The sequence below is a fragment of the Anabrus simplex genome, chromosome 7 (assembly GCF_040414725.1).
Source record: "Anabrus simplex isolate iqAnaSimp1 chromosome 7, ASM4041472v1, whole genome shotgun sequence".
In the NCBI taxonomy this organism is placed as follows: domain Eukaryota; kingdom Metazoa; phylum Arthropoda; class Insecta; order Orthoptera; family Tettigoniidae; genus Anabrus; species Anabrus simplex.
The window spans coordinates 207,058,932-207,180,827 of NC_090271.1; the positions used below are offsets into that span (position 1 = coordinate 207,058,932).

A 121,896-nucleotide genomic window follows, 5' to 3' on the forward strand; every position below is an offset into this window, starting at 1 on the left:
AAGGCGAAAATTGTAAAATTAAAAAAGGAACAGATACCAACTCCAGTATCTTCTTAGCCCTTCATACCATGTTGCATCACAAAACAACCGTCCATACAGCAGGAAAAACTACTTTATCTGCCGCAGCAAGTCACAGCTGAACTAATCCTTCTGATAAAAAATAAATATAAATAAAATAAATAAAATAAATAAATAAATAAATAAATAAATAAAATAAAATAAAATAAAATAAAAATAACGGGAATTGTTATTTGGTGTTTTGTTAATGCATCAATATGTTCACAGAATTGTATCCAACAATCGTAATCAAGGAGAGGAATGACTTGTACTCTTTTACTCCGTATGTCTTGTAGGAAGGTGCAGTGGTATAAACAGTACATCTTGACATATACTGTTCTGACCAAGCAAATACATTCCTTTCTCAGTTATACTATTTCTACCATGTGCCCTTACAGCTCAATGCTTCTCTTCAGACTTATATCACGTTTACCATAGCTGTGTGACGACTCTACCTCACAGAATCTGGACTTATCTCATTTTGGCAATTTTTCTGACGTACTCTTTTGCCCGAGCATGCTAGATTTTATTTCGTAGAGAACTTAAGAATAGTTGTATGAGAGGCATTGTCATAGTAGACTTAAACCTGGTTCTCAACACGAGCAAAACTAACACTTCCTCACATTACTGCGTATAATTACAGATCCTAAGTGTCCACTGACTCATATAAATACACTCGCACACTTACATTCTACAAAGAAACTACCATTTATCGTTCCAACTTTCATGAAATTACACCGATTACATACGATAACAACAAACCAAAACAAATCCACATTTCCGAAATTTCCGGCTACTTGATTCGCCATCTTCGAACAATCGAGAGTAGCATTAAGGTCTGAGGATTGGAGTCGGTCTTGATTATATTGACCATTGTTTGTTGTGATGTTCTTCGTCTCTTATGGTGCCACTCATCTCCGATAGATGGGATTACTGCTGTGCAGTAGGGGCGATTGGGAATTAAAAATGCGGGGGCAAAAAAAATATACAGACAACACACAGTACCCGGTTTTGTGGGATATGGACAGGGGAGTATCTACTTGAACACTTTTAAAAAGCGCTACAAAATGGTACGTTTTTATGCTCTCTGAACGAAGTTCCACAGAGTGGTAAAGGTTGTCAGTTTACCAACTTAAGTGCGGTAATAATAGTTTCTTTGAGATTTTGATTCAATACTATACAATAACACTTTCTCCAAAGGAACAATATTACAGATGTGTTACAATTAAACAGAAGTACGGCGTGATCATACAATTTAAAAAAAGTGTGTTTGAATGCACACCAAGAAACTAACAAACGCTAAAGAGACTGCCAGACTGATGAATGCGAGCGGCAATCATACCACAGCATCCATGACCCTGGCAATAAATAAATAAATAAATAAATAAATAAATAAATAAATAAATAAATAAATAAATAAATAAATAAATAAATAAATAAATAAATAAATAAATAAATAAATATAAAACCTGCTATCCTTCCTCACAGCACATGCAAAATCTCTCTACTTGCTATGGTGCTACACAAATTGGTTAGCTGCGAGGAGCGATATTTTGTGCATGTTTCCACTAATAATTTTGTTCACAATTAAAGAAAAAAAAGGAACAAATTTGCTGATAAGACAAGAGGGCATGTACAAATTGCTTTTTAATGGAATAAAAATGTAATGTTTTCTTCTCAAAGTGGTGGTGGGGGGAGCGACTGTCCCCACCCCCTAATCACCGCTACTGCTGCTGCGTATCGAGTATAACAGCCTGCCTGAATACTGACGGCAAGTAGCTGGGGGAGTTAGATCTTTCTCTTCCTTCGCATGCCATTCCTCTTTTTTAAGCATGCCATTCCTCTGGTTCATACATTTTCTAATTTAATAATGTTATTTGTTTTACGTCCCACTAACTACTTTTACGGTTTTCGGAGACGCCGAGGTACCGGAATTTAGTCCCGCGGGAGTTCTTTTACGTGCCAGTAAATCTACCGATACGAGGCTGACGTATCTGAGCACCTTCAAATACCACCGGACTGAGCCAGGATCAAACCTGCCATGTTGGGGTCAGAAGGCCAGCGCCTCAACAGCCTGAGCCATTCAGACCGGCCATACACTTTCTGATACTACTGGTACGTAACACACTGGTTCATCATAGCATTCCAGCTAATCAATCCCTACTTTGAAGCATTGATTGGAATAAGCAATATACATATTTAACGGAAAAGTGGCAGAGTAGTGTTCACGGCTGTCTGCGGCCTGGTCATTACAGCACTGGGACTATGGACAGTTAGATCGGCACCATAGAACTGTATGTTAAAAGTGAGAAAATGTGTGCTTTTCATTTGATTGAGTATCTTATATGATAACATTGATTTTAATAGCTACATTTCTACTGAAGTCATTGTAATTACCTATGTTGACTGCAGTTGAGAAAACCACAAAAAAACAGTCTTTTTGAGAATTCCATAGCGAAGCATGGGTACATCAGCTAGTAATTACAAATATCCAGATTCATTCATGATGTATGCAGTGTTTTCCCCAGAAATTTTCATTACCTGAGTGGCAGGAATGAGTAGCCGGGCGGGGATACTACATAAAAAATAAATATGATTAAATGTCAACTTATTCCCCTGAGGCCATTAACAATAATATTAGACAGGTAAACATTAACTGCAAAAATCAGCTATTTTAGTGTTGTGACGAAGAAGACGTAACAGAGTAGTTTGAACTTCTACTGTAGTGTTCTACTGCTCATTCAAAATCACTCGGTTTCTGTGGAGGAGCCAGATGGGTTTGTTATGACCCGCGGAATCGACTGGTCGCATGGTATTCCACGCTAATCCAGATACCTTTCGCGCACGACACTACATGATAAGCTGAACTCCGATGTAACTCGCGCAATTATGCTGACAATAATGAATATTTTTTATTTAAATAAACAGTTTTACAGTGTTTACATTTTAATTTGGAGCACATATAATGACTGAAATATGTGTAGCCTCCGTAGCTCAGGTGGCAGCGCACCGGCCTCTCACCGCTGGGTTCCGTGGTTGAAATCCCGGTCACTCCATGTGAGATTTGTGCTGGACAAAGTGGAGGCGGGAGACGTTTTTCTCCGGGTATTCCGGTTTTTTCGGTCATCTTTCATTCCAGCAACACTCTCCACTATAATTTCATCTGTCAGTCATTAATCATTATCCCTGGGGGGGGGGGGTGCGACAGGCTTCGGCAGCCGGCACAATTCCTATCATCGCCGCAAGATCGGACCTCATTCATTCCAACCATGTTACCATCACTTCACGAGTAACATCGGAGCTCATCAACTGGGGCCACATGCACGGGCCACTAATGTCACCACACAGCATCCAGCACAACGTCCTGCACCGCCCACCCGACCAGCACCAATTCTATCTGTGATTGCTTACGGAGTCGACCGAGACTACACCGACGATGAGGTGGCTGCTCAACTCCAACTTGAGGGCCACCACATCTACCGAGTCATCCGTATTCGGAATGCTCAAAGACCCACTTCATTGGTTCGCATTCTATCACGCGACGTCTCGACGCCCTGCTTCGTGACGGCGCCATGATCTACGCCCAGCGCCATCGGGTGGAACCCTCCAGAACATCACCACCTCAGAAGATCTGCTGCGGGACGTGCCAGAGGTTCGACCACGCCCCAGGGACACCGTGTGTTCATCCGGAGATATGTGCCATCTGTTCACGTGAGGAGCATCCTACTCATGCTTGTCCCAATAAGTCGAATCCAAAGTGTGTTAATTATAATCAAAATCATCCTGCTTTCAGTTATGTGTCATTCCAAACCTGCTCCTGAACCTGATCACCCTGAAATCGTTGTCCCTGTTCAATCTCAAGACCTCCCTAGCCCTGTAACTTCTTCCTCCCTCCCCTCCCCTCCCCTCCCCGAGTTCTGAGAACATCATTCGTTTTATTACGATGGTGTTAAAGAACGTCCTCCCCTTCCATCGCCCACACATCCTAAATCAGATCCAGCTAGCGGCTCGATTGGTTTTGAACACCCATGATGACGTGGCATACTCGGGGAATAAGATGCATTTCGTATTTTTTCCCCTAAGTACTGTTCACTTTATGTGTTGGCGTATTGAAGCTTTACTATGCTAACATAAGATCTCTTAAGTCCAATCGGCCGCTGCTGTACACCTCCCTTTCCTTGTATGCCCCGGATATTTCTTTTCTGAATGAGACATTTCTGACGCCGGCCCAAATGCCTCAATTTCCCCCGTTTACTTTTTATAGCGCTGATCGTCCGACTCAAGGCCGTTGTGGCGTGGCTATCGGCGTCAGACGGGATTTTACTGTTGTTCAGCATTACTTCCATTTCCCTACTAATTTCTCTGAATATCTAATATTAGAAGTAATTACTCCTCAGAAAACTACAGTGGTCTGCCAAATTATTATACTCAGAACAACTATTTGCCTTTTTGAACAGCAATGCTGTAATATTTTTCATTGTTAGTTCTACAGCTTGTCTATTCATGAGTTATTTATTCTTTGGAGATTGCTGTATATATCAAGAGGTTGGCAATTCCTGAAATAGTGTCGTGTCATTGTTGGTCAGCCTGGAACTTCAGCACTATTGGCACGCAAGTTGTGTATTGCTATTGTTCGTTGTTGTCCTATAGTTATTATGGTCTATCTGTTCTCTTTTAATGTTTGTAATTACAAGTTACTTTTACAGTAAGGAATGCGGAGTACTTAGTAATAAGAAGACGAGTGGAAAATGCATTAAATCCGTTGTTATGCCCCGTTTAGGGATTCTAACCTACAAATTGAGACGGGGAAGCGTTGTGACAAAACCCTTTGTAAGAAAGCCACAATTTCTACATTTGTGCCCCACTGTCAGTATAACCAACGGCAGATTGCATCAATCGTGGGAGTTTCACAGTCATCGGTGAGAGGTATCGCAAAAAAAAATGAAAACAAGCACACCTCTAGACTCATGTTGCAGAGGTCGGTGGGGCAGAAAAAGGATAACTTCGCCCAGAATTGGCAGAATAATTCAAAATTATGCAACAAAAATTTGTCTTACACCTGCTAAAGTGTTAACCAATAAACTTTCGAATTCTGGGATTGCTTTATCGCTAAGAACTTTAGAGTGGCATTTCAAAGAGATGGATCTGAAGTGACACCGCCCTTTAGAGAAACCAAAGTTGACAACTGCTATGAAACCAACAAGGCTTCAGTGGGCTAAGGATCACAAAACTTGGTCAGAGGAAGATTGGAATGAGGGTTGTAAAATTGTACATGTAATTTCTTGTGTTCTCATGATATAAGATAATATTGATTAATACTTTCTTACACTGGCATTGTATTTTTAGGTTTGCTTCTCAGATAAACCTTCGATACTGATCCTTGATGATAAAACCGAGTTTGTTCGATCCCGCACCCATGATAAATTCAATGAAGAATGTGTTGTAGAACGGGTGAAACATCCTCTCTCCATAATGATATGATCTGTGATTAGCAGCAAGGGTAATGGCCCTCTGTATATTGTTCGAGGCACAATGGGGAAGAATCAGTACGAGCTGGTGCTAAGGAACAAACTTTTGCCTCAAGTCTCAGAATAGTTCCCGAAATATGATTTTACCTCCATGCATGAATCAGCACAATGCCACAAGGCTAAATCGGTAACAGCATTCCTACAGAATCAAAAAAATAAATGTATTGGACTGGCCAGTCAACTTGCCTGACATGAATCCAATAGAAAATATTTGGAAGGCACTGAAAAAGGAAATTTCTAAACAAGGTGTCATTACAAGCAAGAACATGCTCCTAGAAAGACTTAATTAGGTTTGGAACAGCCCATATATTGGGGGACAGGCAAGAAAATGCATTACGAGTATGCCAAGAAGGGTCTCTGCACTGATTGTGGGTATGGGTGGCTTCACAAAATACTAAACGTTTGATCATTACAAAGACAATTGTAGTTAAGAAACTGTTTTTTGTGTGGAAACTGGTAAATAGAATATGTGAAATACAAATGAAATAAAGATAATGCATGAAATATGCCCAGAAATATATTTATTTTGCCAAAATGTTAGCAAATCCATGTATTTTCACTCTGAGTATAATAATTTGGGAGACCACTGTATTACGGTAGCTACTATCTACATACCGTCTAAACCTTTCATTCCCTCTGATTTTATTAAATACATAGACGCTAAATTCTGTGAATATATTATAGTTGCAGATCTTAATGTTACTTCCTATACCCCCACTCAAATCTCTGAGTTCACTAATTTATGTACGTCTCTCTGGGGCATGCGCTTCCATTTTCCTTTTCACACCCTCCCAGCTAATAATTCCACCTCTGATGCTCTCCTTCTTTCTCCCTCCCTTGCCACATCCATCACCATCCAGTAGCTCGCTTCTGTAGGTAGCGATCACGCCCCAGCCCTTCTCACCTTTCCTGGTATCCTTCCCCGTCAGACCTTACCCCCCTCCTCGCCCTCCCCCTACTCATCGTTTCAATGACACTAATTGGAATGCTTATCGCACTACTCTCACTAACTTACTCAGTGATGCTGTACCGCCTACTAATATTCCCACTCTATTTGCCCTAATTTCTAAAATAGAGCGAGCAATCCTTACCGCTGATTCTTTTCATATTCCTTATCACTCCTACCACCCCTCCAAACCTCCTATACCCCACAAAGCTCTCCGTTTATTGCAGCTAGCTCATGACTACTTTACTGCATATACTTGAACCAAGGACTGTACTAGCTTCAACAACATCGCCGAACTTTATGCCATGCGCGCTCATATATTAAAGCTATTAAACGTAAATTGTGGATGGACAAGTGCACTGAGCTAGCTGATTATCACGACCCTAGACGTTTTTGGACGACTTTTCGACAACTAACCAAAACTACCAACCCTCTTCCTCGCTACCCTATTACACATCCCCCCAATCATCCACAAACTGACCAAGATAAGGCTAATCTTTTCGCTGACTATTATCAAACTGTTTTTCCCCCTCTCACGCCCCTAATTTCGATCATCCTCACGAACCCACCATCATTGCTTACTCTGATCCTGACCTCCCTGAACTTCAACCTTCATTTTTCTCATGTTGATTATACTCATCCATTAAATGCTCCCATTACACCCAATGACATCCGGCTTTTCTTGAAACATCGGAAAAACATCTCCCCTGGCTAAGATACCATCTCATATCGTCATATTCAAGAAGCCCCTCCTATTATTTTTGATCTTCTTAGCATTACTTACACCTACATTCTCTATACTGGCGCATACCCCACTCATTGGGGTAACGCCAACCTTCTCTTATTCCTAAAACCCCATAAACTTCCATCTGACATTCGGTCTTACCACCCAATCTCCTTACTCCCTGTCCTCAGCAAGATCCTAGAAGGGATTCTGAGTAGGAGACTTTCGTCCTATCTCGACTCTCTAGGTCTTATTACATCCTCTCAAGCTGGTTTTCGTTCCTATCATTCCACTCAAGATCACCTCTTTCACACCTCTTCTCTTAATGCCTATCTTCGCCCCCGTAAAACTGCCGCCTTAGTTTGCCTCTATGTGAATAAGGCTTTTGATTCAGTATGGCATGCTGGGTTGCTTTTTAAGTTATGCCATCTTCCCATTCCTATCACTATAATTTGTTTTATTTCCAACTATCTGCAACATTGATCAGCACAAATCCTCATCCATGATACCCGTTCCTATTCCTTTCATATGACTGCGGGCGTAGCCCAAGGTTCCCCCCTTTCCCCACTTTTATGTATTTTATATACTTATGATATCCCACATCACGACCCCCCTTTAAGACTCTATCAATATGCTGATGATCTGGCTATTCTTGCACTTACACCTACTACTGTTACTCTTATCCGTTATTTACAGACCTACCTCTCCCTCCTTGAATCCCGGTTCAACGCCTGGCATATTGCTGTTAATCCCACCAAGACCCAATTTATTGTGTTCCGGAAAAAATCCCGCCTCTCTAGACCCCGACACCGAGTTCTTTTAACGTTGTATAATACTCCACTAACAGATAGAAAGGGTGAAAGCAATCTTCCATAAAAGAGCCCTATGTGTTTCTAAATACACACCCTCTAGGCTTATGTATGAACTGACCTGAGAACCTTTCTTCATTGAGGACTTGCGACATACAATGACTCTACAATCAACAAAGGCATATCAAGAGCTCTTACATGAATTAAAATTAAAGAAGACAAAAATTTGGAGTGATTTCTATATAACGGATGCAATGACAACAGTCAATCGGTGTCAGAGTTGCTTCGACCTCAGACATACAGTGACCCGTGCAGCTGTCCATGGCTTCCATCACAAGGCATGTGTTGTACCTAGATTTCATGATCCGAACCGTGACTGTGTATGTTGATGGTGTGAGAAGTTCTGTGGTCGTTACCATGCACTGGAGTGCCCGAAGAGACCGCGTTCTCTGACAAAACTTTGTAGTGATTAAGTTTATACCCCTGCACATTGTGCACTTTTCTGTGTAAATAAAATAATACTCTGCTAACAGAAACTAATACCCTAATCTACCTTGGTATTCAATTCCAGAACAACCTTCATTGGAAACATCATTTAACACAAGTCTACAAACGTGCCCTTCAACGCTTCCGAGCCCTACGTATTCTTACTGGTAAAACGTGGGGCCTCTGTCTTTCCCAAATCCTCTCAGTTTATAAATATTTTATCTGACTTGCCGTAACATACAGTTCATTGACCTGGCTCAGAGCTGACAGACAACAATACATGACCTTGCTTAAACTTGACAGACATGCTATGCGTATTGCATACCATCTCCCCTTTGACACCCCTTCTGCTGACTTCCAACCTCTTTTTTCTTTCCCCACCATCCTTACTCATGTCCATGATTTTCGTCTCAAATACTTACAATGTGCCCTAGCCATCAATCATTCTGCAATTAAAGAAGCCCTCAACCTTTCTCCTCTTGCCACCGCTATCCTTAATAATGACCGCTCTTCTGCTATCCCTTACCTTTTCCCCACCCCTATCATGTAACTTCCCCCTCTGTCCCACTGCCTTTTTATTCTAAATTTTTCTTTTACTGGATATTATGATGCTCCTCACGGCAGTGGTTCCGGCCTCCAATATCTGTGTTTGAGTGCTTTACGACATCACCAGTGTCATCGCTATCCGTGTTCATTTTCCATCATTCTGTGTTTTTTGCGTCCTCATTGTTTCACTTGTGTTCATTCATTTCCTTCTGCTTCCACCATAGTGTTTTTCGTATCGTACGTCAAGATGAACTGAAGACATTTCTCTCTCAGTACGATGTGTTGTGTGTTTATATCTTGTGTGCCAATTGAAATCAATGAAAAATAGACTGCCATGGAAGAAATCACATAATATTTCCTTGTTATATACTTGTGTATGTTTTACATTTTCTCTGTCTCACTCTGTATTTGACTTTGTTTTGTTTTCAGTATGTACGAGACATACTTCTATGTGTAGGTTCCAAAATTCTACTTTTATATTATACTCACTAATTGGCCAAAGAGCTACATGTTTAGTTGGTGGCCTGCCTGCCCCTTACTGGGCAGGAATGAAATAACTATTTGTATAAAGAAGGCATCCACAGTATGCACTAGCCATGCACCTTGGTAAGTGTGTTATTTACCAACTGGTGAGCCCAACTTAGCACACTGGGGCGAAACGCTGGCAACCAGGAATAAGTTAGCTGGAAAATTTATAATGTTCAATAATGGACCAACCATATTGGTGTTATAAATTTATTCATTCGGAACAAATATTTCAGGTTCTCTATTAGAATGAACATCTTCATCATCAGACAGTCACTTGTCATAGCTAGTCTGAAATATCTGATAAATTTCCCACTTCTTTTAAATCACTTAAGAAAAGATCAGGCAAACAATTGACAGGGAATCTTCTACCAGGGTGACAGCCCTAAATGCAGATGAGTGGTTACTGATAGATTGAATTTTTGGTCCAAGAGATTTAGGTTCAACAGGTCCATTGAGCTGATGCTGAACAAATCGCATCAAAGCATTTTCCCTAAAGTGTTGAAAATATTTCTTCAACAGTGGGTCAGGATGATGAATTCTGATAAATACAGGGTGGCTACAAAGGCAAAAATATTCAATAAGGAATTTTAAAAAATACAAATAAGAATGACGAATTCTTTTGTTTTGGCCAACTATGGATCATATTCATTTGAATTCAGCTTTATCTGTTTCGGGGCCTTGATTCTCATCCAGTACTCCAACCTTTCACGCCTCAATCTCCTCCTCTCTTTTGACCACAATACTTGGATATGAGATCTAACATTTTCTTGAAAACTCTTGGTGATCTTGTATCTCGAATTGTAAACGTCTCTATTGCTGATTGCCATTTCTTCTAGATCCTTCTTCACCTCCTGATGCCAGTGTACCATACTTTTCCTGGTCTCTGAAAACCTTATTATCTGATTGGTCAGTCTTCTCGGATTCATTCAGTAGATATGTGTAAAGAATTATATACTACATTAAATAATTAAAAAAATATTCTGCTTATAGATTTTTCCACATATTCATCAACTTGGGCACTGCTGACGTCTCTACATACTTGAAGTGTTAATATGATGTTTTCACATGCAGAACTCAATCAGAATTAAATTGAACTCCTCAATAATAACCTGGTGGAGATGATTTTCATTTTGGATTACGTGCTTGTACAAATACCCCCACAAACTCCATGGACCAGTCTACAGGACTCCTGACATCCAAATCCACAGGTTTAGAAACCAATCATCAAGCCATTCTTGTACTCCCATATTGAAATGTGGCAGAGCTCAGTCTTGCTACAACCCCAAGTGTTCAAAATCATTCCGTGCCAGTGAAAGTGGATCAACATCGTTTCGAAGCAGTTCCAGATTCGTTTCTCCAGTGATATTCTGATTGAAAAGATAACAATAACTTCCTGTCTGTGAATATCTTGTCTTTCTGAATTATTGTGTCCCCTTTTGGTCCTGGATGTCTGTACAGTTCCATCATTTAGCATCTGACATTGGAAGCATTTTTCGGCACAGTTTACGATTTCTCCTTTCTCCAAAGACAGTCTCGCTTTTGCCATTTTCTCTAACAATGTACAGCGACAAAAGATGGATGCAGAAGTAAAACAAAAAGACTCACAAAATACAAACAAGTGTAATTTACCTACATAATCACATAATTAAACATACTCAATCATCTGCCTCTTATTTCATAACCACCTTGTATATTGTTAAGCTAAGATCCCACGTGGTTCTAGAAATTGAGCATCTTCAAACATCTGGACTTGTGGTGTTTCAGCAAGGCTTAATACCGTGGCACACTTCCACAAAAGTAAATATAATTTTTTAAGATAATGATCTGACTGTCTTACATTAGCCTGGGAATCCACCAGACTTCAATTCCATTGAAAATATATGCTCTATCAGTAAGGGAAAAGTTAAGAGTACAGACTGCACAACAAAATTGAAGATGACAGAAGCTTTGGTCAGGTTATGATTCCATGATAAAAACATTGAAGGATATTGCAGGCTCAATGCCTGAAAGAATAAAAATATTAAGGTCAAAGGTGGTCACACCAAACTGTAAAGGTGATCCATGTAGGACTTGACAAAATGTTTTAGAAATAACAGGATTTAGGTGACAAAACTTGCTTAGTTTCATTAATTTGCACAAGAGTATAGGTAATGTGATAGTTAGGGTAGCCCATAAAATTCAAATAGAATTCAGTATACACTAATTAATACATTAAACTCTGAATCTATTAAATGCATACCAAATGGATATTCTAAATCTTGTGGCATTACTGATGGTTCTGCAACTCCACAGTATTCACTACAAAATCCTTCTTGGTACGAAGTGGAATCATAACATTTCAAACTTCTGTATGCAGACCAACCCATGAGAAACATAGCAGAGACTAATGTAAGATGAACCAAACATATCCTCAGACACTCCTGGCATTAAAATCCATATGCTAAATAAATTTAAAATAATAGTGTTAATGACTTCTCACAAATAATAACCAGTGGTAATTTCCACACATCTTTCTCCTCACAACTACATTTGTAGTTTGAGAATGACTGTGGTAGTGGAAACTGTTTCAAGGAGAAAAATGTAGGAATGCGAAACGAGAACATGTCTTGTTGACAAGACACGTCTCGTAAGACTCTCAAGAAGAGCAAGCACAATTCTAACATAACATGGTACACGGAGATCAATAAAACACGGTGCAGTCTCAGTAAACTGGACAAGTCAGAAGGTGGTTTGGTCTTCCATTCAAAGCAAAGAACAAATATGTGTGTGCATATAGGAAGAAAGATGGTAGTAGGTATGATTTACTCTGTCAACCTACAAGGCAGATAGTGCAAATTGTAATTTCATTTGAGCCTGACCCTTCGTAGTATGGTGAATGGGAAGGATCTGCAGCCTTCTGTTCATTTATTGAGTGTTATATTTTTGCAAGCTGTCCACTTCATGGTCGTATCGATGAGTATAATCAACAAATTAATCTATTGATTAGGTGGCTTTTTAGATTAATTTGTTTGTTATATTTTTAGTACACATTTATGAATACCAAGAAAAAAATCATGGGACTGGTAGTATTTAACAGAAGTCCCTAAAAATGAAGCAAAATGTAATATTTATTCCAAACTGTGTTAGTTTCAAAAACAAAAATATATCAGGCATGACTGGAAGAAACATAAGACATTTCAAAGTAGTCTAGCATCAGGTAGTGGTTCTTCTTGTAGGCTATGTTTGTAGCTTGAACTAAGTTCTATTCTTCTTCATTCATTTTTGTGAATAAGTAATTATACATTTTCAGGTAAATACAAAGTTTCTTAATAAAAAACTTAAATTAAAGAAGATAAAGGAATAACACCACTCAATTTTTATTTAACTGCAAGTATTTAGTCTGTTTTCAAAGAGTTCCTAAACTTGAGTTTGGCTATATTTAATTATTTCTTTGCAAATTAGCAGTTTGTTAATGTAAACAAAAAATGACTCAATATACAGTACCCTGAAGGCAAGAAGGGCTTGTGTTAAGGCAGATTAACAAAAAATGCCATATTTTTTTAAAGTCCAAGTCACATGCACATACATGCACAAAGAGCACAGCACTCTTTGCCTTGACTTGACCAGTACTGTGAGATTAACAAGATTTTAGCCTAGAGACTCTCGAGTGAAAATAATTCCCAATCCTAATAATACGAGGTAAAAACAAAATGACGTATGGCTTTTAGTGCCGGGAGTGTCCGAAGGCATGTTCGGCTCGCCAGGTGCAGGTCTTTTGATTTGACACCCATAGGCAACCTGCACATCGTGATGAGAATGAAAAGATGATGAGCACAACACATACACCCAGCCCCCGTGCTATCGACATTAGCCAATGATGGTTAAAATTCCCAATCCTGCCAGGAATCAAAACTGGGACCCCTGTGACCAAAGGCCAGCACGCTAACCATTTAGCCATGGAGTTGGACGTAATACGAGGTTATCAGTTCCTATTAACATTAATCGTACAGGAATGAGGTCTGACCCTTTGAAAAATGAAGGTATCAGCCTAGAAATAGACAGATAAGGAAAAGCATGAATATTCCCAAGCTCTTGTAAACCCATTATCACTGGCTAAGAAGAGAACAAGAGGTGAGCAGGGGATCTTAAGAAAAGAAGAGAGAGAGAGAGAGAGAGAGAGAGAGAGAGAGAGAGAGAGAGAGTCATGGCACCAGTAAGTCATCAGAAGCTAACATTTAGTAGGTAACATACTTAATGAAGCTATACCACTGTACCAAAATTAAATAGCCCTTATTACATCTAATTCTTAAAAAAAAACTCTATGGTTGATATAGAACAGAATGAGAAGAAAAAAAAAAAGTTTGTAGTTTTATGCAACTGTTAATATCATAATAATAGCCAAGGGACCTCCAGCTTTACGTAGGCTACAAACCACAAATATGTGACTTTTCATTTTAAAGATTCCACTCTCATTAGCTAGGATTCCAGCCACAGCTGCCTCAGTGAAACTAAGAGGATGATTTGATCTACACTAGAGGTTATGTTGCCAAAAATCTCTCAGATAAATTAGTGTTAACCCAGAACATACTACAGAAATCACTCGTGACATAAAGCAAAAATGAATTTCTAGATTCTGCACATGCGTGTATGTTTCTAAGCTCCTCAGGCAAAAAATTAGTCAGCCCCTCAAGAACACACAGTGGTCTTTTATGTCAGTGTATATGACACTGTACTGGTACTAGATGGCCATATGACACCTCACCATTCACATATGACCATGGCCGTGATGTGGTGGGAGAGCACAAGTCAGTTGTATGCAAACAGCACGTGGAGATGGATCGACATAAGGATGTGATAGACTGGCAAAAATGGGATGATAAACCATTGTTAGCCCTGAACATACTACAAAAATCACTCCTGTGCCCTTGGGCACACACTGAGTTAAGTTGCCCATTTCATAGGTGTATCCAAGTGATTTGTCCATCAAGTCTACAAGGAATGGTGTATGGCTTTTACTGCCGGGATGTGTCCGAGGACTTTGGCTCGCCAGGTGCAGGTCTTTTGATTTGACGCCCGTAGGCGTCGTGATGAGGATGAAATGATGATGAAGACTACACACACACCCAGTCCCCGTGGGTGGGGAATTAACCAATTATGGTTAAAATTCCCAACCCTGCCGGGAATCGAACCCGGGACCCCTGTGACCAAAGGTCCGCATGCTAACCATTTAGCCATGGAGGCAGACAGGAATGGCAAACCACGAATGTGCACAAAATGCAGCAACAGGACTGTGGTTGCAAAAAGAAAACCACCTAACACACAGGGTATCAAAATTTATTTCAAACTCAAAGGAATTGTTGCAGTCCATGAATGAAGGTCCATCCCAACCAATTCTAGCTGAAAAGAACTACATGCAATGAACATTAATAGAGTGCCATGCAAGAAGCCACTGCTCATAGCAGTACATAAAGCAAGCATCTGTGGAATGAAGCAATGTTAGTGGATTATTGCTGGTGCTTAAAGAGCAGTACATCTCAAAGTCACAGAAGAGCACCAAAATGGCACAACATTTCGACCAACAAATTGAACATCTAAGTGGCTGCAAGTACTTTTTATGAATATAATTCAATGTTTTATAGTTAATTTTATACACTCAAATTTTATAATATGGTGTTAAAACACATTAAAAAAATATATGTATTTTGACGTTATTTAAATTCTTGTTCAAATTTCAAAGTTTTTCGTTATTTCGAAGAATGACATAAAATGGGGCATGATAGAGAAAATATGAATACAGACTTGGATTCTTCATCCCCCAATACCTAAGCAGTCATTTCAGGTTTCTTCTTCTTCTTAAAATGTTTACCTTCCAGGGTTGGTTTTTCCCTTGGACTCGGCGAGGGATTCCACTGCCTCAAGGGCAGTGTCCTAGAGTGTGAGATTTTGGCTTGGGGATACAACTGGGGAGAATGATCAGTACCTCGCCCAGGCGGCCTTACCTGCTATGCTGAACAGGGGCCTTGTGGGGTGTTGGGAAGATTGGAAGGGATAGACAAGGAAGAGGGAAGGAAGCAGCCATGGCCTTAAGTTAGGTACCACCCCAACATTTGCCTGGAGGAGAAGTGGGAAACAACGGAAAACCACTTCCAGGATTGCTGAGGTGGGAATCGAACCCACCGCTACTCATTTGACCACCCGAGGCTGAGTGGACCCCGTTCCACTTTTCAAATTCCGTGGCAGAGCTGGGAATCGAACCTGGACCTCCGAGGGTGGCAGCTAATCGCACTACACCACAGAGGCGTACTAATTTCAGGTATATTGTCTTATTTGTTAATGATAAACTTTGCCAGTTTTTATGTTTTTCAATTTTCTTTTCAAAATTACAAAAATAATGGACGTGATATAGAAATTCTGAACACAGATATGGATTCAGGGCACTTTAGCTAACAAGAATTGGTAATATTTGTAGCAGAAGAAAAAAACTCTGAAATGTGTATTAGTGTTATTGGCAATCTGAAAAAAGTTCTGAACTGTGCTTGAAAGTTTAGTATTTGATGTCTCATTAGTGCAAGAAGGTTTGTTGCCACAATATTTTCCATGGAAACAGAATTAATTGAACAAGTTTCGAATGTGTATTTGAGAGAACAAATACTAGAGAAGTGACAACAGCACTTGAATCTGCAGCTAATATAAGTAAAGCATTTGAAGAAAGGATGATAAGTCAAAGTTTGTGGCCACTACAATGCCCAGATCTATCACATGACTTTTACTTGAATGCTGTTACGTTTTATGATAGCTGCAAGAAAACCGGAACCAAGATAATTTCAATATGGCATTTGAAGGTTGAAAATCTAAAATATTGTTATTCTGTGCCTTGCTTTGGGCCACATTAGTAAATAAATAAATAAATAAATAAATAAATAAATAAATAAATAAATAAATACTTCTTAATCCTTTTGTAGGTATTAGTCTTATATATGCCCACAATAGGAAAGTGCAAATCAAAAAGGAGCAAGCCATGAAGACCTTTGGGAGGGGAACAAAAAAATGTTTGCTCCTGATAGTGGAGGGTGGGGGAAATCTTGAAATCAGTTTATAAGTATTAGCTCTCAAGTTGAGGAATTTGAAAAACATGGGTTTAATGCAATAAAATGTTTGTAAATACTGCAATGTAAATAGTGTGAAAAAAAACAGGACAAAGAAAAGGACATTTAAGTGTCCAGATAATGAGTACAAAAGATTGTTCCTCCAAGACCGATTTAAAAAACAGAAGAAATTTAAAACTAGAAAAGGATGAATTCATAAAGGACACAACAAAAATTATTCTACAGGTGAGCTTCATTTGCTTTATTGAAATATTTTGAATTTAACATTCTTTATAAAATGTTATTACAAAATGAGGGTTGGAAATAACAGAATGTTATCCATTATTTTGGGCAAACATCTATTTTGAAAAAGTAGATCATCCAGTAACATGGGTATGGATGAGGAAATACGTACCGGGGTCTGGAGATCTTCTGACTGCAACTTCGAGGAAGCAGGAAAATGCACTAAAATGTGCCACGGATATAAGTCAATAATGTTGATGGTTCTGTTTGCAAACCAGTCTCTATAATTTGTAATGGAACTACTGATGCTAATGGCAACTGTGTATTTACAGTCATCTTCCGAGTTATAGAAGCCAAGTCACTTTATAAACTAAGAAAGAAACCAGGCAGCTTCTTAGGGCATACCGTCATTCGTAAGCCTACCCACACAAAATGTCATCTTCATGTCGATTCTCACCACCGTGCACAAACACAGGGCATTCCCATAACACTCACCATGAGAACAAAGCAAATTTATGAGCCATCAAATATCCATCCAGGAGCAGATGGATCCACTTGAAGTCACGTTCAAAGGTAATGGTTACAACGATGTACAGATTCATAGAGTTCTGCATCCCAGAGGGATGACTAAGCAAAGCTCAGTGAATAAAGAAATGAAGAAATAAAGAAATGCCTGACTTCCTTTCATCCACAAGGTACTCCGCAAGCACAATATAAAATACATGTTTGGCACTTTCACTAAAATTGTTCATTGTTTAGGTGTACAAAATTCCCTGCACATACCGATCCATTGGTACTAGTATCAAAGAATGCCAACGTAATATCCATCTCAACCAGCCAGACAAGTCAGCAATAGCTGAGCATGCCCTATCAATGGGTCATGATGTCATGTTCCAAGATGTTCGAGCTCTTACTCACACTAAACATTACAGGTCTAGGATGAAATGGGGAGCTGTGGAAATATGTAAAAATCCTAACAATTTCTACAAGAACACTGGCTAACAATTAAGTAATACATGGTTGCCAGCCATTAAGGATTTATGTAGGTAGTTCTCTTCTCTGTTCTTTCACTACTGTTATTTCGTTTTGGTGTTTTCCAAATTTATACTCTCCTCATCACAAGACGGTTCACTCTATACACAGGCAGCCATCTAGTGACGGACAAGAGTATCATTTACTATAGACCAACGGTAAAGAATTCTTAAATTCAAATTCTTAAATTACAGCCTTCATTATTAGAGAACTCTTGCTCATAAACGGACAAGATTTGCGAAGCAAAGTTCTCTGCGAAACATAAACAATTGCACCTTATCTTCTGACACGCCAAAAGCTTATTATCATGTCTACAATAATGGGCCGTGAAAGCATCAATCTAAGTAACATTTTGTGTTCTTTTTTGGGGAACAGAAAACGCAACCACAAGTCAAGCAATCACAGAAACACCAAATGATTTAAGAATACATTCTTCTAACTTAAAACCTTTACTGATAGCTCATCATACACATTGAAATATGTTTCATTGTGAAGGTATATGCAGATCCTTTGTTAGATTTCACTCATGTGCAACAAAAAGTGAATCCGTCAGGAGAAATATGGCACGAAAAATTTTAAAACCTTAATAGTGTTGTTTCACCTCTAAAAAGGCTTTCTCTAGCATTTGGGAGATAGTGGGTTCGAACCCTACTGTCGGCAGCCCTGAAGATGGTTTTCTGTGGTTTCTCATTTTCACACTAAGCAAATGCTGGGGCTGTACCTTATTAAGGCCAAGGCCGCTTCCTTCCCAGTCCTAGCCTTTTCCTGTCCCATTGTCGCCATAAGACCTATCTGTGTCGGTGCGACATAAAGCCAATAGCAAAAAGAGGCCTTTTTGGAAATGCTGGAAAAATCAGAGGAGATTATAAAAGATTCACTGTAGAAAATAACCCTGATCTTGCTCTGATACAGTTTCCTATTCCTGTTATTAGAAGATGTTAAAGTTGGTTTACTTCAGTAGAATATCCGAGTATTTAAGAAATGTGGACTTTTAAAAATTAATATGATTCACTTTCAACACAGGGTCAAAACTTAAATAGGAGTACTTTAGTAATCCATACAAATGTAAAACTATAAAAATCCAGGATTTTTCATTGCTTTGAATTGCTACTTGATTACAACATCCATATTTGAATTTTAAATTAGGGTACTTATTGATGTTGCAAACTTAAAACCTAAAAAATGCAGACTAAACTAAAACAGTGTGGCCAGTTTGATAAAGTCAATTAATTAAAATAATTCTAAGAACAGAGTTCAAGTCCAGATCCTTGGCTAATTTAAGTTACTAAACCAGAATCTCCACTGTTGAAAGATGAATGTAATAATGAAATATATTCTATGTATTAGATCATACTTTTTAACCACCAACATTGCTTTCTAAGGTAGGAGTTAATAATGTTGATAAACTCAAAACAATGTTTAGAGAACTACTGGACTTGGTGAATGTTAGTAAATAATGTGATAGGTTTGTGTTACATAGAACTTCTGAGCCACGGGTGTATTCAGCGATAATCCAATAGCAAAAAGTATGAGCTCAGTGTGATATTTTAAGAACAGTGAAAGCAAAAGGTTGGGTAATTCAAACTATTTGCTGAAAACTACATAAAGTCATTGTGGTTACGAGTTTTAAATGCAGGCAGTGCCACCTGGGCGACTACCTTATATGAGATCAGTGGAACCTGATCGAAAATATTAATCAAAATATAGTCCTGCGTTGTCAGATATTAAAGAGAAATGTGTTGTCACATGATATATGACTGAAAATAAATGTGAGATTGTCTGTCTGTATAGGTTTCTTTCTCAATCCTGCTTTGAAAGAAAACTACTTCAGGTAAAAAAACAATAGGGCTGATTTACATAGGGTGAAATTATTAACAGCTTTATTATGTCATGAATACTGCAAATACAATATTATTTATGACTGCTGCTGACTGAAACTTGTGTATGGCATTACATTTTGAAAAATAAAAATCAGGAAGTTTTCACAAAATTCCTAGCATATTCTTAACCATAAACGCTCTGCTTAAGGACAAAGTGCAAAAATCATACCAGTGTACAGAAAATGTTCTAATGTTACTCGTTTAACATCCCTTCAAATGCTATAAATTTTAAGAGATGGCAGTGTGAAGGAATTTTGTCTGTCTTGCAAGAGTCATTAACATGCCAGAAGCCTACAACATGGGGTTATTACATTTAAACACCTACAAATGCCACAGACCTCAGCCAGGATGAAACACATTATCTTAAGAACAGAAGGACGATGACTAACTGCACTACTGAGGCCTGCACATTTTTTAGAAAAAACTCAATATTCAGCGCAAGTTTAGAAGAATTCCTCCAGAAGAACTCAAATGTGTCCAAACTTTGTTTGGTACAATGGTGCTGCCAGGAGGAGGAGGAGGAGGAGGAGGAGGAGGAGGCAGCAGTCAAATTACAGCCATATTTACTAAATCTTAGAAGTCAACATTCAATCAGCCAGTCAATACTATTTGTTACATTATTTGAAAATGAAAATCCACAGCCTGTTTCCAGTCATTCGAGTGGGTCAGCGATGGAATGAATGAAGCCCCCATCTAGCGGCGAGGATGGAAATTGTGCCGGCTGCCGAAACCTGTCGCACTGATTAATGAATGAAAGATGAAATGATATAGGAGAGTGTTGCTGGAATGAAATATGACAGGGAAAACCGGAGTACCCGGAGAAAAACCTGTCCCGCCTCTGCTATGCCCAGCACAAATCTCACATGGAGTGACCAGAATTTGAACCACGGAACCCAGCAGTGAGAGGCCGGCGTGCTGCCGCCTGAGCCACGGAGGCTCTGTTATATTATTTATTATGCATAAATGTTTTGGCTTATTTTCAAGACTACAGTGTCCGCTCGTTTAATGGAATCTTCAGTCGACGTACAGGTCAAGCAGTCAGCTATTCTTCTTCTCAGTCTATGGTGTCTGTTGATTCCTAAGAGCTCCCCTTTGCAGCAGAAATCAAAAATATGAGGAAGGGTTTCAATCTTGTTGCACTCACGGCAAAGGGCATCTAGGCTTCTGCTGGGAACACTACGAACTGCGACAACATTGCAAATCATTTTTATGGTGTTCATCCATTAAGAAGATAGGCCAGTTTTTGTCAATATCCAACTATTAGACTTCATCCACTCTGAGGAAAGTGATACACCTCTGTCACAGTGTGACGAGCTTTTTCACTTTTCATATTCCTGATTATGAAGCTTCTTTCTTATTTTCTTTACTTTGAGCTCTTCATCAATTATGTCTAAATGTCGTAAATTTCTTTTGAAATTTCTCGAATGTTGTAAAAGCATTTGAAAAAAAAATTGTCTGTATACTTCAAATGTTGGCCTCATACATTGTATTTATCTCAGACTGTGTATACAAAAGGCCGGCCCCGGTGGTGTAGGGATAGCGTCCCTGCCTCTTACCCGGAGGCCCCGGGTTCGATTCCCGGCCAGGTCAGGGATATTTACCCGGACCTGAGGGCTGGTTCGAGGTCCACTCAGCCTACGCGATTAGAATTGAGGAGCTATCTGACGGTGAGATAGCGGCCCCGGTCTAGAAAGCCAAGAATAACGGCCGAGAGGATTCGTCGTGCTGACCACATGACACCTCGTAATCTGCAGGCCTTCGGGCTGAGCAGCGGTCGCTTGGTAGGCCAAGGTCCTTCAAGGGCTGTAGTGCCATGGGGGTTTGGTTTTTTTTTTTATGTATACAAAAGTAAAAAATGGATTCGGTTAAATTTCTTTGGTCTTCTGTCGAAATGTTAGATCATGGGAAAACTGGTAGACAGAATTTCTTAAAACTTTGTAATTATGTTCAGGGATACCTGGAGTGCACTAGGCTGTATATTATTTGATTAGTATATAGTAGAGTGGCATAGCAATATCAAGGGGATCAAAACAGGGGATGTGAAATGTTTTAATATTAGCTGTATCCAAGAACTGTACATTATAGAATCTGCGAAAAATATCATTTCTGATCTTTTATGTTTTATGCACTTTACCTTATGAAAAATAATTGAGATATTTGTGATTATTACATTTTTCACAAACTTCCAAATACCTCCCGAAATATTACTTCTGTCTAACAATTAGATAAAGTCTATTTTTCAATCTTGTATGCCTAATACTGTACTTTTTTACTGTATGAGCTATAAGAACAGAGATATTCACAAATTTAGGTTTTTACTGGCGAGTCCATCAAACGGGAGCAACGCTAATGCGGAAATATTCTTCAATCATAATGAACTAACTGGTGGGGGGGTGGATGTGATTTTCTTTATAAGCTGAAAAACCATGTGGTAATTATCCCTCAATGATCAGGAGAACAATATTAAGAAAACTATCAAAATGGGAAGGAACACTCACTCTTGAAGAACGAGGGGGGAAAAGGGAATAACTGAAGAGGAGGTTGGAAGACTAGTTCTTGAATGCTTGACCATCACTGAGCCAAAGGAAACAAAATGTGATGACCTACAATGTACTATGTCCCTAAAACTTACCACAATAATATTACACTAATTGACTATTTTTGTTAGTTGAAGAGTGCTTTGTCTCTTCTGCTGCCATTCACTCTGCTAGAGAACATTTTTACTGTAATCATACAAAAAGTACGCCAACAAGTATGGCACCTAGTTTTAGACAAAACACTATAATGAAAAGTCATTCAAACCCAATTAAAATCTTTAAAACAAATTACTCTAATAATAGGAAACATACTCGCATGTCATTTAGCATTTTAGTTCAGGCCTGGCAAACGGGCACAGCAGCACACACTGTCAGTTTTGAAAGAGACTTCAAGACTTCGAAGGGCTCAAAGACTGGCTTTGCCTTATTTATTAGAACTTTCTTACTTTAGGCTTGAGCCAATAGATCTGCAGTGCAACATCAGACTCGAGGACAAACTTCTGCAATCCACATGACTGCACAATTGTCATAAATATTTTCTCAAGATGCATTTTTCTAGTATTTTCATTATTATTATTTACTTTGTAATGCCCATTATAATTGGTATAACTCTGTTATAAGCATGTGTAATAAATAAGGCTCAGAAGTTGAGGGAAAATCCTCTTTTTCTCGAGTGTCCGAGGACATAATGTATGTTCATTCTGGATCATCGTAGGCCAGAAAATGGTTGGTTTTATTTGTCCTATTTTGCCATTTTCTGGCTTATTGCTTTTTTTTTTTTAATTTTTTAGTCTTAACAGCTTTTTTTTTTTTTGAAACTTCACTTTCTTTCGACTACACTACTGCCTATTCTAAATTCTAATCATCATTAGTTCATCCATCTCCTCTTAAACATATTTTCTCTAATCATATCTGAAAAAGAGAGAAAATGAAATTATATGAAAAAATTAAACTAGCACTTGGAAAAAGGCAGTGGTATCAAATTATGTGCAAGATAAGTGAAAGATTGAAAGGAGAAAAGGTTGATGCGAGTATTTTTGAAGGGGAAGATCTCACTTGATTCAAGTACATGAACCTTTGACATCCGCTGATGTGAAGAGAAGTTTTTCGATGTGTCTATGTCTGAAAACCAATGATCCTTTACACTTGAGAACCTGGAGATAACTATTGTGATATACTGCAAAGCCAACTGAGGTGAAGTTTCCGAATTCTAATTTCTGTAACCCGAGTGTAGTTAAGCCAAATATGATTTCAGTTACACTAATTTCAATTTCTTTCTCCAGGATGTCCACTGCAGATTTGCTGAATTCATTCTAGATGGAAAAAAAAAAAAAAAAAAATTCCTAAATTCAGCAAGTACTTTTTTAACAACCATGGATTTTCTGTTTTTAAATTATGTTAATCTAAAAATATACAGGGTGTATCTGTGACAATGTCACACAAGTTTCACAAGCTGCTCCATGTACAACAAATGTTTGAAATGGTGTCCCCCTTACACGTTATAATTCTCATGGTTTGATCCGTATTGAATTGTGCATTAAAGTCAAAGAAATATTAATGTTTATTTAATTCCACCCATTCAATACATGAGTGATTTTAATTAAGAATTAAATCTTATGAAGTAAATTATAGGGACATGTTTTGCCCCTTTTTTTAAGGGCATCTTCAGCCTTAGTCTCAAATCTGAAAGATAATAAATCAGGATCCTAGCAAAATTGTATTTTAATATTTCATTTCTAGCTGTAAAAATTACTAATTCTCTTGTTATATTGACAATATAACTTGAGGAAAATATATAGTTTCACAACCAAATCAATACATAATACAAAAATATTTTTTTTTTTTGCTAGTTGTTTTATGTCGGTCACAGATAGGTCTTATGGCGACGATGGGACAGGAAAGGGCTAGGAGTGGGAAGGAAGCAGCTGTGGCCTTAATTAAGGTACAGCCCCAGCATTTGCCTCGTGTGAAAATGGGAAACTACGGAAAACCATCTTCAGGGCTGCCGATAGTGGGGTAAAAAGATTTATGGAATAAAAGTGGGAATGTTTTGGCTCTTGAAGCCATCATCAGCACACATGTATTGATTGTAGTGTATTGATTTGGTGGAAGACCTATATATTTTTCTCATAATTTTTGTATCCAATAATAATAAACGTAATTAATTCTTTGACTTAAATAGGAATAAAAAAAGATGCGAATGCTTGTATATTCATTTATTTTTGGGATATTTGCACCATTTGTATTTAGATGGTGTGGTTGTAGTTAGCAGAGATAGTCTGTCTCATTTTTTTCAGTACTCAACCATGGGCTTTGTGTTATTTGTAAGTGTTCTGGAAATCAACATTGCTGCGTCCGCTTTGTACATAATTGGTGAAACACGCAGCTTCATTTTCTTGATGAACATGCAATGGTCAAATCTAGAAGAATCTAATTATTTCACAAAATTTACACTTTTGAAATTGAATAAAACTCTCACAGATAATGTAAACTTTATTTTCTTAAGGTAATTTCAATTTCTTCATTCAGCAAGATTTTATCAATTATGTCAACACCAGATGTCAATTCCAGTATTGAAAATTTACGTGGCTCCAGTAAGAAGCTTGTATGGTAGAAGCCAGGAGAACTACTGCAGGCTTGCCTGTGGTGCGATTGAAACTTTGGGACATGTTCTTGGCTACTGTCCATTTGGCTCATTGCTTAGAAATACTCACCATCACACAATTTGCGGCCTTACTGCAAAAGCCTTCCGTGATAATGGGTGGGAAGTATATGAAGAAGCGAGCTGAAAACATTAGCATGAGAAGGGTAGATATTCTAACCAACGATAAACAGAGAGATAGTTCTGCAACAATGAACCGAACAGTATGTCTTAGAATCAGGCAAAAAAACAGCTGCACAATGTGCAATCTGAGAAGCAGGCAATCTACGTCCAGTATTGAATTAAATCAAGGAGAAATATCATGTGAACTAGTGATGGGCAACGCTCTCGCTCGAGACTCTAGAGACTGACGTCGCAGATCTCGAGACCGAGCCTCCTGTAGTGCAAGCTGTGCGACATACCTGTAACTACGATTGTAAACTTAATAGTATATCACTGGCAGCAATTGTGTGAAATAACATTCTCATATGAAAACGTGTGAGCCAATACATTTTGTCAAAAGCCTTGAAAAGTACTGCATGTTCAACTATGCACCCCTTAATACCATTAATGAAAGTGAAAACAGAATGTCAGTATCTTAGACTTGTTTGGAGTGGACGTCTCAGCTGAATAACAATGCATAATTTGTGAGTAACTGTAGATAGGATGTACACCTACTTTGATACTGGAGGCGTGCATTATTCGAACCTGAGACGGGGAAGATGTGTTTTGCTACATATGCAACTCCTATTACACATGAATGGAACGTGTAATCTAATATGCCCGACTTTGTTCCAATTCTTTCAGCAGGGCTGATGGGCAACGCTCTCGAGACCGATTCTCGTGTGCTGCGAGCTGTGCGACGTCCTAGTAACTACGAGTGTAAGCTTGATAGTTATCATCAGCAGTTCTCGTATGGAAACGTGTGTGACGATAAATTTTGTCAAAAGCCTTGGAAAGCACTGCATGTTGAACTATGAGCTCCTTAATACCATTAACGAAAGTGAAGACAGAATGCCAGTATCTTAAACTGTTCACGAGTTATGTCAGGTGGACTTCTTAGCTGAAAAACCCGTATAATTTGTTAATAACTATTATTAGGATGTAAACCCACCTGGAAGCCTCACAATCATTGTCGGCAGGGTAGCACCTTGTGATTTAGACCGGGCCGGAGGTGTTCTCTGACTATCCCTCCTCATTTATATTATGAGTTTTTAAGTGTCGGATCATCCCAGAAGTATTTCTGCTGACATCCTTTGAATAAGCAACAAAGCGGGCTGTGCTATGTGATCTCTCTTCAAAATAACCGACATCCACGACTTACGTTGCGTTTCGGACATCGTCTTCGAGTTGTCGCGTACAACTAGACAATTACACAGTCATATATTGAAGTACCTAATTATGACGCGAATACTTTATAACATTGTAAGGAATTATTTCCTTCACCACCAAAATATCGGTAAACACAAGCAGTGGTCATATGTTATTGAATGTGGGGTCTGATAACGATGTACACCTACCTGTCTAAAAAATTGGAGCAAACTCAAGCATTTTAGATTACACATTCCACTCACGCGTAATGGTTGTTGTATATGCAGCAAGGCGCATCTTGCCTCGTCTCAAGTTCGAATAATGTACGCCTCTAGTATCCAGGTACGTGTACCTACAGTAGCCGCCGGGTTCTGTACTTAAACCACTCATTCGTGTACCTACCAGTGCATACAATGCCAGAATGCGTATCCTTTATAAGTATGTTATATTGCGTCAAAATAGACCTCTGTAAAATGAACGCCCTAGTCGCTTGTTGACACATATTTACGACATTGAGAAGGCCCGTGGTCTGCTATTCGCATACTCGGAACAAACATTCAGCTCCGACTACCTGTAGGCCTACGACACGCTGCACGCCACACAATACGGGGACAACGCTCGAGATCTCTCGAAATTTCTCGCGAGAAATGGTGCCTGCGCTAGTCTCGAGAAATCTCAAGACCTCGTCTCAGACTGCCCATCACTAATGTGAACTCAACCCCCATCTACGGATTGTTGGTGGGTGCAAGAGGTACCATACCGGGGATGATGGCCGGCTGAGTTGTGGAAGAGTTTTACCCTCAAGGAAAGCTACCTAGCTATGATTGCTGAGGTGGCTGTGCGTGGGTCCGTGCTTTTAAATAACCATTTGTATTCAAAAACACAAAAATTGTACAGTACTGTCTTATGGTAAACCCGTTGAGGGTCACTTTCCTAAATAAATGATTATATATATTCCAGAATATCTTGGGAACCTGCTGATGTACTATTATGTCGTTTTGAACAAATCTTTTCCAAAGAAATATTGTTAAATTTTAAAGAGACAGAAAATGATATTTACATTTTGTGAGGAAAATGAGGAACTTATAAATGATGTACCACCCCATTTGCTTGCATCTATTGAATTTGTAATATGAGGGCAGATCAGAAAATAAGTTGCACTTCCCAGTTATAGCCATTTATTAGACCACTTATACAATAACAACACCACTATAACGACATACACTGTAACGTCACTTTTCCACATAGTTTCCCAGAGTCACCAAACATTTCTGTGAACGCACAACCAACTTGTCGATGCCGGATGCATAGAAATTCCCTCCAGCGTTCTGCAACCACTCGGAGACAGCGGCCTTCACCTCATCGGTCTAGAAACGTCTACCACCGAGCTCCGTTTTGAGCTTACCGAACAGATTAAAGCCTCCCGAAGGTATCACCACCTTGACGAAGGCAAAATATATTTTGCCGGGTGTTTATTGGAGGCTTGCGTGATCAAATGATCCTTAGAGCTATGCCGGCGGGAGCATCTGCTCCTGGTAGGGCCACCCAAGCCAGACAGGTCTAAGGTGATGATCCAGACTAAGAGTGATACCCTGGTCCTCCAGGTTGGGGGTTCAGCGTAGGGTTAACTCCCCTACCTCGTAAAAAAAAAACTGTTACGGATACCTTAAGAATGAATAAAGCAGGACTGGAAAACTTGGTGACGAACCGGCGAGAAAAACGGCTAAAGAGAAGGAAAAAGGATATTATATTAGCAACGTGGAATGTTAAGACATTGAAGAGACCTGGCAAGTTGAAAGAATTAAAGAATGAAATTGATAAGTATGGAGTGAAAATAGCAGCTCTACAGGAACTGAGATGGAAAGGGCAAGGGATGATGATGCCTGGACAACATATCTTGATGTACAGTGGAAAAAAAGCAGGCAGTAATGGTACAGGATTCCTCATACATAAGTCGGTAAAGCAAAGCGTGATCAACTTTACTCCAATCAATGATAGGATGTGCTCTGTGAGAATTAGGGCAAAATTCTTCAACGTAACTGTGTTTTGTGTGTACGCCCCTACTGAGGAGGCGGAAGATGAGAAGAAAGATGCATTTTATACTAAATTGGAGGAAGAAATTAATAAAGTTCAAAGGCATGATGTGAAAATTATCCTTGGAGATTTAAATGCAAAAATTGGAAGAGAAGAGGTGTACAAACACTTAGTAGGGAAAGAAAGCCTGCATGAAGTAAGTAATGATAACGGATTGAGATTGATTGATTTTGTGAGTGGAAAGCAGATGATAATTAAAAGTACTTGGCACCCTAGGAAAAACATTCACAAGGAGACCTGGATTTCACCAGATGGTGTGACAAGAAATCAAATAGACCATGTTATCATAGACAGTCGACATGCATCAGATATTATGGATGTTAGAACCTGCAGAGGTGCTGATGCAGATACAGACCACTATCTTGTTAGAGTCAAGTACAGACAAAAAATAGATTTGGCAAGAACGGAAAAGTAACAAGAAAGGCAAAGCACAATATTGAAGGTCTAAAAAATGAGGAATTGCAAGAGAAATACAAAAAGAAAATGGCTGAATCTTTGGAAATAAAAAGGGAATTATGGGAGAAAGGAGAAGTGGAAGATAAATGGGAGATACTGAAAACAACTATCAGTGAAGTTGCAGATAGTACGCTGGGAAAGAAGAAATTGGTAAAGAGAGCAGAATGGTTTGATGATGAATGTTCAACATTAATCCAAGAGAGGAATGATGCTAGGAACAGAATGCTTCAAAGGAGAACAAGACAAACAGTAGAAGAGTATAGAGAGAAACGAAGAAGAGCAGATAAGATATGTAGATATAAGAAAAGAGCTTTTGAAAGAAAGAGAATCGAAGAACTGGATGAAATGAAGGATAGAAACGACGTACGAAAGTTCTATGAAAGAACAAAAGACCTTAAGAGAGGATTTCAACCAAGAGCTGTTTTCTTCAAGGATAAAGATGGAAACCTTCTGGGTGATAAAAGCAAAGTGCTTGGAAGATGGCAGGAGTATTTTTACGAGTTACTCAATGGAAATAATGAAGATGATAGAGAGGAGGAAAATATAAATGTTGATGGGGAAGAAAGAGAATTGGAAGAGGAATCAGTAAAACAGCCAGACTTAGAAGAGGTCAAAGCTGCAATTAATGCATTAAAGAATAATAGAGCCCCAGGTGAAGATGGAATGGAGTCAGAGCTGTTGAGATATGGGGGAGAGGGAATAGAAAAGGCTGTTTATGAATTGATTAAGGAGGTTTGGACAAAGGAGGAAATACCCAAGGATTGGACATTGGGTATAATTTACCCAATACATAAAAAGGTAGTATGTGGAAATTATCGAGGGATCACCTTGCTGGATGGAACGTACAAGGTTTTTGGTAAGGTACTAGCCTTAAGATTGGAATTATGGATGGAAAGAATATTAGGGGATTACCAAGCAGGTTTTAGAAAACATCGCTCTACTCTGGATCAGATATTTATATTACGACAAGTGCTAGAGAAATTTTATGAATATGACAAACAGCTACATGAGCTGTATGTGGATTTTAAACAGGCATATAACAGTCTAGATAGGAGTAAAATTTACAAGATTATGAAAGAATTTGGAATCCCAAGGAAATTGATTAGATTAACAGAAATTACTTTGAAAACAGTATGCAAGGTGAGAGTGGAGCAAGATCTGTCAGAGGAGTTTTTAGGAGTTTTTAGTGGAGAGAGGATTAAGACAGGGAGATGTACTTTCCACATTGCTTTTTAACCTAGCATTGGAAAAAGTAATCTGTCAATTGCCCATCAACCCAGGGGGAACTATTTTGAACAGATTAGTACAAGTGATAGCATATGCTGATGATGTAGCAATAATTGCAAGAAATGAAAGAGCTCTTGAAGAGAGCTACTCAGTATTAGAGAAAGCACAGGACCTAGCACTAGAAGTGAATATAAACAAAACAAAATATATGAAGATGGGAGATACAGAGGGAGTAAGAGAAAGGACTCCAGTAAGATTAAATGGGAAGGAATATCAAAGAGTCACATCTTTCAAATATCTAGGTTCTATTATAACAGAGGACAATAAAACCCCGTGGAAATACAGGAGAGGATAACAAGTGGAAACCGATGCTTTTACGCCTTGCAAAATATGTTTAAATCCAAGATGTCAGCAGGAATACAAAAATTAAAATATACACAACAGTACTAAGACCAATAGTTATGTATGGCTCAGAATGCTGGGTGATGACCTCCAGAGAAGAACAGTGGCTGTTACGGTGGGAAAGGAAGATAATGAGAAAGATATTCGGTGCAGTAAGAGAGCAGGATGGGTGGAGAATGAGGACAAATGTAGAGCTGCAAGGACTGTTTGGCCAGCCAGATATTGTTACTAAAATTAAGCAGGGAAGAATTAGGTGGGCCAGTCATGTTCAGAGAATGGCAGAAACCTGCACTGTTAAAAAGGTGTTTATAGGGAAACTTGATGGAAGGAGGAGGAGAGGAAGACCTAGGAAAAGATGGATTGATGATGATGATGAGGATGACCTTAGAAAGTTAGGAGTTAAACGTTGGAGAAGAAAAGCTGAGGACCGAGATGAATGGAGGCAGGTGATAAAGGAGGCCAAGGACGTACAAGGACTGTAGCGCCGACCAGTAAGTAAGTAAGTAAGAACAGATTAAAGTCACATGGCGCTAGGTCGGAACTGTAGGGTGGATGTTGCCAGACCTCCCACTTGAAACGCTGCAGCAGTTCTCTCGTTTGGCGGGCCTTGTGAGGTGTTGCGTTATCGTGCAACAAAATCACACCGGCGCTCAATTTCCCCTGGCGCTTCTCTTTAATCGCTTTACGCAACCGGTGCAACGCTTGACATTACACCGCCGCGTTGATTGTCGTTCTTTTCAGCATGAATTCCACGTGCAGCAAACCCTCCATGCTAAAGAACACTGTTGCTATAACCTTACCGGCTGAAGGTTGAACCTTGGCCTTCTTTTGTTGTGATGATGAGGGGTGCGCCCATTCCATTGATATTCGCTTCATTTCGGGGGTGAAGTGGTGGACCCAAGTTTCGTCGCCTGTGATGATTCGCCACAGAAACCCGTTGCCGCCTGCGGCATAGCGTTGCAAAAATGCCAGGGAGGATTGGAAACGTCCCTTGTGCTCATCGGTGAGAAGACATGGGACCCATCTTTGAAACAGATTACGATATCCAAGGTCCTCGTGAATAATGGCGAACACACTGCCATACGACATGTTCAGCTGCGTCGCGATTTCTCTCAGTTTAATGCACCGGTTCTGTCTAATGATCGCATTCACACTGTTGACCTTTGCACGGGTCCTGGACGTTGCGGGCCTGCCTTCGCGATGGTTGTCCGTGATATCCGTGCACCTGGCTTCGAATTGCTGACACCATTTTACGATACCTTGCCGGGAAATGGCCCGCTCCCCATACACAGAACTAATTTCGCGATGAATGTCCGTGCAATTCCTCCTTTTGGCCCATAGGAATTGGATTGTCGCACGCACCTCATATTTGGAGTGAACGTCCAGTTGACGCACCATCGCATTTGGCCGCTATTCACACAGTACTAGACGAGACACCACAGCGACCTGCCTAACAGACGTGTGGGAAGTCTGTCCCTTTCTCCGCTGTGACCACGTCTGCGACGCACAGCGCGCTGCTGCGGCACGTTAGTGCAACTAACCTTTTGATCCACTTGCATATTTCAGTCTAATAATAATTTCAGTGAGTCAAGTAATGATCATTACTCACCATCATAGATTTTTCTTTTAGTGTGGCCTAAAACTGAATAAATGTATGAAATGAAAGGTATTTCCATGGAATTCATTAGCCTTTATCAGTGCCAATTCTTGTATCTTCCATTTATTTCATGTGCTACGACAATAGGTAATGTGCCAGAATCATTAAGGACTGATCACTACTAGAGACCTCTTGTCTCTCTGCGATGAGCTAGGATATGTATTGTCATAGGATTACTTTATTATACATATTATGGGCACAATATATACATATATATTCATGTGTGTGTTACTATAGTCATGTCCAAGTTCGTAAACCATGGGCAATGGCCGAGTGGCCTAGTAAGTGGTCCTGAGAGTTGGGATACCAGTTGCTATGGAATGGGAGTGGGGATCTCTGACATATTCTGAGTTGTGACCCTTCTTGTGTTCAGGTGGCCAGGACTATGCAATCCACCGGTGGTCCCAAACCTGTTAGAAGACAGATCCTCACTAAGATGTGTAACTAAGCGTAGTGTCCTGCTTCACAGAATTTTCACCGAGCATGCTCGGAATGTTTTAAGCAAGCCTTGAACCTACGGGAGTAACAGAGTTCCACTTCCATATGACAGGCAAGGGCTCCTTGGGAACAACTTTGGGAACAAAATGGAATTCGATGGGGAACTATCAATAATTCAATATTAATGGGGCTTATGGAAGAAAGTAAAACTGGCTGAATCAGCAAAGACAATGCATAGGGATGTGTTAGGAGTTAACAATATTTGGGTTAGGGAAGATAATGGGGAAGAGAGATTACAAAATGTACTTGATAGATGTTAAAAAGGGGAGTGTAGACTAGCACTGCTCATCAGGAATACTACTGCATGCAACATAGTTTCTGTTAGGCATGTAAATGAGCGAATGATGTGGGGGGACTTAGAAGGAGAATTGTATCACTGCATTTACCATGTGAGAGTGCAGATGATGAAGTTGACAAGCTTTACGAAGCATTGAGTGACATTGTAGTCAGAGTCAACGGCAACGATAGGATAGTGCTAATGGGCAATTTCAATGCGAGAGTTGGAAATATAACTGAAGGATACAAAAGGGTGATTGGTAAATGTGGGGATGATCTGGAAGCTAATAGGAATGGGAAGCGTTTACTGGACTTCTGTGTTAGTACGGGATTAGCAGTTACTTATGTATTCTTCAAGCATAAGGCTATTCACCTCTACACGAGGGAGGGTAGGGGCACCAGATCCTTAATAGACTAACCAACTTTGAATTCAGGAAATCTGTTAGGAATGTGCAGGTTTTCCAAGTATTTTTCGATGATAAGGTCCACCATCTGATATGTAGTGAACTAAGTATCTCTACGTCTAGGACAGAGAAAGTGAAATCTGGCTGCAGATGAATAAGGGTAGAAGATCTCCAGGATGAGAAAATTAGAAGTACATGGATATGATTAGTGAAAAGTTCCAAAACAACAGACAGTAAGCAGGTTCAGGATAAAGAAAGAATGGGTGGTATACTGGGATGCTGTAGTAGAAACAGCAAGGGAATGCTTAAGAAGAACTGTGTGTAAGGATGGGGAAAAGCAAACAACTTGGTAGAATGATAGTGAGAGCAGCTTGTAAATTAAAAAAGGAAGGCATATCTGAAAAGGCTTCAAATAAGGACTGATGCAGACAGAATTGTACACAGAGGAAAAAAACAGCGCAAAACAAATATTTGTTGAATCCAAGAAGTTATGGAAAGATTTTGGTAATAACTTGGAAAGGCTAGGTCAAGCAGCAGGGAAACCGTTCTGGACAGTATAATAATAATAATAATAATAATAATAATAATAATAATAATAATAATAATATTAAGTAGTGATGGGCAGTCTGAGACTAGGTCTCGAGATTTCTCGAGACTAGCACAGACACTATTTCTTGCGAGAAATTTCGAGAGATTTCGAAAATATTGTCCCCACATTGTGCGGCGAGCAGCGTGTCGTAGGCCTACAGGTACTCGGAGCTGAATGTTGTGTGTGCAGAGTATGCGAATAGCCAACCACGGGCCTTCTCCATTTCGTAAATACTAGGGTGTTCATTTCTACCGAGGTCTATTTTGACGCAGTATAACAATTATAAAGGATACGCATTCTGGCATTGTATGCACTGGTAGGTACACAAATGAGTGGTTAAAGTACAGAACCTGACGGCTTCTGTAGGAACACGTACCTGGATACCACAGGCGTGCATTATTCGAACTCGAGGCGAGGTAAGATGCGCCTTGCTGCATATGTAACCACCATTACGCAGGAGTGGAATGTGTAATCTAAAATGCTTCAGTTTGCTCCAATTCTTTCGACAGATAGGTGTACATCGTTATCAGACCCCACATTCAATATCACATTATGACCACTGCTTGTGCTTACTGATATTTTGGTGACGAAGGAAATAATTCCTTACAATGTTATAGAGTATTCGTGTCATATGTAAAGTTAGCATAATTACCCAACAACAAGAGTACAACAAGCAATTCCATGGAAAGGAAATATTACAAGAAGTACTACTAATTTAACATTCTAAATCCAGCACCATCATAAACAAATTCAGTATTTCCAGTGCTTAACACTACCGCTTACAATACTATAGGTTGAACTTTCTACTAGCTTAACATTACAAGTGAAGTGAAGTTACACCATCATTACCCTACAACTATAACAACAACAACAATGAAAGAAAATATGGCAAGAAATACTACTAGTTTAACTTTCTAAATCCAGCATTATTATACATAAATTCACACACACAACTTAAGTATTTCCATTACTTAATACTATGGCTTACAATACTATAGGTTGAACTTCCTACTAGCTTAACACTACAAGTGATATTAAACTTGAAACATAACTACCCAACAACTACAACACGAGTACAACAAGCAGTTCCATGGAGAGAAAATATTAGAAGAAATACTACTAGTTTAACATTTTAATCCAGCTGAAAATCACTAATTCAGTGCCCATCGTTTACAGCTTTTACTTTTCATTTTACACTAGCACTAATCATCATCTTAACCGATTTGATACCGGAAGAGAATCTATCAAAGACTGCTGCAGGTAATTTATTCCAATCCCTTATGATCCTGTTTACGAAGGAAAACTTGCCTACATCATTATGCTGGTTATTATTACACTACTGTAAGTGACCATTGCCACCGGGATATTTCCCACTTGCGATGTATTTGTTAATAATAATAATAATTCGGTACTTCGGTATATGACAGTGCAGTCCGGTCCTGCGATGTAGGGGGCAACGCGTCCGCCTGTAACCCGACGGCCCCGGGTTCAATTCCTGGCTGGGTCAGGGTTTTTCGATCATAAATGATTAATATCCGTGGCCTGGGAACTGGGTGTTTGTGTCGTCCTTAACGCTCCTTTCCTCACATTCAACACACTACACTCTTTAGGTCGACGCCCCAAACTAATGTCATTAAAAAAAAAAAAACACAGTGCAATGTGTAATTGTGTCTAGTTGTACGCGACAACTTGTAGACTATGTCCGAAATGCAACGTAAGTCGTGGATGTCGGTTATTTTGAAGAGGCGCCACATAGCACAGCCCGCTGTGTTGTTTATTCTAAAGAAGTAAAATACGTTGGCAGAAATACTTCTGGGATGATCCGACACTTAAAAACACATAATATAAATGAAGAGGAATAGTCATAGAACACCTCAGGCCCGGTCTGAATCACAAGAAGCTACCCTGCCGACAACGATTGTGAGGCATCCAGGTAGGTTAACACCCTAATAACAGTTATTAACAAATTATACTGGTTATTCAGCTAAGAAGTCCGCCTGAAATAACTCGTGAACAGTTTAAGATACTAGCATTCTGTCTTCAATTTCGTTAATGGTATTAAGAAGCTCATAGTTCAACATGCAGTACCTTCCTATGCTTTTGACAAAATTTATCATCACACACATTTTCATATGAGAACTACTGATGATAACTATCAAGCTTACACTCGTAGTTACTCAAGAGCGTTGCCATCACCCCTGCTGAAATAATTGGAGCAAAGTCGGGCATTTTAGATTACATGTTCTACTCATGTGCAATGGGGGTTGCATACGTAGCAAAGCACATCTTCCCCGTCTCAAGTTCGAATAATGCACGCCTCTAGTATCCAAGTAGGTGTACATCCTATCTACAGTTACTCACAAATTATGCAGGGTTATTCAGCTAAGATGTCCACCTCAAATGAGCCATGAGCAGTTTCAGATACTGACATTCGGCTTTCACTTTCGTTAATGGTATTAAGGGGTTCATACAGTACTTTTCCAGGCTTTTGACAAAATGTATTGGCTCACATGTTTTTATATGAGAACGTTATTTCACGCAATAACTGCCAATGATATACTATCAACTTTACAGTCGTATTGTAGTTACTGGTACGTTGCACAGCGCGCACTACAGGAGGATCGGACTCAAGATTCTCGCGAGAGTCTCGAGATCTGTGACGTCAGTCTCGAGTGAGAGCGTTGCCCATCACTAATAAGGCTTCAGCTACTACTATGTGCAGACATTTTAATTCAATGCTGTCTGGCTGCCTGCTCGTCAATTTCGACTTTCCGTTTTACTCCAGGCCCACTAGATGGCAGACCGAGTAAACCGAATTTCTCTTGGGTGTTTGTGGTTGAGATTTAATGAAGTTGTTAGGTAAACAAGGGAGGGAAGAAGGAAAAGAATAATGTTTTGGGTAAATCAGGTGAACTCATAATAGATCCCAGGGAATCACTCGACAGGTGGAAGGAATATTTTGAAAATCATCTCAACGTAAAAGGAAATCTTCCTGGTGATATCGTGAACAGAACTCATTGGTGGGAGGACAATGTTGACAATCAGGGCAATGAGAGATTGAATCAAGGTGCATCAAAGCTAATGCAGTAAGCTCGAGATGTGATCAACAGGATTCTGTAAGACTGAAGTCAGCTCCCATACAAAACCATCTTTACAACAGCTGTCTGTTTTCAGACCAGCTTTGCTTCATGGGAGCGAATTCGTGTGTGGACTCGGGATATCTTATTCATAAGTTTTTTTTTTTTGCTAGTTATTTACATCACACCAACATAGATACATCTTATGGTGACAATGGGACAAGAAAGGGCTAGGAGTGGGAAGGAAGCAGCCGTGGCCTTAATTACGGTATAGCCCCAGCATTTGCCTGGTGTGAAAATGGGAAACCACAGAAAACCATTTTCAGGTAAGTTAGAAGTAACAGATTTGAAAGTAGCGAGAATGATTGCTGGTACAAACAGGTGGGAACAATAGCAGAAGGGCACTCGGAATGAGAAGATAAAGGCTCATTTAGGAATGAATTTGATGAAGCTGTATGCATAAACCAGCTTCAGTGGTGGGGTCATGCGAGGTGAGGAGGAGTATAGGTTACCTAGGAGAATAATGGACTTTGTTAAGGAGGGTAAGAGAAGTGGAGGGAGACCAAGACTATGATGGTTGGACTCAGTTTCTAATGACTTAAGTATAAGAGGTATAGAACTAAACGAAGCCCGAGAACTAGTTACAAATAGAGGATTGTGGCGGTGGTTAGTAAAGGCATTACAGTCCGATGAAGATGTATGTTATTTTTATCTACATATTATGTTTGAATATGAAGGCTAAAATTGCAGATTTTGCTTCATCAGTGCAATTTCACTTCAGTCACACGTTCAGCCTGCCAAGACTGGCAGCATACATCTGTCCCTCTCGCACATTTTCGGCAACGTTAATTCAAAGCTGAAGCCTGATTTAAATCTTCAATAATAATTATAAATTATTAAATGGCAATGAGTGTGACACACTGAAAATGTTAACCAATAATAGATGGTATTTGCAGAGCCACAAAGTTTTCAACACTGATACAGAATTATGAGGTTACTCAAATATAAATTATTCCACAATTAAAATGACAACAAGTTCTGTTGGAAAAATAATTTTGATTCAACTTTAAAAAAATGCCAAAAGACTTAAAGGTACTGCAAGTGTCAGTGAAGAACAGAAGGTTCATGGACTGCCACAAACACGTCACCGCTGAAACAGGATATTATGTATGTTGGAGATAAAGCTGAATGACATTTTACAAATTTTGAAATATGCAGTTGAATTCAATGAAACATTCTTGAATGAGATTTTGTAAGCTGATTTTTGGGAGGCTAATCCACATTTTCTAATGTAACAGAACAATTCTGTATCAATGCTGAACAGTTAACAATATTTATAATGATCTAAAGAGCCTCTGTGGCTCAGGAGACAGCACCCCGGTCTCTCATCATTGGGTTTCGTGGTTAAATCCCGGTCACTCTATGTGAGATTTGTGCTGGACAAAGCAGAGGCGAGCCGAGTTTTTCTCCGGGTGATGAAAAACCGGAGCAACATTCCAGCAACACTCTCCAATATCATTTCATTTCACCAGTCATTTATTAATCATTGCCCCAGAGGAGTGCAACTGGCTTCGGCAGCCGGCACAATTCCTATCCTCGCCGCTAGATGGGGGTTTCATTCCATTCCTGACCCGGTTGACTGACTGGAAAGAGGCTGTGGATTTTCAATGATCTAAAGAATCCATTGCACTGAAGTAGTCCTTAAAACGGGGTGAAACATGTATGCACAATAAATATGTAATAAATAATGCTGACTGGCTGATTGAATACTAACTTTATTTAACAGTTTGGCAGCCACTCGCTGTGTTGGTTGGTTGCTAGAGATGTTCCTGGGGTCAGTGGACTGTTTAAATACATTGTACTTCATGGAAAATGTCACAGTCAATGGAATAAGATCATGAAGTACACAAGAGAACATTGTATGGATCATAGTTCTGAATGAATATTTGTTTGTGTAATGCAAGACAACCACCAAGATTAAGAAAACCCTGGGGGATAGGACATCAGACCCTAACTATCACCACCATACAGTTGGCCAAAGAAGAGCACTTTATATTTGTGAAATTATTTTGTAGCTTTAGGACTACAAATACCCTGAAAACAGTGCTTTTAGTTTCTTCCATTTTTAAACAGAAGTATTCTAGATTCTCACTGTTCTACAAGTAATATTTCATAGACTTTGACAAATTGCAGACATATCATGCAAAAAGAGTCAAAATTCATTATTACAAACACTGTCATTCACTTCACAGTATTTCTGTAATGCACAGGAAGAAACTAATCTTCCAAATGGTTCCAGAAAGCCAGAGCATAAATGTTCAAAGGGGGTAGTTTCAGCAACAAACCAGATAGCAGCAAGTAGTACTGAGTGCCTGGGGCACAGGATGCAAGACCCTAACCACACTATCTCTATCCAAGGCCAGAACAATTATCAACCATATCTCACAAACTGGAGAATGAGTAATTACGTTATATTAACAACTACAAGTCATTCAATATGTTATCCTTCAGTCGAGTATCAATAATCAGCCCATAGCCTGCGAGTCCAGGATTATCAAGAGGAAATATACTGAAATTTGGTTTATGTCAAAAGGAATATGGTCAAGGAGAACTAAAGCTAAGTAAAACTATCTGAGCAGTCAATGCTAAAGTTTAGCCATTAAGTGTGGAGACTTGTAGAAATATTAATAAAATATGGTAAAGTTTTTTCTACCATAATGTTCAGTTCTTCACAATTTGCTCCAGTTAAAATATCATCTACTTGATTTGCTAAAAATAACAGTTCAGGCTATTCTTTCATAACTCCTCTATAATTTGAAGTCAATGACTGCTTAATTTCACACATACTTGAGGGATTTTGGGATTCTTAAATTTTCAACACTTATAACCATAATATGAAGTAAAAAATCTAGTAAGCTTTTTTTCTTTTAAAGCTCTTACGATTGTAATTAATCACCTGAGCTGTTGTGTTTGAGTATGGAAGATCTAGTTCAGTAACCATAATAGTAATTTAATGTACAAAGTAATTCAACGGTGACTTACAGCACACACACACACACACACACACACACACACACACACACACACACACACACACACGCACACGTGCGCGCGCACGCACTAAAAATACTTAGGCATGTTTGTACATGCAAGTACCAAAGAAGATTGAATCTTTTACTCAGGACTTAAATAACTGCACGATTGTCCAAAAAATGTGTCAATTTTATGGACTACTTATGTCTCCTTCCAAAGCTTTGTAAATAAATTCATGAAGCCTAAATTCAAGGACTGACTCAATATGCTCAAAGGTTTCTTTAGTTAATATACCTGTGAAGATCAAATAGGAGAATGGGAGAATAAAGAACATAACAAAACAGTTAAATTTTCTGAAATAACATTCTATCAAGAAAAATTAGCTTTATATTTTTTTTTAAATCTCGTGGGAAGAAATACAACTGAAAGAGAATAAAAGTGGGATATTTTCCATCTGAAAGTAAAACAAGAAAGAAAGAGAAAAAAAGAAAAAAAAGAAAAGAAAAACTGAAATAAAGGCACAATTATGGAAAGGTAACCTCTTCAGTTGATGTACAATAGTAAATATACTTTATATGAGACTGCACTTAAAGTAGAGTACAAAAGTTCTGGCAATGAAAACATAATAACATAAGGATGACGTTTCCCAATTTGGTGCATATAAAACTAGATAAAATAACTAAATCACACAGTGCATGTATAATAAAAAGAGAATAAAGTAATGACAATTCTCAGGACAGTAATCACAATAATAAAATACTTGTAATCTTATTAAATGTAATAATAATAATAATAATAATAATAATAATAATAATAATAATAATAATAATAATAATAATAATAATAATAATAATATTATAATATAGCATTAGTAATTTTACTTTCGTTGGCTACATGTCGTATTGAATTCAAAACTTAAAAACTTCTGCAACACATCAAGTGGCACACCTGTCAAATATTGTTCAAGTGTCATTTACCACTTCAAACATCAACTGCCCGCAGGACATGTCAACCACCAGTAGTGGATGTGAGGTAGTATGGAACAAGAAACAAATAGTTAAGGTTTAACACATTTACACACTATAGAACATTTTCTCAATTTTTCAGTTTCAATGGCTACAATGTTCTGTTTCTTGTTGCATATGACCATATCGCTTTATGTTTTTTTTTCTTTTCTCTTTTCTTTTTACACAAAAGATGTATCATATCTTCCCCTGAGCCAATGGAAAAATAAGATCTCCTTTTGTTTTGATACAGAAAACTATTAGGTGGAATGGCACTCCTAAGTGGCCTCATTCAAGAGTCTCCCACTCTCTAAAGCTGCTTCACAATGTTACATTGAGTTATATTACACTGTCATGGTCGTACATATTCACAATTTAATTTATATACAATATAAAATGACAGAAATATGACATTGAACAGTATTATAGATGTACACGAGTTGTCATTATTTCTTTCTGCATTTTTAAATGGGTTTCAAAATGGTGGGAAGGACCAATAGGACATTTATTGTAAATTCTGTTATCAGTTGCTGTAAGCAAATGAAACACTTTTTTAAGGCAACGGTTTTTACATTGTTGGTACAACGGCAGTAGAATACGCATCACATACGAGGGAGGGCAAACAACACGAGTGAAGAGAAGTACAAATGGCAATCCTTGTCATCGCTAGGAGGATGGCCTGTGTCGTCCACCACACACACCACACGCAACACCACACCAATGGCATGCTCGTAAAGGTGGGTAGCACCATAGGCATGGCACCAACAACGACAAAAGTGCCAGGCCCAACCACCGCCGGGTACAGTTTTCGTCAACGGGTCCACACTCGCATGGGTGCTGCGCGAAGTCCCCCTCAGCATCTGCCATGCAATGATACAACATGCACTCAGCACAAGATATGCATGCCACTGCATTAATACCAGCACGCACACAGTCCGGTGCATATTCGCAACCACCACGCACATTGTTTTCTTCTGAATACAACTCCTGACAATGTCGACAGCGACTTCGACAGGCTCGATGCCTTTCCTTTTTCTTGCCAGGCTTGCTAGGCAAAAGGGGTGGTTGAGTAGGGATCCCTTCCAAGCTGCGTTTCTTCAAGCTACCAGCCGAGTCTCTACGAGCTGCTTTCTGATCCTCCACCACTGGATAGATGTACTCGTGTACCGCAGTCAGCTGCACATATGAATAGTTCTCCTTCTCACTGCCATCACGTTTCCCCTCAGGGCTAGGATCACGTTCTGATCCCGTCTTGTCACGACGAATATAGTGGATGCGGTGTAAATGGTGGGAATCAGCTGGTGGCGTAGCATGCCGGCTACTACCTCCACCGCCCCGTGTCGACGAATCCGAGGAAGATCGCGAGTCTCCTCTCTCCACCGGCAAGTTAAGGGTCTGAAAAAGAACATAACCTTATGTCCATACAAACACTGAATCATCCTTAACAATAAGATTCTGAAAGAACCATGCAACACTGAAAATCAGAAAATTCACAGCAGGAACTCTTAAGTCAGAACCAGCCAAAGTACAATCAAATTTTGTCAAATAAACATTCTATAAGTACATAAGAATGTTATAAACATACTGATTAATATTATTTTAATTATTTTATATATCAGTCAGTTGTAGAAATACAAATTAAATTTCTAACAATACTGAGTAAATTATTATATTGTTTCATTCCGTTTTAGCCCTAAGCTGAATATGACTATACCACCAGTAAGTTTTGATATTGTTATGATCAAAATCAAAATTTCAGCTAAAGTGAATTTCAAATTCAATATGAATCAGTATAGAAAAAAAACACCATGAAAGTACGAGATAATTGTTGTAACAAATCTAAGTAATATTCCCATGATTTTATATCAAGAGTTAATAATTCTACAGAATAATTTTGCAGGATGAGAAGACACTATAGCTAACTGAGCACTTCTATCACAATAACAATTAAAATATTCAAATACCCAAAAGGAAAATAGTTCACAGCAGTTATAAAGAAATAACATGAACATAATCTGTTAAGGGATGATTCTACAATAATTTGGTATCCAAAGAACTCATGCAATAATTTCTCTTCATTATGCCAGAAACATATCCATGCCTACTAACCATAAAGACATCATCATCTCCTACATCTGCATTATATTTGTGTAGTGGTGAGGATTCAGACAGACCTGAAATGGAATAAATACATTTAAAAAACTCACTCCACACGACTGATGCACATCAAAACTCACTGGATACAAGTCTTCCAAGTATTGAGTAGTTTCCTTATTAAACACATTATGTGTGGAACTGTGTATATGAGAAACATGATAAAAGAAAGCAGCAGCCTTATCTAGACATATAGTATAACTGCAGCGAGTTTACACAGAAATACACACTAAAAACATACAGTTTCAGCTGTCTAGTTGATTTCTGCAGTTCAAACAGAAGAACAATGCCTCTACCGAGGAAAGCAGCAGCATTTTATGAAAATTTAAGTTTTATAGCGTGAACTTCACACCGTGTGCTGCATGCTGTAGAAATTTATATCTAGGTAAAACCAAGTAAGAGATCTCGTCTATCCTATTTCTCACAAATCATCTGCATTCCTTCAATCCTGTCTTTAATTTATTTTTGGGTAGAGAAGAAATACTTGAATGGAATTAGTTAACAGCAAGAGGTTATAAGTAGTTTGCACAGCAGCCAGAAAAGATAACTTGTATGAAAAACAACTACATACAGTATTTCAAAATGATCTTGGAATAACATTTAAAATATTTCATTTCCTATGTTCTGCATCCAAGGATATCAGTATCTACTTTTATTACTTCAGTCAAGAAAGTTAAATCATGTGTAGAACCATAATACGGTATTATAGAAATTACTCCCATAAGTAAAATTCTTAACCAACACCAGCAGGAAGGCTTGTACTACATTATTTGAATGCAACAGAAGGATACATTAGACTTCAACTGAGTTATAAGTTTTGTCTGCAAGTAGTAGTCATATGAACAGATTTTCAGTGGCTTTTTTATACACTGAAATTAAATGCTAAGCAGTCCATGCACATTTATAGAGTAAGAGAAGAAACTGATAAATGAACACATAATCAACTCTGGCTTGTTCATTCTCCATTATTCAGTTGGGCATTAAATAATATCTTCTTAATGGTGTGCTGATTATTAGCCATCCATGCACCATTCACCGATGTTCTTAGTTCAATGATAATTGTATAGCTATATCCATTGGGTGATCATGTTCCAGGCATATTTTACACAAGTGAGAAGTATGATCTACATTTCATGGCAGAGGCAAAACTTTGTTAACCATTATGAAGCCAAGTGTGACTTGGCATTGGTATTGTCTAGTTGAAATAATGCAGCCAGTCCCTGCTACGAATGGTGTGAAAATGTCGCTCATAGGGTTGGTTGGTGCATACATTTCAGTGGGCTTGGCAGACTGATATGCAATAGCAACTTCTGGCTCAGTGAGGAAAGCAACAGGAAACTACCTCACTCACTTCCCTAGTACGCCTCTTCAGCGACACCTAGGGCATCTATGATAGCTAACGGTGGACCTGTTGAGAATCCAACCAGCCCTCAGGCTGAATACCCAACATACATAGTTGAAATAAAACAAGGAAGTTGATCTGCAACAACTGAAATCAATATCAGACTCAAAACATAACTAATCAAATGGCATTATACAATTTGCTGACACTCAATAGTACCTGTCACCATAACACACCAAACTCGTGCAGAGTATAGTGTGCAAATACCATCCTCACAGTGCCTCTCACCTAGCTGTCAAACCTACCTCCATTTTCATGTAATCAGAACTGTAACTGCTGGAAAAATATTTTGTCATTCCTCTATTTAGTCTTTATAATCTATCAGTCTCATATGGATATGTCAAACAAAGTCTTTGAAGACTGTTTCTAATATGCAACCAGACTGGATATTACAGTTTGTCAATTCTGCACTAATGATGAAACTGAGTGGCCACTAAACAAAACCTTTACAAGAACGATACCCCTTTTAGAATGTTTATGATATTGTCTTAGACTTTCTTGAACATAAGTGTGCCCCAAACACATGCAATTTCCTGGCATATTTCACTCTTGTATGCCATCAATTCAACCTTTCATATACTCAATAAGTTTTCTGTACCACAGTCTCATGATGATGCTTATTTAAAGGGGCCTAACATCCAGGTCACCGGCCCCTAATAGTCTGATGATGATGCTTATTTAAAGGGGCCTAACATCCAGGTCACCGGTCCCTAATAGTACGAAATGAGACGAAATGTAATGACAAATTAAAAGTCCAAAATCCTCCACTGACCAGAATTCAAAACATGAGGACAAAGAAAGAATTAATGGATATGAATTTATTACCAGTCTTACATTCCAAAATGGCATCATGAGTTACTTGCACACTACAGGCACTGATATTTTAAAACCAAACTATGGCATATTCAACTATCAGGAACTTTATACAGGGGCATATACAGAACTTTATTAGGGGTGAGCATCTATGACCAAAATTAGACCAACCTCGATAGAATTTCAAAACACACAATATTATCAAGAGCTAGTATTCAAAAAGAGTATAATCCATGATATATAAGGCAGAACTCTCCCAGTTTGTGTATGGTAGGTCTCATAGCATCCTACAATGTGGATTTTACAAATTCTGCATAACAATTGTTCACATATTTTGATTTTTTTTTTTAGAAAAGACTAACTGATTGATGTGTGGTATCTGGAGATGCCTAGTGCAGGTCTTTCTAACTGAGACCTGCACATCTGGGTGTGTGGTGAAGGTGATGACAATGAAGTAGAGAAAGGGCAAAACCCGGTATTGGCACTTAGCCCATTCTTGTCAAATAACGTCAAGAGCAAAGCCCAAGGCTTAATGTCCCATCTGACAGATGAATCATTATCAATGCCCTCACTCGATACGAACACTGAAGAGATGTTTGGATTTGAGCCCAGGTTTTTGGCTCACAATCTAGTGATCAGAAATTGCATACCACCAACTCTTCTGCCTTGCCAGCCAAAATTCCGATGGTGAATTTTTTTTCTACCAATGGAACTCAAACCATCACGGTGTTTGGCCTTAATGACTCAACGATCATGACCAGCGTGCGGGCTAGAACAATTTCAATGCACAAAATTAAGTAGTCTTGGAGCGCTAGCATATTTATGACTTCATCAGAATTTAAGTATTAGCACACAAAGAACCACAGAACACCAATGAAATAACCGAACTGAAAACCAACATCAAGACTTGAAGAAAGGGAATGAATCACTGCTTTGCATCAGCAACAACCAAAGAAGTCAAATCTTTGAGATAGTCTTTGAAGCTAAAGTGAATTTTAAATTCGATATGAAGCAGTATAGGAAGAAAAAACACACACACACACACCATGAAAGAAAGAGATAAATTTGTTATAATAAATCTAAGAACTATTCTCATGATTTTATATCAAGAGTTAGAAATTCTGCAGAACAATTTTCCAGGATGAGAAAACATTATAGCTTATTTCCACCTATGTACTGAATTTAGGAAAAATGTGCGCGATTTACTCATGAAATTATTTCACTGCTGGTGGGCTTAGAAATATGTAATTTCAAAAGACGCTAGGGTCCCTTTGACTGCCCACCCCTTAAATATGTACCTGCTTTATATCATGCGACACTGCATTGCACAATAAGCCTGAAGCTGCTATAACTAGACTAATGAAAATGAAACCTTAATATCTTTAGTACAATCCTGTAAAACTACATGTCAAGAACTATTTTACTACTACATATTTTCCTTTCTTCCTGTAAATTCAGGCACTTCCTTAGATTTAGCACCATTTTGAGTGAACATTTAGGTTATACAGTTCCCATAAGTTAACTGACAAATACACAAATCAACTAAAAATAATGACATTTCATAATAAAGTGTCGAGAGAAGTTGTAATTTTCCAACTGCTTGAATAATTCACAGCTGCTGGGTGAGATACTTTATAAAATCATTGCAATAGTTACAAAGACATTGGAGTTTCTAATCTGCCACAATAACAAAAGAGCTAAATGTTTAGAAAAATTTAGTAAAGTTACAGGGAGTATAGTTTAAGACTTTCCATTTCTGTTCACAGGCCGTAGGAATCCCCAAGCGGGTGCCATATGGCTGGTGTCAAGCCTGGTGTGATAAGAAGTGTTGATAGCTGAGGCTGCAGGATGTTTAGCTCTATTGCTCAGTTTGCTAGTAAAGATTGGACCTTTAAAGGTGTGTTGTAAGGTTATAATCGCAATGGTTAAGTACTTTACAGTGCAGAGAATATTTCTGATTGAGTGTTATTTGGACAAGAAGAAGAAACCAGTTAAAAGGTGCCTTCGAAAATTCCATGGATAGTTTCCTGGTTCAACACCACCATCAAAACATTACGTGCATTAACTCTTTCACAAGTGGCGTAGTACTGGTTCTATAACTAATAAGAAAAAATAGTGAAGGAGAACAGCTCTCACACAAGAGAGGTTAGAAGATATACAGGGAAGACTGCAAGTCAGTCCATATAAGTTGCTTCAGACAGTAGCTCAGGAAAGGGTTGATTTCACATTAACCGCTGAATGTGGAGTGCCGTATACTGCACGCGACTCCCTAACTCTCCTTGTCACGGAGTGACGTGCATTGCATGCGCGTAGCAACTTCTGTGAACAGTTCTTGAACTATTACAAATGAAACGACATATCTATAGACAAAGCATTGATCTTTCATTTGATGTGTATATCTATCGAGTTTTTATCGATTATGTATGATATATCGCGCCTGAAAAATTAACAAGTCCTGTTGTTAACACCATAGCAGCTAAACATTTTTCGTGATCACGTATATGAAAATTAACTATGTTTTAGCACCTGATGATACATAAAGATTTGTTTTGTTAAACGAGGACTAGGATATAGAATCTGAGGATAAAAGTAGTGATCATGACAGCGATGTTGCTTGTGATACGCGGGAAAATACTGTCCATAATGTTATCAATGGTGGGTTTGTTTGGGAAGACACGGATAATGCTCGAGACTTGGAGCATACTCAGGCATTTTAGATTACACGTTCCACTCGTGCGTAATGGTGGTTGCATATGCAACAAGACGCATCTTGCCCTGTCTCATGTTCGAATAATGCATGCTTCTTGTATCCAGGTAGGTGTACATCCTATCTACAGCTATTCACAAATTATACAGGGCTATTTAGCCAAGAAGTCCACCTCAAGTTGTGAACAGTTTAAGATACAGACATTTTGTTTTCACTTTCGTTAATGGTATTACAGGATTCATAGTTGAACAAGCAGTACTTTTTTTAGCCTTTTGACAAAATTTACCGGTACACGTTTCCATATGAGAACGTCATTTAATGCAGAAATTGCAGATAGTCTCGAGTGAGAGCGTTGCCTATCACTAGCCAAGAGCCTTATCAACAGACCTTGTAATCAGTGAAAACTGGACTATTCTAACGCACTTCAAAAAAGGTAGCCTTGCTCTGGACAAGATTTTCTACAAAGACATTCATTTGTTCAATGTCATACAAGGTGATTCAATATCAGTTTGTACACAATTGTAAACACTTCCTTCAATTATTTGAATGACATTTTGAGGAATATTGACTTAAATAGGAATTTCATGGGTATAAACTTTAGTTCAATCTAACATTGAATTAGTTCATCTCTACTACAGTAATTAAAAAAAAACACACAAGATATGATTTACAAAATAAGTTCAAATCAGACCGAGCGAGTTCGTAATCTACGAAAGCATATATTCCAGCAGCAGAATATTTTAGACTGTAAATCTTACACCCTTACTTTTCATAGCTTATATGGATCATTTATTAAAAGTTCATCCTTTAATTAAGAATACATCACTTGGTTTGGAAGGCATGAATGTATATCTGGCATGCAGTCAACATGGCTGGCTCAGCAGCATTGCTACTTTTTTATATTTAAAACAGAGTCAATGATTCCCAACATAACAGTACTGCAATCCAAGCTATCTTTGTAATCACATCATATACAGTCGCTCGAGAAAAGAATGAGCGCACAGTATTGTATATACCTCAACGCTCTACTCAGTTCCAGTTTAGCAGCTGATTCATAGTGAGTGAGGTCCGATCAATTTTACTGTTGTCAGATTAAAACGAACTGGTCGCCATTGTTTTTATTCAACAACACCTTTTAAGTGGACATTTTTGAAATTTTAAATGTAAGAATGAACGATTATACTGATAATTGAATTTAGTTTCCACAAACCCCTACTAATAGATTTCATATATAATTTAATCTCAGACTAAAATGTGCTTGCCATGAGACACAGAATAGTACACACGTGATTTACATGCATTTGTAATAAATTTCAAACCATAGGTTCTTAGTGAAATTTCAAGTGCTGCAATGTCCGTACAGATAGGTTCCTAACGATTGTTACTGAAATTCTTATAATAGTTATTTGTATTTGTTTACTACTGTATTATAAATTTTCAAGTTAAAAAAATGGAATTTTGTCCTTCGTCCTTACACATTACAGACTGCTACTAATAGATACAGTTTCTTTAGTAAGGCTCCCTTCACACGGTCCACTTGCTTTCCACGCTACGCCACGTCACTCCACAGACACTTGCTGTCCACTTCCGTCAACTTGCCGGCAACTTCTAGTCCCCACCACATACTTTGCGCCTCGGTTTGAATCTGGTCCATGGACGCGAACGTTATCCTTGGGATTTATATTCTTACGAAAAGAAGGTTGAGGTGAAAGCAGAGTACTAAGGTTCATTGGGTCCATCCACTGAATTCATATCACCTAGAATGAGGAGCTCATCGCTCTTCTAGATGAACGTACCAGTGATCCAAAAATGTTCTTTAATTACTTTCGTATAAGTGAGAATTTGTTTGAATTGTTGTCAATCCTTGAAGCAAGCAAAATGTATTTCGCCGATATTTTGAAACAAAAACTTTGAACTTGTGACGCACACAATGTTGACCGTTTGTAGGACTGATTTAGTGAGCTACCAATATGGCCTTGCTACCTACACCTAACTTCTGTAAATAAAACACTGGTAGTTCCCACGAATAAGATTGGTTTTTTTTTTTTACGAGTTGCTGTACGTCGCACCGACACAGACAGTTCTTATGGCGACGATGGGACAGGAAAGGGCTATGAATGGGAAGGAAGCGGTGTGAAAATGGGAAACCACGGAAAACTGTCTTCACGGCTGCCGACAATTGGGTTCGAACCCACTATCTACCCAATACTGGAAAATGGCCGCACTTAAGCGACTGCAGCTATCGTGCTCGGTCCGAATAAGAAAATGTTATGATGTAATTTAATTGAAAGCAGTTCTTTTGAAATAAAGACTGCTAAGAAAACCTTGATTAATTATTTTTCAATGACCCATGTTATTGTAATATCAAATAAATAGTTAACATATAACACATAGTCTATATAGCCTATTACTGTAGTTATCAACTTCTCTCTCTTTGGAGTTGTCCAGTTCGGCAAAAAGTGGAATCACTTCATGGGAAACTTCATTCCACATTTGAAGCCTTTAATTTTATTTGAATAGTCTGTTCGTTAATCCCACAGACAAGGGTGATTTTGTATTTCTATTATTAACTTTTCAGTATCTATGAATGGAACCAAGATTTTGAAACAAAAACTTCGAACTTGTGGCGCACACAATGTTGACCGTCTGAACGAGCTAATCAGATTTAGGGAGCTTCCTGTCGCCCAGAGTGGAAGACACTTCAGGCCGGTTGACAACAGCCTGCTGTTGACGAGAGTGGACGGAGCTTGCGCCACGCGAAGTGACTTGTGTGAACGCTACCAGCCTTTTACCACACCTCTGGTGGAGTGGAGTGGTGCGGAAAGCAAATCATGTGAAAGGGCCCTAAATGTCTAAAATTATTTCCAACTATTCAACAGGAATTTAAGTCACTAAAAAAACATGGTATTGTATAAGTTCCTTCCAGATACACTTTTCTCAGGAAGAACTGAACCTACAGGTACAATGTTTGTTGTGGTTATCCACAGGGTTTATATCAACATGGGAGGTAAATTATATCTCAGTAATTAAAAATAAGTATAAGATATTAAATGAGAGGTACATACAATACCATTCAGTCATTCTTTGCTTCGGTGACTATACATGTTTGATTATACAGGTAACTAGCATTATTTACATATGTACTGTTTCCCAAGATATGTTATCAAAGATAGCCAAATGTATGCAGAAATTCTAACTAAATGCAGTATAGTAGAGATGCCAACATTCTGAAGAGGTAAAAGTCAAGCCTACATCTCTAACACTGCTGACAAAACTGTGAATATTTTCATCACCATAAGACAAAGAAAGAACCTGAGAAAAACCACTGATTTGTTCTTAGAACAAATTATGGCCAATTTTAAATTCTCTTGGAAAACTTTAAACAGAATTAAACCAGGACATAGACAGTCCAGGTAGATGTCATGATTCAGATGAAAGAGGATTTCAGGTAAAAATAATTCCCAAATTTACCAAAGCCAGAGTTCTATTTTCACAGTACAACTGTAATTTAAATGCAGGGTGTAACAATAAGGTACAGCCAAACTCTAGGGCAAATTCCTCACACGAAGAATATGAAAGTATGTTATATGGACATGGGTCCAGAAACACAATTTCTACAACTCTATATAGTGCATTAGTAACAGGAAACTCACAGGAACAAAACACAGCAGCATACGAGGACGGTTTGAAAAGTTCTCGGAATCACCGCTAGATGTCAGTGCTAAAGCAACGAGGTTCCCGCGCAATAATCACACATCCTTTGTGAGTGAACATGTGGCGCGTCAGTGCTCTAGCTGCAGGAGTGTGGTAGTGACGACTCTTTGTTGTTGTTCCCGCGCAGTGATTTGTGGCAATGGAAAAAACTGAGATTCGAGCAGTGATTAAATACTTTATAAGGAAAGGTATGAAAGCAAAGGAAATTCATGCTGACTTTCAGAACACACTGGGGGACTTGCTCCTTCATTTTCAACTGTTGCCAAGTGGACCAGCGAGTTTAAATTTGGTCGGGAGAGCTTGGATGATGATCCGCGTAGTGGACGGCCAAAAACTGTTACGACCCCAGAATTTATCGCAAAAGTGCATAAAATGGTCATGGAGGATCGTCGACTGAAAGTGTGGAAGATTGCTGAAGCTGTAGGGATGTCTTCTGAACCGGTATATCATATTTTAACCGAAGAATTGGGTATGAAAAAATTATCAGCAAGATGGGTGCCGCGGCTCTTGACATTGGACAATAAACGCACCAGATTGGAAATGTCCGAACAAAGTCTGGCCCATTTTCAGTGCAACCAACAAGATTTTTTGTGCTGGTTTGTGACTACAGATGAAACTTAGGTCCACTACTATACCCCAGAGACAAGACAGCAGTCAAAACAGTGGAAACATGCTGATTTACCACCACCAAAGCAAAGGCAGTGCGTTCGGCCGGAAAGGTCATGGCCTCATTTTTCTGGGATGTAAAAGGCATTCTGCTGATAGATTATCTTCCTACTGGCCAAACAATTACGGGGCAATACTATGCAAACCTCCTAGACCAACTACAGGAAAAGATACGCGAAACAAGGCCTGGTTTGGCAAGGAAAAAGGTCATCTTTCATCAGGACAATGCTCTGCTGCACACAAGTGTTATTGCCATGGTAAAACTTCATGAACTGGGGTACGAATTGTTGCCACATCCACCTTATTCACCTGATTTGGCACCATCAGACTTTCATCTATTCCCCAAGCTGAAAATTTTCCTCGGTGGAGGGAGATTTTCTACAAGGGAAGAACTGACAGCCAAATTGGAGAGGTATTTTGCAGGCCTGGAGAAATCTCATTATCGAGATGGGATCAAGGCATTGGAACATCGCTGGACCAAATGCATTAGTCTACAGGGAGACTACGTTGAAAAATAAAAGCAGTTCCATCGAGGTAAGATACTTAATTCTAGTACATTCCGAGAACTTTTCAAAGCACCTACATAATACCACATGAAACTCTTTCTTGCATGTGTTTATGTATCTGGGATTCAATGCATGCATTGCATGGGAAAGCATTCTTTCTGATTATATTACATATGTCTGTGAAATTAATAACTGGTTTGATAGAACAGGGTTTGGATTTAGGAAAGGTTATTCCACTGAAGCTCTATTTGTAGGATTCCAGCAAGATATAGTAGATATCCTGGACTGAGGAAGTCAAATGGACTGTATTGCAATTGAACTATCTAGAGCATTTCATAGAGTAGATCATGGGAGACTACTGGCAAAAATGAGTGCAACTGGACTAGAAAAAAAGAGTGACTGATGGGTGGCTACATTTCTAGAAAATAGAACTGAGAGAATTAGAGGCAGCAAAGCTTTATCCATCCCTGTAATAATTAAGAGGGGAATTCCTCAAAGCAGTATTACTGGACCTATATGTTTTCTTAAATATATCAATGATGTGTGAAGAAGTGGAATCAGAGATAAGACTTTTTGAGATTATGTTATTCTGTATAGAGTAATGAATGTTACAAGATTGTGAGCAACTGCAAAATGACCTTGATAATGTTGTAAGATGGACAGTAGGCAAATGATGATGAACAGGGTTAAAAGTCAGGTTGTGAATTTAACAAACAGGAAAAGTCCTCTCAGTTTTAATCACTGTGTTGATGGGGTGAAAGTTTGTTTTGGGGATCATTGTAATTACGTAGGTCTTAATATAAGGAAAGATCTTCATTGGGGTAATCACAAATATGATTGTAAATAAAGAGTAGAGGAGAGTATGTATGGGACCCTCACCAGGATTACTTAATTCAAGACTGGAAAAAAATCCAAAAGAAAAGCAGCTCGATTTGTTCTGAGTGATTTTTGACAAAAGAGTAGCGTTAGAAAAATGTTGCAAAGTTTGGACTGGGAAGACTTGGGAGAGAGGAGACTAGCTGCTCTTCGAAGTGGTACGTTCCGAGGCTGTCAGTGGAGAGATGGCGTGGAATGACATAAGGTGAATAAGTTTGAGTGGTGTTTTTAAAAGTAGGAAAAATCACAATATGAAGATAAAGCTGGAATTCAAGAGGACAAATTGGGGCAAATATTCATTTCTAGGAAGGGGAGTTAGGGATTGGAATAACTTACCACGGAAGATGTTCAATAAATTTCCAATTTCTTTGCAGTCATTTAAGAAGAGGCCAGCAATACAACAGAAAAGGGAATCTGCCACCTGGGCGACTGCCCTAAATGCAGATTAGTAGTGATTGAACTAACGGAGGGTATTATGAACATTTCATGTAAGACAAGAGTTTCATGTGGTATGCTGGTACATTCTGTTCCTGTGGGTTTCCCAGGATTAATGTACTATGTAGAGTTGTAGAAAATTAGTTCTAACAAGAAAATAAAAAATTTCTGGACCCATGTCTAAATAACATGTTTTCTTCTGTGTGTGAGGAATGTATCCTGAAAGTTTGGCCATACCATATCGTTACACCCTGTAAATAAAATTATTCTGTTAAAAAATATTCAGTTAGCATGTCAATGAAAACATCCTTTGCTCAATGTGTATTTGTTTGACAAACTGAATTTTTCTCCTGACAAAAAATAAACCTAAGTCCTATGTTGGCTAAAATTTAAAAAAATAAATAAATAAGTAGGCATCTAATTGTTACTATGAACTATTAGAGACATTACCACTAGCTCCTTTCCCCCTGTGGGTGGGGGCGGTAGAATAACACCCACGGTATCCCCTGCCTGTTGTAAGAGGCGACTAAAAGGGGCCCCAGGGGCTCTGAACTTTGGAGCGTGGGTTGGCGACCACGGGGCCCTCAGCTGAGTCCTGGCATTGCTTCCACTTACTTGTGTCATGCTCCTCACTTTCATCTATCCTATCCGACCTCCCTTGGTCAACTCTTGTTCTTTTCCGACCCCAACGCTATTAGGTTTGCGAGGGCTAGGGAGTCTTTCATTTTCACGCCCTTCGTGGCCCTTGTCTTCCTTTGGCCGATATCTTCATTTTTCGAAGTGTCGGATCCCTTCTATTTTTCCCTCTGATTAGCGTTATATAGAGGATGGTTGCCTAGTTGTACTTCCTCTTAAAACAATAATCACCACCACCACTAGCTCCAAGAGCCTATCTGGAATAGTTAAAAGGAGGGGTTGTCAGGACTCAAATTTCAGTATGAACCAAGTAACTGAAAAATGCCATTATACATAAGTAAAACTAAGAAAATGTAACAGAGTACCAAGGGAAAAAAATATTGGCCATATTAAGGAATTAAGTGCTGGAGAGACATAGTGTTTACAGTGCACTATGTCTTCTGGTATGGGCTAGAACAAGTGTGTTACTTTCATTGATTTGTGTTAGTCCTTATAACAACATTATTGGCTTTTACGTCCCACTAACTACTATTTTACGGTTTTTGGAGATGCCGAAATTTAATCCCGCAGGAGTTTTTTTTAACGTGCCAGTAAATCTACCGACACAGGACTGACGTATTTGAGCACCTTCAAATACCATCAGACTGAACCAGGTTCGGGCCTGTCTTAAGTCTTACCCTTGGCTTTGACAATATGAAAGTGACAGGTATGAGCGATACTAGCAATGCCATTCCTTATGCAGGCAGTCCCTGCTATGAAGTGTGAAAATTGGTGCATGCATTTCAGTGAGCTTGGCGGACTAATACGTTATAGCAACTTCTGGCTCAGTGAGGAAAGCAAGAGGAAACTACTTCACTCCACATTTCCCTAGTATGCCTTTTCGGTGATACCTAGGCCATCTATGTCAGCTAATCAGCTAATGGGCGAGAGCTGTTGAGGATCCAGGCAGCCTTCGGGCTGATGACAATATACATACATACCATTATACACATTAAAGAATTATAGGATAAGGGAAAGTTGTTATAGGCAGTCAAAGGCATTTATGTTGCACTGCAGTGAGAATATATGGAAGAATTGCTTCTTGGATCAAAGTAGTTAAGAGGTTTATGCAAGGCAATGATTCAGTTGGGTGAATAAATAGTGAGCAGTTGGCTTATGCTGTTTAAGACTTGGCCTGAATATCAGACAGTTGAAAACTTAAATCTAATACCTTGGAGCAGAAAAAATGAGTGCAATACAAAATAGGGATTAGCGCTTTCAGTACTAAAGTGTCAGTTGGGAAGAAAGCTAAGAGGATTTAATATCAGGTAGAAAATATGAAACAGGAGGACAATTTTGAGTCAGTAGGGTACAGTAGACACTATTCCAAACAGAGTGAGTTGGTCATGCAGGTAGGGTTGAGCTGTGAGCTTGCATTTGGAAGACGGTGGGTTTGAATCCCACTGTCAACAGCCCTGAAGATGGTTTTCTAGGGTTTTCCATTTTCACACTAGGCAAATCCTAGGGCCGTACCTTAATTAGGGCCACAACCGCTTCTTTCCTTTCCTAGACCCACTGTCGTCAAAAGAACTATCTGTCTCAGTGCTAAGTAAAGCAAAAAAAGAAACAATACTCCAACATTTTGAAGAGGTAAAAGTGAAGCCTATATCTCAGTTTAACACTGCCAGGATGCTTGAGGAGTAAGTGAAATTGAACCACAGTGTGTAGCAAAGCTAATGCAATGAGTTCACAGATGTGAAATTGCATTTTGTATGAAGCAAGTTAGACAAATTTATTCTTCCACTGATCTGTTTTCAAATCATTTTTGCTGTACAAAAGTGAACATGAAGTAGACTTGGGATATCTTATTTGTAAAATTAAAGTAAAGGACATGAAAGATGTTGGTACAAGTGGGTTAAAACAATGGCAAGAGAGATGAAGGACAAGTTGTGGGTATGCACAGGGTTTGTTATCTACATAGGAAGTGGATTAGATTTTGATAATCATTAAAATTAAGTCTGGTAAAATATAAAATGTAAGGTCTTTTTTTTAAAATTTGCTTTACATTGCACTGACACAGATAGGTCTTATGGTAATGATGGGATAGGAAAGGGCTAAGAGTGGGTAGGAAACAACAAAGACCTTAATTAAGGTACAGCCTCAGCATTTACCTAGTGTGAAAATGGGAAACCATGGAAAACCATCTTAAAGGCATCTGCCAACGGGGTTCAAACCCACTATCTCCCGGATGCGAGTCAATAACTACGTGACCCAAGCCGCACAGCCACTTGCTTTGTAATGTGAGGAACATTACAGACTGCGAATCTTCTTGCTGAATCTGTACTGACTGTTTAACTTCTTACAAAATTGTACAAAAACTATTTTAATCCTCCTAGTCAATACTATACATTTTTTACGTCCAATTAAGACAAAAGTTCACACATAAACAGATATGTTTCGACCCGGCATTGGGTCAAAAAATAAGCCCTTCTCCACCCTTGTTAGTGAGTCTAAGAAGAAAGAAAACCACATCATGTTTATTTTCAATAATACATATAATATGAAGTTATGAATATATTCAACAAATATAGCATTCAAAACAATAACAGTTCTAATTTATTCTATAATCCACATAGCATCAATAGTAACAGTACAAAGGGCACTAGGAAAGTTTTGCAATGTAAGTGAACGCTTTAGACTTTTTCAAAATAATTTCCACCACACTCAATACACTTCTCCATATGTTGAAACCAGTCACTGAACCAACTCTGCCACTTTTCTTTGGTTACATTTTCACACTCTTGATCCCATGCTGCCAGAAGCTCCTCGTCGGATGAAAAACGCCGCCCTTCAGCTTCATCTTCACACCTGGGAAGAGTGCGTAAGTCACATGGGGCAAGATCAAGACTGTATGGAGGGTGATCAAGCACAGTCAACCTTGATCTGCCAAGAAAATCCATTGTTACATTAGCACGATGTGCTGGAGCATTGTCATGATGCAAGAGCCAAGTGTTGAGCCGTGACCCTGGATGGAGCTGCTTGACAGCCTGGATGACCTGAGGCAGAGAAGTCTCACTGTACCAGTTCGCAGTAACTGTCTTTTGTGTTTCTAGCACAACCGGAGTCAGGATGCCCCGTTTAGTGAAGAATACTGCAATCATCCTTTTCTTCAATGACCTTGACTTTCACACAGTCACAGGAGTACCCTCATCTTCAAACAACACCACCTTGTTCTGGGATTTTGTTGGGACAACGTAATAATAAAACTAAGTTTAGTCACCTGTAACAATGCTATTGACATTACGCGAAGTCCCATTTTCAAACTATTTTAGCATTTTTCGGCACCATTTTACACGATGTGCCCTTCGATCCTCTGAAAGTGAATGGGGCACACAAAGGGAACAAACCTTTCTAACATGGAGATGGTCGTGTAGAATTGAATGAATAGCTGGTGCAGGGATGTCGAGGGTCTCTTCTACCTGCAGATATGTCGACCGCCTCTCTTGCTGCAACATTTTCCTCACAGCTTCAATGTTTTCCTCAGTCACTGATTCAGACAGTCGCCCAGAACGAGGATCGTCTTCAAACCCAAAATTTCCCCTCTGGAACTCTTTGTACCAGCAGAAAATTGTTGTCCAATTTGAACAGTCTTTCCCCAGCACAGCAGTCATTTCCTCCAGGCACTGGTCAACAGTTAATCCACGAGCAAAATTGTAGCGGATAATTGCACGATATTCACCTTTAGACCACACTGACATCTTAACTTGCTTTCAGTCCCACTGCTTGTTAACAACTGGTGTGATGGTCATGCCTTGCTCCCTTCTAGACCGGTTTTCACCCCTCTTTTCATCCCTCACCATAACAGGGGTGTCCAGCCAACTGTTTTTACATATTGCAAAACTTTCCTAGTGCCCTTTGTACTACATTTAAGAATCCTGGAGTTCATAAGTTATGTTTTGCACAATGCCAAGCTAGTTACAGGTCAAGTTATGTTGGACAAACTGGTAGGAACTTTCTCAGAAGATATACAGAACATCGCAACGTTTTAAAATATAATTGTTTCTCTGCCATGAGTAACCATCACAAAGACTATAATCACAATTATACTACAATAGATCAAGACCTAAAAATTCTACGTGAACAAAAAGGTCCACTACTAAACATTTTAGAGAATTTTTACATCAGTATGGATCAATATAAGAAAGCCCTCAACTTAAATGAGACAAAGAACGTAATAGGGGAAACTTTTATTCCGATCATTTGTAGTAAAAAAACAGGAACATAAGAACTCACAATTATTATACTCTGTTTCAATCACCGCCTCCATTATTCCACATACTCCCGTTCTCCCGCAAGCCCTGCCCCATTTCTTCGCAGCAACACGCCTTGAGTCTCTACTGTGGGAGCAAGTCAGTCGAGAGCTGAACTCGATAATGAGAGAATACAAGTGATATAAGCGAGCCATGTAATGTAGGTTAATTTTCGTTCTTGATAACTTAATCTAAATGTTGTTCCTGTTAGTCACCACTTTTCAACCCTAATTTGATTTGTATTATCCATTTTACAGACTAAAAATCGGACAGTTCAACTTCAATGATGTTTATGTACATCAGCCCATGTCAGAACACAAAAACTAAGCCAACAGTATACAGATTCCAGTTGATCCACACCAAAGGACAACAAATAGCATTGAAACAGAAAGACTTCCAGCTCAAGACTGTTTTAACAATCAACATTTCACAGTTTTTGAATGTTCATCATGCTTTTTACAAAACTTGATAACTAACATTTCATTTTGTGCGTTTCCTATGTTTTTAATGCATCAGACATGTCTTACTGAGGATGACCCAATACCGGGTCGAAACATGTCCAGCTATGTGTGAACTTTTGTCTTAATTGGACGTAAAAATATAGAGTATTGACTAGGAGGATTGAAATAGTTTTTGTACAATTTTGTAAGATATGAAAAACATACAATACCGTGCACTCATTTCTTTTCTTTTGACCGACTACATAACAGTTGCTTAAGAGCAAGCAAGGATTCAATAAACAAACTAGAATAAAAAATTAAGATTTTGTTAGGTACTTATACATTTTAATTCAACTGTGAGTAGATTTATGCTCTCTTCATTATTGAATCAGGTCATTAACAGATGACATGGGGGCTACCTTCTACTTAGCTCTTATTACCCTCAATTATCCTGCTAGGAACATAATACTAACCAAAAGATCATAAAAGACAGCATATTACATGACCTTAACGATATTATATAATTTTCTCTTATGACCAAATACTAAATCATGCAGTCTAATAGAACCACACAATGTTCTTTATACTTACCACAAATTTATCCAGAAGAAAGCAGGAAAGAGAGAACAAACTATTTATAGTTCAAATAACTGATTCACTTTGACAATACATGACAAATACTATAGTTCTCATCAATAGTAGTCAAAGTTCAAATATTTATGGTAGTTTTTAAAGAACTTTGAATGAATTCTCAACATAATGTGTGGAAAATTAATCTTAGTATTATCTTTATTTTTTCCATTATCTTAACCTTATCCTTACAAAGTACACCCTCTCAAAAAAAAAAAAAAAAAACACACACACATGCTAAAGTTATCAGTAGCTGGCTACTGTATCAGGCTGAGCGCTTGCACCGAGTCACCTGTTGCAGGTTCGATATCGGCATAGTCTTATGCCAATAAACAGTATCTAAATGCCAGACTTATGATGCCAGATTTACTGACAAGTTCAAGAACACCATTTAGAGCTACTGAAGTAAATCTCAAAACCATTAACAGTTAAAGGAAGTTTGTGCCCAAGACTGTATGTATCACCAAGTCTGCAGGGCTTTGGACGACATGACAATACCATTTAAGTCTTGCTTCTCTCAACTTCTCTGGAATACAGTAGGTGCCACTCTCAATCGCCTCCTGACTTCTTCATTTCTGACATGATCCAATCTTGTAAGTCCCAGAGATGAACGTAATATTTTCATCTCCACACCATGTAGAACCTGCCAGTACTTTTTAGTCGTAGGCCAGCATTCCGACCCATAGAGTGCAACTGATCAGACCATAGATTTGTAGACTGCCCCTTTCAGGCGAATGGGAATATTTTTGACTCACAATACACCAGTGACCTGATGCCACTTCAGCTACGTAGCATTTACTCGGGCTTGGGTGTCTGGTAATGTCTTACTAACTGAGGTGATGAGAGATCCACGCTATTTAAATTGATTGGCTTTAACTAGGTCTTGCCTGCCGATGAGAATGGGACCAGCAGTCTGCAAGCCACATTGCACACTCTCTGTTTCAGTGATATTAAGTGAAATGATATTCTCTAACTGTTTAAAATGCTATATTCCACTGCTTATATCTTTGATGAGTTTCGTGGTGTGGGTTACTGTAGTCACGCCTTAGTTCGTGAACCATAAAGGCTGCATGGCCTGCTAAGAGGTCCTGAGAGTTGAACCATTGCTATGGAATAGGAGTGGGCATCTTGGACAAATTCTGAACCATAGCCCTCCTTGTGTTCACACGGCTAGGAATATACAATCCACCAGTTGTCCCTACCCCATTAGAGGAGAGATTTTCACTGGGATTATGTGTAAGTAGGGTAGCATCCTGCTTCACAAAATGTACAAAGTTCAGAATATTTTAAGCAGGCCTCACACCTAGGGGAACACAAAGGCACGACCAATAAGAAAGTCAGTGGAGTGTCGACTGCCATGCGAGGACCTGCGGAGCATTGCTACGGAGAACAGGGACACCGTCAGCCAGACCCAGCGGATCCCCCATGGGAAGGTGGTGGCCATCGATTGAACTATCTAGCTGCAATATGTGGACTTCAAGAACGCCAACGAGAAGACAGTGTGATTGAGGTAGTCTAGGTGTAATTTGAATAGTGAGGACTAAGAGAGACGTAGAAAGAGATATAAGAACACCTAGATATAATTTAAGACCTAGAATAAGGAATGTACAGGGTAGATATTGAAGGTTTTAGGGGGGATAATTGTCGAAGGTACAACAGCATAATTGGCGTAAAACCTTCAATTATTATGATTAATATATTTTAATTATAGTTTATAGAAGGCTAAATTATCTTTTATTAAATGTTAAATATGATTAATATATGATTTCCCTGTAAATATGTAGTATAAAATTGTATAACTTCAAATACGTATTGTGTATTGTTTAACCTCAAACTCTATAGAGTCGAAAGCGGTAGAAAATTACATAATGTTCGTATGTTAGACTTATTGTACTATAATTTGGTATATATGAAGGGTTCTGGAAACTTACTGTAAGATTTTATTATCCAGATACATGTAGAGACATTACGAATGTTTTAGATATTTCCATGTACATTTTTAAATATTAAAGGAACGTTCGAGTACCCATTTGACTAGCTGGTCGATTGATGTTTCGAGTGTGTTTCATTAGAGTGCTGTAAGAACTCTTCCAGAAGTCGATCATTCTAGATGGTTGCTCGAGTAGTATAAATATCGAGTTGTCAGTCAGTGAAGTCAGTTCTTAGTTCTAAGTTCGCAGTTCTTAGTTCTTGGGACTCAGGCAAGTGATGGACTGGAAGTGACTGTTGGGCTCCGAGGTGGAGTCTGAATAAAGGGCTCAAGTGAGTGAGGCAGTGAATTCAAGAGAGAGTATGTTATAGTGCGCGCGTCAGTGTTGTTGATATCTGTACTGGTGAGAATCTACTTCAGGGTACTCCGTTATTGAGTGTTGTATATAGTATCATTTGCTAGTGTGTATAATTGTGTGTTGTGACGTAGAGTGTGAATAAAGTAATTTATACAAGGAAGTGAACGTGTTCTCGTGTGATATTTATTTACGTCAAATAAAATCGCAACGGGTGAACGTTAAAACCTAAGAAGAACATAAATGAAGAATGATACATACAGAACACACACTTTTTAGATTCAATTATGTATAATATTAACCCTTTTTTTTCACTGAATTTGTCTCGAGTTATTTATTGCTCCATCTAATGATGAAAATGTATATTTTATTGTTTTTTCATTTCCGTCATGTCCCTTGTTTTTCATCTGTTCCTTCATGTTTTTAGCAGATTTTTAGCTTGTATTATGCAAATAACTTTAACCCCCCTTATTTCACTGAAGATGGTTCAAACGAGTTGAAACATGTTTGAATTTTATTACTCCAATGATGGAATTATGTATTGAATACGAGGATATAATAAATTTTTCCTTTGTAAAGTGAAAACTGTCAATACGGAATGATTCTAATATCTTGTAATGAACAAAAGTTAGGCAAAAAAGTACAATAAAGATTTATACCGAAGGTAAATTACTTTCAAAAACAAAGAAAATAGTTCAAAATAAAACAACTGCATGAGACATTTATTCAAAGAGGATGAGTAGTTTAATATCATGCTTTAAATATAATAATGATTTTGCAACTGCTTTTTCATACCAGGAGACATCTTTACTATCAGTCCCATGCACTTAATGAACTGGAGTTTATCTTTGACATGAACTGGGACTAGAATAGTATATTTTAGCTACCTAGAATGGAAATGGGAAACCAAAGAAATCTACTTCTAGTATGGCTGTGAACAGGATTTTAACCCACTTCTCACATCTATTATGTTATACGAGGCTGAGTGCACCCCATTCTAGTCCAGTAACAAATCAAATCTGTAGCACAGACCAGGTAGCAGATATTTTACATTTACAAGTCAAAGTACAAGACAGGAGGGCGAGCCTTGGTCTCTACGATAACGGGAGTATTGATTCACTAATTTACTGCCTGTAGGATGCCCCTTCTACTGAAGATCTATGCACAAAAACAAAAACTTTTGCTCATGGGTACTAGAATGGGAAAATACTACTAACCCTCCAACAGTTCTTCAACAGCAGTACGAACTCCCTTGTCAAAGGCTCGTGCATCTGCTGCTGTCTGGAACGTCAAACCAAACTTCTTGTCACCAGTTTTCCAGTGGTGGAATGTGGGCATCACCTTATTGTACTCAAAATCTTTCTTAATTGTACAACTCAGCACAACCTGGAAGGAAGAAAAGAAGAAAAACTTACTCAGTTTTAATGTTCATGAATAAGACCTATCTAAATATTTACTGCATACTAAATCAGTCAAATGCCCTTCACCCTAGCACTGAATATCACTTAATATAATTCAAAAAGTTTTATAACTACAGAAAAGGTAGATATTCATAATACTCAAACACCAGTTCTTCCTGTTTACAGGGCACAATGCCAGTTTCAATAGTATAGCCACGTATTGAGACAGCTGTGCTTCACATGCTCACAAAAACAAACATGAAATCTAAATCACATTTCCATCTTAACTTATTTGTCCTCCCTTGTGAACAATGTGACCTTGTTGCTGTGGGGAGGCTTGGGAGTCCCAATGAATGAGATAGCAGAGTCACAGGTGCAACCACATATTGAGAGACCAGGCTAACAAATGGTTTATCAAAAATGGGGTAGCAGCCTCTCGAAAGTTGCAGGGTGGCAGTCTGGATGATTGACTAATATGGCCTCGTAATAATATTTAACATGGCTTAGCTGTGTTGATACTGCAACACAGCTGGAAGAAATGGGAAACTGCAGCCATAAGTAACACCTGAGGACTTGCAGCTCTCTCTGTATGTATGTATGTATGTATGTATGTATGTATGTATGTATGTATGTATGTATGTATGTATGATTTACTGATGATGGCTTTCTTCTGAGTAAAATGTTCCAGATGTGAAAGAATCCCCCATTCACGTCTCTGGGTGGGGACTGCATGAGAGGGGACAATCGTCAGGAAGATGGATACCAACATTCTGCAAGTTGGAGCGTGAAATGTTAGAAGATTGAATTGTTGTAGTATATTAGAAAATCTGTAAAGGGAAATGGATAGACTAAAGATGGATGTAGTTGGTATCAGTGAAGCACAGTAGTAGTCCGCTACAGCGAGTTCGGCGAGAACTCCGTTGTAGCGATACCTTTTTCTGTCTCTTGAAAATTCCTATATTAAACTGTGTATTATTCTTCTGTTACAGCGAGAACCAGCGATTATACTGAATGCGATCGATCATCATCGGTAGTTGGTCTTGGGTATAGTTGTCTTGCTATGTGCACTAGCGAGCTCTCTCGTAAACATCTTACACACATACGTTCAATACGAGTGATTAAGCGTGCTTTTTTTTTTTTCCTTCCCATTATCAATAGTTTTGTTCGTGCAGCAAATCTAGGATAGTCTGCGATTTGTAGAACAGCACATGCACGGATTAGGAACAGTTGGAAATGGTTTCCAATTCTTTCCTGCACAAATGGTCATGTATTAGTAAATATTGCCGTTAGATGTCAGCACCATTCCCAATGAATTTCTATTAGATTTGATTGAGGTTTGATTGATTGAGGTTATGTTCTGAATATTTTTTCGTACATATATAACTCATTTGGGCTGAAAAGCAGCAACATTTTCATGAAACATGCAAGGTATGACTAAAACTACTTGTTTTGATGTCTATATTGTCATTTCTACAGATTTTTACAGGATAGAAATTAATAACTCAGTCAGTGACAATAATACGATGCAAGGATGAATGAATATATCTAATACAATACCATTATTTTCATTCTTCGGCCTTGCTCTATTCAGATTAATATAATTAAATATCTAGATTGTCCTCATCAGTTGAAGATTCGCTTCTAGAGTCACTCGTAAAACTAATGTCTGACATCTGAAAATATACAAGTTTTTATATTGTCAATGATCTGTCATTCGTGATTAGTTACCACCCTATCAGTAGGCACAGACTACCAGGTCATTCAAATGCATATAGTTTATCTACAGTACCTAAACTTACTTACATTAACAGTTCACCTGTGTTTTATCGCAATATTGTTTTTAATTAAAGATATGTATTAGATGCAAATTAACCGTTCATGTATGTTCGTTAAACAGAATGCGTGATTGCTACATTTAATTAAGAATTAATTTTATAATACCACTGTCAAAGAATGTTATGTTACAGAAAAACACTGAACAAATTTACTTATAAGGATCTGTGCTTTGTCAACCATGTGCGACGGGACCTGATGCGCATGCCTCATTTAGAAATCCAAAAACAATCCCTAAATTCTGTTGACTGTTCTAAAACTGTACGAAACTGGAATCCATGCCTGCAGGAACAACAGACTAGCAGTCAGAATACCAAATTCTTGCTGCATGAATGCTTCAAATACAGCAAAGTACACGTGTGCATGCACCATACAGTTTAGAATAGTTTCGTATTGCTGGACGAACAAAGCTAATATTTATGCACTTCAGCGATTATACTGAATGCGATTGATCGTCATCGGTAGTTGGTCTTGAGTATAGTTGTCTTGCTATGTGCACCAGCGAGCTCTCTCTTAAACATTCTCTACATATATACGACGTAAAACGCATGTGTCGGAAAAAACATATCAAGTGTTTACATATTCGTGTATTCTATAGTACATTGTCTTGCTTAACACACTTTTCTTGTCCTCTACAGAAATGTCCCAAAAAGGTTATTATGAGGTTAGTTTAAACCTCGTAAACTCTGCGCCGTATTTTGAGGTGTATCAAATTCTTACTTAATTTCAGTACATAGCATTAGAATTAAGTGTATGTTTACTTCAGCCTTTATTTCTAATGAGTTAACTACTGCTATCGAACATGTTATTTAAGCATTTACTACGGAAACATGTTCTCTCATTTCGAATTGTGTTTACAGAACACCAGTCGATGAGTATTACTAATCGACTCCGACATCGCCTTAAAGATGTAGGTTATCTACCGTTTCTAATGATGAGTGAAAAAGACGAGAGAACAAATAAGAAAACCTTTACCACTGGGGCTTATTAAATAACAACAGCATATTAAAAAGGTGTGTAAAACACCTGACGAACATAATATTGCACTGGGGCCATAAAAGTATCAGGGCATTATTGCAGATCACACTCTTTCTAAAACAAATGTCATATGAAGCTTATATTTTGGACCAGTGATTAAAAGTAGTTTTCTGATCACACTCTTTGAAGCATGAATTATTTGGCGGTTAAACTCGGTCATGTGCGAGAGAATGACTTTGACCATCATCTTGAATGTGACAACACTTCGATAGATGAGTCGAAACTAAGGAGTGAGTTTCAACATACACACCACTGTTGAAAGATGCGAATGCCTGTCCACTTCCTGGATAGTAAACTTCACACGATTATGTTCCTAATCCGTTTAAGAGCAACTTTCCCTGACCTGCTTCCTGTGGCGAGGGTTCTAATGTGTTGGAAATCACGTTCCTTTCACAAGGGATGACAAAACATTTTGAGGGCTGGGCTAATAAATAAAAGATAAACGTGAAGAAAACTTTAAACTTATTAAATAACTGCCCTCTCGAATGGCCCGACTTTCTCAATTTAGCTATGTTAGTCAAACAGGCTGCAATTTTGTAATAAGATACGCTGAAAATCGCAATGCTCTAAAATATAATATTTTTCAGCTATGAGTGAGCATCATAAAGAATCTAGCCACGAATATACAACAATACATAAAGATCTTAAGATCTTGTATTATGAGCAAAAAGGCACCTTGCTCAACATTCTTGAGACCACCCACATTGATATAGATCAGTTTAGGAACCCCTCTTATAATTTAAATGAAATCAACAGGAAAAAACAAACATTCTACTTGAAACATTTGTTCCATACATTTGTCAGTAATTCTACAATAAAAACAAACCCCGCTTCCATCTCTCCAACTCAACACCACTCCTCCCTTCCCCTCTTCCCACCAACTTAGCACCTCCCACCCCTACTCCCTTCATTTCTATTTTCGCCAACACAGCTGAGCTAGGTTTAGGCACTACCAGTGAAAGCGGGACAGCAGAGAATTATGGACTGATAATTTAGTCCTTGCTAAAACGGGGTTCAAACCCCACAAACGATGGCTATATATGTGGATGATGCCTAAGGACACTGGAAGATATCAGACTTCATTATGATTAGGCAGAGATTCAAAAATCAGGTGTTGGATTTCAAGATCTTTGTAGGAGCTGACATGGAGTCTGACCACAACTTGATCATGAAAATAATGTCATCTGAAGTTGAAGAAATTGAAGAAATTGAAGAAAGGAAGGAATGCAAGAAGATGGGATCTAGATAAGCTGAAAAGTTTTTTTTTTTGCTAGTGGCTTTACGATGCACCGACACAGATAGGTCTTATGGCGACGATGGGATAGGAAAGGCCTAGGAGTTGGAAGGAAGCAGCCGTGGCCTTAATTAAGGTACAGTCCCAGCACTTGCCTGGTGTGAAAATGGGAAACCACGGAAAACCATCTTCAGGGATGCTGACAGTGGGATCCGAACCCACTATCTCCCGGATGCAAGCTCACAGCTGCGCGCCCCTAACCACACAGCCAACTCACCCGATTTGAAAGAATAAGGGTGTGAGGGATTGTTTCAAGGATATGTTGCACAAGGACCAAATGAAAAGGCTGAAGGAACAACAGAATGAAGAGTGGACAGTCGTGAATAATGAGATCAGTACAGCTGCTGAAGAAAAGTTAGGAAGAAAGGTAAGATCATAATATGATATATATTATAAGAATCAGTGACTAACTCTGGAGATATTACATAAAATAAATTTCATTTAGGATCCGTATTGACAATTACATTATATAAGTTGAAAAACTAGTACAGTATTTGCTCGCATATAACTCGCCACCCCGTATATCTCGGACCCCATTTTGAACATTTGGATTTGCAGGAAAAGGATCTCCGCACATAACTCTTATTAATTTCTGATGTCATAAAGATGTACGGTACATACACAAAATAAAGTTGGGTATTCCGTGGACATGCCTACATTAAATATCGGGACTGTTTCAATTGCTGTTATGGTACTTTGTACGTGACAGTACAAGAAGCTGCATTTCTTTCTACCTGAAGAACTGTTGAGGCTATCTGTTGTAACAAAAATAGCTAACTTGCAAACCCCCGCCCCAAGGCTGCATTCGTAGCCAGTTAGTCACACTCAACCACCCCTCTCACTATTCCGTCTTTTGTCAATATGCTTTTCGCTACCTGCCCGGCAGAGCTGATCATGTGAACTGGGAGGGTTTCTCTGTCCAGGCAGTCAAGTGATCATGGTATTAGGTATCGTCCATCTGTTGTGTTGTCGACAAGTACCAGCATTCTGTCTTCACGTTTCATTGTTTTTCAGTGAAGTTTTCTTATGTAGGTTGATCTTTAAGTTATGGAGACACGTGGGAGTTCTACGGCTGGGTTTAAACTCAAAGTGATAAAATATGCTAAAGAACATAGTAACAGAGCTGCCAGTCGAGAATTCAATGTGACTGGGTTTAATGTTCGCTACTGGCATAAACAGAAAGCTGCGCTAGAAACCACCAACCGAACACATAATGCATTCAGAGGGCCAAAAACAGGTAAGTTTCCTGAGCTGGAAGACGAGTTGCTTCATTACGTTACAGAGTTGCGAAATGATGGCTTTAGTATCTTGCATGAGATGCTACATTTCAAAGCATGCAAACTAGCGATTAAAGGACGAATCAGCTGTTCGGATCAAAGTGAGCTGGGGTTGGATCCGTAGATTCATGACACTAAACGGATTGTGTCTGCACAAGTGAACATCTCCCTGCCAGAAAATGCCAAGCAATTTCAGCGACAATATCACGGATTTTCATCACCATGTGATAGCAATGCGGAAGAAAAACAATGACCTCTTTATCACAAATTGGCAAAGCAGATCAAACCCTGATAAACTTCGACATGCCATGCAACACCACCATCAACAAGAAGAGAATCTAGCATACTTGAACGTACAACTGGGTGTGAAAAACAGCGTTGCATTGTCATGCTAGCAATAAGCACAGACTTAATAAAAAATTGCCACCGTAATTTTCAAAATAAAAACAGTGCCTAAAGCGAAGTTTCCAAAACGGCATTCATGTACGGGTTCAAGAGAAAGGATGGATGGATTCAGCTCCTGCCCAGGACTGAGTCCGTACAGTGTGGGGAGCACAGCCAGGGGCACTGCTTCGACAATTAGCAATGCTAGTGTGGAACAGTTTCTGCAGACACTTGGTGGAAGACACTAAGAAGCATCTTCAGGGAAATTAAAACTTATCTCGTAATTCCTGGTGGACTCACACATTGTCTACAGCCCTTAGGTGTTTCCGTCAACAAGCTCTTCAAGAACATACATAAATTGTATGCCGAATACATAGCAGGAAGGAAACATGAGCTGACGCCAGCAGGCAAAATAAAGAGGTCGACAGTTGAACTCGTGTGCGACTGGGTTATGCGGACATGGGTTATGGTGGTGACAGACGTTATTGTGAAAAGTTTCTTGAAGACAGGCATCGTAAATGCGTTGGACGGAAGTCAGGATGATGCAGTATGTGATGGTGACCAGAATGATGCACGTGAGAATAGCTTGGAGACTGAAGGCAGCGACAATGAATTGGGTAAGTATGCCAGTTGTCTTGTTTCAATAGCCTAATGCAAATATTTATCATATTTATCATATTAAAATAACAGGACATGGAGGTATTAGACGTGATTGATGAATGACGAAAATGAAGTACATATGAAGTGCAAGACAGTCAAGAATGAATGGCTGAAAGAAAAGTGCAAGGATGTTGAAGGTTTTATGGTTGTAGGAAGGTAGATATTGGATACAGGAAAAACAAGGAAATTTCTGGAGAAAGGAGAACAAGGTGTTTGAATATTAAGAGCTTAGATAGACGACCATTTCTAGGGAAAGACAGGCAGAAAAATGGTACTAACATATCCAAAACTTGTATCAAGGTAAAGATGTATATAAGGTCCTGGAACAAGAAGAGGCTGTTGATGCTGATGAAATTGGAGACCCAATTTTGAGATCAGAATTTGATGGAGCTTTGAGAGACCTAAACAGAAACAAGGCGCATGGAATTTATGATAACATACCCTCAGAATTACTGACCGCCTTAGGAGAAACCATTTATTGTGATATATGATACAGGAGAAGTGCTATCCAATTTTTTGACAGAATGTTATACATATTCGCAAGAAACCAGGTCCTGACAAGTGTGAAAACTACCACACTGTTAGTTTACCCCTTTGTGGACATATAGATCCAAGAAATTTCTGCAGCCAGGATATATGTTTTGGAGTAAACAAGTTCATAAACATGTTACGGTTTTACGTATTATTTCTTATACAAAATCGATATGCACTAAAAATACATATTTCTGCACATAAAAGCATACATACTTCCCAAAATGGGTACATTTCCAATTAATACATAGTGCATAAGGCTTACATCTAGCAACTACACCAATCTAATCACTGTCAAAAGATAGTGAATAATCAATAGGCTCTGCATCAAGTGGTAGATTCGGAATTATTACAGAATGCGTGTTCTTTAGGTTTCCTGACACCTGTTAACATCCAGTAAACTTCATGAGCTTATTTACTTACTACAAAAGTTTTCACTACATACCCTGAAGGGGTACAGCGGGCCTCTTAGAGGGCAACACCCTCTCTCAGACCAAGGAGAATTGGAGCGGTAAAGACGATGTATGGAGGAGAGGGGGGTGTTGGTAAACATGGCCTATACTAGAAACTGTCCTGGCATTCACCTTAGTGCAGGAGAAGGCAAAATCACCGAAAACGATTCTCAGGACAACCAACAGTGGGGTTCATCCCCTTTCCATCTACTGAATACAGAGGTAAGAACCACAGTAGAGTTGTGGCCAACGCTCCTTTGCTCAGTTGGTTGATTGGTATGCTGAGCTGTCAGACCATGGACCAGCAGAAACTTGTAGGCCAAAACTTACTCTGCATCCACAGACTTCCCACGCTTTCATTACTACAGTACCGACTTTCACCCCTAGTTTGTTCTTATGACCCTTGTATTTCATTTTCACAATTGCTATCACCACTGCTGGTTTCTTTTAACACTTCATTTATCTGCTCCTCTTCTAAAATATTCACCACTTTCTATTCAACCCAAGAGGGTTAGCTGCAATCTGGTTTGACACCATGTGGTCAAGCACCCAATATGCTTGCTCTTATAATTATTCTGTTTGCTGATTTTCTACTAGTTGCAAATATTGCATGGAGATGGCAGCATGAGCTACACCAGGGCTCCAAGTGGAAGTATATTACATTTGGCATGTATATATCGACATAAGTTTGCAAAAGATTAGTATCTCAAGCTTGCAAAATGACAGATTATTTACAGAAGAATGGAAAGACTAGATGAAGCTAAGTTGGCAGAAGATAAGTCTAGCTTCAGAAGAATGTAGGAACACGTGAAGCCAACCTGATTCTATTAGCCAAGTGCATCAACATGTTTTAAGATTTTAAAACTGGTTACAAGGAATCATGGAGCACATTTCTCAACAATTATTTAAACATGTTTAGCTGACGATGGAATTAAACACTTGCGCGAAGTATCACTTACAAATAGAGAATAATGAACGCGCTATGGTGATTTTGTGTTTCTTTTGTTAATATTCTTTAAATCACTATTGCAAGTATTTATTGTTGAACAGTATCCTCCTTATGCAATACTTAAATTTCACATCTGTCACATCTATACATGTTTTGATCCTAATTAGATCATCTTCAGTAGATTGCTAAAAATGGCATTACAATTGTCAGTGTGCACTATTAACACGACCTTTCTAGAAAATAGAACTCCGAGAATTAGAGTAGGTGAAGCTTTATCTGACCCTGTAATAATTAAGAGGGGAATTCCTCAAGGCAATATTATTGGACCTTTATGTTTTCTTATATATAGCAATGATATGATGATGATGCTTGTTGTTTAAAGGAACCTAACATCTACATCATCAGCCCCTAATGATACGAAATGAGACGAAACGAAATGACAAATTAAAAGTCCAAAATCCTCCACGGACCAGAATTCAAAACGTGAGGACGAAGAATGAATGGATGGATGTGAATTTAAAACAATCAGTGGATCAGACACGCAATGTCTCGCATTCACAGAAACTGACGTGAAATAATAGTATTACTGACCAAGGACAGCGTCTATAGCATAATAATGAATCGATGATGCTTTTAGTCCAAAGGGGTCCAAAATCCAAGTCATCGGCCCCTCATAATGGTACTTATCGCTAGGAAAGTAGAACTATGGTATTTGTCATGCTGCGGTACTAATCAACAGTAGCGCACACACGGTATTCCACACATTATGGTACTACTTACAGATAATGAAATTCGCACATGTAATACAGACCTATGGGGTTTCGCACATTGCGGCGCCATTTACAGGCAACGCAAACCTATGGTGTTCATCACGTAAGTGTACTAACCACAGGAACTCTCGCTATCCCTTGGTGTTCCTTACTAATCATAGGCAAGCCAGAACCACGGTGTCGCTCATCCCATGGTATCGCTCATATAGTGCTACTAATCACAGGTACTCAAAGCCGGCAACGTATTCTTTTGCTACTAATCACAAACCTATTTGGTACCGAACATAGTGGTACTACGCGCATGTAAAAGCGACCCATGGTGTTCCCCACGTGGTGGTACTAATCACAAGTAGTTTCATGGTTCTAATACAATCATCCCTCGGTCGCCTCTTACGACAGGCAGGTGATAGCGGGGGTGTATTCCTCGTCTGAGCCCCTTACCCACAGGGGGGTTGTGAGTTTGGTCCCCGAGAGTTATTTTATTTCTCTCAAGCCCGCCGGCAAGCCAGTTAGGACCCTCCTATTCGCCACCTGGGACACGCCACGTGGGAGTATCACCTCTCCCCCTGCTATTCCAGCGTAGTAGTTCGTGGCAATGATATGAGCAAAGTGGAATCAGAGATAAGGGTTTTTGCAGATGGTATTATGTATCTATATAAATAAAGTTGTAGGGGGTCCGCTGTCTGTAATTTCATTTGTTTTGCCAACTTTTCAGATATTTATCCGTTTTAGGTCAACTCAAGACCGAATCGGTGGTTTTTATTTTCCGTGTCTGTTTGTTTGTTGCACCATCACAGAGAAAGGGCTTGATAGATCTCAACCAAACTTGGCATTTAGATTATACTCATCCCGAGGGAGGTTTCGATATGCATTTCATTTTAAAATCTTTGAATAGATTTATAGGAAAACCAGAACACTTTACCTCCATTTTCTCTTATACTATTGATTTTCTGTAAACTCCGTGGACCGTATGTGAAACGCATCTTCATTATAAACAACTTTCGTTATGTTCATAATTTACATTACTCTTCAAATGACGGAGAAATTTACTGTTTTCTGCGGGTATCATGCTCTGCATTGAGTGACCGACAGACCGACAACGAACCTACGGGTTACCATGGCAACGTCTCTGACTGCATGACAGCAGGGAAGTGACGTACTGCTATTTTCCTCATAGTGCCTTTAAATTCGTGGTTGTTCCTTGGGTAGAAGACAAGAGAGGCATCAATCGGCCATTCTGCGGGATATTGGCGGAATATCGTTCAAAGTTATAACCGTCCTCGAATAGCTCAAGTAATAACACCATTAGTCATCTTATCTGTTTACCTAAGAATCCCTGGGCCTAAATTTCTCCTCTGTTACTGCTTTCTTATATCCATAACTCACACCAGCATAATTTATTGAGGGGCATTTGATTTTCCAATACATTCACTTGGTATTTACATATTTGTCGTCATCCGGCTATCCTCAGTTATAATACATTTTCTATTAATGTCAGCTTTCTTAGCTGTATTATTTTCTTCCTTATTTACTCCGTATGTATGCGAGTGCTGATCCCGAAAGCTGGACTCTCTTTTCTTTAAGGAAATATTCTAAGCTATGCAAATGTATAACTTTTAGCCCTGGAAAATATCGGAACATGGATGCAATTTTAACGACGGTTTAGACTTTCCTTACGGAATAATTGGTGGCTAAACAGCAAGTCGTATCGCAAAATATCGTGTTTCAATTTGGAGAGATCTACAACTTTGGGCCTATGGCATTTTGTCGTATCTCTATCCCTTATTTGTTAAATAGTACTGCATTTCTCGAGTTCAAGTTAATTTTGTACTTTTTACACGTGTATGTTATCGTTTGGCACACTTATAGGAAAGATGTAATCATGACATTGGGCACACACATTGACATGACCAGCGGCCATATGTTCGCAAGATTTTATGATTCCAGGATCACATGAGTATCAAAAGAATAAAGTAGTATGTGAAAACTGTACCAAATTTAACCCCATTCAATGACTAACTGAATCTAATCCATAAATATAGGAGATACGAGAAAATGTCATAGGACCAACCATGTAGAACACTGAACGAGTCGTCTGATGGTGAAGTTCGTTTGTAGGTGCAATTTAATATAGTCTTACTGCCTTTGCAGTAATTTACGGAGAAATCTGTATAAAATGTAGAATATCGTAGCGAAGCACGGGTACATTTGCTAGTAGAGTAATGACCTCAATGTTGTGAGATGGACAGTAGGCAATGGTATGATGATAAACGGGGTTAAAAGTCAGGTTGTGAGTTTTACAAATAGGAAAAGTCCTCTCAGTTTTAATCACTGCGTTGTTGGGGTGAAGTTCCTTTTGGGGACCATTGTAAGTACCTAGGTGTTAATATAAGGAAAAATCTTCATTGGGGTAATCACATAAATATGATTGTAAATAAAGGGTAGAGATCTCTGCACATGGTTATGAGGGTATTTAGGGGTTGTAAGGATGTAAAGTGGTGATGGGACCCTCACCAGGATTGCTTGATTCTAGATCTGGAAAAAATCCAAAGAAAAGCAGCTCGATTTGTTCTGGGTGATTTCCAACAAAAGAGTAGCGTTACAAAAATGTTGCAAAGTTTGGGCTGGGAAGACTTGAGAGAGAGGAGACTAGCTGCTCTTCTAAGTGGTATGTTCCGAGCTGTCAGTGGAGAGATGGCGTGGAATGACATCAGTTGACGAATAAGTTTGAATGCTGTATTTAAAAGTAGGAAAGATCACAATATGAAGATAAAGCTGGAATTTAAGGGGACAAATTGGGGCAAATATTCACTAGGAAGGGGAGTTAGGGATTGGAATAACTTACCAAGGGAGATGTTAAATTATTTCAGAGAAATTGGAAATTTATTGAAGAAAAGACTAAGAAAATAACAGATAGGGAATATGCCACCTGGATGACTGCCCTAAATGCAGATCAGTAGTGATAGATTTGAGCATGAACTTTTTCTGAATAACATTTCAACATCACTCTTGCTTCATTTTAAATGTTTTTAACTACAATATGCAACATCATTTTTAGCAATCTACTGAAGATTATCCAATTAGGATTAAAAGATGTACAGATGTGACAAATGTGAAATTTTAGCTTTGTAAATTCACATTAACCATAATGTATTGAATAAGAAGGTTACTGTTCAATAATAAATCATTGTTATAGTGATTTAAAGAACATTAGTTTAGCTGTCAATACAGAAACATAAAATTTATATTTTGTGGTTTCTTTTGTTAATCAGAAAAATATTCATTTTTTTACTTAGTAACATGGAATAACAAAAGAGGAAAAGGTCGTCAAATGTTTCCAGTTTTAAAACCGATATTGTAACAGAATTAGGTTTCTTTTACTATTTGCTTTACGTCGCAGCGATACCGATAGGTCTTGTGATGACGGCAGGATAGGGAAGGGTTAGGAGTGGGAAGGAAGCAACTGTGCCCTTAAGTAAGGTAGAGCCGCATTTGTGTGGTGTGTAATGAGAAATCACGCGAAACCATCTTTAGGGCTCTCTTGATCCCATTATCTCCCGAATACAAGCCGACAGCTAAGTGACTAACTTGCTTGGTACAGAATTAGTAATCAGACACACAGACATTATTGAAAATAAAAAGACAGATGGAGTAACAATAAAGCATACAGAAGAAACATGGAAGAAAATTGCAAAAGAATTAAAATCTGGTGTTTGCAGAAAGAGGATGATTTCTCTACGTTGGAAATTGCAGGTTATTTTGCATGGCTTTCAGAGATGGATATAATTTTTTTTAAAGAGATAAACACAACATTTCCACAAATTTTCTATCACTTAATTCTTCAAAAGGATCGCCTCTTCCCACTATTATACCTTTGCGTTCATTTCCATTCTGTTTCAGTTATTCCACACATCTTCAAATCTGGCAGCCATCTTATATTCATTGCTAATCACTGTTTAATGTTTGGTAACCGTTCAAACTTGACTGTTTAACTGACAATAATTAGGAATTTAAATAATAATCTGCTTTATTTAAACAAGGTTTACGAAGAATCTTCAATGCAGATTTTGCTAAACAGATTTCGTGCACTTGGCCATATATTTGATCCTAGAGGATCGAATAAGATAGGCAAACCCACCCACATGGCATTCCTAGATCCAGAAAAGGCATTCAATACTGCTGATTGAACCAAGCTGTTTGAGATTCCGAAGGTGATCGGGATCAGATAAGAAGAAAGAAGAACTATCTACAATCTGTACAAAAATCAGTCTGCAATGATAAAAATTAACGGCTATGAAAAAGCAGCAGGAACCCAGAAAGGAGTGAGTCATGAAATAAGGCTGTTGTCTATCCCCTCTGCATTTCAATGTTCATATAGAACAGACAGTAAAAGAAATCAGAACTTTGAGATTTGCCAATTATATTGTTATTTTATCGAAGTCTGCAGAAGAACTAGAGAAAATGCTGAATGGAATGGACAGTCTTGGAGAAGGAGAACAAGATGAAAATAAATTAATGACAAAAGTAATGGAGTGCAATCGAACCACATCAGGTGATTCAGGAAATAATACATTAGGAAATTAAGTCTTATAACTAAGTAGATGAATATTGTTACTTGGATAGTAGAATAACTGAAGATTGCAAGTAAGGAGGACATAAAATGCAGGCTAGGACAAGCAAGGATGGTCTTTCTTAACACATTAGCGCCTACGATTGCCATACAGCAATAAATGTCACTGTGTTAGCGAAAGGTCCTTTAAGAGCTGTAAAAACTGTTAGAACAGCACGGAAGTGATTGTTCGGAGCATGAGGACGTCAACAATGCAGACTGACTATCGGTTGCATTAGCTCTGTCTTGCTGTAATGTGTGCTGTTGTGAGAACAATCACATCTGTGTCAAGAAGCAAAATAATGGATGCTGGTTTCACATAAGTAAATTTATTCCCATATATTATACTCTTTTTAGTTTTCTACTTCAAATTATTGTTTTAGATATGGCAATGCATCCTTAATGAGTAGTTAGAGCGATTCATTTTATTCAGGCGATTGCCCCATGGCAAACCTAGGCGTTTTACTCCGCGAGTGAAAAAAGCAGGGGGGAAAAAAAAGGTACTCTGTGACACTGTCTAATAGGTTTTGCTTTCTGTATTAATAGCAGTGGTTTCTTGCTGGCAGAGGATCTTGATATTATACATAACAAGCTGTAGTACCCGTTGTTGATGGAACAATCATACAACATGTGCAAACTTATCTAAATCCTGACCTACTTTCTGCCAATATTCAGACATACTGTTTTACTCCTCAGGATGTAGCAGTAATCCTATAGATCAGAGATAAGTAGCAGCAGAAGAGACAAATTGCATCAAAACAATGGTCAATGTATGTTATTGTTCATCAGTTTTACGAGCTTTTGATATTGTAGACCTTCACATTTAGTTTTCTTCCGACTGACATTATGTCATTCGACTCCGTCTTATTCTTCAAGTGATAGTTCCTTTAAATTTTTTTTTTTTCACTCTATAAACATCTTCAAAACTTTCCTTGTCGATATGGAGCGCTGACCATTCATTGGTTTACACCTTAAGAAAATCATAACAAAAACCATTGCCAGTTTTTCTATATATTAAAAAAAATTATGAAAACTAAAGTCAGTCAGTTCGGCCATTCTATCCGGTCGATTTCCTTCATTTTTTTAAACTCAAAGGTATTCATGCACAGATTTGTCATCAGGTACTATAAATAACCTAACTTGCGCCTTCCTCAAATTATTTGATTTTTTCAATTTTTTGTCTCCTTGAAGCAATCATATCTCTGGTTCTAATTGAGGTACAGAGTTCGTTTTGGCCTAAGAACACTCAGTACCCTGTACAGTACCGGGCGAGTTGGCCAAGGGGCGAAGCTGTGAGCTTGCATCCAGGATATAGTGGGTCCGAGCTCCACTGTCGGCAGTCCCAAAAATGGTTTTCAGTGGTTTCCCCATTTTCACACCAGGCAAATGCTGGCGTTGTACCTTAAGGCCACGGCTGATTCCTTCAAACTCCTAGACCTTTTCTATCCCATCATCGCCATAAGACGTATCTGTGTTGGTGCAACGCAAAGCAAGTTGTTGTAAAAAAGAAAAAGAAGACAAATTAATGGAAATTGTATTCTGCTGGGCCAAGTGACTCAGACTGTTAAAGCGCTGGTCTTCTGACCCCAACTTTGCAGGTTCAATCCTGCCCGAGTCTGGTGGTATTTGAAGTGCTCAAATACATCAGCCTCGAGTCGGTAGATTTTCTGGCACACAAAAAGTCCTGCGGGACTAAATACCCGCACTTCGACATCTCCGAAAACCGTAAAAGTAGTTAGTGGGACATAAAGCCAATAACATTAAATTGTATTCTCTATAAATTTCATTATGTAGTACTTTTTGATGGGACCAATAACACAGGATTTAAAAATTAAATTTCAGGTGCCTTTCCCTGAACTATAATTTCATCCAGCGTAAATAAAATTATTTATAGCTTAGACTGTAGTGCCGTATGTCCTGACTTTTAGATACCAATTTTCATTAAATTCTGTTCACCCATTTTTTCAGGGTTCGGCGTTGATATAGACTTAGCAACAAAAAACGAACTTCATGAGTATCTCCCGACTATATTTGTTGTTTAAAGGGGCCTAACAGCTAGGTCATTGGCCCCTAATGGTACAAAGTGCTACAGAATGAAAATTAAAACTTCAAAATGTATCTACTGACTAGAATCTTTTGAACAATGGTGAAAAAAAATTACCGTGAAACAAAAACAGTCAGCGGATCCAATTCACAATGCCCTAATTACTGGGATGAGGCTCTATCTAAAGGGGTCCAAAATCCAGGTCACCGGCCCCTCATAATGGTACAGTCGCTGGTAAAGCAGAACCATGGTGGTACTAATCACAGGTAACATAGACTCATGGTTTTTCTTGCAGGGTGGTACTAATCCAGGTAATGTAGACCCAGGCTATGACACAAACAATGGCACCACTCACAGGTAAATGTGTTTCACACATAATGGTACTACTCACAAGCAACAAAGACCCACGGTGGTCCTTACATAGTCTGAGCAATCACGGGCGCCGTATTCCCATAGTCTTCCTCATATAGTGGACTAATCACAGACCACGTATACTCATGGTGTTACAAAGTGGTACTAATCATAGGCAATGTAAACCCATGGTGTATCACACATTAAGATAACACCCACAGCCTACACATACCGATGGTGTTCCTCACATAATGGTACTACTCTCAGGTAATGCACACCCATGGTTTTCCTCGCATAGTGGTACTAATCATAGGCACCAGCCAATCCGGTGGCGTTTCTCACATAGTGATACTAATCACAGGCAACGTAGACCCATGGTGTTTCTCATACAGTGGTACTACTTATAGGTTAACACACACCCATACTGAACATGGTGAAACTGACCGGTGGAATGCACACGATAACACTTATGACAAGCAATGCCCAGACCCGTAGTGTTACTTGCATAATGGTACTGCTATGTAACGTAGACCTATGGTTTTCCTTGCAAGGTGATACTAGTCGCAAGTAACAAACTCATGTTCTGATGCTTGCTTGTTGTTTAAAGGGGCCTAACATCTAGGTCATCGGCCCCTAAGGTACGAAATGAGACGAAATAAAATGACAAATTAAAAACCCAAAATCCTCCACTGACCACAATTCAAAACATGAGGACGAAGAATGAATGGTTGGATGGATATGAATTTAAAACGATCAGTGGAACCGACCCACAGTGCCTCATATGCAACTAAGCCAGCATAAAACAACAGTATTACTAACCAAGAAACTGGCTCCTATAGCACAATACTGAATCGATGATGCTTGTAGTCGAAAGGAGTCCAAAATCCACGTCATCGGACCCTCATAATGGTACTTATCGCTAGGAAAGTAGAACCATGGTATTTGTCATGTTGCGGTACTAATCAAGAGTAGCGTAGACTCGCAGTATTCCACACATTATGGTACTACTCACAGGTAATGAAATTTGCACATGTATTACAGATCTACTGTGTTTCACACATTGCAGCACCATTGATAGGCAAAGCAAACCTATGGTGTTCATCACCTAAGTGTACTAGGCACAGGGACTCTTACTATCCCGTGGCGTTCCTCATATAGTGGGTACTAATCAAAGGCAAGCCAGAACCATGGGTTCCGTCATCCCACGGTGTCGCTCATATAGTGCTACTAATCACAGGTACTGTAAAAGCCGTCGCGCTCTCGTTTGCTACTAATCATAAACCTATTTGGTACCTAACATAGTGATACTACGTGCAAGGAAAAGCGACCCATGGTGTTCCCCACGTGGTGGTACTAATTACAAGTAATTTCATGGTTCTAATACCATCATCCCTTGGTCGCCTCTTACGACAGGCAGGAGATAGCGTGGGTGTATTCCTCGACTGAGCCCCTCACCCACAGGAGGGGTTACGAGTTTGGTCCGCGAGAGATATTTTATTTCCCTGAAGTCCGCTGGCAAGCCGTTTAGGACCCTCCTATTCGCCACCTGGAACGCGCCATGTGGGAGTATCACCTCTCCCCCTGCTACGCCAGCATAGTAGGTTCGTGGCATGTTGTTCTGCACGAAATGGTACTAATTACAAGTAGTATCATGGATCTAACATCATCCCTTGGCCGCCCCTTTTAGTCTCGTCGTATTATAGGCAGGGGATACCATGGGTGTATTCTACGTCTGTATTCCTCACCAACAGAGGGTCAATATCTCCTAGCAGAGCCAGTAAGGTAAAGAGGAAAAGAAGCATAAGACAGAAATGGTTAGAAATGTAATTTTATATAAATTTAGTAATGTGGTATTTATCAATATCACCACTAATAGCATAGATATTTGAGAGTTAAAATTTAGACCTTCCCTTATACTACCTATTCACACAGTACGAATAAAATTATATATAGCCTAGATTGTAGTGCCTCATTCCCTGACTTTAGATACCGACTTTCATTACAATCTCTTTAGCCATTTTCTTGTTATGCACATACAGAGACAGAGATGACAGAAAATTAAAAAGTGAATTTTCTTGTTACTATGGGTAACATGACCTAGAAACACAGTGGAACCTCGATTTTCCGTTTTTGGAGGGACCGCGAAAAAAAACTAGCAACACGGGAAAACGGAAAATCCGGGAACGAATGAACCATCAACAATTTGGCTAAACATCACAAAAGTGAAATATGTATATTTATAATCTTATAAATGCCCCTAAACCAAACCAAACTACCGCCCGAATGGGTCTTCCACCTACCAAGCGACCGCCCTTGGTCCGAAGGCCTGCAGATTACGAGGTGACCCATGGTCAGTGTGACGAATCCTCTCGACCATTATTCCTGCCTCTCTAGACCGGGGTCGCCACATCACCATTAAATAGCTCCTCAAAGGTAATCATAGAATGACTGAACCTGGAACCAGCCCTCATATCCAGGTAAAGATGCCTAACCTGGCCAGTAATCGAAACCAGGCAAGTTAGACCATGGGGCTGGCTCCAAATGTTAAACCGGTACGCGACTTAAAAATCTCGAAACTTTACATTCAGTTTTACTGGGGAAACTTTGTCAGTTTCCTCTGAAAATTTCATCATATTCCTTTAAAAATTTCTTTCAATTCAGCAACTTTGATCAGCCAACCTCATCGAAAAATCTAATACCCTACCCATAACACCAAGCCAAACTATCGACCACAAGTAGTTTTTCATTCTCTAAGCTAATAAAATAAAGCACATTAGATACAAAAGCATCCAACATAATGGCAAAATCTTTTTTTTAAAATCTTCCATTGTAATTTGGTCACCAGTATACTGTTCCTAATCAGTTTATGGAAATCCTGTACTGCGTAAATTAGGCCTACATCGACTTTTAAAGGTTACATAAAATCAGCTTCATGGTCCGTATCGCACTTACGTTAAACTGGAAAATATGGTTTTGAAGGTATCAATCCTCAAGTTCTCGAATGCATTATATTTAGTTCTGCCCGTCACTAATCACAATCAAATTGGAAAGAGAAAAATATCATTAACACTTCCGAAATTACGATTATTCACGACCTTGAGCTCAGCTGGAAAGCGCGCTCGCTGTACAAGTCAGTATGACTGCAAAATTATGCAAAGTTTTAAAATGTAATGTGCACAAATAAAACGACTGCAGTTTTTAAAACATTTTAACACAAAAACGTGAAATTCCCAATCTTATATTATGACTAAAACAGTAATAAGCAATCCCAAAACCTCCCATGGCTTGATGTACAGTATGTAACACGCAACATCTGTTCTGGTCTCGATAACATAATCGTATACGATAATATTAAAATACTAAATTTGTGTTACTTAAGGAGCAGTTTCGATTCCTGCCTGAAAGCCTAGTGACTATACAGTGCCCTGAGGGAAATGCCGAAAACCTGTTCGGCGATACACTCGAAAAAAGTAAAAAAATAAACATCTAACCCTGGACATAATGTAGACGTTTTGTAAGTACGAATATTTGATGAAACTCGTTCCGTCTTCAACTACACTCGCACCAGTGCCATTCAATGAATGATTGAACACAGACCTTTTGTGCCAAATCCATCAAGAACCTACATTTCCGAATGTGTTACATGTGTTTTTTGCATTTATCAAGTCCAAACTCACACTTGTGCAATTTTTTATCTCACCCTTCACAGCTGTTTTTTGAATTGACGCTCATTGAATAAGTGATTTCAATCCCTAACTGCCAAATTTCATCTCAACCCAAATATTTTTAAAATGTTATGTGCATTTTTGAGACGATTGTGTTTATTGAAATCTAACCTATGTTTTGTACTACACTCGCGGCAGGCAACAGTCAATGGAAGAGTGTCTGAAATAATTTGAATCTCCAATGCCAATCATCTCGTACTTCCGCATGGTTTTGTTACAGTTTATATGTTTATATGTTTTTTTGTTTGTGTGTTTATGTTATCTCATGTTTATACAATTTTGACTTGCCCTTCATGACCATTTTGAAACTGACATACTTCACGTCTTCATATTCTCTTATTTAATCACACTGATGTAACACCTTGTATAATATAAATGTCTACATGCTATGCCTATTTCCCACATTTTGGCTGAAGATGACGCCAAACAGCGTCCAAACTAGTTCCAAGTGTAAATACATGGTGTAAATAACCTATAACATTTATTTGTATTGAAAAGGTGGACCCTTTTAAGTTTCCTATCTTCCCTTCAAATAGAGTTGTCGAAATATTCTCTCCTTCCAATTGTCGTGGGCACTGTCTGCTTTATGATTTCCGAGGATTCTCTAAACAATACTACCCAAATGCGATGCTAAACTGATCTCTTATGCAAGTTCACCGCCGATCGCTTTTCCAGTACAGTACTTCATCAAATTACCACAATGACGAGACGTCAACACCGTAAGTAGCCTATGCCGTAGCCATCCTTTGTAAGATACAGTTTCTTGAAAAACTTGTGATTGAGGATTCAGCGTTGATGGGACTGACATTTCTGCACGGTTGAGCCGGGAAACTGTTTCTTCGAGGAACGGATAATGCGGAATTTTTACAACGTGATTTAATTAGGACGCTCACGGGACCACGTAATTTGAACAAATAATACGGGAAAACGTAGTTTCCGGGAACGTATAATCGAGGTTCTACTGTACCATTCTTTTTAAATTCTGAGCAATGTACAAACAAAACTATTTTATATATAAAGATGAAGACATTAACGGCAATGTTGACATTTCTGTTGGGACTCCAGAATCAAATATTGACACGGATGAGGATTAAGGAGGCAAAGTCCATTTGAAACTTGGTAAAATTAAAAAATAACCCACATTATAAAAATATGGCAATGTATCATGATCAGTAATGTTCATCAATTATCACGCTGAAACTTCTCAAATGGGCTAATCAACTTACGATACATTGCCATATTGTTATGTCATAACGTTTAATTTATACAAGGCTTCAAATGGACTAACATTAAATTTTGTCTGAAACATGTAGCGTTTTGCATTTTTTGCTGATGAGTATTTAGCTCTACGTACCAAAATTCCAAGATGAAATTTCTTGGCACTACCACTACTATTACAGACTGGTTGACAATCTGATATCCCAACAGCTATGAGCTAAAGTGGAAATAAGACTTCCTAACAGGGAAAGACTGGGCGTGACCTACAATGACAACAATGGCTCAACACAACCCACAATCCCGTGAGACTGGGCGAGTTGGCCATGTGGCTAGGGGCGTACAGCTGTGAGTTTGCATCTGGGAGATAGCGGGTTCAAAGACGGCAGCCCTGAAGAAGGTTTTCCATGGTTTCCCATTTTCACCCCAGCCAAAAACTGAGGCTGAACCCTCCCACTCCTAGACCTTTTCTATCCTATTGTCGCCATAAGACATATCTGTGTCGGTGTGACAAAAAGCAAATTGTAAAGAAAACTCCGAGATTTGGGTGCCACTCGTCATCCACCAACCGTGCTCAAACAATAGTGGATATCTGCAAAGGAAAAGGAAAAATCATAATCGAATCTTTGATGAGTAAAAGAGGCAGATTTTGATGTTGAACCCCGTCTTCATTTCCAAATTCAGATTATTCCCAGTATGAAAATATGTTGATAGTGGACAATTTTTGAACAATTTATAGACAGTGAAACTATTGAGTACTTGGTTGAGGAAACAAGGCATTACCCCTTGTTCTTGAACCACCAGATCCAAAAATCACTGCGGATAGAATACGTTGTTTTATTGCAATACTAGTACTGTATGTACCCACGGCTTCGCTTGCGTTTATTAATTCAACCGTTACATGTTTTCAAACCATTTATTTAAAATTAAAATAAAAAACATTTTACTAAACACATCATTTTTACATAAATTGTATGAATTACATTATTTTTAATTATATTGTAACCTTCTATGCTTAAGAAACCGGGTTGGTAGATGGTACAAATAATATTAAAACAATATAAAAGACCATATTGTATTTTAAAAAACCCTAATTTTTCCTTGTAGAGCTTCCAGATAAATTATGTTAAGTGTCCTTCCATTTGGAGCTAAGATGTATAGAGTGCTTGCATTTCCAAATCTTGTGAACAAGTAACGTAGAGTTGACCAAGGGAGAATCATGGTTTCCGAAGATCGAGTCCTTCAACTTTAAGCGACTGTACTTGCGTCTTGTTGAAGCACATAGCGAAACCCAAACAAACAGGATATTGCAGATGTCTAAATTGAAACGATATGTTCAAAGGGATAATCTGAATACCAGGAGTGAATACTTCACCCGCAGGACATCCAGTCATGATGGTGGCTTCAATAATATTTGGCATCAGTTTCTTAACAAGAGTCGTGTCCCATAGTTGAAACAAGAAAAATAATAAATTAATTTATGAAGGCAGGTCTCTTCCTGTATAAAGACTTATCTAAGCCTGTTTCAGATCTCTGCTTGTCGTAGATTTGGGTGGGCATCACACACAAACATATGTAGAAGCTGCTTGTTGATGACTTTTACAGCTTTATTTCTTTGAGCAAGAATTGCTCTTTGGCACAGCCATGTGAGAATTTTAAGTGAACAAAATGAGTATTGGGTAAATATGAAATAAATAACTAAAACAATAAAAATACTAGAATAATGAAGGCAGATCTTTTACTATATAAATATTCATCTAAGATTTTTTCCCTGTTTGTTGTAGATTTGGCTGGTCATACATTTGGCACACACATAAACAGTATCTGATATTATACTGAATATGACTCCTTTGTCGGGGACCGAAAATGGTTTCCTACGCCATGGACTTAAAATGCTCCTTGACTCGTGATCTCTATCTTATGTACGTTGCCTAGTGACAGTGAATCTGTGCATTAAAACCTGGTGACAACACATTGGATTGTCATACCCCAACACACATTTTCCAACACTTTTTCACTCATAACTCACCAACGAAAGCTAAAATGAAAAATCTGGCTTTGAAGTGCATTTGGACCCCACCTTCCATCTACCTATGTTAAAAATTTCAGATCTCTGCATGTGGTAGATTTGGCTGGGCATCATGCCCCAGACGCAAACACTTCCGTTCATTACAGTATTATAGAGGGAGTGTTAGTGGGTACAATAATTTGCAATCTAAGCAGCACTATTGGGACTCAAGTAATGACATGTATTTCACTGTGTCTTGAACACTGAGAAAAGACAGATTTCTTCAAAGTGGTTATGCCCTGCATTGTGCAGACAATAGAATGATCGACCCAAATGACAAGGCATGGAAAATCAGGCCACTGATGGAGATGATCAAAAGATTTTTTGAAAATTTCATTTCGGAAGAACATCTGGCTTATGACTAAAGCATGGTGAAGTATGTAGGTCAATCAAATATAAACAGGATTGTTGTTCCCGAGCATCAACAGCCGCGCTTCTAATATGCTTGGGTGGGGCCGTTAGGAGTGGGGACTACCAGCCGTTACGTACTTTCGACCGCTTTGTCCGTGACGCTCACGTTGTTGGAGGAACAGATGCACCCCTCCACTGCGCAACGTTTAATTATAAAATTTCTTGTTCTGCACAGTTCGGTGATCAAACGTTGTCAAGGACGCGTGTGTTTGCCTTGCATAAAGAGTTCAAGGAAGGATGAGAAAGTGTGGAAAATCAGCAACACGATCGCCATCCTCCGACCAGCATTATGGACAAAACATTTGTGCGGTTCAAGACATTCTTGAAGATGATCAACTGGCGAGAGAATCAGAAATTGCAAAACAGTAACACCAATATAGTTGGTCCGTTATTAGACATTATAAATTTACTCATTTGGAATAAATATTTCAGGTTCCCTATGGGAATCAACATCTTTATCATTGCAAAACAGGTCGGAATAAGTTATGGGAGCTGTCAAGCGATCATCATAAATGATTTACAGTTCCGTAAAGTGTGTTCCAGATGAGTCCCTTGCCTTCTGAGCAAAAATCGGAAGTTGAGATGCTTGGAGTCTGTCAGAGGCTTACAGTTTTACGAAAGATGGCGATGCATTTTTGAGTCCGATTGTCACATGCGACGAAACGTGGGTCCACCACTACACTCCTGAATCCAAACAACCCAGTAAGAAGTGACGGAGGAAAGGGAGGCAGTCCCAGTGAAAGCCAAGACTCAGATGTCAGCTGGCAAGGTTCTTTCAACTGATTTTTCGAGCGGCGAGGCATTTTGCTCATTGATTTTCTGCATGAGCGATGCACAATGAATGCTGCTTACTACTGCGAGCTGCTGAATAAGGTGAAGTACGCATATCGCCGCAAAAGAGGAGACCAACTGATTCGGCAGGCGATTCTCCTCCACGACAATGCCAGGCCCCATACTGCAGCCCTAATGGTCTCCCAACTACATGAAATGCACTGGACTCAACTTGATCAACCTCCTTACAGCCCAGACCTATCACCCTGCAATTTCCACTTGTTTGGACCTCTTGAACGAGGGCAACAATTTGAAGATGAGGGCGTAGAGAAATTTGAGTGCATTTGGCTCCTATGCAACCAGGTCATTCTACGATGTTGCGATAAAAAAACCTTCCTTCTTGTTGGGAAAAATGTATTTCTTAAGCAGGAAACTATGTAAAAAAATTAATTGTAATTGCCTTTTTTTTCTTTGCATTTAGGCCATCTGTGGACCACGGTACTTGTGTTCTAGCTGTGTTTTTGTCGTCTGCCCCTTTTAGCGTACTGGATTGTGTTCTTAGTGGCCTCTTGAGCCTTCCTGTTGGCCCAGTATTCCTTCATTATTTATTGCTGAATTCTTTCCTGCGCTCCTCTGACCAATTCCCGGCTCCTTTGTAGCTAGCTGATGTAAGGGATGTTAGGAAAGGTTTAGTTTTGACCATTAAATGGTATGCATTTCTGTCAGTAATGGCGGCTTGATTAATATTAAGCTCTGCAAGATCTTTGTCCACTTGTTTGGTCCAGGGGAATCCAGTAGCTTTGCCTTTGTTAGCAACCTTGAAGATCTTATGGGATACCGTATTTCACGGCATAATCGTCGCCACCGCGTAATCGTCGCATCCTTTATTTTCAATACAAAAATCGGACTTTAAGCCCTTAATTACATAATCGTCCCACGTCCAAATTTTGTTCACTAATCTGGTTAAAAGGTAAATGGAACTGCAACGTAAGTTGCACATGAATGCGCAATTTAAATACGTGTATGGTTTATGGGCAATTTGGCAACACAGTCACGTTTGCGACATGTTGCACAACGTATAAATAAATAATACCGGTATATGTACGAAGCATGGCTTACCGGTAGACTATCGGCAGTTTGACAACGTGGTCGCGAGACAGTGTACTATTTATTCACCACCTACATATTATGCTTACCGGTAGGCTATCGGCAGTTTGATAACGTGGTCGCGAGACAGTGTACTATTTATTCACCACCTACATATTATGAGTTCCCATTTGAAATACGTAAGGCTGTAAGTTATCGCTTATCGGCAACGTCGCCAGGAAATTTTTTTTTGCTAGGGGCTTTACGTCGCACCGACACAGATAGGTCTTATGGCGACGATGGGATAGGAAAGGCCTAGGAGTTGGAAGGAAGCGGCCGTGGCCTTAATTAAGGTACAGCCCCAGCATTTGCCTGGTGTGAAAATGGGAAACCACGGAAATCCATCTTCAGGGCTGCCGATAGTGGGATTCGAACCTACTATCTCCCGGATGCAAGCTCACAGCCGCGCGCTCGCCAGGAAATACCGGCTAGGTAGGTTGAATGGACCTCGAACCAGCCCTCAGATACAGGTAAAATTGCCTGACCCGGCCATGAATTGAACCCGAGGCCTCCGTGTAAGAGGCAAGCACGCTACCCCTACACCATGGGGCCGGCTCCTGTGTTATTGCGCACGAAGTGAAATCCAAGACGATAACGCAGATTTCCACGGAATTATTCAGCCGAATTATTTACGATGTCTCAGTTGTCATCGCTAGACTCTTATCTTACTACTACGTCATAAGTGTCCGGGCATGGGATGAAAACTTTTATCCAAGCAGTCAAGATAATTATTATCCAATGCTATTAAAGTTTTATTTTATAAACTCATCAGTAATGTAACGTAAAATCATCAATAACTGGGAAGAAATATTAACCTAATTACCGTATGTTTAAAAGAAATTGAAAAAAATGAATGTTTGTTACTGACGTCTCGGAATACAGTCAACTATACAGTAGATCTACACCGCGCTAGCTAGAGTCCGGTTTGCGAGCTTTGCGCAAGCGCAGTAGTGTGTCGCAACCAACGAGCTAAACTGATAAATTGTTGCATGCTTCCTTGCTGCCTAACAGTATTGGCTGCTCTGGAATGGACAGATCACAGATGCATTTATTTGTTTCAGATTTACGTGATTACTGTAGACATGTGTGCGTGAGAATTTAAGTTTTTAATTTGTGTTTTGGGTGTTTGCAGAAATAATTTGTTTTAATAGTGAACAATTACGGAAAGTCATTTATATCGCAAAACATTAACGTGTGAAGCATTTATAAGCGATTATGGGTAAATATAGAAACTATTCTGCGGGCTTCAAGCTAAGCGTAATTGCCTTCGCTGAACAGCACGGGAACAGAGCTGCAGAAAGAAAATTTTCTGTGAGTGAAAAGTTGGTGCGTGACTGGCGGAAAGTAAAAAACAAGCTAAAAAGCACAAACCCTTCTAGACGCGCGTTTAGAGGTCCTAAAACAGGGAAGTTTCCTATAACTGACGAAGAAGTGTTTAGGTACGTCAGTGAAATACGTAACAATGGCTGCAGTGTATCGTATGAAATGTTACAAATTAAGGGACAGGAGGTAGCGCGCAAACACAACATACCGGTAACTCAGTTTAAGGCGACTCGTGGGTGGATTAAGGGGTTCATGCGACGACACAATCTGTCAGTGCGAAGGAGAACAACACTAAGCCAAAAGTTGCCTGCTGATTACACGGACAAGATTGTAAATTTTCACCGATTTGTCATACGTTTGCGCAAGGAAACTTCGTACTTGCTTTCTCAAATCGGTAATGCCGATTAGACTCCAATCTTTTTTGATATGCCTCGCAACAGCACTATTGCGCTAAAAGGATCACGGAGTGTATTAATGAAAACCAGCGGTAGTGAGAAGTTGCGATGCACGGCAATGCTAGCCATTACAGCTGACGGGAGAAAGTTGCCGCCTTACATCATTTTCAAGAGGAAAACGATGCGTAAGAATATACAGTTTCCCCGTGGAATTCATGTACGAGTGCAACCAAAGGGTTGGATGGACGTAGAACTCATGCTGGACTGGGTTAAACAACCAGCTCTGCTTGTTTTAGATAGTTTCCGAGGTCACCTCGTGAACGAAGTGAAGCAAATTCTCACTACAAATAAGACACGACAGATAGTCATTCCTGGTGGCCTAACATCTGCTTTGCAGCTACTAGACGTATGTGTTAATAAACCCTTTAAAGACCACTTACGTCGATTTTACAACGAGTGGATGAGCGGCGATCAGCAATTGACGCCCGCCTTGTTATGCTCGTGGGTGAAGAAGAGTTGGGATCTTATACCACCTGAACTAGTCTCCAAGAGCTTCAAAAGGACTGGGATTTCGAATGCACTAGACGGTTCCGAAGATGACGCAGTGTGGCAGTGAGACGAAGAATCTGATACTGGTATTAACAGAGGCGAGGACGGCGCATCAGATAGCGAAACCTGCGATAGCGACACCGAAGATTTGGAATAAATTGCGTACCGGTAAGTCCGCATTTCACAACAAAGCGATAATTTTTGGCAAGTGTAATATTTTAACTTTAATAGTCAAATTAATGACAAATTAACTTAATACGTTCATTTTTATTTTCAGGTTGGAAAAACGTTCGCCAAATTGTTGCGAAAAATTATGAATTTTGTTTTAGACTACTTTAATTATTTTGATGTATAAACGCGAGTATTACGTGCATCTTAAATTTGTATCAAATACAATTTAGTTATAAATACATTTTTTGAGTAATACAAATACTGGTATTAAATATTCATCGTATAATGGTCGCACCCTACAATTGTTTTCGAAAATTTTGGTATAAAAAGTGCAACGATTATGCCGTGAAATACGGTAATCTATTAGGATCCATTCTGTATAGGTGTCCACAGAAAGTCAGACGTTTTCTTCTGATGGCAGAGCTCATTGTTGGGTTTGTACCATCGCCTTCCATCTGGTAGGATCCTTGGCCCTATTATTCTTCTTCTTCTTCTTCTCAGGAATTTCCGTTCTTGCACTTCCAGGGCTCTCAGTGGGGTCTTTTTAGTTAGGGATAGGCATTCTGCTGCGTAGAGGACTGATGGTCTGACTACTGCATTATAGTGTCTCAGCTTTACATTCTTTGATAAATGCTTTGAGGCATACAGTTTTCTGCAGGCATGGTAGGCCCTTGTCTAATTTGATTCTCCTTTGTTCAAGAGCCATCGTTTCACTTAGGTCCTCCGATATCCACTCTCTGAGGTATTTCACATTTTTAGCTCCCTTGATGTGTTTTGTTTCTCAGAAATGAATTTTTAAAAATATAAAATCCCGTTTAAATTTGATTCGCCCTCATATTTTGGGTGCCATTGATGTAAACAGTTCATCTGCAGAAAGCCTGTTAGATTTGGATACAAAAGCTGGAACCTCAACACAAAACATGGGTACCTAGTACATTCCGAGTTTTGCCAGCAGACAAAGGATCCATCAACTAGATTTCAAGCGAGAAGTGGCAAAAGTAAATTTCAGAAGATACCAGGTCCACCCTAGGACAGTGGGAAGAAACTCAATGTTGCCAGCATTGTCTTCAGAGTGTAATGCAGATTATAAAAAGTAATTCAGCAGGGCAGCTGCCCCATTACTTGTGCTACTGAACGACAATTATTTTTTACACGGATAATTTCTTTTTGTTCCCTGCGCTATTCTCCTACCTCACATCCCTTGGTCATTCAAGCATAGGGACCATAAGGGGGAACAGAATTGCAAAAAAGATGTCCATTGTTGAATACACAAATGTTTTCTAAGGATTGCAGATATTTTGAGACATCAATGGAGATGAATGATGGACTTCTATACGTAGGATCCAGTTCCATGGCTAAATGGTTAGATCCATCAACTAGATTTCAAGCGAGAAGTGGCAAAAGTAAATTTCAGAAGATACCAGGTCCACCCTAGGACAGTGGGAAGAAACTCAATGTTGCCAGCATTGTCTTCAGAGTTTGGTCACAAGGGTCCCGGGTTCGATTCCCGGCAGGGTCGGGAATTTTAACCATCATTGGTTAATTTCGCTGACATGGGGGCTGGGTGTATGTATCTTCATCATTTCATCGTCATCACGACGCGCAGGTTGCATACGGGCGTCAAATCAAAAGACCTGCACCTGGCAAGCCGAACATGACCTCGGACACTCCCGGCACCAAAAGCCATACGCCATTTCATATGCAGGAGTAAACAATGGAGCTGTAACAATGATTTCATCTTCATGTGGCACAAAGAAAGTCAGTGAAGTAGAGATATTCCCAAGAAAAAAAAGCAACATGCCATAGTTTCAAGGCCTACAGTAATAACGAAATACAACTCATTTATGGTGGTACTGATTAGGTGAATCAAAATGTGAGCAGTTATCAAATCACAATCTGGAGAAAAAAATGGTACTGGCCTTTGATTATGAGGATGCTGGACGTAGCCTTGCAGAATAGCTGGACTTTATGCAACAAAGCCAGCAGACAAAGGATCCATCAACTAGATTTCAAGTGAGAAGTGGCAAAAGTAAATTTGAGAAGATACCAGGTCCACCCTAGGACAGTGGGAAAAAACTCAATGTTGCCAGCATTGTCTTCAGATATCCGCATCATGGCGTCCATGAGATTCGATTGCACTGATCACCTCGAGGAACACACAGAAGAAAACAAAAGAAGAAAATGCGCTCGTAGTAACTAAATCAACTGTAAGAACCCAGTGTTCCACATGTAAAGCAGGAATTTGTATCAACTGTTTCATTCCATTCCATACTCACTAGTGTTTGTAATGGGATACATTTGGTATTGTAATGATACCGGCGAGCCTATACCATTAACGTAGCAGTTTCATTTCAGTATTGTTTCTCATACATGGTAGTACTGTATTTGATGTCTAAATAGAACATGCAATAATTTTATGCACTCACGTTTATTATTTTAGGAAATAAATCATATGCTGCATTGATCATAACCTATCTTTCTCATAAAATATGAAGAATAGTAAAATGGGAGTATTATTGAACTGTACAAACGGCATTTTACTATTCACCGTATTTTCAACAACACATGTCAAAACTATATTTTAACAAATCATGTAATTTTGAGATCAACACTGATATTTTTTTTAATGGAGACTGTTTTTAATTTATCATGTTGCTAATCATTCAATGTCCTAATGTCTCAATACAGACACTAAAACACCAACACACTAATTCTCCAAAGGAGATTTTTTAGCTTATTCAAGTTGTTAATTATTTTAATATATGTACTGATGACGGCTCAAAAGGGATGAAACATGTCTACAATGTAAATGTAACTTATATCAGCCTTATAGATTGAATTACATAGTGTTAATAAGTGGATAAATCAAGTTTTTTTCTTATTTGTGATACTACAGTCAATACAGACCAACAAGATGAATTTCATCTCTTATAATAACTTATATCCTTTACACAACAATACAGAAAAGTAATATGTAACTTGAAAAAGTGGCAAAAAATTTCCATAGAATGGATACCTACCGATTGGTCTGATATTCGTTTTCCAAATATAAGATACTCATGTTTAATTTCATCTAGATCACAAGATATTGCACGTTTCCGGACAGACACGTTGGATAGGCCCCCTCCCCCCATGGGGACCCAGCCACCCGTGCTGTCGTCGCGCATCATCACCTGCGCTCGCACACGAACCAGATAGTCCCCACTGAAACAAAATAAAAACAAACAGTATTAAAAATTGCAAATTTAATTTCATTATATTTTTATTAACTAATTATAATAATCATCGTTGTTGGTGTTTGGGTCATAGGTCCATAAGCTGGTTGGATGCAGCTATCCATGCCATCCTATACTGTGCTAAACTTTTTGTTTCTATGTAACTATTACATCCTATATCTACTCTAATCTGTTTGCCATATTCATGCCTTGGTCTTCCCCAGCCGTTTTTACCATCTATATGCCTGATTCCCTTAAAAACTAACTGAACAAGCCCTGGTGTTTTACGATGTGGCCTATCATTGTATCTCTTCTTGCAATCAAATTTTGCCAAATCGGTCTCCTCTCAGCAATTCGATTCAGTATATCTCTGTTCACGATTTGATCTACCCATCTCACCTTCAGCATTCCTCTGTAACAAATTTCCAACGCTTCTATTGTCCTTTCTGAGCTAGTTATTGTCCATGTTTCACTTCCAACCAATGCCAGCACCAGATGAAAGTCTTCAAAACTGTCTTTCAAATTCCTTTATCAAGGTTCAAAATGAGCAAATTTCTTTTCTTAAGAAAGGCCTTCCTTGCTTGTCCTAGTCTACATTTTATGTCCTCCTTACTTATTATACTACCCAAGTAGCAATATCCATTTAGTAACTTTAAGACTTCATTTTGTAATCTAATATTTCCTGCATCAATTGACTTTGTACAACTGCACTTCATTACTCATATTGAATTTATGTATTTATATATTTATTTTCATCTTGTACTCTTTCTTCAAGACTGTGTCCAAAACAATCAGCAATTTCTGCAGATCTTCTGCAGACTTTGATAAAATAATATCATTGGCAAATCTCAGAGTTTTAATTTCTTTTCCTTGGGTTGTGATTCCTTTCCCAAATTCCCCTGATTTCCTATACTGCCTGTTCTATATAAACATTCTTGAGAGGCCAAAGGTGAACAGTATAAAAGCTAACATCGTTGGTCACCAACCCGAATAGGTTGGTAACGTCTATCATATGAGGGACAACAGGCTCCCTCGACAAACTCTGTATACAGTAGTAAACACATCAGTACACACACACAAAAAAAATACAAAGATATAATGAAACAACAACCATTTGGTTACGCCTGCAATTGCTTGTAATTGAACAGGAGACTGTACGGCCTATTTCATAAGTTTAAATTGTGCACTGTGCGCGTTATAGTCTGTGAGGCAACACATACTGCTCACAAGCTCAGTTGCAGCTTGCCAAGGCACGACCGCGATGTCACAGAACACGTGGCCTGCACACCAGAAGGCATGATCTAGAAGCTTTTTTTCTATCTTCGCTTCCTGATGAGATAACGGCAAATGTAAAACGGGATCGTGTAGCTGGCAATAAATAGCTCGTACTCAAATTTCAAGTCAATAGGCACATTATTTACGGATATATTAAGATGTTAAAATATCGGGCGATATCCATGACGTTTCGCTCAGGGTCAAGTTTTTGTATAAAAGGCCAGACTGAAGACTCAACGATACACAGCGACCTACAACAGAAACCGGCGGAGGTCTGCTGCATGCACCAGCAAGTATGATTTGAATTAGTGCGTGGAGTACCAAGTTCCGAATGTCTGCAACTTCAAATTTGGTATCAGCGATGCACGACCTAGGTGAGAACTCTGACTGTGACAGCAGTGTAACTTTAAACTTTTCGCCCACTTCTAGAGGACTTATTTCAAAGTTGTAGCATTGAGACACTAACATATTACGTTGCTTGCTTGAAAAGCCAAGTATTATACTTTGTTCAATGGGACATATTTTTGTGCTGTGTACTACAGAACTGTCAGTAACCAACATAGCTTAACAATTTAATGAAAGGTTTACGTATTTGAACTTCTGCCAAGTGGCCAGTTATTTAGGACTCTGTTTCTTAAAATGACGTGACCATTATTTCACGTAAGGGAACATAAACTATGGAACTGAGCATTAATACTTTATGGTGTGTGAGATAGACAGCAGACTGTTACGTGCCCATTATTTTATGTGAGAGAACATAGACTATGGAATTGAACATTACGATATTAATGTGTGAGAGAGAGAATGTACAGACCGTTTAGAATTCACGAACTGTATTCAAAATTACAGACGCCAACACAGTGCATTCAGCGTATTGAACTTGTCCAGTTGGACAGTGACTGTTCGATCGCATTATTAAGTGGAGCCTTGGTTCAAATATCATAACTGAAATTTCCCTACAAACGTTACACCTGTTAATTATGAACCGACAGTGCTATAACACACCAAGTGGCATGAGCAATTTGACACCACATGCATAGACTTCACCAACCGTATCATCGTATGAACGTGGTGATAGTGTTCCGGATCGTCGGGGGACATTGTGGTGGTGTTCCTGGTTGCCAGCAGATACATGGTACTATGGGGCTGCGAGGACGCAGTCAGGCGGAGCCAGCAACTTCAAGATCCAGAACAATTTAAAGGTGATATGCACCTGTGTTGTTTAAAGAACAGTCAGTTTGAACCTTATGAACTGTGACTTCCAATTTAACTTCCAAGTTCACAAGTCACTTTCAGTTTTTCAAGTAACTATCAATTTCTCAAGTGACTTTCAATTTTACAAATAACTCTCAAATTTATATGTAAAGCCAGTGTAATATCAAGTCTTACCAGACCTACTCCAAAGCTCAAACGAACTTGCTAATGAGTGGAAAGAACTTTGAAGGACATTTATAGAATGAAATCGAGACAGCCATTTCATTAGATATTTTTCCAGTGAATTAGAACTTGAGTCATATCAATTTTACTTCTTACCTCAAGAATGGATTCTAATTAATGATAATTTTTGAATTGGGCATTCAGTTTAGAACTTCAAGAGTGTATTTATTTTCATAATAAATCAAACTGATTAATTATTCCAAGAAGGAACTTTATTTATTTCATTATGATTTTGAATTAAGCATTTGCTTGAAGCTTCAAGAATGAACTTTGACCATTTTATTATAACTGTCAATCATTAGCAGAATTCAAACGTCAAGAATAATATTTGCTTTCAAATATCAAATTTTGATGGTATGCAAGTTCCATTTGACAAGGGTTTCATGACATCACAGGGAATTTAGTTACATGTGCCAATAGTAATAGAAGTTAGTGTGGCCTACTATGCAATATTTATTCAACTGCAATTCCCTCTCTGTATAATCTCCTGATCTAAGACTGCACATGCCCTGCATACTTCTCATGCTCGATCACGCACGTGATTGTGTTACTGGTACAATATAAAGTGTGTGTGTGTGTGTACACACATATACATACATACACAATTCATATAACAATATCCAAGTTTCTTAGATAGTCCCTAGAGTCATGTGTCATGTTGACAAAACCTCTCCAGGATTACCATGGTAAGCCCTCATGGAACACTCCTATACACTATGTCTCTCAGCACCACAGCAACACTTGAGAGATGGCAACTTGCTCCACTTGTAGAGAGCATCGAGCACGCACACCGTGGCTGGTCTGAATTCTATTTAGTCTAGCCGCACAGCCTCCTGGGGAGATGAAATCTAGGATTCTTCATGGCGATAGAACACACAACACCAAATTCTGGTGCAGCAATTGAGTTTCAGTCGAGTGACCACTGGTTAATGAAAGAACAATGCTCCGCTGTTAGTCTCTGATCTGTGCACAGGGGCGGGTTCCTTGATTTTAGCTTGGTGGATGGGTCAGCAATGTCATTGCGACTTGGTAATTGTGAATTTTCTATCTTGTGAAATTCTTTGACCACAGCATGAAGTTGGTGAAGACGTGAAGGAGCAATGTGACACAGAAAAGGAAGCTACGGAGTTGGGAAGAGCTATCAGTCTGGACAGAGATTTTGGGAAACTGAAGAACTGAGCCAGATTCCTACAACAAAATAGGAATGCCAATGTGATCAACACTTCTAACAAAACGCCAGTGTCATCTCCGCTGACAGGTATGTAGTTCTCCTACCCTGTCGCAACAATGACAGTCAACTGGGTGACTCATATGGACATGCCAGCATTAGACTGCAGCAATCGGAGAGTTGTCTACAAAGGCAGCCTAAACTGTGTGCTGCTTATGATTTCCTTCCAGAGTATAAAGATCTAGGCTACATGAACAGGGCAACAAGCATGCAAGAGAATGCAGGCCAAATGTACTATTTACAGCATCATGCAGTCATCAAGTTCCACTACAAAGACACTAGTAGTTTTTGATGGGTCAGAGAGAACGACCACAGGTGTCTGTCTCAATGACAAACTGTTCGTCGGGCTGAGAGTACAGCAAGACCTGCAGTCCATCATTCTACAACTCAGAATGCATAACATAGCCTTCACAGCTGACATAAGTAAAATATACAAGCAGGTACATTGTTCTCAGCTTGTTGGGAGTTTGGATAGCTAGCCACTCTGATTCCCAGGACGCCAAAATGGGTCGAGGTAGCTGAGAACAAATATTCCTAGCAGGTACATTGACAGGTCTACGAGGTAAAAGTTCCACTTCCTTTGCAGCTTCATCCACAAGTTTACTTTCTGCAATCCCAACGTGGCTTGGGAGCCACGCGAAAGTGATTCTGATGTCACCATCACATAATCTGGCTAGGTCATGAATCTGCTGTACCAGTGAGTGTTGCGGGAAACAGGTGTCAGACTGCAGAGAACTTAATGAATCTGTACACATGAGAAACTGGTTTCTTTCGTCACTCAGTGCAAACTGCAGAGCTTGTAACATGGCGAAAAGCTCCGCAGCATACATGCTACAGGCACTAGGAAGCGAGATCCTCAAACTGATATTATCGGAGACGAAAGAGCAGCCCACATTTTCTCCAATCTTAGAACCATCCGTGAAGACATGTCTCGCAGCTGGATACTGGTGAACAAACTCCTGGAAATACCTCTGATGAACAGAGTCATATTCACCTTGGGCCCACGGAGTAGATCTAAACATACATCGAGTCACGGAACTAACCATAGAGGTACTATGCCAAAAGTCCACTCAAGGCAACCACCAATAGCCACCATCTAACTCACAACACAAGCTATCAATTTGAATCCCAATCAGCCATGTGGCATTCAGCCGGTTTTGGTACCTGTGCCGCTAGCAAGAAGGCATATGAAGCTTAACAGTTGTGGAGCTCTGTTACTTACTCGACTAGTGCACAAAACTAAGCCGATCTTGGAATAAGAAATCTCAAACTATAATCTGGACTGATTCAACCATCGTACTCTCATGGTTATCATTACCAGCTATCAGATGGAAAACATCTGTTGCTAACCGAGTAGCACAAATTCAAGATCTTGTCGAAGGAAGCACATCGATGCATGTATCCTCCCAGGACAACCCTGCAGGTCTAATATCACGAGGTGCTAACCCCACTTCACTAAGCAACCTTTATGTATGGTGGCATGGCCGATCATGGCTAACTCAATCTATGTTGGACTGGCCAACATATACCCCAAATGTACCAGGCGAAGACCCACCAGAACCACAAACATCAACCACTGTTGCTTTATATGTGCAATGTAGCAAGGACAAATCTGTTAAAATACTCATCACTAACTCGTCTGCAGAGAGTAGTCCATTACTGCTTGAGAGTTGTCCATAACGTGCAGCATCCAGACAAACAAAAAAACAGCAACTGCCCAAGAATTGCAGAGGACACTCCAGTGCATCAGAAAGGCACAACAGGAAGTCTTTGGAAAGGAAATAGAGTATCTTCAAAGATATAAGAAGATCTCACCCAAAAGTGAACTTCGGAATCTCAATCCATTTCTTAACAGTGGATTTCTTTGCATAGGCAGATGACAATGTTACTCTCAGCTTTCTTACAACAAGCATCAGCTTATTTTACCAAAAGAAAGGCATTATCTATTGTATTTTGCACATATGTAGCATATAAATTATAAACAAAATTTTTCCACTTATTCAATACATAGTTTTATAGTATTTACACAGCGTGTATTTACATTACATGGGTTGCTTGGGACTAGTTTCGACCCTACTTAGGGTCATCAGCCATATTAATACAATACACAAATATTTTATGAATTCCTAAAACATGTTTCTAATGAACAGTAAAAACACTATGGAACAAATGTACAATTAACACTATGATGTGCGGTTGAATTAGGCAAAGTGTTACGGTGCTTAGAATGTTGCACATGAAAGTGAAATATTGTGTGTGACAATAGGTGAGCCATATATAATACAAGTACATAAATACGTTAAAAAGTCTGAGTATAGTAGTACAAATGAGATGCTCTATGTTGTGGATCGACTTGAGTCTAATGTTTTAGACACATGGTGGTTCAGATAGAATTCAGTAGGTCCTGGAAATACAATACGGTTGTGGACCGAGTGCTATGGTACTAAGAATGAACACAATATAACATGACACTTATAGTAAAAGTATACAAGGATGTAAAAATGTTTGAGTAACAAATATGTACATGATTCTCTAGAAGAATCTATGAAGAGTTGATTATACACTGTATCAGCTTAAGCAGAAATTTTGAACTTGGTGTATTAGGTAACCAATGACTGCAAGATTGATTGTTGGAATTGTGCAGACTGAATATGAAGTTTTATAATTCTTCTGGAGTTGTAAGTAGACAATGCGCATGGTGATATGAATGGGTGCAACTCTCAGCTCATAGCGGAACAAATGGGACCTATTAAAATGAGAAAAAGCCAGTAAAGTCGTAAAGTACGTGGAAAGAAGAATAGATAACAACGAAGCAAATGGACGACACTCACCTTGCGCGGCAATGTGTGCAGTTTAGCTGGTAGTGTGCAACTGGTGTGAGGATGTTAGTGGTGGAAGGAGATATATGGGAGGGGAGGAAGGTGAGGGGCAGGCACATGTGGGTTGGGCAGAGTGGTACTGGCTTCGGAGGGGTTGGAGGGAGGGGGGAATTTAAGACAGCTGAAGGGTGTGGGAGAAAGGGTAAATGTTTCAGAAAAATACCTTTAATTAAAATTAGGATCTTATTCTGATTAGCTGAATTGTTGTTTCTGAGAAAAAAGATAATTAAATCAAAAAGGATGTTGGGTTTCTCTGAGATTTCATTAAGATTGTAATTGGCATTATCCTTTTTGATTTGTTATTCACTTTTCTCAGAAACATTTGTTCAGCTAACCAAAATTCGATCCTAAGTTTAATTAAAGGTATTTTTCCAAAACAATTACCCTTTCTCGCACAACCTTCAGCTCTGTCTTAAATTCCCCCCCCTCCCTCCAACCCCACCCAAGCCAGTACCACTCTGCCCAACCCACATGCACCTGCCCCTCACCTTCCTCCCCTCCCATATATCTCCTTCTGCCACTAACATCCTCACACCAGTTGCACACTACCAGCTAAACTGCACACATCGCCGCGCAAGGTGAGTGTCCATTCACTTCGTTGTTATATATTCTTCTTTCCACGTACTTTACAACTTTACTGACTTTTTCTCATTTTAATAAGTCCCATTTGTTCTGCTATGAACTGAGAGTTCCACCCATTCATATCACCACGCACAGTGTCTACTTACAACTTCAGAATAATTATAAAACTTCATATTCAGTCTGCACAATTCCAACAATCAATCTTACAGTCATAACAACATAGCTTGGTTACCTAATACACCAAGTTCAAAATTTCTGCTTAAGTTGATACAGTGTATAGTCAATTCCTCATAGATTCTTCTAGAGAATCATGTACATATTTGTTCCTCAGACATTTTTACATCCTTGTATACTTTTACTATAAATGTCACGTTATATTGTGGTCATTCTTAGTACCATAGCACTCCGTCCACAACCGTAATAATAACAATAATAATAATTGTATGGCCTCAGCTACCATGTGCAGACATTTTGATTTGACACCATCTGGCTGTCTGCTCGTCAATTTCGACATCCCGTTTTACTCTAGGCCCACTAGATGGCAGACAGAGTAAACCGAATCTCTCTTGGGCGGCTATGGCTGAGATTTAATTAATTTTGTCGGGTAAATACCAAATGTGTCACCAGAGATCTTTTACATGCCGACATCGTACGACATGGAGTGTCGAGTGGACTTTTTTCCGCCCTTCAAAAATCAGACTACATCTGCCGGGTTTGAACCCGCTATCTTGGGATCTGGAGCCCGACACTCTACCACAGATACACAGAGGCAGCCGTAATGTACTGCTACGACATACTGAATTCTATCTGAAACATCATGTGTCTAAAAAATTCGACTCAAGTCGATCCACAACACAGAGCATCTCATTTGCACTTCTATACCCAGACATTTTTTAACGTATTTGTGTACTTATATTATATATGGCTCACCTATTGTCACACATAATATTTCACTTTCAGATGCAACATTCTTAGCACCATAGCACTTTGCCTTATTCAACCACACATCATAGTGTTAAATGTACCTTTGTTTCATAGTGTTTTTACTGCTCATTAGAAACATGTTTTAGGAATTCATGAAATATTTGTGTATTGTTTTAATATGGCTGATGATGACCCCAAGTAGGGTTGAAACTAGTCCCAAGCAACCCATGTAATGTAAATACACGCAGTGTAAATACTCTAAAACTATGTATTGAATAGGTGGAAATTTTTTATGTTTATAATTTATATGTAATCTCAGTTCAATACAGACCAATAACATGAAGTTTATAACCCTTGACATATGTAGCATTACCATAGGATATGATCTGGGTGCAACCTGGTATTTTTTCTCTAGCCTGCAGCTGCTGCTCGTCAGTGGTGTGTGTTTGTTGCACACAAACTCCCAGAATGACTTCTGCTGAAGAGAATTGGTCCCGATATACTCAAAATTCCAGTGGAACAGGCACGCTTTAGACCACAAAGAAATACAACAGATCAAGTTATGTCTCTTACAACCTACATAGAAGCAGGCTACCAAAGAAAACTAAGACTTCAGTGGCATTCAGAGACTTACCAGCAGCCTATGACACAGTCTGGAAAGACTGAGTACAAGTTCCTGAAAGTTATCCCATGTAGAATAACGACACGACTTTTGAACACCATGATGAGTCGAAGACACTTCTGTGTACACAAGGGTCGGTTCTTGCTCGCTTGTTTAGTTTATACATTGCAAACATGCTGAAGACACTTTCAAGGAAATTTGGATATGCAGATGACAGGGCAATCTCTATCAGAAACCAAACAGATGAGTAGATGGAAGAGATCTTGATAGAAAACCTTAATAAGTTGACACACTACTTTAAAATGTGGGAGCTCAAACCAAACACCAGCAAAACTGAAATCTGCTACTTTCATCTAAGCAACAAAATAGCTAATAAGGAGTTAAAGGTGTACATGGACAACCAGCAATTGAGACACAAAAGATACCGTAAATATCTAGTGGTCAAACTGGATAGAACATTGTCTTATAAACAACATCTCCAGAATGTGGTAAATGAAATGGCGTATGGCTTTTAGTGCTGGGAGAGTCCGAGGACATGTTGGGTTCGCCAGGTGCAGGTCTTTCGATTTGACTCCCGTAGGCGACCTGCGCATCGTGATGAGCATGATATGATGATGACACTCAGCCCCCATGCCAGCGAGGGAATATTTTGAACATCATCTCAATGTAAAAGGAAATCTTTCTGGTGGTATTGCAAACGGCCAAGCTCATGGAGAGGAGGAAAACGATGTTGGTGAAATTACGCTTGAGGAAGTGGAAAGGGTGGTAAATAAACTCCATTGTCATAAAACAGCAGGAATAGACGAAATTAGACCTGAAATTGTGAAGTATAGTGAGAAGGCAGGGATGAAACGGCTTCACAGAATAATAAGATTAGCATGGAGTGTTGGTAAGGTACCTTCAAATTGGACAAAAGCAGTAACTGCACCTATCTATAAGCATGGGAACAGGAAGGTTTCCAATAACTATCGAGGTATCTCATTGATTAGTGTACCAGGCAAAGTATTCACTGGCATCTTGGAAGGGAGGGTGCGATCAGTCGTTGAGAGGAAGATGGATGAAAACCAGTGTGGTTTCAGACCACAGAGGGGCTGTCAGGATCAGATTTTCAGTATGCAGCAGGTAACTGAAAAATGCTACAAGAGGAATAGGCAGTGTGTTTATGTCTCGTAGATCTAAAGAAAGCATATGGCAGGGTACCGAGGGAAAAGATGTTCGCCATACTGGGGGACTATGGAATTAAAGGCAGATTATTAAATTCAATCAAAGGCATTTATGTTGACAATTGATGATAGGAGTTCATGGTTCAGGGTAATTACAGGGGTTAGACAAGGCTGTAATCTTTCACCTTTGCTGTTCGTAGTTTACATGGATCATCTGCTGAAAGGTATAAAATGGCAGGGAGGGATTCAGTTAGGTGGAAATGTAGTAAGCAGTCTGGGCTATGCTGACGACTTAGTCTTAATGGCAGATTATGCGCGAAAGCCTGCAGTCTAATATCTTGGAACTTCAAAATAGGTGCAATGAGTATGGTATGAAAATTAGCCTTTCGAAGACTAAAGTGATGTCAGTAGATAAGAAATTCCACAGAATCGAATGTCAGCTGGTGATACAAAGCTAGAACAGGTAGATAATTTCAAGTATTTAGACTGTGTGTTCTCCCAGGATGGTAATATAGTGAGATTGAATTAAGGTGTAGTAAAGCTAATGCAGTGAGCTCGTAGTAGCGATCAGCAGTATTCTGTAAGAAGGAAGCTCCCAGACGAAATTATCTTTACATTGGTCTGTTTTCAAACCAACTTCGCTTTACGGGAGCAAAAGCTGGGTGGACTCAGGATATCTTATGAATAAATTACAAGTAAGAGACATGAAAGTAGCAAGAATGATTGCTGGTACAAACAGGTGGGAACAATGGCAGGACGGTACTCGGAATGAGGAGATAAAGGCTAATTTAGGAATGAACTCAATGGATGAACCTGTACGCATAAACTGGCTTCGGTGGTGGTGTCATATGAGGCGAATGGAGGATACGTTAGCTAGGAGAATAATGGACTGTTATGGAAGGTAAGAGAAGTAGAGGGAGACCAAGACGACGATGGTTAGACTCAGTTTCTAATGATTTAAAGATAAGAGGTATAGAACTAAATGAGGCCACAGCATTAGTTGCAAATAAGAGGATTGTGGCGACGTTTAGTAAATTCACAGGGGCTTGCAGACTGAACGCTGAAAGGCATAACAGTCTATAATGATAATGTATGTATGTATGTATAAATTTACTCATTCGGAACAAATATATCAGGTTCCCTATGGGAATCAACATCTGTATCATCTGATGGCCAGGCAGGCATCAATTTTTGGTAATGAGACAAAATCTCTCGTAGTGCATTGGCAGTGCAGGTGGCTCCAAGTAGCCTACGCAGTGGCCTCCACGGTATGTACCAGCCATGTGTCTTGGTAGGTGTGCTATTTACCAAATGTTGAGCCCAACTTAGCATACTTGGCTGGCAACCAGAAATGAGTTAGCTGGAAAATTTATAATGTCCAATAACCAATTCATATTGGTGTTACAATTACTTTCAAAGTTCCAACTTGAGTGAAAAGGATTATACTGTGTTAAGTGACATGCTAATCGTGACTTCAAGATTTTGAAATTGTGATTATTTGAAGTTTTGATACTTTTAGGGGCATCATAAGTCCCATATTAAGAGTGTTTATTTGTGCATTGATTTAATTATGATACGTATATTTATGATCGTCTGTTCTCATATTTGGCTGAAGATGACGCTCACCAGCATTGCAACTAGTTCTAAGTAAATGTTATAACTTATTTGGTTTAACTAGCTGATGTACCCGTGCTTCGCTACGGGATTCTCAGAAAGACTGACTTTGTGGTTTACCTAACTGAAATCAACATAGGTCATTACAAAAACGTAAGTAGGAATGTAGCGATTAAAAGCAATTCTATAATATAAAATACTCGATCAAATGGAAAGCTGCACGTTTTATCACTTTTAACAAACAGTGTTGCGGTTAGATTGCGGTGCCAATCTAATAGTCCAAAGTTCCAGAGCTGGGATGACCAGGCCGCAGATTGCCATGAACACTCATCTGCCATTATTCCGCTAATTATGCACACTGTTCATTCCAATCAGTGCCTCAGAGTAGGGATTGAATAGCCCGAATGCTATGATGATCCAGTGTGTTACGTACCAGCAGTATCAGAAAATTTATAAACCAGGGGAATGGCATGCTAAAGAAGAAAGTTATCTAACTCCCCAGCTACTTCCCATCAATATTCAGGCAGGCTGTTACACTCTGTACGACTGGGCGAGTTGACCGTGTGGTTAGCGGTGCGCAGCTGTGAGCTTGCATCCGAGAGATAGTGGATTCGAACCCACTGTCGGCAGCGCTGAAGATGGTATTCCGTGGTTTCCCACTTTCACACCAGTCAAATGCTGGGCCTGTACCTTAATTAAGGCCTAAGGCACTCCTAGCCCTTTCCTATCCCATCGTCGCCATAAAACCTATCTATGTCGGTGGGACGTAAATCAAATAAAAATACTTTGTACGCAGCAGTGTTCTTATCTGCCGGAGATGAGAGGCAACAGAAGACAAAGCACATCACGACAAACAATGGTCAATGTAACGTTATTGTTGATCAATGTTATGAGCTTTCTATATTGTAGGCCTACACATTTAGTTTTCTTTCGACTCTGGGATTAGTAAAATATTTTATGCCGTCAACTGTAGTTTCCTATTCTCCGACTATACATACCGATTTTCATTAAATACTGTTTACCCATTTTCTCGTTACTCGGTGCTGATATGGACTTGGTAATAAAAATCCAAATTCATGAATATCTTTGTGATCATAGCCAGTACGGTAACAATGTAGAAGACATGAATAATAGGAAATCTAATACTATACAACATTAGTTATGTAGCATTCATCGAATACACCTCTAATAAGAATTATTTGAGAATTACATTTTAGGCCTTCCCCTAAACTACCATTTCACTCAGTGTGAATAAAATAATTTACAGCTTAGACTATAGCGACTTATTTCCTGACTTTGCATACCGATTTTCATCAAGATAGGACTACTAATGACAACAATATTTGAGAATTAATTTTTAGGCCTTCCCCTAAACTACCATTTTTCTCAGCGTGAATACAATTATTGACAGCCTAGATTGTAGCAATTTATTCCAACTTTGCATACCCATTTTCTTTAAAATACGGCCACTAATAACAAATAGTTGAGAATTCAATTTTAGGCCTTCCCCTAAACTACCATTTCACTCAGCGCGAGTAGGATTTATAGCCTAGATTGTAGATGCTCAACCCCCGACTTCACATACCGATTTTCATTAGACCACTAATAACATAAATAGTTGAGAATTCAATTTTAGGCCTTCCCCTAAACTACCATTCCACTCAGCGTGAGTAAAATGATTTATAGCCTAGATTGTAGAGGCTCATCCCCCGACTTCACATACCGATTTTCATTAAATTCTCTTCAACCGTTTTCTCGTGATGCGTGTACATACATACATACAGACTGACAGAAATTACGGAAAAGTAAAAAGTGCATTTTCTTGTTACTATGGACATGACCGATACAGAAATACCATTATTTTCAAATTCTGAGCAATGTACAGACAAAACTCTTATTTTATATATATAGATATTAGTATTGAAAAAGTGGATTTTTAATTTTACTTATCTATTATTCTCGGCTCAATACGGACTTAAAAAATGAAATGCTTAAATTTAAATGTTGGAGTTTAGTGACGAGTTCGATGACTTCAGTGATTTCCATTCAGATAGTGAAGATAATTAGTTCCTTGGAGAAGAAGGGGGCACTAGTGGTACAGGACAGCATTCTGGTGCTTTCACAGTGAATGGTCATTGGCTCGAAAGAGACACTTCGAGTGACGACAGTGAGACACAGACAAACGGCAGTGATACGCCTGGGCCTATTACGTGGGTAGAAGATGAACAGAAAAGGGGTATATTTCCAGCAAAATTCATTCCTGGAGCAAAAGAACAGTTCTTTTATGTAAAGACTCCAGAGGATATTTACGAACCATTTGTGGGCGATTATTATCTGTCAGTAAGTTTCTGAGCAAACTAATATTTATGCTCAACAGAAAATTCATGGGAAAAAGACTGATGAGAAAAATGAAGGAGCAGGGAAAAAGACTGGATTCCTACAAATAAGGATGAAATATAACTTTTATCTGGGACTTTGCCTCTTCAAGGGATTGTCCACAAACCTACGATGGGGCATTATTTTTCTCGTAATAAGTTATTAGCCACACCCATATTTTACGAGATCAGGACGGAAAAGAGGTTTTTCCTTCTGTTGAAATTTCTCCATTTTTTCTGACAATAAGGCATATGATAAGCAGATGCCTCCAAAACTATATAAGGTAAAGCCAGTCTTAGATCACATTGCGAAAATGTTTCAAGAGGCTTACATACTGGATGACCAGCTATCCATAGACGAAAGCTTTCAACTATGGAAAGGTTTCCTTGGTTTGAATGTCTACATTCTAAAGGAAAGGTCCTGGTTTAGAATGGAATGTTGAAAAGTTTGCAAAGCTACGTGTGGAATATGTTGTGGTAAACTGAAAAATCAACCGAACTCAACAAGTCCATGGCACTGATGTATCACAGTGTTCCAAGCTGATGAGAATTGTGTGTACTCTGACAATCTTCTGAAACAAGGATACCTGATAGGAATTGACAACTATTATAACAGCCCTGAATTGTACGACCTGCTAAACGACGTCGATACTGACGCAGTATGTACAGTAAGAACCAGCTGGAAAAATCTCCCTAACGAACTCATGAGTAAAAAGCTGAAAAAAGGAGAGGTATTAGCTGCTTATCAAAAGAAAGTCGTGGTTCTTAAATGGAAGGACAAGAGACGTTTGCATGCTCAGTAGTATCCGTGATGCAGAAATGCGAACTGTCCCCATCAGAGGAAAAGACAAAACTAAAGAGAAACCTGTCATTTGTATTGACTAGAATGATTCTATGAAGTGAGTTGATCTTTCTGATATCTACATCATTACATACTCCACAGTAAGGAAACGGATGAAGAAATATTACCAGAAAATTTTCCGGCAGCTTTTGGACCTCATGGTATTCAATCATTCATCATTTTCCGACAACATGGAAGAGAATTCCATCACCTGCAGTTCAGAATTCACCTCATTGATAAAATCCTTGAGAAGTACACAGAAGCAACCCCCTCTGAAGCTATGCCTGTCCTTTTACTTGGACCACTTCCTGCTGCTCCCACAGAAAGATTCGGTAGGAGACATTTTCCTGATGTGAACCCACCATCGGACAAAACACAGCACGGTGTGAAGAGGGAGTGACATGAAACCATGTACAGGTGTAGCGTCTGTGATGCTGCTCTCTGTGCAGCTCCGTGTTACCATGCTTACCACATACAAGAAGTGTAAAAGAAAAAGTGTGTGAGGTGCAAACTGTGTAAATATCATTAGTGAAATCAATCCTGATGGGTAAATTTATTGTGATAAATAAATAATTATCATGAGTAGATGATTAAAATCAGGCTACAATTATAAGTACTTAAGCTCAAATTATTACTGAGACTACAAACACGGCATGAAATGTTTTTCAACTGCGGTATTTATTTAAGAAATTTGTAGATTTTCTAATAAAATGTATTCCCAGTTCACATGTTTTATAATTTTCCTGAAATTAATATGAAAATTAAGATATTCCAAAAAGAAATTTATATTTGTAATATTCAGAAGCTAGTATGAGACTTAGGTCGTTTTTGCACCAAAAATAAAAGACCCGCAAATATTAACAAATAGGTTATCAGAATTAGGATATATATGTATTAGCATTATTTATCTAGTATTTAAAAACTTGGAGGGTTTCTTGAATTTGATTTTTTTCCGAGTTACGAAAATTCGTCCCCACCAGTGTGGAGTTACTCTCTTGCACGCTCCCCAGTATGAATGTAACTATGCTTCTTTCTCACATTTTGGCTGAAGACGACGCTAAATAGCATTGACACTAGTTCCAAGTAAACAATAGACCACAGACAACAGCACAACCATGATGTAAAACTAACTTCAAAGCTCTCAAAGGAACATCTTATGCAAATTGAATGTTGTAATTCTGTCAAAAGCTAAAAGAAAATGTTCACTACACTCTTAGTTAATAAGTGGCATCATTTAGTGAAAAAAGTTACTACAAATTTGAATCTCTGACCACCAAGTTCATCTCGGATTGAGCAAAGTCTTAAAGTGTTATATGTATTTTTAAAAAATTATGTTTGTTGAGTCCTAACTCGTGTTTGTACAATTAGATTACTATTTTAATTCACCCTCTATGGGTTGTTTTGATAATGACTGCCAAGTTCTGAATTTGTGATTGAATATCTATTCACCATTTTATTCCCCTTTTTACTCTTATTTAATCATAATGCTATAATATTTTGTGTAATGTATATGTTTGTATATACGTACCTATGCTATTTCTCACATTTTGGCTGAAGATGATGCTAAATAGCATTGAAACTAGTTCCAAGTAAACATGTTGTAACTTAACCATTATAACATTTATTTGTATTGAAAGCCAGGCCTGTGGTGTAGGGGTAGTGTGCCTGCTTCTCGCGCGGAGGCCTCGGGTTCAATTCCCGGACAGGTCAGGGGTTTTTCTCTCGACCTGAGGGCTGGTTCGAGGTCCACTCAGCCTACGTGATTAGAACTGAGGAGCTATCTGACGGTGAAATGGCCCAGAATAACGACAGAGAGGATGAGTCGTGCTGACTACACAGCCCCTCGTAATCTGCAGGCCTTCAGGCTGAGCAGTGGTCGCTGGGCAGGCCAAAGCCCTTTCAAGTGCGTTAAGTGCTGTGAGATTTGTAAGGCGGACCCCGTAAGTTACCTCTCTTACGTTCTCAGTTCAATGCGGATATAAGATAAAATTCTTAAATTTAAACGCTCCCCAGTTAACGGGTTAAGGTACAGCCCCAGCCTTTGTCTGGTGTGAAAGTGGGAAACCATGGAAAACCGTCTTCAGGACTGCCAACAGTGGGGTTCGAATCCACCATACCCCGAATACTGGATACTGGCCGCATTTAAGCGACTGCAGCTAGGAAGCTCAGTTCAGTCCAAATTGGGGGGATGTATTTGCAACTGTCATTTTCATTGTAGTGTCATCCTCTACATCCACAATGAATAAATTTACTAAACCAAGTTCAAAATCTCTCAAAGCTTCTTCCTCAGTATAAAAAATGCCGCATTATTGGGTCAATGCATAAGTTTGTGCAGTTTTTATATTTTATTTTACTGTCACTGTCATGCACTGTAACCCATAATCACTCGGTGATGTATTCACCTCCACTCTCTATGATCTTCTGTCATTGTTCAGGTAGCAGTTCAATGCCTCGCCTGTAGAACTGTTTTGGTTTTGACTGGAAGAAATCTGTTAGCCTTTGGTCAAGAGAAGCTTCATCAGAAATACTTGCCCCTGAATGTGGTTAGAAAGAGAGTGGAAAAGATTGAAATCTGAGGGGGCAAGGTCAGGAAAATACGGAGGATGAAGAGGATCCCAGCCAAGTTCGGCAATCACACCTTTGGTCAATTGCGCTGTATGCGGACGAGCGTTATTAATGAGCAATAAGACTGGTTGTTGTCTTTTACTGTCAATAGCAACGGCAAACCATCTTAGCATTTTTCGGAAGAAGTTCATGGTGAAGAAATGCCACCTTTGTTCCACCAAACACACATGATTTTATGTGGATGGGCACTATCCTTGGTACGGGGAGTTGCTTTTTTTTTTGATGGGCTGAGCCACTCTTTCCTCTTCTTCATGTTGATATACAGGCATCATTCTTGTTAGCGGCGAGTGTTGGTGGTTATTGTTTTAAGAGGAAGTACAAGAGTTGAACAAGAAAGGTCGGATAGGATAGATGAAAGTGAGGAGCCTCGCACAAGTGCAAGCAATGCCAGGACTCAGATAAGGGCCCCGTGGTCACCAACCCACACTCCAAATTTCAGAACCCCTGGGGTCCCTTTTACTCTCCTCTTACGACAGGTAGGGGATACCGTGGGTGTTGTTCTACCGTCCCCATCCACAGGGGAACGTTACTGGTGACAATGTTCGAAAGGAATGCTTCATGCCTACCACAAGCCAACTGGTGCCGAGCAAGCAATGGTGAATAGATGTTTACTCACTGATTTTTGTTACTGTCACTTAGCACATGTGATACCCATATACCCAATTTCTGTACCTTACCCATCAAATGCAAATAGCATACAATAGTTGACTGATCACAGTCAAAAGCTTGTGCTATTTCCTGCGTTGTTTGACGAGGATTTTCATAAAGCAACTCATTCAAGCGACTTTCGTCAAAATCTGAAGGTCTTCCAGAATGTGGATCATCAAAAAGTCAAACAGTCCTGCTCCAAAGCGGGAAAACCATTTTTGTGCTGTTATTTCAGCTACTGCTTCATTCCCGTACACTTCACAAATTGTTCTCGCAGCTGCTGCTGCACTGGATCCTCGGGTTAAACTCAAAGAGTAAACTGTGTCGGAAATGGTCACTTTTCTCAACTTGACATTCCATATCTGTCTGAATTATGTACAAAAAATAGGCTCACAATCAAAAAAACCTGTGTTTCACAACACAGAAACTCCAAACTCAGTTAAAACAACGGAATAACGGTAAGCAATCCCTTCACGCCATATTGTTGCCAACCCAAAAGTATACCGCACGAACTTATGCATCGACCCTAGAGTAGCAACATAGAATATTTATACAACTCTGTGCTGTTCTAGCCCATTCAATCCTCTCCTGGGGCAAGGGCCTGCCCCCCCCCCCCCCCCAACTTCTTCCAAATTCCTCTCTCATGTTCAATCCTCATCCAAACTGGTCCCGCAAACTGTTTCAAGATCAAGACCATCTGGTTGAAGGATATCCCCTGCTCTTGCTGTCCATTTCTTGGATACCATTCAGTTATCACCCTTGTCTACTTCATTGGATCCATTCTTGCTATAAAACCTTCTCAAGTCCACTTTTTGGCACATATTTCTCTTCCATTTATCACATTCATTTAAATTAATATACTTTTTTTAAAACACAAAGTAGTTTGAAAATAATAGAAGTCTATATCACAATACATTGGCTAAGTCAGTCACAGTCCAACAGCATTTCTAGACCAAATCAAAAATAAATCATTCCCATTTAATTAACTGAAAATCAGCTTGGCTTGCCATTGTCAAAGGATGAAGGCTATGTGCACTGATAGCATTTTTACTTTAGCCAAGTTCAACTGATAAAAAGTCAAAGAACCTGCAGGCCATGACAAATCTTCATGAAGTCAATTTCTGTCAAAGAATAAAGATTTGTATGTTTTATTGTAGTGAACTGCAGTCAGAAACAGCAGTTGCTACTAGGAGTTAAGTACAACTAGGGTGAAGTAGGTAAAGATAAATTGGTATTACTTAAATGTACTGCTAGTCAGCCAAAAACAAGCCTGCAATATGAAGCTGTAGGCCATAAGCATGTAAAATCAGACTGCAGAGTTCAGTCCACACTTGAGATGTGTGAAAACCATGGTGTCCAGTTGTACCTGGGTATTACTGCTATCAGAATAATTAGTGGAAAATCACAAAAATGAACAGAAAATTAACTTAAAATGTGCTACCCATGCTGCAATAGCAATTTCTGTCTCAGCAAGGAAAGCCACGGAAAGCCACTTCATACCTTACTATACCCTGTATGTCTCATTATAGCACCACCACTGGTTTCGCAGTTCCCTACAAACACATAACATCATTTGCTGGTACTTTCTGAGAATCCAACTGTACTCTGCACTAAAGACTTAACAGAAAAATTGAACTATGTGGAATGATTATTTCTGATTGAAAAAAGATGAACAGTATTCAAGAGATAGTGGGTTCGAACCCCACTGTTGGCAACCCTGATGTTTTTCTGTGGTTTCCCATTTTCACACCAGGCAAATGTTGAGGCTATACCTTAATTTGAGACCACAGCCACTTCCAACTCCTAGCCCTTTCCTGTCTCAAACGCCGTAAGACCTATATGTGTCATTGAAATACAAAGCAGCGAAGAGGAAATAAAGGAGAAATAACAGTCTGTAGAGTAAAAGCATTCAATACCTGTGGCATCTACAAAAATTGCTTTTCAAGCCTCTTTTCTGTTCTGCAAGGATAGCAGCAACAAGATGCAACAAAGTTTATTAATTTTCTCCAGAAAGAAGAACGAACTCATTTCCATGTACGATTTCATTGAATATGCACACACAGCATTAGATACAAAACCAATGGTATAAAATGCATCTTTCCAGAGATTCATGACAACATCCAATCGTTTGCATAACGCATTGTATCCAGCGAGCCCAGATTTGTCATACAAGAGCTTAAGGTTAGATTGAAGAATTGGGTGCGTTTGGTACTGGAAACATCACTTAGAAGAAACACACATTAAAATTCAACTCTAGGCCAGTCTGTTTTTTAACTTCAACTTCGGACAATAGTTCCAAACATAAGCCTACAGCTACTTCCTTCCCAAATTCCCAGCCCCAATTATATCTACCAGTGAGTACGCAAATGAAGCATCTCCAATTTCCTGCCATCTCTCAAAATGTCTTTACATTTTAGCACTAGTCATCATCTGTAGCCCACATATTTTCCTAGGTATTCTTCTACCTGCACTTATTCTTTGCTTTGCCAGTCTCTATATGGTTATTTTATTTCAACATTGCCAAGTCCCTTACTTTTTATTTCTTACTCTGTCTCATCTTGCTGAACATGCTTGTGACAAACCCAAAACACAGTGCTGATCAAAGGAAACTGAACATTATAAAGAAGCCATGATAAGCACTTAAGTTTTATAGAACAGGTTTACTATGCAGTATTAGAATGGCATGTGGCCTCCGGAGAGGCCTGGTACAGGTCTTTCGATTTGACGCCCGTAGGTGACCTGCACGTCATTATGCAGTACTGGTGAACTGCATTGTGTTCTCATTGGTGCAGCCAGGATCCAATGTCAATACATCACGATTCTGAGTCACACTGACCGTTTTAACAGTGGTATACTGAAAACAACCAAGATACCATGTCAGTGTATAAGAGTAAAATGTGTAGTAAGTTTTCCCAACAGACCAATTGCACAGATTACGTTAGGCAACGAACTGATGTAAGCGATACAGTTTTGTCCATACCAATATAAATGGTCCGTTATTGGACATTATAAATTTTCCAGCTAACTAATTCCTGGTTGCCAGCGTTTTGCCCCAGTGTGCTAAGTTGGACTCAACAGTTGATAAATTGCACACCCACCAAGACACATGGCTAGTGCATACCGTGGAGGCCACTGCGTAGGCTACTTGGAGCCACCGGCAGAACCAATGCACTATGCTCAGTTGTGCCAACTGGTGCACAGTGAGAGGACATTGCAACAGGAACAAATTCATGTAATATATCAGGTGGTTACAATTAAACTTTCTCTACTTAACCCACTCTAAACCATATGCAGTGAGAATAATGACCAGATTATGGGCTACAAGATTTGCATTGTTCACTATACCTAAAAGGCAGGATTTATGAAGGGAAAGTTCACATGTATGCCAAACTGAAGAGAAGCACATCAAGAGAGGTAGCATGCACACTCATTGGAGATGCTTCACACAGCTAGAGCTGAACTCATGTTATGGGAATGGAACAAATACCCCCTTGGATGATTGTGCTTTTACACTCAAGGCCGTCATAGTCCTAATGGTGTATAATAAGAGAATCCATTTTGGTTTTAAACGCTCAAATATTCATGATTAACCACGTTATAATCTTCAAAACTGTTAATTCACAGTATTGTTAACATACTTTCTGTGTATTATCCCCACTTTAGATGTTATACTATAACATTTTATGAGATCATTGTTCAACATTTTACTCCATAGTTTATAAGATAAGAAAGATCCCATATCTAATAACTTTAAGATTGATATAGGCTGACGATGCCCATAAAAAATAAAAAAAAAAGGGTGAAACATGTACCTATGACTTAAGTATTATGTATAAATTTTAACCACATGAAATAGTGGATTGTATTGTATTGTACTGAACAGGTGGATCTATAAATATTATTGTAATATTTGTGAAATACGTCATCTTCAATACGGAACCAAAATGAGAATAGTTACTTATAAAACAGCGTCTTCAAAATAAAATACAAACATTTCAGTACATCAACACCATAAGGTACATGCCTTTTCAGCACTCATGAAATACTGGAAATGTGTTACAGTGCATTTAGAGAGTATAGCTGCAGAGAATGACAACATTTTTATGGCTAAGAACCTGCTGAAACAGTTAAACAATTTCAAATGTACATATATATATTGTCCATTTCTTTTAGATTACCTTATACTTATGAATTTTGTCCTTCCTTTTTCAAAGAGATCAACTTCGTCTGAGTGCAGTGAAACTATGTATACAGTACAACCACAAGCAGCACAAAAGTGATACTAAGTAAAGGTATGTTCAAGCTTTCAAGAATGGTTATCAGATCCATTACCGATAGGTCGCCTTCAGTCAAGAATATTCCGAGATATGGAGCAAAATTCATTGCCTATTTTAAAATGTATGGTATAACTGCAACCTCAATGGTACCACACAAGCTTCTGTCGAAACCAAGAGAAACAGCCTAAACAAGCATGGAGTGAAATATTTAGAAGAAAGGTTTTTTTTTTAAACCAGGAAGGCATTGTAAGGTCCACTTCACTGTTTGATTCTTTTGCTTGGCCAAGTGGAGTTGCTCTGGAAGATTTTGGTGTAGGCTGAGTGAAATAACAGTATTAGGTCAACATTTCAAGAAACAGCTATCACTATCCAATATATGATAAACATGAACAAATTTTTCTCAATGATATGAATTCAAAGGTCTGGGAAAAGGAAAAGCATTGAGTGAATTTCTTAGTTTAGAGTTAAATAATGATGAGATGTTTCCAGTATTAGGAAAATTACTGTCCATAATTTCTGTCCTTCCAGTATGGTACCAACTGTGTGTTGTGAGAGGTTTCAGTCAGATGACCCTTATAAAAGATAATTTCAGATCACCACTGAGAGCTGAAAGCTCAAGTAAACTTATGATAAAAATGAATGGACCTTCAGCGACTAGTGACTCTACAGAGGCTGTGAACAAGTGGTACTTTGATTCAAAAGATACTACACATATACACAGCTTCAAGGGAAAAACTTATCAGATATTTGCAGGGTCCAGAGGTAAAGTTGGTTGTTAACTCTGAGACAGTTCAAATTGGGACGAAGTAGCTTAAATTATTATGTATTTCGTTAGTCATATCTACAAATTCTTCTTGTTTCGATACATCAACATAACCTCTGAAAACATTTCAGTGTATGTTCAGGAATATCAAAACAATTAAAATAAATTAAATATGACTTGACAAAATTAAGTGCCTTGTTCTACTAACATGGCTCCTAAGTTTCAGAAGTGGTTCCTAGATTAAATTTTGTTTGTCATGCACTGGTAGGCCTATATATCACAAATTTTTAATGTTACTGGTTGAACATCCCACAAACTACCTTGATTTTCAGAGACACAAAGGTGCCAGTATTTTCTGCCACATAAGTTATTTTACATGCCAATCTACCCAAAACAAGGCCAATGGATTCAAGCACCTTCAAATACCACTGGACTGAGCCATGATCAAACCTGCCAACTTCAAGATCAGAAGGCAAGCAATGTTAGGCTTAATATACAGCATTACATTTCCATGAAAACTAATGCACGCACTTTCAAATGGTGTTCCATCAATTTGATGAAGAATAAGAATCACCATCCACTGAGGACAAAAGTATAAATTTAATGTGATGAGTACGCCTAACTGTAATATGCTAACAAATACATACAGATCTGTTACAGAAAAAGTAAGTAAAATTGTCTTAAAAATAATTATAGGACCTAAATATCTAATGCCAAACAACAAGGAGCAATGAAAGAAAATAGGCTGCTATATTAAGTAAGTTTTTAGTGATGTGATTATACAAAAGTAAAAAGCACCCCAAGCATAGAAAGCCAACAAAGAAAATATACAATAAGGACTGCACTAGGCCTATTTATCTAATGGTCCGAGAATTTCTTTCTATGAACGCAATAAGAAATGAGCAAAGATACCTGAACAGGTTACAAGTTGATTCCCTAATGGTGTCTACGCTAGTATCTTCAGTAGCTGATCAGAAATTCAGATTGCAGAATGATTTGTGACAATATGTTTGCTATTGTAAGATAAATTCTCTCATGTGCGTACACACACACACACACACACACACACACACACACACACACACACACAACAAACTGTCTATTTTCATGTTGACGATGCAAAATATCATAAATGCCTTTGAAATAAGTATCAAGCTTTCCAATTTTGAGTGAAATAATTAAAATATGAAGATAACTTTCACCTATCATTTTCAATTTACAATACTTGATTTTTTTTGAGAAAGACATACAATACATAACCTACAAAAGATTCATATACACTAATGTGAACCTACTCTTAACCAAACAGTAAGAATGTGAGGTTATGTAGCAAGTAACATTTTATTACCAAAGAAACAATCTTCTCCTAAGCGCATTTAACTTCTTTAGGTAAGAACAGAATAATGGACTTAGGTTAGAGGAGCACTTTATAATCCTAATGCATTTAGTTCTACCATACAATCTCTCTAATTAAAAGAAAAATAAAAGTATTGGTATTAGGAACTAAGAAGCACTCTGAGGAACACTGATATTCTGATGACACACACATTTCATGATGACAGAACATGGACAGTAAAGGTACCTTTATGCCATGTAAACACATTATGGATCACACTGCACAAGAAATACTGGCATACTCAAACAATTTTTGTGAATAGCAGAATACAATCACTATGCAGTTAAACACCAAATTCACTAGATCAGAAGACTGATGGCTTGCAAATAATGTGAAATAACATGATCATTAAAAAAAAAAAAAAAAAATACACAGACTGAATTAAACATCCTTCAGTTGCACTTTCAATATCCAGACAGTGTTATTTAAACTATAAATTATAAAAATATAGGCCCAACTTGATCACACTTAAGAAGTACCACCACACAGGGTAAGTAGTTTAGCCTATAACATTAACAGTCAAGCACTAGGTCTACACACCACAAGTTAAGTTGTACGCAAATCACTGAACTATTATACCACATTTAGAGTGACTTATCAGATACTCATCAAAAGGAAGATTATATTAATTAAAAGTAACACAAAATGCTGCCCACTTGCAAACACAGTCACATAACACATAGGCTAGAGTAGAAGTACCAGAATTAAACTTTAAAAAAAACATTAATTCGGCAGTCTGATTCTTCTAAATCCGTTTAGTTGTAATATTAATAAATTATAAATAATACGTAGGTAAATCCAAGCATAAATCTACCATGACCTAGCCCTAATTTTGAACACATCCAGATACTAAAACGACTGTTGTTGGATAACTGAAATGGAGTACTTACTCTTCATATGCCTCTGTCATGATTTGCAGAGTAAAATGTCCTACTTTTGCCCCATTTTGTGCTTATTTCCACCATTTTTAAAGCATATAAAATACATCAGCCACAACTCGCAAAAGACAGGAAGTAGCCTCTATGAAGATGCTTTTATTCAATCTTCAGCCTGATGTCATCGCGCATGTCTGCATGCCCGTTCCAATAAAAATATAGTCCGTAGCTCATTGCATATGCTACCGAGTATCTTAAGTTAAAAAAACAAATAATGTAAAGCTAATACAGATGTTTACAGCACGCTAAGTTTCTTGAGAAAAGACAAAATTACATCATAAACATGGACCGAACACAGCGTATTGCTCGAGTAAAGCTATATAGTGAACAGACGTAAATAAAGTGCCAAGTCTCAGCCTTCTCGATTCATAGCCTATATGTGATGTTATCTATTGAGAAATATGTAAACGAAGTCAGGCAGGCGAGCATTTTCATTGATGAGACAACTATTCCCATTCATAAAGAAAAATCGCCCACAAAACCAGCCCACTATTGTCATTCTCCTTGAGATAGTTGATCAGAAATTCCGCCAAAACGCTAGCTTAAAACATCTCATTTTATTGCATAAATTATCCTAGTTTTTGAAAATTGGCTTTGAAACCTATATTATAGTCTTCTTGACTGATGGAATTTATGAAAAATATTATCTTCAACAGGCAACATATATTAAAACGTACTGACTGTATAGATATATTGCTCATGACTGAGGTTGGTATTTCCATTCATAAAGAACGAGCAGCCTGGCCTGCACCATTGGCTGAAACCTGTAGCTCGTCCGCTGCTGTTCATTCACATCATATGGACAACTGTTGGGAGGTTTTTAGGTAATAAGAGAGCATCAGAAGTTTCCCATCATTCGCTGCTACAGGTGTGAACAGCTGATTTTCGTAATTACACAAGAAATATTTCATTCACACAAGTCATAACCCCTCTGTGCTTTCAAATTAATAGGGCATGTCTTCGATTCCCAAATTTGTGCTACGACTATAGTAGTTAAGAAAGGGGGTGGGGGTGGTCAGGGGCTCTGTCTTTCAGCTTTGATGGTTAAAAGGGTTAAACTGCGCTGACGAACCTCGATCTTCTCAATTCTCGTTAAAACCCTCAAATCGTAACACGAAGATAAGCGACA

The 121,896-nt window shown here is 38.9% G+C and overlaps 1 protein-coding gene across 1 annotated transcript; it reads right to left on the reverse strand.

The window, feature by feature from the left end:
* Positions 1-40,859: 40,859 nt before the first annotated feature.
* Spred (Sprouty-related protein with EVH-1 domain) lies at positions 40,860-121,191 on the reverse strand. The gene is made up of 5 exons (XM_067150856.2): positions 120,723-121,191; positions 94,989-95,172; positions 63,820-63,988; positions 43,159-43,223; positions 40,860-42,444 (listed from the first exon to the last, which is right to left on the reverse strand). Exons 1-5 carry the CDS (start codon positions 120,740-120,742, stop codon positions 41,716-41,718), a joined length of 1,167 nt encoding a protein of 388 aa, XP_067006957.2. The 5' UTR covers positions 120,743-121,191; the 3' UTR covers positions 40,860-41,715.
* Between the last annotated feature and the right edge of the window lie 705 nt (positions 121,192-121,896).

Coding starts and splice junctions, on each gene's coding strand:
- Spred (XM_067150856.2), bottom strand. CDS start 120,742: ATGACAGAGGCATATGAAGA. Junction 63,989..94,988: donor AACGAATATCAGACCAATCG/GTAGGTATCCAT, acceptor TCTTCCTTCCAG/GTTGTGCTGAGTTGTACAAT. Junction 42,445..43,158: donor GAGATGATGATGTCTTTATG/GTTAGTAGGCAT, acceptor GTTCTTTTTCAG/ACCCTTAACTTGCCGGTGGA.